The 144,179-nt window shown below is 43.7% G+C and overlaps 1 long non-coding RNA gene across 1 annotated transcript; it reads right to left on the bottom strand.

The window, feature by feature from the left end:
• Window positions 1–46,273: 46,273 nt before the first annotated feature.
• On the bottom strand, window positions 46,274–103,964 carry LOC311241498. Its single transcript, XR_014620549.1, has 5 exons — window positions 103,852–103,964; window positions 82,364–82,476; window positions 49,382–49,554; window positions 48,998–49,092; window positions 46,274–48,155 (listed from the first exon to the last, which is right to left on the bottom strand). It is a non-coding gene; the product is annotated as an uncharacterized lncRNA (long non-coding RNA).
• Window positions 103,965–144,179: the final 40,215 nt, after the last annotated feature.

Here is a 144,179-nt window from a genome sequence, read left to right as displayed (position 1 = left end):
GATGAAATGGAGGAGGACGAACCGATAAAATACCTTGAGGAGATGATACCAAAATGGTTTCCGAAACTGCCTCGCCCCGAGATCGAAATAGCGCATAGGATCTTCAGACCCGCTACCCAGTTGAAGGGCGAACGTGCAAACCCTCGCACATTCATATTCTGCTGCCTGAGATTCCAGATGAGACAGCATATATTGAGAGAGGCCAGACTGAAACCTCCGGTGGTGAACGGCCGTATCTTGAGTTTGCCGCTGACTTTAGCGACTACACAGCTAAACGTCGTAGAGCATTCGCTGGCGCCATGGATCTAGCACGAGAGAGGGCGGTGGAGGTGTATCTGCTATTCCCAGCAACGCTGAAGGTGAAGACGGGATGGGGAGAGGTATCGTGCAACCGACTATTCAAGTCACCATCCGAGGCGGAGGACTTCATTCGAAAAAGCAACACAGTCACTCCGACTGAGAAGAACAGACCGGCCACGGTGGAGCATACACCGAGCGACGGGCAATGAGGGGCCGGAGCGGGTACCTGAGGCTGGCTTCACGCGTGGCCTGCTAACATTCTGGCTATCCAAGCTAGCGGCCCTGTAGGAGTGGAGCTGGTTCCACACGTGGGCGGCTAGCATACAAGCTAACCAAGCTAACGACTCCACTGCACGTGAGCTATTAGCACACCGGCTAGCTATCCAGGCCAGCACTATGGTAAACACGTTCGACCGTGGCTTTCTCAATCCTCAGGACGGTAATACTTGACTTCTCTATACGGTACTGTCTCAATCACGAACATGATTACTGGCTATTTGAATGTAATTCAGATGCCCTGTACTCTTATCAGTTTTTTCTTTATTCTTTATCTCTTGCCTTTTTTATCATCTAACACTCGAACTATCCATTGAACGGCGCGAGGTTTGTTACGTATGTTTATTGTCTTTATTCGGCTCTAACCGAGCGAGATGAAGATCACAATTTTCACTCAAACAGACTGAATGTGCTTCCCCTTTGCAACGAACTGTATGTGGGTGGCAGGTCGAGGCTATCCTACCGCTGCGGACAATGTTGTGCATTTAACTCTCTTTCTTATCACAGCAGAACACAAGACCATCATCACCGACGCTGCACTACCTCAACGTTGGCAGCACGGTAATGATCTGGGTTTTGTTTCCACAGTGGTATTATTTCAACATGTGTTAAGAGTACCTCACTTTAATCAAGTTCAGTTCGGACTAACTATGTTTCATGTGCCTTTATCGTATGCATAATGTTCTATGCACTGAGCTCTATATAGATATAGATTGATACTCTCTGTTGAGAGATCCCCTATTCCTAATTCGTTACAATATACAATTCTGGTTAGAATGGTAAAGTTACGTAATGTGGTTCTGGTTGCTGTGACCCGGTCTACAGTGCCAAGTGATGTTTGATCGACATCGGACAAGATATTTGAGGGGGGGTGGGGGGAGGGGAGGGGGGACACAGGGAATTTTTGTTTTTTTATTTCTTTTGGCTCGTTCTGCTCTCGCCCAATAGGACCTTAGCGTGGGGATGTGTATATGTTGTGGTGCTCTGCTTTGGGGGAATCACGTTCAGTCATACTGCAACCTGGTTGGACTATGGCTAATTTAAACATCTTGATCTGGAATTCAGGGGGGCTTAATATTCAACATAAACGCACAAGTTTACTAACTTGGTTGAAAAGACAGGAGGTTGATGTGGCTTTGCTGGAGTGAAACGCATCTTTTGAAGGCTGACAGTGCTAAACTTGCAAACAAATTGTATCATAATATAAGCTCCTCCTCTTTTAGCACTAAATCCCGGGGAGTAGCCATAGTGGCTAAGCGGAAGTTGAATATTAAACTATTAGACGTGTGGTCTGATGCGGAAGGACGAATCACTATAGCGAAGATGGAATACACTAACAGGAAAATTGCTCTTATAGATGCATATGCCCCTAATGTGTATGACGTGCAATTTTATACTGCACTCACTACGGAGATGCTGAAACTACCTGAGTACTCATTCATAGTGGGTGCTGATTTCAATGCCATGTGGGATCCATTGATTGATAAATCCGGAGATGCTGTAACCCACGATCAAAAGCAAGCTGCCGCGGCCCTACGTGGCTGGTCTAAAGACACAGGGGTTATTGATATGTGGCGGTTACTAAACCCAACCTCGCGAGACTACTCTTTTTTCTCCACGAGACATAAAACTTTCTCCAGAATTGATTATGTTTTCTCCTCCCCTAGGCTATTCGATATAGCTTTGATGTTGACTTGAAGCCCATTGCACTGTCAGACCACAAATACATCCTCCTTAAGGGTTCACTCAGCAAAATGACGTCTCGCGCCCCTAGATGGCGATTTAACTCAACGCTGCTGAAGAACGAGGAATTTAACTTACAATTTAAGGAGAAGCTCATTGAATTCTTGCAGTTTAATGCTGGATCGGTACAGGACCCCAGAACTTTGTGGAATGCGGTTAAGGGGTTTATTAGGAGTAATACCACTCTATTCGCCTCCAATCTCCGCAAGGGACGTCTCTCCAAGTTAGTAGAATTGGAAGAGCTGCATAAAACAATGATGTCTTCTATGCAGCAAAGATACTCTAGCCGACTGGAACTCCAAATTAAAATGGTGAAAAAGGAGATTAACTCCATTTTAAGACACCAATCTGAATTTCAAATGCACAGAACAAGACAACACTACTACTTTCATGGCTCTAGACCATAGATGTCAAACTCATGGCCCGCGGGCCAAATGTGGCCCGCCACGTCATTTGATGTGGCCCCCAAGAGCTCTGGTAAAAAATTAAATATATATATATATTTTTTACATTAATCTTGGGTTAAAAAATAGCGGCGTTAAAATAATTGTGGGTTAATGCGTTAATAAAGCTTTAACTTTGACAGCCTTAGTTATTACACATTCTTACACATACATGTATGTTGAACATCTGAGGTATTGATGAAGTAACAAAGGAACAAAGCCAAAAGCACTTACTCCTCAGACATTCTTTGACAATTTTACAGCCCAAAATACAAAAAAGATCCAGGCGGAATAGGTAACAAAGGGTTGAAGAAATATTGTCTGAACTGTCGGATGCAAACTGGCTGTGTGACATAACCGAGCATCTCGCTCAATTGAATAAGAAGCTGTAGGGACGCAAACAAGTCCCACCCAAAACTTGACCAATATAGTTGTGAACTGAGACAACCCTTATTTTGTTATTTTTGAGTACAGTTACAGTTGTGTGTTCATGCAGACACATAATAGCAATTTCATTACGAATTGAAAATGGGGGACCCTGATGTAAACAAGTCGAAAGTCTTTCTCTGGTCTGCATCCCCTTAACAATTGTGTGTATTGAGCTGTACTGTACTGTACCCATTCTGCAATCTGTTAATTAAAGTTAATTAGTTGGATGTATGGCCTCTGCAAGGTTGTGTGCAGCCATTTGTTTTTGTAACATCTACTACATCTGTCCGACGTGTTCTTTGCAGCTCACAGTTGTTAGTTCTGCCCCTCTTGACTGTGACAAAAAGGTTTTGAACAAACTTAATGTCATAGCTTGTATTTGATGATATTCTTCTTTGTTATTTACTTGAATGGTTTGATCATTGGAGTAATATGGGGTTCTGATCAACTAAAATTATTTGTTAAAATAACATAAGCTAACATATATTTTTACATCTATGCATATGCAATATGTATAACTTGAATAAGTAATAAATACAGAAACAACATGTTTAACAATATGTAAATGAGTAGCTACATTTATTTTACATTAACATTTATACAGTCTTTGGCCCTTTGAGGGCAACCATAATGCTGATGTGGCCCTCTGTGAAAATGAGTTTGACACCCCTGCTCTAGACCCAGTCACCTACTGGCTATGAAGATACGGGCCAGCGATCAATTTGCAGATATCCCTGCCATTAAGAACCAACAGGGCGAGATAACCACCAACCCCAACAAAATCAACGATACATTTCGCTCGTTTTATTCCAACCTGTACGAGTCGGAAGTGGTCTTTGATCACGCCAAGCTGGAGGACTATCTTAGTCAAATTAACCTACCACAAATCTCAGAGGAGGACGCTAAACGGTTAGCTGAACCTATCACACTAGATGAGCTCAGGGAAGCAATTGCTGATATGCAGCGGGGCAAGGCTCCTGGTTGGGACGGCATTCCACCGGAACTCTATACTGCGTTCTGGGATATACTTGGTCCCTTATTACTTTCAATGATTTCACACTCAGTCAAGGAGGGCAATTTTTCCAGGGATGTCAATATGGCACTTATATCTGTTCTACTCAAGAAAGATAAGGACCCCACCGAATGTGGCAGCTATAGACCCTTAAGTCTCCTCGGAGCCGATCTCAAGCTATATGCTAAGGTGCTAGCCATCCGACTTCAAAAGCATATGACATTTCTGGTTAACCCCGATCAGACCGGCTTTATAAGAGGCCGACTGGTCACGGATAATATCAGAAGGTTACTACACGTGATTGATGCCAGTAAGGATGTTGCAGCCCCTACGGCTGTCATGTCCTTAGACACGATGAAGGCCTTTGACAGATTGGAGTGGTCGTATTTATGGGCAGTACTAGGAAGGATGGGATTGGGCGAGGGTTTCATTCACATGATCAAAGTCCTCTACACAGATCCCTCTGCCATGATCTTGACAGGGAAGCTTTGCTCACAACTATTCACTGTTTTGCGCTCTTCTAGACAGGGTTGTCCTCTTAGCCCAGGACTCTTTGCTCTTTCACTCGAACCTCTGGCTCAGTACATAAGACAATCCCGGGTTATATCCCCTGTATCAATTAAGGGCACACATCACCATATCAGCGTATTCGCGGATGATGTACTCCTATTTATGCAGAACCCAGCCGTCTCTCTGCCCCATCTTCTCCAAGTAATAGATGACTTTGGCAGTCTATCTGGATTTAAGATCAACTGGCCAAAATCAGCTTTCCTTCCACTCAACGAGACTGCGAAGGCAACCATCCTTCCAGCAAACATACTCATGGTAGAGCACTTTAAATGCCTTGGGGTTGAAATATTCCCAACTATTAACCAGACAGTAAAGTATAACTACTCCAGCTTGAGTGACAGGATTACGAAGGATTTTGACAGGTGGTCCAAATGAAAGAACTCACTACAGGCCCGAGCCTCAATAATTAAGATGAATGTTTTACCAAGAATACATTTTATCAGCTCCATGCTACCGTTGTCTCCCCCTGTTGGTTACTGGAAAAAACTGCACTCTGCTGCATATAAATTCGTCTGGAATAACAAACGCCCATGCTTAAAGAGATCCACTGCACAGAGGAGTAAACTAGACGGGGGTTTAGCATTTCCTGACTTCAAGTATTATTTTCAAGCTTACTCTCTGAGACCTCTTATCACTTGGTTTGACGCTCAAGCGGCTGTGTCCTGGCGTCCATTGGAGGAGGAGATGGTGTCCCCACATAGACTTCAAGATGTCATGTATACCAACATTTCAATTAAGCAATGCAAATTACGATTTGGCCCTCTGATCACACATGAACAGGCTGTCATCCCCACCTGCCTGAAGAAGTCCACTATCATCCCTGTACCTAAAAAATCCAAGCCTGCTTGCCTCAACGACTACCGCCCTGTAGCTCTCACCTCCATAGCCATGAAGTGCTTTGAGAAGCTAGTAAAGGGCTACATCTGCTCCTCCCTCCCCATCAACCTGGACCCCCTGCAATTTGCATACCGCCCCAACAGGTCCACGGAGGACGCCATAGCCCATGTGCTGCACACAGCAGCATCACACCTGGACAAGAGGAAGGGGAACTATGTGAGACTACAGCTCGGCATTCAATACCATAGTCCCCTCCAAACTCATAGCCAAGCTCAGGGACCTGGGCTTGAACTATGACCTCTGCCAGTGGGTCTTGGACTTCCTGACGGGCAGACCCCAGGTGGTGAGAGCAGGCAACTGCACCTCCTCATCCATCACCCTCAACATAGGGGCCCCCCAAGGCTGTGTTCTGAGTCCCCTCCTCTACTCCCTGTACACACACGACTGTGTGGCTCAGCGGAGTAACAACACAATCATCAAATTTGCTGACGACACAGTAGTGGTGGGCCTGATCTCTGCAAACGACGAGAGGGCCTACCTGGAAGAGGTCAAGGTCCTGGCGGGATGGTGCCAGGAAAACAGCCTCTCGCTGAACGTCAGCAAAACAAAGGAGATGATTGTGGACTTTAGGAGGTCGGGGGTCAAGGACTACAGCCCCCTCAGCATCGACGGGGCACCGGTTGAGAGACTGAACAGTTTTAAGTACCTCGGAGTCCACATATCCGAGGACTTGACATGGACCACACACATTGACAGTGTTGTGAAGAAGGCACGACAACGCCTCTACTTCCTCAGGCGCCTAAGGAAGTTCCAAGTCAGTCAGAAGATCCTTAAGAACTTCTACTCATGTACAATAGAGAGTATCCTGACTGGCAACATCACCTCCTGGTTTGGGAATAGCATTGCACAAGACCGAAGCAGACTACAAAGAGTGACACGTTCAGCCGAACGCACAATTGGAGGGGGGCTTCCCACCCTCCAGAACATTTACAACAAGCGGTACAGGGGTAAGGCTAAGAGAATCATCAAGGACTCCAGCCACCCGAACAACTGCCTCTTTGAACTGCTGCAGTCAGGCAAGCGATACCGGAGTCTCAAGGCGAGCACAAAAAGACTCAGAAGAAGCTTCTATCCCCAGGCCATCAGGCTGCTCAACGAACAATAAACACTATGCAACAACCATCAAATGCACACAGCACACACATCCACACGCACACACTCACTTTAAACAAACAACACACTGCAGCACCCACTCTCCACACTTTAGATCACCTAAACACACTTTATATTTATTGGTAAAGGATTTGCACTACAACTCGTACACCTTACTGTAAATTGTACCTAAATTGTACCTCATCCCATTTCTGCTTTGCACTATATAGTATTGTATATTAGTACATTGCATAGTATATTGTATGGTAACTCAGTTACTTCTATTCTGCATCGAACATTGTACATATGTCTATACTGAACACTGTGACCTCTATTTTTACTTCTATTTTACATGCTATACTATTTTATTTCATACTTATCTTGTCTAGCACAGTCTCTGGAGCGTAACAGTAAGAAGCATTTTGTATAAAAGTATTCTGTACTTCTGTATGACAACTATTAAAGAAACTTGAAACTTGAACTTGATTTGGCGTGACACCCAGAAAGCACACACTAACCGCCATAAATGGCACACGCATTCCCCACTATTCAATAACAATTTGCTCCTTATTGGACAACAACCCATTAGATATCCTAGATGGGAAGGGAAAGAACGAGCGAATATTCATGTATGTTGGTGGTATTGGTGTTTTTTGTATTTTTGTTTTATTTATTATTTTTCATTCAATGCTGATCCTATGTATATTTTCGGACCCCCTTCTGATCTGGGTTTGGTGATCGTGGGCTCTGGTTGGGGGGGGGGGGGGGGGGCGCGGTTTGGGGTCTCTGCGGGTCGAGGCACTAAAGAGGCGTGGTGCTTTGGCTCGCGGGGGGGCCGGGCTGTGGGTCCTCCGGGATTGTGGCTCGCGGTTGCCGGGCCTGGAGGTGGAGGGGGCTCGGTAAGCACTTTTTATAGTATATATTTTATTTTATTTTATTATCCTTTTACTTTGTGAAAACTTTATTGTCTAATCATTGTTGTGTTAGTTTATGTTCTTGGATGTCTTTTATGTATTATTGTTATTATTGTGTTGTGAGTTGTGTTGTTTCATGTTTGAAAATTGAAAATAAAAAAGATTTGGTCAAAAAAAAAACAATGTTATCTTTCAAAAGAGACCAGGCTTATGCATGTGCTATAAGCATAAAGTATAAAGATAAGCTTTGCAAAAGAAGTATGCAGTCCTCAAGTTCAAGTAAAAAAAATTGCCACTTTTCTGGGCGCATGTTATGTGGTTAAATTTGGGATATTGCAACCACTGCAGAAAAATGTGAGTACACAAGTTCACGTTCAACTCAAGTTCAGACCTATATGCTACTCTAGTTCATTAGCACTAAAAGTGATTTTCCTTTTTTGCATTAGTAACTTCAGAATGTTATCTTTCAAAAGAGACCAGGCTTATGCATCTGCTATAAGCATAATGTATAAGCTTTGCAAAAAAAGTATGCAGTCCTCAAGTTCAAGTATAAAAAAAATTGCCGCTTTTCTGGGTGCATGTTTCCAAGCATATGTTAAAACAATAAAGGCATCTTTGAGTAAACTTTGAGTAGAGATTCAAGATTCAAGAGGTTTATTCATCACATACAGTACAGTACACAAGACATAGTGAAATGAAGGTGGCCATGCCCGCTTCGATTGTGCAAAGTATCATTAAGTATCTCGAGGCTGGGGCCAGCATGTCCTCTTTTTTGGAAATCAAAATATGGTCACCCTAGATTATCAAAGACTGCTTCAGAATATTGCAGTGTTGGAAACGGAAATATTCAGATTAAAAGTGAATGTGGAAATCAATCAACAATATGGGGCGAACGACACTACTATACAACATACTCAAAGCTCCACCTGGGCTCCAAAGAAACACGAGAGCTGTGTACTGGATGCGTCTATGCCAAATACAACGCAGTTCGGTTTCCGGGTTCCTCTGATTGGCCACTAAGCCCACGTGACCGCGCGCTAGCACGCCCCCCTTATCGCCCACTGCCGCGCTGTGAAGCGGAAGAGCCAGTGGGGCGACGCGAGACGTTTGTCTTGTTTACATCATGTTAATGTCATGTATGTTGTGTATGTCATAAATGTCGATATGAATTGAAAATGGGGGACCCTGATGTAAACAAGACAAACGTCTTTCTCTAGTCTGCATCCCCTTAACAATTGTGTGTATTGCGCCGTACTGTATTGTACCCATTCTGCAATCTGTTAAATAAAGTTTTCATTCATTCATTCATTCATTTCTCCCCCACTACTCCTCCAACGGGTGTTTGTGCGACCATGTCGACCTGAACAATGGGGGATTAATAAGAATGAGCCACCTCGGAGAGAAGACGGCTGCTGCTGCTGGAGCTGGACCGAGTCAGCGCCGAAACCACCGCCTCGCGTCGCCCCGCTGGCTCTTCCGGGAGCCGGGGAGAAACCACCGCCTCGCGTCACCCCACTGGCTCTTCCGCTTCACAGCGTGGCAGTGGGCGATAAGGGCGGCGTGCTAGCGTGCGGTCACGTGGGCTTAGTGGCCAATCAGAGGAACCCGGAAACCGAACTGCGTTGTATTTGGCATAGATGCGTACTGGATAAGCCACCTGCCTGGAACCTTCTTGGTGCAAAGCCAAAGGAGATGAAAGAAAGAACAACAGGCAGAACTCTGAGCCCTGTCATTACCAATATGACTGGCTGGCCTGCACTACCACTCCGACGCCAGGGTGCGATCCACGGGGGAGCTGGGGCAGCCATGGCTCCCTTAGATCAGCTCCCCTGAAAACATGATTTGTGAATCTTTGGGGGGTCTCTAAATTACTGAAAATAAATGCTACTTTTGCCATGCATTTCTCATTTTTCTGTAATTTTCTGTATCATCATCGTGTATAATAATAAACGTATGCTATTTTGGATGTATGATTAATGATTTGCGCACTAATTCACACACGTAATCACTAATATGGCAACATGCATGCTATTCTTGCAATTACCATTCGGAGCGCGGCGGCGCTGCAGCCTGCACGCACGGCACAAATCAAAGCCGTTGTCGGTTACACCTGCTGCTGGTGCTGCTCCGGTGGCGGGGACTATTATATCTCTGACAACAACGCCCGGTGGAGTTAGTAAGTCAGGAGTCTGAGAGATAATCACGAGATACTGTAGACAGTGTTGGATGATGATCTATCATCTATCTAACTAAATGGATACTTTTTTTTATCATGGAATGTGCTGTGGAAGCCCAGACCGTCCAAACATCAACAAGTGAGTTGTCTGTTCTGTAGTTACTGAAACTGATTGAATATATGACAGGATTCAAGAGGTTTATTTGTCACATACATACATACACAAGGCCTACCTACTACAGGCTACAGTAACGTCTGCGATCACAGTATCCGACTGTCCGACTCCGCCCTGCGAGAAAATATTAAGGTTCCTTGGCTCACCCAAAGACCATGCTATGGTTCGCACACTGTCCGACGCAGCACTTCTTCCACCCCCCTTCAACAGTGGACAACTGCCAAAGGGGAAAATGCAGACAAATCCCCCCAAATACCGTGTGTGCAGCTGGCTAACAGATACACCCCACTGCTAGACGACAGAGACAGTGTCTCACCGAGCTGGTTAACAGTGCAGCTTCTAGAAGACCGCAGAAGTCTCTCCAACAACTTACCCAGAATGGTAAGAACCATCTCAGAAAGGCAGATGACTGTGCCTGAATTGCCTGAGTTTCTGATTGTGGGTGATGCAGCTGTAAATGATGTAAAATGCACAGGAAAGAGGAAAGCAAAAGTACTATGTTTTCCCAAAGACACAGTCTCTAATATGAATGACAGAATTTTGGATCTTGTCGCTGCACACCCAACAGTGAAAACCCTGATCTTGCACATCGGTACATGTGACACAGAAGATAAAAAGTCAGAAATCCTAAAACAGCATTTCACTGCTTTATTTAGCACCCTGAACATTGAGGTGTGCATCAGTGGTCCAATGCCACCTATGAGAGGTGGAGATGAGCGTTTCAGCAGACTTTCTGCACTGAGCAAATGGCTTTCAACCACATGTATCAATGAATCTATGGATTTTATTGACAATTAAAAAAAAAATCTGGGATCGCAGAGACCTTTTTGCAGATGGAATCCACCTGAACAAGCAAGGTGCAAAACTGTTCTACTCCAATGTGTTCTACACGCTTGGCGTGCCTCCGCACAAGGTCGGAGCACAAGGTCGGAACACAAGTTTCCCAAACAATAGACAAACAACTCCTATCTGCCGAGATCGCACCCGCCCCCCCCTCCGAGGCTGGTGGAGAGGATATCAAAACTACCCAACTCTCAGCTGGCAGCACTGATAGCGAGGCAGATGGAGATGGAATCAGAACAACTGAAGAACACAACAATCTCCGGGAGGAGATTGCGACAGAGAGGTCCATCAATGACAATGGGGAGGACAGTGAAGATGAAGCCACATCATTCTCTCCATCCTTCTCCCCATCCCCAATACGTCTCCTCGAATTCACTAACGACATGAATGACTTGATAAGCGCTGGAATTAAACTCACCCCCCTTATCATACGCAAGGCCCCGCAGCCACCAACTCTGCCCCACCCATCTCTCCTCCACAGCACCGTCGAAATCACACTCTGGTGGCCTCCCAGCTGACAAGCCCAGCTCCAAATGGTTTAGAAAATACATTTGATTACTGACATCAACAGGGTCCAATGTGCCTATAGCCTAGTGACAATGCCCCCAAAATGTTGAGATACCCCTACCGGAGGTAGAACAAAACACAACAATGTTTTTCCTCATCTCTAAGGTCTCCCATATATGAAATGGATTCTTGTATAAAAATATTTTACTGCAAAACTTGTTAAATCGATAGATATTGTTATACATCCCCAAAGGAAAAAATAACCAAAATATAGCCTGGCCGTATGGGAGTTGAGACATAAACTCATGTAGATTAATAATACAAGCTCCAAGAGCTCTTGTCGATCTATCCAGAATAGATTATGTTTTTGCATCCCCGAGACTATTTGATAACTATGAAGTGGAAATGATACCCAATGCACTATCAGATCACTGTTATTTACTCCTAAAAGGAACATTTGGTATACTATCTTCCCGAGCCCCAAGATGGCGATTTAACTCGATGCTGCTTAATAACAAGGAATTCATTACACAACTCAAAGAAGCTCTTACAGTATTCCTACGGGAGAATGCAAACTCGGTGCAGGACCCCAGAATAATATGGATGTCGGTAAAGGGAACGATCAAGGATTTCACTGATAGCTTTTCCTCCAAGATGCGCCAGAATCTATGCACAAAACTGGCTGAACTGGAAACGCTTCACTCAACGTTATTTAATTCTTTACAATACAACAACTCAACTCGACTAGAAAATCAAGTTAATGTACTAAAAAAAGAGATCAATGCCATATACAGACAACAATCGGAAATACAAATACGTAGCACAAGACAACAGCAGTACTCCCAAGGTTCTAAACCTAGTCACCTATTAGCCATGCGATTAAGAATTAATGCAAAATTTGCAGATATAACTACCATTAGATCACAACAAGTACTTGTTACAGACCCTGAAAAAATAAACGTGACATTCAAAGAATTCTACTCCAACTTATATAAATCAGAAACGACCTTCGATCAAAACAAAATGGACACATATCTTAATCAAATTATTCTCCCTAAACTTTCAGAAGATGACGCTAAACAGTTAGAAACACCGATCACACTAGAGGAACTCAAGAAGGCCATATCCGAAATGCAAAGTGGTAAGGCTCCTGGAAGAGACGGTATCCCACCAGAAATGTACCTCTCTTGTTGGGACATAATTGGACCCTTATTACTAAATATGATCTTATACTCAGTCAAGGAGGGGAACTTCCATAAGAACGACAATATTGCACTCATAACAGTCCTTCTCAAAAAAGACAAAGACCCCACCGATTGCGGTAGTTACAGACCCTTAAGCCTCCTCGGAACCGATATCAAACTGTACTCTAAGGTATTAGCCATCAGATTACAAAAGCATATGACGTCTTTAGTTCATCCGGACCAAACTGGCTTCATAAGAGGCTGCCTGATCATCACTGATAACATAAGACGATTACTGCACGTACTAGATGCCGACAAGGACGACACCATACCTAAGGCGATGCTGTCCCTGGATGCAATGAAAGCTTTTGACAGGCTGGAATGGTCATATCTATGGGCAGTATTAGAGAAGATGGGGTTAGGTAAAGGTTTCATTGATATGATTAAAGTAGTATACAAAGACCCATCGGCCATGATTACAACAGGTATAATCACCTCCGGAATCTTTCCGGTATCACGCTCAGCTAGACAGGGTTGCCCTCTTAGTCCCGGACTATTCGATCCATCATTAGAGCCTTTAGCACAATATATAAGACAATCCCAATCCATAGAACCAATCGTAATCAAGGGCACACAACATAAAATTAGTTTATATGCGGACGACATAATACTGTTCATGCAAAACCCCAACACCACACTGCCTCATCTGCTCAAGTTAAGTTAAAATCCAAAACAAATCAACCTTGATAGGTGGGCAAAACTTAAAAACTCATTACAGGCACGGATATCAATAGTTAAGATGGACGTACTACCTAGAATCAACTTCTTCAGCTCAATGCTACCGTTACCCCCTCCAGAGGGTTACTGGAAAAAATTACACTCCTCCACATACAAATTTATTTGGAATAACAAACCACCACATATAAAAAAAGATCCACCGCACAGAGAAATAAAGCAGACGGTGGCATGGCATTTCCAGATTTGTTCCACTATTTTAAGGCGTACACTTTAAGACCATTGACAACATGGTTTGATCCCCAAGCATTAGTATCCTGGAGAAAATTAGAAGAAAACATAGTAGCCCCACATAGACTGAAGGACATAGCATACACTAAACTATCAATTAAGCATTGCGAACGGAAATTTGGCCCCATAATTACTCATGCGATCCGGATATGGCGTGAAACACAAAAGAAATATCCTAACCCACATAAATGGCACAATCATACTCCCTTATTCAATAACAATGCACTCTTGATTGGAAAACGACCTAAAGGATTCCCTATATGGGAAAAGCAAGGCATACACTCATTAGGGGATGTTTTTAACAAACAGGGTTTTTGTAGTTATGAAGAAATACGCAAAAAAAATTATCTCATCAAGTCCACACATCTTTTTTTACATACAGTTATTGTTATGTTTGAAGACTCAAGGTGTTCCATTAAAGAAACCAATTGAACACCATAGATACCACAAATTCTTCTATGAAAGAGAGACATCGAGAGGTTTTGTTTCAGATTTTTACCATCAATTACTAACGTCCTCGTATGAAACCCTCCACCTAGACTCCGTCTGGAGGAGGGATATACCAGACCTGGAAAGTGATTTTGATTGGCAAGAAGCCTGGGCAAATGTTCGACTCACATCAAGGAACCCGGACCATCAACAAATCAATCTTAACTATATTCACAGGACATACTTGACTCCTATAAGACTGAAAAAAATGGGTCTTATACAAGACTCCAAATGCTCCTTATGTACAAATGGGGACGAGGGGACATTTATGCACATGTACTGGGACTGCCCACCAGTTAAGATATTCTGGAAAGAGGTGACCCAGCAATTATCAAATCTCTTAACTTGGAATATACCTGTACACCCCTCTGTATTACTGCTGAATGATGTTTTTGAGTGTGCAGTACATCCACAGCTAAAGAGATTGGTTTTATCGGGTATCACAGTGGCTAAAAAGCTGATAGCATCACGATGGTTCCAACCCGAAAAAATTTGCCGAAAGGTCTGGATTATTACATATCTCGATGTGATCTATCAAGAAATATCTACAGCAAGAATTTTGGGTCTCAATGAATCCAAAATGACATTGTGGTTAGAAGTGGTGGAGAAAATAAAAGCTAGCATATAATGGTAATGTCTGGTTAGAAGCGAGGGAAAATGGATGGATGGGGGGTACGAGCTAGAGCATATGTGTGTAGGTTTTTAGATAACAGGTATTAAGGGTATATCCTATATAAGAAAATTAACTAAAATGTGATTTCATTGGATGTGCACTGTCAAATAATGCTTGTATATCTTATCGTGTGTTGTCATGTTTGTTTATGTGTTTGTTTAAAAAATAATAAAAAAATAAAATACAAAAAAAAGATGTTGATGTCACAGCGCGCTGCTATAACAGCATGCGCTATAGCAAGAGATGCAAGAGATGATATAGAAAGACGTGATAGAACACATGATATAGAAAGACGTGCTAGAAGTGCTAGAACAAGACGTGCTAGAACAAGACGTGCTATAACAAGCCGCGCTATAGCAAGCCGCGCTATCAGAAGCCAGTTGGGAATGTTGCACACACACGAAAATCCCCGTCTCCGGGTTCAGCAATATCGGACCTACGTGGAGCGCCGGTTCTGGATGAGGCCGGGGAGAACGGGACTATGGTGGACGAATTTAGTCGACGGAATTAAGCTTCCTGAGGAGTGGCGTGAGAACTTTAGAATGTCGAGATTGTCCTTGATCGACCTCAGCGAGAGACTCTGTCCGCATTTGGAAGGAATCACAACCGCGATGCGGGCTCCCGTGGATGTGCTCACAAAGGTAGCTTGCACATTGTATTACCTGAGCGACGGTGGCAGACAAAGAAAAGTCGCAAATGCATTTGGAATATCTCGACCATCTGTTTCCATCATAGTCCGACAAGTCTGTGAGGCCATCACCACCTACCTGGGCCCAGAATACATCAGAATGCCGAGAACCGAGGCTGAGGTGAAGCAGCATGTCACCAGGTTCTATGAAGCACACAGAATGCCTCAATGTCTAGGTGCGATCGACTGCACACACACATAGAAATCAAAAGACCCCGAGGTCGTTCCACAGACTACGTCAACAGAAAGGGGAGACACTCGTTCAATGTACAAGCGCTATGTGACTCAAACTACTGTTTTATGGATGTTGTTGTCATGTGGCCTGGTAGTGTACACGACGCTCGCATCTTTGCGAACTCGCCATTGTGCACTGCCCTAACCGATGGGACAATCCCCCCCTGCCCTAAAGAGCTGGTGCCGGGAGAAGATCCTGTTTCTATCTTTATTCTGGGCGATCCGGCATATCCGCTGATGCCATATCTGATGAAGGAATACCCTGGTGCTGGCAATACCGAACAGGAACAGTATTACGGGCTACAGCTTTGCAAGGCGCGCATGGTGATCGAGTGTGCATTCGGACGTCTGAAGGCGCGCTTTGCGATGCTCCGGAGAGCTATGGACATAAACACAGAGGACCTCCCTACTGTGATCTACGCTTGCTTTGTGCTGCACAATTACTGCAAAGTGCACAAAGAAGATGTAAGCGACCCGTCTGTCCATGCTGCTCGCAATTACGAGAGGGAGTTCCAGCCACCACCAAGCAGAGCTACTAATGCAAGAACGGACAACAATGAGACGGAGGGAAAGCGTGTGAGGCGTGTGTTGACCTCTTTTTTTGATAGTGGGTAGTATTCATACTTGCTAGTAATGTGGACATTGTGTTTTGTGTAGTCATCAAGGTTGAGTCCACTCCACAGATGTCTGTTGAAGTTTGAGGTCTTCTCTTCAATAGTTTGTTTACATATGGAACATCTAGCAGTGTTCTTGCTGGAATATGATGTAGGTAGAACAATCACTATGTGCTCAGAACAATAAACAATTTTTTTTTTACCAAGTACCCAACCTCTACTGTCTTTATATATGAATCTATAAATGAATCTATTATAAATGCTTATGTCATAATGAATACGTACATGCAGTAAGCTGTACTTATTGTGTGGGAGAAAGGTGTGTGGCAGAATAAAATGCATTATGGAATATGATATGACTATAATGAATAAGTACATGTGAGGTAGCTGGTCCGTTGCTGGACATCTTGCCCAAATGGCTTGGCAGCGCTCATAATGCAGATGGACGACACGCCCATGGCCACTTCGATGCCCATCGTCACAGGCCTTCCTGTACTTGTGCCGAATGCCCTTTACCTTGGTGGCCACTTTATCTGTGAACACAAATCACCAGAAAAAAAAGTTTACATACATGGTTATGTGAGGAACCAATAAACAGCTATTTTGTATCATAAGCAGTACAGTATACTTTATTGTTGTACCCATTCTGCAATCATAATAACATTCGATCAACCAATCAAACAGCACAGAGAGCAAATCCCGAACTTGAACTTGAACCCCCCCTCCCCCCAGCACAGACAAAGGGTTGCTAACATTAGTTCGAGGTAATAATATTCATATTATGAGCTGATCACAGAAGATGCCAACGATTTACCCACATAATCCAGCTAACGCTAGCTCTACAACATACCTTTTGTGATATCTTGAGGGGTGTGTGGAAACTGTTTCCCACTCGCTGTAGCCTCTTCTGCAGACGGGATCAAATCGCAAAACCTTTGCACAGATCTGCATACTTTGAAGTCACGGACTCCCAGTCGACAAATGGCTGGTTTTATACTCCAGCGTCACTTCAAGCAGCAGTATGACCTCGTCGTCGGTCCAAGTAAACGGGTTCGAAACTTTCGGTGCCATAGCAGCTGTGTTGTTGTTGTGTTGCTGTGAATGCGTGAGGCGGGAATGCGCTCTCTCAACATATGTGCAGGTAAACTACTAACCTCCCGCGCATGCTCAGAGCCGAATTCGACACGCGATCCGTTGCGGTCTGACCACGCCTCGTTCTGACAAAAACAAAGTACTCGGGTTGCAAACGAAAGTGTGACCTACCTCTCGTTGCGTTGCGGCGAAACTCATCAGAAAATGAAACGAAAACAAAACTAAGGTGTAACCGCAGCCTAAGTCTGTAGATCCCTTAAACTGCTAATCTTCTAGCCACCATGGGGTGTTTTAACACCTAAAGGGGGCCGAATTCACACACCCCACACACACACAGACCCTCACTGACACATATTTTCAACACAACTCTAAACTATCACTTATAACTATTTATACTCATATCTTTAACTGTAATAATTAATGTGAACAATAATACAAAACACTGTAATGCAACCTTTTTTTAAAGAATCTATTTGAAATAAAACGTTTCACCGAAATCTAATTACTATGACACCTCACACCCACCCTTGTGAGGCAGCCATCTAGCAGAACTTAGGCGTCGGTTACACCTTCACCGTACACCGTATCATTTTCGTATCGTCGTCATATGCGTTTCGCCGCGACGTCGTGCGCCTCGAGTCACACTTTCGTTTTTTTTCCGTTTTTGTCACCCGAGCACACTGATGTAGTACACTGCCAAAGCAGTAGGTGGCAAACATGAAGGCAATTTCAACCAATCAGAACTTGAATGTGCCTGCAAAGCAAATGTCAACAAGGCGGCCACCATCTTTTGCCTAGTTACCCAATGCAGCAATTCTTTTTCAGCAAAGCCTAATAAAAGTGCAATAAACAAAACGGATACATTCACTGTGTGTTCTGCCTGTCATTTGTTGATGAAACAAAACTAACATCAACACAAGTGACCACCAAGAGCGGATAGTTTAGTCTAAAAAAAGATCGGTAGCATTGTTAGCTGCATGCTAACGTCAATGGAGTATGCCATTATAACAATATAGCATTGTGGCTAGAAGCTAACGTTAGCTCACGCTACTTAGCCAGCACCAAACTGATGATATCGCGAGCTATCAGTAGTTAGATAACATTAGAGACAACGCTGTGTGTATTAAACAAAGGTGAATAGATGACTGGGCCATTTTGTTTAATGCTTGTTAAGTTGAAAGAGGAGCTCTGAGCTAACAGGGTCTGAATCCTGATAGCTCACGTTAGCCAGCTGCTCATGCAATCGGTAATGCTAGCAGAATGAATGGATGTAAACTTTATTTAACATATTGCATATGGGTACAATACAATACGGCTCAATACAAACAATTGTTAAGGGAATGCAGACTGTTGTAGCTTGGACTGGGGTCCTTATAACAATAACTTGACAACACATGGTAGCTGAAGCTATTTGGGACACGGAGCTATATCCCAAACACACACACACACTGTTGTCACCGGAAGGGCACGCAGATGGTATCTACTGCGCATGGGCGTTTTCGCAACAACGGCTCCGTGCAGACTACACGCTGTTGTCGGCGCGTTTTTTAGCGTATCTCCAAAACGCAAACACAATTTTGCGTTTCAGCCGTATCCACAAAAAAACGCCAAAAAACGCATTTCTGTGTAATAGGGACATGAAACGTATTCAAAAACGTATAAAAAAACGCCAGGAATACACTAGTCTAACCATGGCCTTAGCCTCCATACATTTGACTTAAACACTAGCCCTGTCCCCCGTTGGCATTACACCATGCTGAAACAGTTTCGACTTCAGTTTGACAGCCCAGCAGTTGTAAACACATAGATCTCTATGGAGGTATGCACCCCAGGTTTCAGCTTACATTGTATTTTTCTTTAAAAAAAAAAAAGCAATCCTCCACACACACCTTAGGGGTCATGAATCCTTACTCTTTCTACCCCAGAAAAGGGGGAGTTAGACATGGTCGTAAATCTACTGGCATTGACAGAAGCTGCATCCCTGAATAAAAGAGGAAGTCTGACAAAAGTCATAAATACATGGCCCCGTTTGACAGAATTTTTAGACTTAGTGATTTGCCGATCTCTTTAGTTTCTCCCGCCTTCTAAACTCGTAAATCAATACTCACCAGGGGGTCTGACAGAAGTTTCAGGCTGCCTGATTCGATGAGCTACGTCATTTCCCCCACCTCCTTCTGTGACAGCGAAGGGGGGTGTCACTTTCAGAATTTCAGAAACAGTCTACTGAGAAACAGCAAGGGGTCCCAGTTTGACAGAGAAGCTGCAGTTTGACAGAGAGGGAGACAGAAACAGAGGGGGAGATGCAGGCCACATGGGCATTTTCTGCTTAAACAAACTCATCCATGCAGGCCACATGGGCATTTTGGGGTACATTCAAACTCGTTCATGGAAGAAACCACTTATAGACACATTGTATTTTCTGAACACAAGTGACATTCTCCAAGAATCAAACACACACACAGACACACACACATACACACATTGTATTTTTCTTAATTCCCCTACACACATTGCAATTTTCTTAAATCACACACACACACACACACACACACACACACACACACACACACACACAAATTTATTCTGAAACTTTATTCTGAAACTTTTATTTACAATCTTACAAAAAAATATATATATATTTAGAAAAAATTCTGAAAACCCCTCCCCTTCCTAAACCGGATGTCCCTCCCCTCCGAAACCGGAAGTCCTGCCTCCTTGAACCTCTCGACCAATCAGAAAAGGGGGCGTGGCTTATGACCATTGTTATGTACAAAGGTCTAAGGACCACACAGAATAATAACTGGAGCCGGCTGCACATGAGCAAAAACAGCCTCTCTCAGTAAATGCTTTCAAAACAGTCCCGGGCAGGTAGGTAATAACGTACACAAGGTGCTTTTCCAAAATAGTAAATTATATTTATTATGCAGGGTAGGGATTGAAACCTCCACTGATATTTGAACAAAGGGAAAAAACAACCCACAAACAATTAACCAACAGGGAGAAGGGTAAGGGGAGAACAAACAAGGTAATAATAATACAAGTAAACTAAATAAGCGCCCACAGGCACTAACCAACCAGCCAGAGGTTGGTACTGGGAAAACCCCCAGCAAAAGGTATCAAAGGTACAAGTCCACACTCAGTGGAACTAGGCCTAAAGCCAACAAGAGAATACTCAATAGTAAAGAAGTGGCGCAGAGGCCAACAATATCTACATATATACTTAAAGGTACAAGCTCACCTGGATAAACAAAGAAACACCACTCTAACCATGCAGCTCACAGTGTAGGATGAATCCAAAGTGGCCAACAATATATATATCCCACACAACAGTGGAAAACAATGGCAACCTCACTCCACTCTGGTCACTGGCAATTGACAGAATGAGGCGCCCCGATGTGTGTGTGCTGTCAGGTATTTGTCCACCCGCCCCTCTTGAGGTGATTGCCATCAGCTGTCACTCATTAGGCAATCAGCACTCTTCAGTGTAGGGACGGGCGGCACCTGGCAGGAAGAGAAGAAGAGACAGCATTAGCCATCATGCACAGACACACACACATCACATACAAAACATAACACATTAAATATACTAACCTGATGTTCAGATGGTGTCATAAATACAGTAATAATGGTAATGACCAACCCACGTACCCATGTACGTCACAACCATAAATCGTCTCGGCCGGGCGTGGCTACAATCAATCAAAATAAAAGGGGCGTGTTTTGCATAATGAGACAGAAGTAGGATCCCTATTCTCTCTCTACCGGGTTAGAGCTAGGAGAGATTTTGGTACAGCAAGAGGGGAGGCATTGCCGATTTAAACATGTTTCTCATTTATTTGGTTAAAAAAAAAGTTTACAGCGGTTTGCCTTAAATAATGTTTGGCACTCGGGCGGCTACGTGGCGTAGTGGGCAAGGCGCTCGCCACGAATGCGGAGACGCTGGGCTCGCCTGTTCGAGCCCAGCGCTCCACATTGCTTTCAGTTTAGCTGGTCGTTCATACTAATACACATTGGCCGTATTAGGGGGTGGGAAACTGATGGGTGGGGATCGGGCGTTGTGGACAGCGACTCCTACAGGTCGGTTGGTGCGCCTGCGCAGTAGAATCAGGAAGTGTCGGGGGCAGCATGAGCCTCCCACGCGTTACTCCTCGCCACTGAGAGATCGAGCTGCGCAGGTGAAAAGATGCGACTGCTGTTACCTCAAGTACCGGAGGGGACTTGTGCTATGTATGACTTAGTCCACATTGCAGCCGGCTTGTGGGAGGCAAGAAACAGCGTTCGTGACAGGGGAGGGTTGAATTGGATGATACGAAATTGGGATGGGAGAAAATATAGAAAATGGGAGAAAAAGTGGATAAAAAAAAAATAATGTTTGGCACTCAAAGATCGAACTGACTGAAAAATATAGGTAAGTATAAGTATTAACAAAAATAATTAAACCTTTCCATTTCTGTGGCCACATTATAGACAAAGGCCATCAACATAAAGTATGTATATGCTCAACCAGCACTAGACTTTCTTATCAAAAAGGAAAAGTCACAGAAAATATGATTAGGGTTTTAAATAAGGACGTTTATGGGGTTTCTTGTATAAACACATTGGTTGCCGTTCATGTAGATTTACGTTTCTGTGGCCCAGGGGTTGAGTGCCGGAAACGTAGATCTACGTTTTTGTCTCGGTTTTTCTTTTATTGGCTATTGCCATTCATAATCCATCGAGGCACCTTGTGCATGCTGTACTGAATGGGTCTGAGATCGCAGACGGTCAATACCGCCGCCTAACACCTTGCGGCCGGTATTGCACTCCATTTGAAACTATGTAGTTTGTTTTCTCGGCCGAGCTGCGGCGTGGGGGCGGGGTCTGAACACTCCGGCAAGACAAGCGGTCACCACGGTTGCCTCGACGAGTTCATCCGCCCGCCCGTCCATGTGCAATGCTGGATAAGGTGGGACAGACTACCGCAACCAGTATTTAGAATGGTAATCAGATAATTGGATTATTCTTTTTGCAGTACATCAGATACAAGGTAAGGACTATATATTACCAATCTTGCGTTGATCCGATATTCTTTTGCCCGCGATCGAAGCATGTCTGTGTGTTATATGTGTGTGCTGTGTCCTGTTAGTCACATCACGGAGGTGCGCCCCGCTCCAACCCCCCTTTCATGCGTGCATGATGAAAGATAATACCGATAATCTAGCGTTGATTTCAGATTGATTGTTGATCCAAGCGAGGAATGGCAACGTGTTTATTGAATTACACAAAAACGCTGTTTTCGTGTCTTTTTCTGGGATTACTCAGAATCACTGAAACTATACTCATATTCACCACGGTATAAAACGGAAATGTATAGATGAAAAAAGTATCTGTTTTTTGCACATTGACCGGAAGAAACCCACTGACAATCGACGACGTTATTAGATCCATAGCTAAAATATAGGTTTAGCTCTATAAACAAGGTGAGCGCTTACATGGGGTTAATGGGCGGCAAGGCCTATGCACTTCCCGGAAGGGGCGTGGCACCCAATGTGTTAACTCATCCAGCGCCAGGGGTCGCTGTCTACCTTCTGGATAGAATGCCAGGGCTTTAATCAATGGGGAGACTGCAAAATTTGCGAGTGCTTAAAATATATCTTATATTATAGCTATGGGTCTAATAACACTGTCGATTGTCAGTGAGTTGCTTCTGGTCAACATGCAAAAAACAGATTGTTTTTTCATCGGTACATTTCCGTTTTATACCGTTTTGAATGAGTATAGTTTGTGATTCTTAGTAATCCCAGGAAAAGACTCGATAATAGCGTTTTAGTGGAATGCACTAAATTCTGTACTTCTGTATGACAACTAATAAAGAAACTTGAACTATACCCCCCTTCCCCACTCTGGTGTCGTGGAGTCACTTCGCTGTGAGCGTTTCCACGGTTAGCTTGCGGTTAACGTTAGCCTAGCTCGAGGCTAACGTTATAACCGAACAATACACACATGCCCCGAACCGTGGAGGTCGTACAGAACGGTGTACGGTTCGAATGCGTACCGTTCCACCCCTACTAACTGTACAATAGCACAAAAGTCAAATAAAAACCAACTCCTGGCTACCTACACTAACGATAGGTTATGTATATAACCTAGTTATATGAGTACTGGCTAAGCGTCCCGCTCTTATGCCATATCGAGATATACCTCCTGTACTCCATGAACGAAAACAAAACACCCATACACTTGACCAGGCCCCGCCCCAGTGGCTTACTATAAGACGCCGGGCGTGGTCACCACTCACCCTTCCTCGGGAAGAGTTTTCCATCAGAAACCCCCCCCCAAGGGACCTCAGGGCCCGCTAAGAGTGGGACGCTTAGCCAGTACTCATATATCGTTATATACTCGTACTGGCATTGCGTCCCGCTCTTATGCCATATCGAGATATGGGGTAGAGCGGACGCGAGGCCCGACAAATGTACCCCCTGAGGACCCGTAAGCCCACATCAGGGGGGAGGGGAGTCCCGTCACCCCTCCTTCCTAGTGAAGAGGGGGGGGCAGTCAACTCCACCCAAGTGCGAAAAGAGGGAACTAGAACCTCCAAACGCACAGCACAGGCGGGACCACGTGTGACACAACACCTTGCGGTCCACACCCACACATCCCTGCTAACCCACCGAAAGGCGGGAAGCAGGGGAGGTTCCAGACCTCAGAACCGCCTGGGAGACAGAATCCCCAGTCATGTCCATGAGGTAAAACCTTACGAAGGGACCCGGGGAGGACCATGAGGCCGCAGCACAGATGTCCTCCACCGAGGCCCCTCCTAACAGGGTGGCAGGGGCCGCCACCCCACGAGTGAAGTGCGCCCTGAAACCCCCAGGGGGGGCCAGCCCAGCCAACGTGTAGCAAAGGGCAATGCCCTCGCACAACCAATGGGACAGGCGCTGTTTCGACAGTGTCCTACCAGTGCGAGAGCCACCGTAACAGACAAAAGCTGATCGGTAGCCCTGAGGTCCTGAGTCCGGCTGAGGTAAAACCCCAAAGCCTGGACCGGACATGACAGGTGAAGGCTCGCCTCTAACTCACTAGCGTGAGGAGGCGGATGAAACGCCTGAACCACAATATCCCTGGAGCGAAAAGAGGGACCTCAGGGCCCGCTAAGAGTGGGACGCTTAGCCAGTACTCATATATCGTTATATACTCGTACTGACATTGCGTCCCGCTCTTATGCCATATCGAGATATGGGGTAGAGCGGACGCGAGGCCCGACAAATGTACCCCCTGAGGACCCGTAAGCCCACATCAGGGGGGAGGGGAGTCCCGTCACCCCTCCTTCCTAGTGAAGAGGGGGGGGCAGTCAACTCCACCCAAGTGCGAAAAGAGGGAACTAGAACCTCCAAACGCACAGCATAGGCGGGACCACGTGTGACACAACACCTTGCGGTCCACACCCACACATCCCTGCTAACCCACTGAAAGGCGGGAAGCAGGGGAGGTTCCAGACCTCAGAACCGCCTGGGAGACAGAATCCCCAGTCATGTCCATGAGGTAAAACCTTACGAAGGGACCCGGGGAGGACCATGAGGCCGCAGCACAGATGTCCTCCACCGAGGCCCCTCCTAACAGGGTGGCAGGGGCCGCCACCCCACGAGTGGAGTGCGCCCTGACACCCCCAGGGGGGGCCAGCCCAGCCAACGTGTAGCAAAGGGCAATGCCCTCGCACAACCAATGGGACAGGCGCTGTTTCGACAGTGTCCTACCAGTGCGAGAGCCACCGTAACAGACAAAAGCTGATCGGTAGCCCTGATGTCCTGAGTCCGGCTGAGGTAAAACCCCAAAGCCTGGACCGGACATGACAGGTGAAGGCTCGCCTCTAACTCACTAGCGTGAGGAGGCGGATGAAACGCCTGAACCACAATATCCCTGGAGCGAAAAGAGCTCCGGATATTTTCTGGCACGAAGACTGGATTAGGCCGCAGAGTGGCACCGCTATCGACACGAATAGACAGGCACTCAGGCCGCACCGAGAGAGCTCACCCACGCGCTTAGCGGAGGTGATGGCCAGCAGGAACGCAGTCTCGAACGACAGCTGTTTCAAAGGCGCTTGCTCAAGAGGCTCAAACGGGGCCTCGGACAACTGACCGAGGAACAATTGAAGATCCCAACTCGGAGACAGAGAACGTTTCACCGGCTTAAGGCGCAGAGCGCCAAGCAGGAAACGCTTCACAAGAGGGTGGCTGAACAACGTACGCCCTCAAACCCCTCATGACAAGAGGATATAGCCGCAGTATATACCCTCACCGTCGAAGCCGACAGTCTATCAAGGATACACTGAAGGAAGGTAAGGACAGCGTCCAGGGGGCAGGACACCGGGTCCCGGCCCCCCACCTTACACCACTCTTGGAAAAATACGCCACCTACCCGCGTAAACCGCGATAGTGGAGGGAGCATGCGCGTTCCGGATGGTATCAACCACAGAAGGATCCATCCTCTCCAGACTCAGCCTCTCACCAGCCAAACCATCAGCGGCTGGCCCAGCACAGGGAACTGGCACAGAGACCCATGCGCTTGAGAGAGGGCCCGCGATGACCAAGGAACAGGCCACAACGGGGCTACCGAGAGCTGGAACAGGACCGGGAACCACACAGCTGCGCCCCGGTCCGGCGCAATCAGGATCAAGGTCCTGCGCTCCTCAGCGTACCAGCCCCAACAACTGACCTAACAGATGTATGGGGGGAAAGAATCCCAGGCGGCCACGGCATCGGTCCCAGACCTGCCCGCCTATGTCTGGACGTAATTCCCACTCGTCAGGGTGAGGACCGCGCCGCAACATCACACCTGTACCCACATTCACCCTGCCGGGGATGTGGAGAGCCCTCAGGTTGCGCAGATCGAGAACGCCCATAGCCAGCCGCCCGGTGCAGACGGGGGGAGCGTACTCATCCCTGTCTGTCGACATACGACGCTGACGTCGTATTGTCCGTCCTGATCAAAACACAGTTTGAGGACCAGAAGGACCGCCTTCAATACCAACACATTGAACGTAGCGCAGACCGGGCAGCATGGCTTGCCAGCTGCCCCCTACTGCGTTGGCCCGACGCGTCTCCAGCGAGGGAGGCGTCGGTGAAAACGTGACGTGTGACAGCCTACTGCCCATGGGGACCCCCCTGGTGAGGACCCCAGGCCCTCCCCAGGGGGCGAGGTCCCCCAGTACTGACACGGGAACCTTAGCCGCTTCCACTTGCCTCTCACCGGGTCTATTTCCATACTGGAAAAAACCCACCTCCGTAACCTCCTCCCGGGGTGAAGAGGAGGCCAAGAGGGACCACGGAATGAGCAGATGCCATCATACCGAGCAGGCGGATCACGGACAGCGCCGTAACCGTCCTAGGATGGAACCTCCCGAGCGTGTCGATAACACGCTCTGAGAGGGATGCCCATAGCACTCCACCCGTTGACTGGGAAGAGGAATACTCTACTTCCAGTCTACAGCAAACCCCAGGCTGGTAGGAATTCCACCACCTGCCTGGTCTGAAACCCGACGATCCACCTTGACCGCCAAGGACCAGAACGTCGTCAGGGCAGAATACACTTTGTAACCCCTGACGACGCAGAGGCCCCAGTGCGGCCTCCACGCACTTGGTGAAGATGCGGGGAGCCAGAGAAAAACCGAACGGCAGCCTCTGGTACTCCTACGCTAAACCCTCCAAAGGAAGCGTAGGTAAGCCCTAGGATGGAAGATCGGGGATGCGAATACGCATCCTACAGGTCTATGGAGGAGAACCAGGCCCCCACCTGACAGTGTTCAACAGGTAGGAGACGATCCAAAAAATGCTGAACCTTCCCATGGGACAGGTCCAGCATGGGTCTGACACCCCCCCCCTCCCGAGTTCTCGGGCACCAGAGAATACCGGGAGGAAAATGCCACGACGATGGCTTGCTTCGTCCACAGAGATTGGATCTCGTTGACCAGAGCGGTCACTGCTGGTGACCCGGACAATAGGTCTGTACCAAACCTGAAAACGGGTGGGGTTGTGTAAATACAAGTCCCCGCCTCAGCGTTCTCTCCATCCACTTCGACATATGGCAGTGCTGAAGCCATATGTGATGATACTCCCAGAGCGCACCCGCCGCCATACGGCCAACTGTAGATAGGCGGCCCGGTCCCTCCCGCTGTGCGTAGCCAACTCTGAACCCGCCAACCGTGCGGGCAGGGCATTCCGTGGAATTGGGACAACGGTCCCTGATACAACCCACGAGGCAATCGCACCCAAGGGGGGACCCCAACAGAAAGGGCCGGTTTGATATGGGGAAGCTGACATCTTACCAGGTGACAAAAGCTCCCCCACTGAACACCCCTCCAGAACATGCTGAGGAGTTGTTCTGCAGCTAGACATGCAAGGTGTGAGGCCCCCATGGGTTCCTACACACCGTAGCCCTGCAGTGATATTACTACCACCCAAATCACGCGCGCCTGCGAGACCACTGCCAATCTTTCAGGAGTGGGAGGCACCAATGTGATACCCGGCCTGGCGAAGGCGAGGGCGGGGAAGCCCGCACTGTGTGCCTCAAAAAAAGGTCTCGAGCCCCCCTGCTGACAACACTCGTAGTTGACAGACGTAACACCAGGCTCAACCAAACACAACTTATGGTGTGGGAGCCGCTTGACAGCACAACATTCTCACGGACAGACCCAGGCTCAGCCATCAACTGGGTGTCAGCCCCTGTCCCTATGAGAAGCGAAACGTGGGGCCGCATGCGATCCCTCGGCCGCCAAGGCTGTCGGCCTCGTGGACTGTTGACTCACCGCCCAGGGTACCTCTGGCGGGGGAAAACATGGCCGCCTGTCGAGGGCCTCGCCCTAGTCGCTGACGAGGCCGTGCTCTCACCTCTGGCTGCGCGGCGTGAGGCGGTGTGGGGCCTAGGACAAATACCGCCCGCGCTCCAGCGGAAGACCAAAGATCCTTTTTTGGCATCCAAATTTGGCATAAACTTCCATTTTTACGCTGATGACACCCAATTATATATACCTATTAAGCCAAATGATTCCTCCCAACTACAAAACCTTGAGGCCTGCTTGCTTGCCGTCAAAAAATGGATGTCGCAAAACTTTCTACTCCTTAATGCAGATAAAACTGAGATGTTAATTGTTGGCCCCCCAAACCACAGAGGCCTGTTTCAGGACATCTCCCTCAACTTTGATACCTGTCATGTATCCCAGAGCTCCACCATAAAAAACCTCAGTCATTTTTGATTCCTCCCTCTCATTTAATGCACATATAAAAGATGTCACCAATTGCATTCTTCCATCTTCGTAATATCGCAAAAATCCGCCCCATTTGAACTCTGGCTGATGCTGAAACCCTGATTCATGCTTTTGTCTCATCACATCTGGACTACTGTAATGCACTTTTTTCAGGCCTACCTAATTCAAGCATCAAAAATCTTCAACTCGTGCAAAATGCGGCTGCACGGATACTAACTAGAACTAGAACATTTGATCACATCACACCAGTTTTGTCCGCCCTACCCTGGCTTCCTATCCAAGCCCGATCTGACTTTAAAGTGCTACTCCTCACCTAAATTTTTTTAAATGGGCTTGCACCGCTCTATCTATCCGATCTCATCTCCCGATACTCGCCCGCTCGTGCTCTGCGCTCACAAAATGCGGGGCTTCTATCGATCCCTAGGGTTAAAAAGAAATCCGCCGGCCACAGAGCCTTTGTCTACCGTGCTCCCTATCTGTGGAACAAATTACCTGCCGTCATCAGGGGCGCCTGCTCTGTCGAAGCTTTTAAATCCCTGCTTAAGACTCATCTTTTCTCTCTCTCCTTCAACCTACCCTGATCTCACCTGGTCGGGGACTGACCTTTAGATTAATCTGTCTAGTTTAGTTAGGGTACAGGGTACTACATGGTACTACAGGGTACTACATGGTACTACATGGCACTACAGGGTACTACATGGTACTACATGGTACTACAGGGTACTACATGGTACTACATGGCACTACAGGGTACTACATGGTACTACAGGGCACTACATGTCACTACAGGGTACTACAGGGTACTACATGGTACTACATGGCACTACAGGGTACTACATGGCACTACAGTGTACTACATGGTACTACATGGCACTACAGGGTACTACATGGCACTACAGGGTACTACATGGTACTACATGGCACTACAGGGTACTACATGTCTGCTCTTTTGCAGCACCACAAACATGGGAACTCTCTAACTCCTCCCCCCCCCCTCCCTCCCCCTTCTCCCCCCCTCATCTCTCTGAGTGCCCGTCTCCTAGCGCTGACTAAGGTGATGGATGCCTCGGGGTCTTGGCCAAGATTGCAGTGACTGCTCTACATGCACCACCGAGGCCTTGGATCAGTTATCTACCGTCGTCTGTCCGTGGTCCTGTCAACTGATTAACAGTATTAACAGACTGTTAACAGATTAACAGTCAACGCGGTTTCATTGCTGGGTTAAGTACTTCTATTCTATTCACATAATATGCTTACTTCATATATCTACTCCATTCACATAATATATGCTTACCACTTGTATCTATTGCTATGTCCGCCTACTACTACAATCACATGAGCTGTCTAACGCCTGTCCCGTCTCCCTGTCCCCCTGTGAGTTGCCATCCTGGAGTGCTGACCGGAGTGTCGGACGTCCCGTGATGAAGGCCGGGAGGTTGCGACCCCCTCTGCGTGCCCCCCTGTCTCCGGAGGTCTCGTAGTGGTGACCGGAGTGCCGGACGTCCCGCGATGATGTCGGGGAGTTTGCGACCCTCTCTGCGCCGCCCCCTATCCCCCTGTCTCCGGCTGTCCCTGAGCAATGACCGGAGTGTTGAATGTCCCGTGATTAAGACGGGGAGGACGCGACCCTCTCTGCGCCGCTCCTGTGCCTCAAATAGATTCGCTATCAGCTCTATCTTCAATCTTTCAAAATGTTCAGTTGCTATCGCTATCAGCTCTATCTTTAATCTTTCAAAATGTTCAGTTGCTATTGCATGCACTCATCTGTGTTTCACTACACACTTGAGTGCATGCTTACCAACTGTCCGTCTGCAACACTACTATCACCGACATCTAAGAAGGGAGATCCCCCCTTGAATGGCCCTTCTAAGGTTTCTCTCCTCCACACTGCCTGTGGAGCATTTTTACCTATTGTTAGGTTTTAGTGAGTTTGGGAGTGCTTGCATTCTTTCATTTATTTGCATTTATTTTAAATCTGTTGGACCTTATGGTGTCCTTGTTCTGTTCTTGACTTAGTTATGTTTTCTTCTTGACTTGTTTAAAGAAGACCTGTACGGCCCATGGGGACATTAACGTGTGTTGTTGGGCCTTATAAATACATTTTATTTGATTTGATCCTCTGCGGAGAGGGGAGCCCTGAGGAGGGAAACAATTCTTTTTAACTTCTCACCCCCTCAAAGGGAGACTAATCCAACCAAGATGTCTGTAAACAAGCGTTGACAGCATCCTAGCCCTCCCTGCGGTTATAGCTTGCGGCTAGGTCAAAGCTAATAATGTCAAAAACCCCCGATGTTTCGACGTCGGCTGGCCCTCATGGCCCCGCCACCAGACACCATTTTTTACAGAAAAAACAGCAATTCGAACAAAGTCACTAATCGCTGCTAATTCTATACCGTGGCGGTATACATTAACAGCCCACCACCCACCCGCCGGGCCGACTCACCTCATGGTGTCGGCCGGGCGGGGCACTGTTTCAACATGCCAGAGGCAAAGGACTGATGCCACCTGCTTCATAAACACGGAGCACCAGTGGTGGTTGCAACCAGCAACCTCCACTGTGGTGTGCACCCATGAAGGGATTAATGAATAAATGAACTAAAAACACCACCAATACACTGTAGAATGGGCTAGCCCATACACACAACGTTAAGGGGATGTGGAGAGAAACCAGTCCTGCATACCATTCATAATATTCACAAAAAAGCACACCAGCCCTAGACCTCAGCCCATTCACCCATGAAAAAGGTAAACAAAAGCCCCCGGAATACTCCCAACAGTAGACACCGATTGACCGTCAGCATGAATGGTTAAGAGGAGGGAAGACTTTTCGAAAGACATCCCTCAGCGGGGAATCGAAAACAGAAACAGTACCCAGCATATAGCATAGCGTTAGCCGCACGCTCCAGGATAGCCTGGAAAACGTCCAACTCAGAGGGACGTTTACCCAGACATTCTGCCCCTTGCGCCGATACACAACTCGGTTGTCTAACAGAACAACAAGCAGCATTACTAACACCAGCGTTAATGCCTAGCGGCGCAGATCCTACCTGAGTGTGAGTTAGCTCGATAGCTACACATCACACGTCGTCCCTCTGTCTGCTGTCAACAAGACGAGGAAACCCCAGTACAGACCCGAAGCGGAGATGCATCGAAATGCATCCAGCTGCAGGACCGCAGAACCCATACGAGCGCCGTTGGAACATGCTGAGAAGATTCCAGGGGCTGGCAAATCTCCGGCATTGTTCAAATTCTCTCTGCAGATCATAAACGCTAGTTACACAGGGTGCAAAGCATCCGCCATGATGGAAAACGAAAAAGAGGAGGGTGAGAGGTGACCACGCCCGGTGTCTTATAGTAAGCCACTGGGGCGGGGCCTGGTCAAGTGTATGGGTGTTTTGTTTTCGTTCATGGAGTACAGTAGGTACAGGAGATGAGGTATATCTCGATATGGCATAAGAGCGGGACGCGATGCCAGTACGAGTATATAACTACCCAAACATGCCCAAAACATACAAAGGTTGGCATCACTCCTCCTGACCTATCCTAACCTCCTGACCTGACCACAATATACTACTACGTGTATCACAAAATGTATTGGGCCCCTTACCTGCTCCAATTCCCAACACACACAATTACATAGTTGGCCGAGTTACACAAACACATCAGACCAACAGCAAACGAGAGACAAAATGGGGAGAAACAGGAAGTGCCACATGGCTTTAAACAAGAGGGCTTCTGATTGGCCAACTGGTGGATTGAGAGAGAAAAAAGGACAAACAAAATACAACAGCTGGACCGTAACAACCCCACACACAAAAATAAACCCATCTCCTTTTTTCTTTTGTTTTTACTTACTCAAATCAAATGTATTTGTATAGCCCGAAATCACAACGAATTGTCCCCATGGGCTTTAAAGATCAAGAAGAAACATCACAATAGATCCAGAAGAAAAACCACCATAGCAAAAACCTAAAAAAAAACTAGCAATAGGGGGGAAAAAAACACCACAGGCGCTGTGGTGGAGAGAAACCTCAGATGAGCAATTCAAAGGGGATCCCCCATCAGGATGTCAGTGATATTATAGTATTGCTATGAATGATAGATGGATGGAGAATAGAACAAGCAAATAATTGGTATGTATATGTAATAAAACTCATACATAATTGGTAGCAATAGTGTATGGCGACTGTCTAAAGATTTACGTAGTCACAGAGACTAAATCGGGGAAATAATTATACCTGCCAGACGCGCTGCTTGTCATGAACTCACTGCTCCAGGATACTGTGTTTGGTTATTTTATTGAAGTTAAAAACAGTTCGTATAGTAGCTAGCATCATAATAAAGTGAATCACGGCTTGATTTATCATTGTGTAGCGTGCGGTCAGCAAAATATGACTTCCCCGTTCACCGCCTCACCATTTCCATACCTGAAACCCGCCTGTGAACAGCTGACTTTTACTACCACTACTACACCACGTGACCCCTTTGTGAATGGCGTAACCATAACAACCCATGTTGTCTATACCTGTCTCCAACAAATAGTATCTAAAGTACATAAGAAAATGTTCAAATTAAATAGAGCCAAGAACAAAAAAGCATAAGCTGTTGGAGCCATATTGCTTATTATGTAGAATGTTTTCTTTTTGACAATCATGTGTTTTATATTTGGAATTAAACTTACTCTATATTGTCTATATATTTATCATGAAGCAGAAATCATTTAATTTGGTCATTTGGAATGATTGCGCCCTCTATGTTGGTTTGGTATGGTAATGGTAGGCCTAATGGTTCGCTGATTGATAATCATTATCAGGTGTTGAAGTGGGTGTCTAACGGGAACAAGGATGGTTTTTGATTTGGAAAAGACGGGGTGATCCCGTCACACACAGCACACACACTTAATACTCACAGTTTGTTTTATAGATTTGTTCATTCGTTTTTCATTTGGAATTGTGAATCCTAAATGCTTGGAATTCGATGGGATCACAATAAACATTTGATTTTTATCTACGACTCAACTGGATTGTTTGCTGCAAAGTGTGTCTGAAAAGGATTACCCCGTTCTGATGCCGGTTCATGACGTTTGGGAGATCAAATGCCGGTACAGCGGTACACACAAGTGCTGGTATGAAAAATAAGATGAAGGCTCAAAGTCAAGGCTCAGAGCTCAAAGTCACACTCCCCAGGGGGCAGGAGAACCACTCGGATCCAGTTGAAGTAGAGCGAGCAGGTTAGACGCCAGTCAACTGAGGACGACGTAGAGCAGATCCATCGCGCCTGTGGTGCTCAGATCCAGTTTGAGGTAGAACAGCCGCTGCAGTCGATGTTGTTGGCCACATCAGAAACTAACTATTTGTATCCTACTACATACTACACATATTTAAACAAGGTTTCTGAAACACAAGTTAGTGGTGGTGACTAGTGGTCTCCACTCCCAGAGCAAACAATATTGATAGTTGACTTTTTGTGAACTGCAATACATTTGATTGCTAAAGAATGAAAATGTTCTGCCAAAGTGCTGTATCATTTAAAATCAAGACGTTTCTTCCATTCAATCACATAATACAATATTTTCTATGGCAGTTGTGTCCTGCGTGTCTTTCCATCCAAGTGGAACTACAAGATTAGTACCTATATATTCAAGGATTGCTCAATGACGAGAATAAAATGAATAGAAATGTATATTTATTGTTTAATGTCTATTCACTATAAACAGAACATGAAAAATACATTGTAACAATATAATAGATTTACTGTAAAGATTAAAAGAGATATATCTTGAATGCATAAACATGTTACTTCAGAGTTACTTTTGAGAGGATTATGTGCTCGAATATATTCCACTCAGCACTATTAATCTGTATCATTGTAAATACATCACATATAAACATAACACTGCCTTCGTGGCACAATCTTGATGTAACTAGGAGTTTATGTTCATGCATGGATTACTAGATTTCAACCACAATCTTGTTATCTTGGGCATTTCCTAGTTATTAACTCATTGACCGCCACGCCTATATGACCAAATTAGGCCTAGCACGCCACCGCTTTAATCAATGGGAGGATGGGGAAATTTGCGAGTGCTTAAAATATATCTTAAATTGTGGCTATGGGTCTAATACCCCCGTCGATTATCAGTGAGTTGCTTGCAGTCAACATGTATGAAACGGATTGTTTTTTCATCTGTACATTTCAGTTTTATACCGTTTTGAATACGAGTATAGTTTGAGATTTCTAGTAATTCCAGAGAAATACGCGATAATAGCCCTTTAGTGGAATACACAAAACACATTGTCATTTTTCGGCTGATTTATGAATCGTTTTCAAATAAACGCTAGATTATCGATAGTATATGTGTCCTTATGCACGTTACAAAAGCGGGCTGAAAAATCGCTTATCCGTGCCTTGCTCAGCAAGTTGCTAAAGAAGAAGGGAACTGGCCTGTACGTTTTCGAGACCGAAAGAAAACATCGAATCAGTAAGTACATACAGTACGTCGTAATTAGTTAATTAGCAGTAGGACCTTGTTCATTTATCCATTTGTGTATTACGGTACTCTTCCGTGTGTGTGCGCCAAGACAGTCTAACGTTAGTGCAAGCACTGTGTGTGTGTGTGCGCGTGTTTGTTAGACGGACTGAGAGCAAGCTAGCTTAGCTAACGTTCTTAGCTCTGTGCTTCCTTGTATATATGTAGACCTACTTGTGTGTATTGCGAATTAATGATTATGTTCCTTGTGTGTATTTGGGGGGAGGGGGGGATTTTAGCTGTTTATTGCGCCAAGAAAATCTAACGTTACTAACGTCGTTAGTGCAAGCACTGTGTGTGTGCGTGTGTGTGTTAGACGGACTGAGAGCACTCTAATATCTTTGTGCATGCTCCCACGCGCACGCCCGTATTCCGATCCGTACAATAATAATCACAGAGGTATATATTGTCATTTGAAACAAGTTACCAATGCATTGTCCTGTGGGATTATGCCCCCCTGCTGCAAAATTAATTAGTATCCCCCTCAATCTCTATCTCTCTCTGCCAGTCACAGACTGTGTGGATGACTGTCACTCAAAGTGCTTATGGGCGGAGCCAGGCCAAAGTGAGAAAAATTTGGCTTTTGAGTTCTTGATTAGAAATATAAAACAATGCATTTTTTTTAATAAAACCTTACAGATGTATTCAATAGACTCACAGGAATTGTGTAAAGTTGCCCAAATAGTGCTAGGAATAGCAATGCATGTCCCCTTTAATAGAGGCCTTGCACTGAATGCTTGTGTAGTTCTTTGTCTTCCAACATGGCTGCCTGTAACATAGCGGCCATTGTTTTGAACATGGCAATGGAAGGGACAAAGGTTGCTATGTGTAACACAATGGTTGCTATGTGTAGATATTTGGGAAATATATCAAAAGGAAAGCCAGTGGAACAGTAATATGCTTTTCCAATGTTTAACCAACTCTACCCCTGTACAGTAATTAGGCATTTTCTTATTCCACGTATCAACGTTGGTTGCTCAACAAAAAATAAAGGGCACATCAAAGGCTCTCTTTCTCTCTCTCCGATTGCTTAAAGCAATCAATAACGCACAACACCAACACTTCACAAACACTGGTCTAATAATATACAAGGGTGCAGGCTAAGACAAAATACAGTATGCAATGTAAACACTGAAGCCCCTTTCACACATGCACTGGATGTAAAATCTTGTTTTTTGCAATTTTCATTCTGTATTTCATTTCTTCCTCTCCGTTTCTCTCCCAATCACTCACACACATATGCGCACACACACAGCAAATTGGGGGGGGGGGGGATCAACAGCATGCTTGTCCCCCCAAAACACACATAAGCCCCATTACACTATCTATCTATCGTTCAATATGAGAAAAATAAATTCATCTGTACATTCCTGTTTTATACCGTGGTGAATATGACTATAGTTTTAGAATAATCCTGTCTAATCCCAGAAAACTACGCTATGCAGCAATACGTGCAATTCACTAAAAACGTTGTAATTTCTCACCTGTACACGCTATTTTGAAATCACATCTATATTATCGGTATTATGTTTCATCATTATGCTTTGATCGTCACCAACGGAATACGTTACACAGTACATTACACACGTGGCTCCGATCACAATGAAGGAATTATTGGATCAACGCAAGATTGATACCATATAGCCCTTACCTCGACTAGGATGTACCCCAAAAAGAATATTCCAATTATCTGATCGTCGTTCCAAGTAATGATGTTGATCGTGTTGCCATCATAATCCACCAAAGAACATGAATCGGGAGTGTTTGATTCATATCAATCCATGCGTTATAACCGCTCGACATGCCCGACAAGGAAAAGTCCACCCGGACCTATATAATCGACGCACACCCAAATACACAGTTTCAAAGGATGTGCAATACCGGCCGCAACCTACCAGGCGGCGGTATTGGACTTTTGTGATCTCAGAACCATTTCCAATGATAACACCAGGCTCCCTGGATGGATAATGGAAATATCGAATAAAAGAAATAACGACCAAAACCCGACTATACTCGGGTCTGGCGCTGAACGTTCGGTGAGTTAACCGGACTATCATCGGGTCTTGCGCTGTTAACACTTTGAGTGCCAGCCACGATATATCTCGTTAGTTCATGCCATGCGTTGAGTGCCAGGAACGAGAAATCTCATTATTTAATTGTTATTTTTTTTATTATCGATTTCCATTCATTTTTCATCAATCTAGTCTCACGTTACCACTGGGACTCTGTCTGAGTTTGAACAGGGAAAATACTGCCGCCTATCATCTGCCGGATGGTAATGCACCCTTTGGATTGGATTGAATGAAAACGCATGGGGAAAAGAAAGTCCGGAATCCACATTTTACTTGTCAGGCATGTAATCCGAGCAGATTGCAGTCTTCGCCGACCCTCAGAACAGCGTGGAAGCGGTGTTTCCAGTACCCAGCGTTGAATCAATAAACGCGATCGATATTTGGAATGGCGATCATCTCCTTTTGGAGAACATCTGATCTGAGGTAAGGAATCTATTTTTACCAGTCTTGGGATAATCAGAGCTCTTTTCACCTATATCTCAGCATGTCCCATATGTGTGTGTGTGGCTGTGAGTGTGCTGATCAGGAAATAAGATAATCGATTTTTCAGCCCGCTTCTCTAGCGTGCATAAGTACACATACTATCGATAATCTAGCGTTTATTTGAAAACGATTCATAAATAGGCAAAAAAATGACAACGTGTTTTGTGTATTCCAGTAAAGGGCGATTCCTGCAGAATCTTTATTTTTTCTGGAAGTTTAAAAAAACGAGGGTTTTTCAAAATGGTATAAAACGGAAATGTAACGATTAAAAAACAATCCGTTTTGACAATGTTGACTGCAAACAAGTCATTGCTAAGCAACGGGCGTATTAGACACATAGGCATAATTTATGATATAGTTTATGCGTTCGCAAATGTGCTCGCCCTCCCATTGACTACAGCGATGGCACTCAAGCGCCATTTCTGGCGCCCCCTGCTCCTGCTGGCACTCAAAGTGTTAAGCCCAGAGCCCTATTTTCAGAAAATCCGCCTAAAATACATACCCAAGTAAATGGAAGATTGCTCCACTTCTATAAGGACCATTTGCATGTTCTTGGTATCTAGGGACATCTATGGACCTCAGTGAATGTATTCCCAGTAGGGGTGTAACGGTACGCGGATACGTACTGTACCGCCTCAATGTGGTCCTCCGGTACAGTACGCGCTGTGCACCAAGCGATTGCAACGGTATGGAACCTTTTTTTGCTGAACTTAAATCCCCCCGGGCCTAATATAACATGCACAACTAACCGGATGTTGTTTGTTCATTCCACGCAGCGCGCAGCTACACTGAACGAGAGCTGTAATTCAGCATAGCATATTAGCCCGTATGGCGAGTGCAATACTAACTGACAAGCCAGAGCCATGTCATTGTTCAACTTTATTGCAAACTTTATCACGCATTTGAAACGGCATCACCCGAATGTGAATATCACTGGTACATGGAAGAAACAGATGCTAGTGCAAACCCAGCTCCCCGTTGCATTCAAGAAGCATCTCGCTATTAATTCAGACCGGGCCAACGCAATAACAAACGCCATATGTGTTTTTATAGCAGCAGATCTGCGACCATACTCCGTTGTCGAGAACACTGGGTTTAAGCACATGTTAAAAGTAATATAGCCCCGCTACCTAGCACTATGAATTGAAAATGGGGGACCCTGATGTAAACAAGACAAACGTCTTTCTCTGGTCTGCATCTCCTTAACAATTGTGTGTATTGAGCCGTACTGTATTGGACCCATTCTGCAATCTGTTAATAAAGTTTTCATTCATTCATTCCCTCGTCCGTATTTCAGCCAGCAAGTCATACCACCAGCTCTATAAACTAGCCCCTTTCATGACTGTGATGCAAGCCCTGCCCCTGTATTCAAGCATCACAGTCATGAAAGGGGTTATGTATAAACAAGCACACACTACAGTTGTCCACGACTTATCCTCCAAGGCATCTGCTATATAATAATCTTCAGATTTACTTAAAGGGGACATGTACTGCTATTCCTAGCACTATTTGGGCAACTTTACACAATTCCTGTTAGTCTATTGAAGACATCTGTAAGGTTTTTTTCAAAAAAATGCAGTTTTATATTTCTAATCAAGTACTCAAAACCATCATTTTCCAGCTTCAAGATTGCAGGCTGTTATGGCCTGGCTCCGCCCATAAGCACTTTGAGTGACAGTCAGTCCACACAGTCTGCGACTGGTAGACAGAGAGAGCTGCTTGTGGGGGGGGGGGGGGCTCCCTTCCTCCCCTCTCCCGTGTGGCGCGGCAGGTCCCCCCCCGTGCTCCCTCCCTCTGTCTCCCTCTCTCTCTCTCTCCAGAGTATGCAGAGGTGTCGAGTTTCACTGCCTCGCTGTCGCAGTCTAGGTAGATTGTGGGCGGGCATTAGCTACAACCACAGAGCCAATCACATCACTGTCTTCTACCCAGAGCCTGAATGACGTGACTCAGGCCTTCAAATCAGGATGGACTAATTTACTGGAGCAGGAAATTATCTGAGCTGAATCAGAGCAATCCGCCAATATGGTATTTAGACACAAAGACATTGATACTAACTCCTATTACTATAATACAATGCTAGAGACTGAAAAATGACATTTATAGTACATGTCCCCTTTAAGTGTTATTAGTAGGTTACAGCAGTAAGCATTAGTTTGCTCAGTCAATTATGGCCAATTCGTTTTATATTGTTTAATAGTTAAATAAATAGATAAATGAAAAGCTCTTTTTTTTGTATCCCCCCCCACTGTACCGAAAAAATACCGAACCGTGACTTCAAAACCGAGGTACATACCGAACCGTGGATTTTGTGTACCGTTACACCCCTAATTCCCAGTGTCAGAAATATTGTGTCTATTACTAGGCTTGCTTAAATTGTGATGAAAAAGGAGAATATGTATTATGAAAAATCCTGTGTACAAAATAAATCTAAGGAAATGAATAAAGGGAAGATGATTAACTCATTCAGGGCCAACAGCGCCCTCTGCTGATGACCCTTCGGTGCCAATGCTTTATCCAATGGAGGCATGGACTTATTTGCGAGTGCTTAAAACATATATAGCAATAGATCTAAATAACAGTGATCGTCAATGAGTTGCTTCCAGTCAACATGCACGAAAAAAAATGTCATACTACATTTCCATTTTATACCGTGATGAATATCAATATATTTCTAGGGCGTTCTGTCTCGTCTCAATAAACTCCAGCAAATAGAGCTTAACCTCTTCCACCCGTGGTGAAAATCCGCCTAAAATATATACCTAGGTAAATGGAATATTGCTCCACTTCTTCTGTTTTTAACACTGTAAAGTAATTTTTTGTTTTTGTTTTACACTAATGTAATTTTAGCTATCTTAATTGTTACAGTAGTTCCATTATGCATTGTGTGTACTGACTTTTAATCATTTTGTTTTTGCAATAGTGATTGTTTTTGTATGTTTTTTTGTGTGTGGACCCCAGGAAGACTAGCTGGTTGCTATCGCACCAGCTAATGGGGATCCCTAATAAAATACTGCCACTGATCTCGTTCAGTACCTTCTTGAGATCATGTGTACAAAAAATTGAAGGAAATTAATAAAGGGAAGATGATTAAACAGAAGGTTCTGTAGATACAGTACTGAATTCTCCCATCCGGACCAATGCAATTTGAAATATTATTATAGAATAGGAGGCTTATAAATGACCTTATTATAGCCAATTCACACATTTATATATATATACATATATTATCTTTCAAATGCCCGAGTTCAATTTGGATTTAGTATCACCAGGCGTGCATGAGAACAGATAATAAAATTGACTGTAATGTACAGTAGCTTTTTTATTTTTATCAGGGTGGCACCATTTTAAAACTATTTTCAAATCTAATTGTTGCTGAATGCTATTAACAATAGGGAGAAGAAACTAACTGCGTTTTCAAATTTGTCAAAAACTTTACCTTTTGTGGCTTATTATCCCGAATAATAACAGTTGATATAATTCATACAGAACTCTGAACCTTGAACCCCTATAGAATTTTCCAGGAAGTGTAGTTCTGAAAAATTCCAACGCTGATCGACAGCTAGTGATGTCTATTACAAAATGGCTGCAAAAAGACTACAATTGTTGTCCAAATCGAAAAGTTAAATCCATCTAATGACACTTAACCTATTGCTAAACTAATGTATTGATGATAATATACATTCTAGATGCTGTTGTGACATGTTAGTGATGTTAATACTTGAATACGTTTGAAATTAAAATCGCCACTTTTATACAACAGTCAAAAAAATATTGGTTTATGACCAGATGTCATTTCGGGGTGATAGGAACATCTGATAACCCCAAGATTCGTAACATAAAGGCCTTACCTCACATCTGATGTCATCCAAAAAGATGAATCCAATTCCTGATCGCCATTCCAAATATTGATCGTGTTTATTGATCCAACGTTATATATCCAAAACACATAATCCACACTGCTCTGAGTGTCCTCAGTCCATCTGTTATAACGATAATGCATGCCCGAGAAGTAAAACCTGGACCGGACTTATTGTTTTGATGCGCAGTCCCAGCCAATCCAATGATGTGCAATACCATCCGGGAGACGATAGGCGGCGGTATTTGCCCTTTGCAAGCTCAGACCGATTCCCAATGATAACGTCAGGCTGGATGGATGAAAAATGAATGGATATCACTAATAAAAGAAATATGGATTAAAACGGAGATTTCTCGGGTTTGGCGCCCAGAGCATGGCGAGTTAACCCGGACTATCTCGGGTTTGGCCTCCAGTGAGTTAAACAGAAGGTTTTGTAGATACATTACTGAATTCTGCCATCCGAACCCATGCATTTTGAAATATTATTATAGAATATGGAATATGAGGCCTATAAATTACCTTATTATAGCGATGTTGCTCGGGCCAAATCTACTCGTTCCAATGGCAGAGTTCAATTTGGATTTTGTATCACCAGGCGTGCATGAAGAACCAAGAATGAAATCTACATCTACTGTATTTACTGTTTTTGACAGCTCCGCCATTTTGAAACCAAATTCAACATGGATAGTTGCTAATGTTCACAGAAGGGAGACAAACTGCTCCAAACTATTCCAATAACTTTCAGTTTTGTGGTATATAATCCAGAGAAATAAAAAAGAATACTGGTACCGGACAGCACGGGTAGAAGAGGTTAAGGCTTCTCTCCTGTATGAATACGCTGGTGTTTCTTTAAGTGTCCAGAGGTACTGAACCTCTTGTCACACAGGTCACAGTGGTAGGGCTTCTCTCCTGTATGACTGCGCTGGTGTACCTTTAAGTGTCCAGAGGTAATGAAGCTCTTCTCACACTGGTCACAGTGGTAAGGCTTCTCACCAGTATGAATGCGCTGGTGTAACTTTAATTTTCCAGACTCACTGAAGCTCTTCTCACACTGGTCACAGTGGTAGGGCTTCTCGCCTGTATGAATGCGCTGGTGTGTCTTTAAGTTTCCAGTGTTACTGAAGCTCTTCTCACACTGGTCACAGTGGTACGGCTTCTCTCCTGTATGACTGCGCTGGTGTATCTTTAAGCTTCCAGGGTCACTGAAGCTCTTCTCACATTGGTCACAGTGGTAAGGCTTTGCTCCTGTATGAATGCGCTGGTGTAACTTTAACTTTCCAGACTGCCTGAAGCTCTTCTCACACTGGTCACAGTGGTAAGGCTTCTTACCAGTATGAATGTGCTGGTGTGTCTTTAAGTCTCCGGACTGACTGAAGCTCTTCTCACACTGGTCACAGTGGTAAGGCTTCTCACCAGTATGAATGCGCTGGTGTTTCTTTAAGACTCCAGACTGACTGAAGCTCTTCTCACACTGGTCACACTGGTAAGGTTTCTCTCCTGTATGAATGCGCTGGTGTCTCTTCAAGTGTCCAGAGGTACTGAAGCTGTTCTCACACTGGTCACAGTGGTAGGGCTTATCTCCTGTATGAATGCGCTGGTGTCTCTTTAAGTGTCCAGAGGTACTGAAGCTCTTCTCACACTGGTCACAGTGGTAGGGCTTCTCTCCTGTATGAATGCGCTGGTGTTTCTTTAAGTGTCCAGAGGTACTGAAGCTGTTCTCACACTGGTCACAGTGGTAGGGCTTCTCTCCTGTATGACTGCGCTGGTGTACCTTTAATTGTTCAAATTGACTGAAGCTCTTCTCACACTGGTTACAGTGGTAGGGCTTATCTCCTGTATGAATGCGCTGGTGTATCTTTAATTTTCCAGACTGCCTGAAGCTCTTCTCACACTGGTCACAATGGTAAGGCTTCTCACCAGTATGAATGTGCTGGTGTGTCTTTAATTCTCCAGACTGCCTGAAGCTCTTCTCACATTGGTCACAGTGATAAGGCTTCTCTCCTGTATGACTGCGCTGGTGTCCCTTTAAGAGTCCAGAGGTACTGAAGCCCTTTTCACATTGGTCACAGTGGTAAGGCTTCTCTCCTGTATGAATGCGCTGGTGTATCTTTAATTCTCCAGCGGTAGTGAAGCGTGTTCCACACTGGTCACAGTAGTAGGGCTTCTCTCCAGTATGAATGCGCTGGTGGTGTATCTTTAATTGTCCAGAGTGACTGAAGCTCTTCTCACACTGGTCACAGTGGTAGGGCCTATCTCCTGTATGAATGCGCTGGTGTCTCTTTAAGTGTTCAATTCGACTGAAGCTCTTCTCACACTGGTCACAGTGGTAGGGCTTCTCTCCTGTATGAATGCGCTGGTGTATCGTTAATTTTCCAGACTCACTGAAGCTCTTCTCACACTGGTCACAGTGGTAAGGCTTCTCTCCTGTATGAATGCGCTGGTGTGACTTTAATTGTCCAGACCGACTGAAGCTCTTCTCACACTGGTCACAGTAGTAAGGCTTATCTCCTGTATGACTGCGCTGGTGTATTATAAAAGTGGCCTTTTTGATGAAGCGCTTTCCACACTGGTCACAGCAGTGAGGCCTTGACTCATTCATATCTCTGCTTGTTGTTGAGGAGCAATGCAGCAATTGTACCTGGAGAAGAGAGAAGTACACCAATGAAGAGTTCAGAATGTGTGTGTTTTGCATTCGTTCAGTTTGTATTTCTAAGTTCTCAAAATGTATTATGCTCCAAATGTAGTTGTTGATGTGATTTTAAAGTGAATCTGCTCTAAGGGCGGTACAGACCACTAGTACAGCTAATTCAGTCTGAAATGAATTAATCCATCCAAACTCAAAAACGTTGGTGATCGGGCCTTCTCTCGCACTGCACCCCGACTCTGGAACTCGCTCCCTCAGCCCATCAGAGACTGCCCTACACTCTCCACCTTCAAATCCCGCCTCAAAACCCACCTGTTCTCCCTATATGGTCCATTTGCATGTACAGTACTGAATTCTGCCATCCGGACACATGCAATTTGAAATATGATTATAGAATATCAGGCATAAAATGGTTATGCTGTGGTGGACACTAGATGGAGGTGTCTCACTTCAGAATGGACACTGATTGGCTGTACCTTGGTTCTGTTGGATTTGTTTGGAAGTAAAGTTCAGAGACTCGATACTCCGTCTGCTCGTCTCATTGATTCACTTCCACAATGCAATTAAAATGAGATTAATTAGATTAATTAATTACAAATCCTGTAATTAATTAGATTAATTATTTTAATCACCTGACAGCACTAGTTCCTATACCTACTGTCAGCGACTTCGGGTCATTGAGAAGCGCTATATAAATAAAATTAAGTTCAAGTTCAAGTTCTTTAATAGTTGTCATACAGAAGTACAGAATACTTTCATACAAAATGCTTCTTACTGTTAATTATTATTATGTATTGTTTAGCCAAAGAGTAGCGTATTGATCATCCATTTGTAATGAAAGACCTTTTTCTGTTGATTGTCATATCCGTCTGTCATAGTACTTACCTCTGTTCAGATCTATTATAAATATATTACAAACAAATGATCAATAGGCTACTCTTGGGCTAAACAATACATCCGTATTGTCAATACACCTTTCCGCGCTGATGGCAAGTCCCGCCCCCCCCCCGTGTTACTGTTGCTACGGTCTCCCACGCTCTCCCAAATGTTCTCACACGCACACTGAAACAACCACATGTCAATTGAACAACATGGATTCTCTCTTAAGGATTCCTGAAACTATTGCTATCAGTTATTTGCCCAATGCCGCTACTCTATCGAAGAGAGTTCTCCAGAAAGGCCTGAATAATTTTACTCAAGGATATATACATGACATTAGGATTTCGGATGGAGAAGATGACAACGTCAAAGTTGATGCCAAGTGTTGGCGATCCATGCGGAAAACACAAACACCTCACAAACTCCACATTGTAATTAGTCAGGATACAATTGTGGAGTCCTACTGCACATGTAAAGCAGGGTGAGTATGTTAGTGGTCCCTTATTATAAAATTGTTAAGAGTGATCGTTTAAAATGAAGATTTAAGCCTAGTATCTGCTAACTGCTAGCTACAATGGGCTAATCATCTAACGTTATGCTAATCACACAAATGTCGCGGTATTTGTAGGTGACAAATAAACCTTTGAATTTGAACTACTGTAATTAGCTAGCTTACCTTTTAGTGTTGGCGCAGCTGTACATTGATGTGTGGAGTAGCTATCAACCATTTGATTGTTGCATGTCTATTTTCAGGATAAATGGACACTGTTCCCATATTGTCGGCATTGTCAAGTCTCTTCAAGGATTCAAATGACACAACTTTACCCACATACCAGAACAAAGTTGCACAAGCATACCACAGCAATGGCATGTCCCCATAGGTGATAAAATACAGCCAGTACCTATAAACCATGTCGTGGTTGCAAAACCCTCTGAGAAGAGAAAGAGACGGCCAGTGGTGTGCCATGTTGACACTTCTTACAGGTAAAGTGGTAGTAATACATCCAACAGATATAATAAAGTGAACAAAGTCAATGAGTTACAATATCAAAAATAAATGTTATTGGTAATACACTCTTTATAAGTTGATGTACAAATAAAATTAGCTCATGAGACATCAATGTCAATGAAGAGAACACAATCTTAGAAGAATTCAGGATTCAGAAAATAGCATAGCACTGAAACTGCCCTCATCAAAATAATCAGTGACCTCAGACTAAACTGATGAGAATAAGGTCTCCATCCTTATAGTGGTATTCATAAAAAAAAGAATTGGAACGAAATATTACAAATTAAGTTTTTTATGACCTTGAACGTGATGCAATCTTTTCATGCACTGATGTGCCAACTCTGTCAGTTACCTAATAAGGCAGAAGGGTTAAAACATACATCAGAGGGAGGAAATTATATGTTAAACTAGGAGGCCACATGTCTGAGATATACGACAACAACTATGGAGTTGCACAAGGGAGTTGCTTAGGTCCTTTACATGTTACCGCTGGGTGATATCATCAGAGGACATAATGTAGGTTTTCTATCTATAATTCTAATTATCGGCCCCAAAACAAAAAAATAAACGTTAATAAAGAACCTGGGAGGACTAACCCCTTGGATAAAATCTGAGGTCACAAGTCTCTGGGTTATCATAGATTCAGAACTGAACTTCAATTTTCATATTAACAAAGTGATCAAAACATCGTTCTTCCATCTCAGAAATATAGCAAAATTACGACCAAGTTATTATTAATATATGCAATACATTTAATACAATATTTTAAATATTTACAGACTTCCAGCTGTAACAGAGGAAGATATTGCCCATCTACAACGGATGACTGGAACACCTTTGGCAACTATCCTGTCTACCAGTGTGCCAAAGATCACAACCCCTTTTGAAGAAGTCCAGATTGGTTCTGTACTTTCTTATCAGGTAATGCAGGTCTACAATTTCATTTATCAGTTACAAACACATCCTGTTGTAGGGTCATAAAACAACAAACTGACCATATCTGGTTTATCGTTTTGAAAAGAGTTGTTGGTATGCGATCTGAAAGGATTTAACTTTACATTTGGTCTTAACTTTACATATAAGACGCTCAATATGAAGCCTGTGATGAGCAATTTTGTTAGTCAACGCCACATTTGACTGAGACATCTGAGAATGACCAGCAGCAAAAGGAGGGATATTCAGATGTAATCCAAGCTCTTTCAACTCGTTGTGTATTGTAAAACCCTTGTCAGCCATAACAGCATCACCATCCTTGATGTAACCATGAACTTTCAGTGTTTTAAGTCAATCATAAAAACCACTGCTTTCAGTAATAGCCTTATCGGATACAGCACAGCACCTGTAAATAACTCGGACACAAAAATGACAGACCCACTTGGATCACATCCAATCAATGCTTTGAGGGTTGTGCTTGACTTATAGTCACTATAAAGCTGACTTTGTAAAGCCAGTGCAGATGGCACCTGGGTCTTAAATTCAGTACCATCAATAATGACTAAAGTAGAAGGAAATTATTTTCTAAAGTTTTCAGGAATGTTTTCAATAATAATGTCTCTGTCATATAATAATAATGTCATATGACGCCATATGCTAATTTGTCCAAATTTTAAATACATAATTTCTATGCATGTATTAAAAACAAGTCCTGCAGACTGCATGGATACTCCAAATCTCTGAGACAAATCTTGAAGTCCAAAGTTGTGTCTTAACCTACACAGTGTCAAAATTAGGCCATTTTGTTTTCCTAGTGACTTCATGTCTTTACGGCCCTTTGCATAAGGTGCATCACAGCCAGCAGGCACAAGAAAATCTAACAATAACATGAATCTAACATATGTGATCCCAGTGTAGTACTTTAAAAGCCCTTTGATCTTTGTTTCTTTTTGGACAACACTTTCCCAGTACAGAATGTATTTTTCTGAGCATCCTGTTCGAGAGACTGTATTATCTGTTCCTTTTCAATAAGCTGCCCTCTCAACCAGGTTATCGTCCTCTCCTTCTTCTCCAGCTCTGACTTCAATCTTGCACCTTCCACAGCAGTGCCCAATACTTCTAAAGGGCAAACCCCTGGAAACAAAAATGTTAAAATTATTGTTAGGGAGTTTCCACATATACATGACATCACAATAATAACATTTTGCTTTTATTCTACAGACAAGAAATCTCAAGAAGAAAACAGACCGATTGTATCTGTGCACCAGCCATCTCCAGTGAAGCTTCCAGCGATCTACAAAGATCTGAATACTGCAGACACAAACCTGGTAGCACTGGAAGAACGCACTCGGGCCCAGGCTGTCAAATGACTGGTTTGAAGAGCGAAGGTCATGACTGACTGCTTCAAACTTTGCGAAAGCGGTAAACAGAAAATCTGCCCCAACAACAACATTTCTGGAGAGTGTTTTCCGGTTAACATCCATTTGTGCCCCGGCTTTGGAGTATGGGAAAAGGAATGAGGCAAAGGCGAATGCCAAATATCTGGAGGTTTATCCCGCCAGACATTTTCACGAGTGTGGTGTTGTTGTCAATTCAGAGTTTGATTTTTTAGGAGCCACACCTGACGGGAAGTTGTGTGACAATGGCGAGAGTGGGATAGTCGAAGTGAAATGTCCTTATAAGGCAAGAAACTGTTTGATATTGGAGGCTTGCGACAAATTCCCAGATTTCTGTTTACACGAAGATGAGGGGGGCAGTATTTCATTGAAGAAGACGCACGACTATTATGTGCAAATACAAGGACAACTTATGGTGACAGGCTGCCAATTCTGTGAATTCATAGTTTTTACGGAGAAAGATATCTTTGTGGAAAGAATATTCCCAGACATACAATTTATGGAAAGATTACTGCACAGACTTGCTGCATTTTTTAAAGATCATGCTTCTCAGTTCCTAAAAGAAAGGTAGACCCTTACATTCTCCTTCAGTCTGAGTAGCTGTGCACGTCTGTGTAGCTGTAGAACTGAGCTCTGATTGGTGGTTGATGACATCCAGAGAGGGATTGATGTTCCTGTGAAGTATCAGCACTTTAATTAATAAATACATGTTGTTCATTAATCATAACATTTGGTCTCAGTATTATTTATGTATTGTTGTTTGATTGTAACAAGAACTTGCAGTATCTTTGGTTCACAAATTAATACTAGATATGAGCATTTATAACAAATGATTAAATGACATCTGATTCACACATGCAAATGGTGTTTTTAGTTAGTGATTCACATCTTCACTAACACATCACAATATTCAGACAATACCGCCTATAAGGACTTTGACAATACCCAGTCTTCAGGACTTACAAGTTAGTATTTTCCTGCAGTAGTTCTTTTTTAGATGGGGGAGTAGCAAGGTGGTTGTCAGGATCAAGCAGGTGTCTTTTCCTTGGCAATGGACGCACCGACTTACATGTGGTCCCATCAGCTTTTATAGGGTCTGGATATTGCACAGTAGCTCCATCCCCGCCAACAAAATGCTATAAGGTGAGATAGGCATGACAGCGAAGAGAAAGTGGATCACAGATATTGTAAGGCATTCAGGTTACTCATGCTAGCTGATTGAAAACTGTATTAACAGATTGCAGAATGGGTAAAATACAGTACAGCTCAATACACACAATAGTTAAGGGGATGCAGACCAGAGAAAGACTTTCGTCTTGTTTACATCAGGGTCCCCCATTTTCAATTCATAATGACATTTATGAGTTATGACATACACAACAGATATATAGCATGACATTTATGACATACAGATACAGTACTGTTACATTTGTGACATACAAGATATGCAAATATACAGTACTGTTAAAAAGATATCCTAACAAAAAATATATACATACGAGGGGGAGGAAACTGTACATTAGGAGGGGGGGTTTGGACATTTACACTAACATTTAGCTAACGTTAGCTCGGTTGTTAGAATCAACTGGACAACTTCCAATTCATAATTTCCAAGGGTGTTGACTAAGTAGCTGTAGCTATAAGTAGTTTTTAGCGATGTCCGATATTATCGGCCGACCGATATTATCGGCCGATATCGGCAGTAAAATGTGATATCGGAAAATATCGGTATCGGTTTAAAAACAAAAAAAAACAATAACAATATTTGTTATATATATATCCAGTGAAATTATTAGTTACCTGAAATTATTCATTCTTTTGGACGGGGAAACCCTGCATATATGGGTATCGGTTGATATCGGTTGATATCGGTATCGGAAATTAAGAGTTGGACAATATCGGAATATCGGTAAAAAAGCCAATATCGAGCATCCCTAGTAGTTTTCCTTCAGCTCATGAACTGATCGGAATGTTTTAGGAGACTCTTTTTGGCGACGTTAAACCATGCGTTAGCGTTAGCTAGCTTAGCATTAGCAACCTTGATTGAGGTCTGGAGAGGAGACATGATTAGCTGGCTACCTAACGATCGGCTAGCCATCTATCTATCTATCTATCTATCTATCTATCTATCTATCTATATACAGTATATATAAGATAACAAGTGATGACTTCTGTTTAACTCAAATGTTGAAGCATATATTACTGAAGCATATTTTTCGGGCTTACCGTCGAGCATACAGCCTTGTTCTTGTTGATCTTGTCCACATTCAGCTGTGTATGGGGCCGTCCACAAGCCTTAATCCACTTTAAAAAAAAATCCAACTGTGTTTTAGGCTTCGGAAAATTTAGAAAACGCGCTCCCTTTAGTCTTTCTGGATATCTCTGGTCATTATTGCACGTTCCCCAAGCACATCTAAGAACCATTTTCTCAACAATGCAGGACTGGCTGTCTGTGAGACCTAATGGCGTCTCTATTTCAAGGGGCGCGGCCTTAACACTTTCAGTGCCAGCAGGGGGCGCACGATTTAGTGCTTGAATGCCCACCATCCACTTCAATGTTAGCGTTAATAACGCCTAATCTATGTGTCTTATCTTATCAATGACTAGTTTTCCAGTCAACATTGTCGAAGTGGATTGTTTTTTTATCGGTTCATTTTCATTTTATAGCATTTTGAAAAGCCCTCGTTTTCAAGAAAAATAAAAAGATTACATGATAAACGCATTGTACTGGAATATTCTAGAATACACAAAAACGCTGTAATTTTTCGGCCTATTTATGAATCGTTTTCAAATAAACGCTAGATTATCGATAGTATGTGTACGTATGCACGCTATATAGGCGATCTGAAAAATCGATTCTCTGATTTCCTCAAAGCCATCGCCCACACACACACACATAGGGCGAACGCTGAGAGCTCAGCGAATACAACTCTGATTATCCCAAGACTTGTAAAATAGATTCCTTACCTCAGATCAGATGTTCTCCAAAAAGATCATTACAATTCCTGATCGCCATTCCAAAAATCGATCGCTTTTATTGATCCAACGCTACATACTGTAAACACATATTCCACGCTGTTCTGATGGTCCACAATGAATCCAATCGGCTCGGGTTACATGCCTGAGAAGTAAAATGTGGATTCCGGATTTTTCTTTTCTCATCCATTTTCATTGAGTCCATTCCAAAAGGGTGAATTACCATCTGGGAGACGATAGGGGGCGGTTTTTTCACATCTGAGCTCCTGATGGGGCTGGTTTACCAACGGGAGACTCCGTTGATGAAATATGAATTCAGATCGCTAATAAAAAAATAACACGCCAATTGTCGTGGTGGGCATTCAGGCGTCGGGCTGATAACACTTGTTATGTAGTTTTGGGCATTCAAAGTGTTAAGAAATCGGGCAATCTTATTGGTTATTATTCTCTGCGTGATTGACAGCGCGGAAAGGTCTATTGTCATTCACTGTCAATATTTCTCGTACTATCCCTTTACTCCATTCACAAGAAACCAGCTTGCTTACGGTTAAAGGAAACCTAAGCCATGGGGACTTTTGGATTAAACCAAGTTGTATGCAGTGATGAACGGTCTTTCCCAGCAGAACACAAGTTACTTAACGTCACACAGGTCGCGCTATGAATGCTTAGCTTGCTCTCCTACAGTGGGGCAGAGTGAGTCTCTCTCTCTCTCTCTCTCCTACAGTGAGAGAGGAGCCGAGTGACTCTCTCTCCTACAGTGAGGGAGGGGCAGAGTGACTCTCTCTCTCTCTCTCTCCTACAGTGAGGGAGGGGCAGAGTGACTCTCTCTATCCTACAGTGAGGGAGGGGCTGAGTTCAGTCAGAAAAGAATTTGTTTTAATGAAAGTCTTGACCGCTCAAATATCGTGAAGTCTCCTATGTATAGGAGAGAGGGCGTATTTCTCTTTAACCCTCTGAGGTCTAAGGTAACTAGCTCCACCTCCTCAGAATGTTCCTTTTTTTGTTACATAATATAAAACTACAGGTTCTTACCTTCAAAATAAGCCATCAATTGTCAAATTTAAGCCGATAGTTTTCAATCAATGTCCTATCAAACATTCTGGTAAAATCCTAACTACATTCCAGCACAGGAGTTGGAAAGGATCCAAGTTCATTCAGCTATCTGATGAAAAAACTACACTCGCAGAATTCAATGTGGCACTGTTCGCCCACACACAACCGTGCATGTGGCTTTTGTAGTTAAGTGGGCACTTGTGACAGTTTTTTTTGGTTAAATACCAGCTTTTTCTCTGTTGGAATCATTCTGATGACAACAGCAGAGAGGGTAGGATCTTTTAACTGAATAATACTGTGTACATCATTTTGAAGTGTGTGACTAAATTGTGTTGTGGAAATAGTTTGTAATTAGTTTCACCCAGCTGACAGAAACTGGAGGTGTGGCCTTTTGCTGCAGGTGTCACTCATCAGTAATTAGTGATGGTGATTTAAGGACTTGCTGGCTTAGCGTCAGCGAAGCGTCGAGAAACGAAGAGGGACAAAGAGGAGTTTTCCTGGAGTTTTACGCCGAGGGATCCACCGATCCACCCAGTGCTAAGCACACCATAATCCTATATTTCCCTCCCACTCTGCTATTTCCCTACTATCTCGCTTCCTCCCTACAACCTTCTCCCTGCCACTATTGACACCACAATGTGCCTCGTACCTATATCCACAATCTGCTCCTCCAGAACTGACTCTACCCATCCACGCCAGTTTGCTAGCAACCCGGCAAATCTCTCCTACCCTCCTACAGCCACTAATACACCTGTCACAGTACGGGGAGTAGAGCTGCCGCGATTACCGCATTACCGCGGTATCGCTGTTACATCACGGCCACCGCAGAGTAGGCTGAATACCGCGTCACCGCTGTTTTTTATAATAATAATAATAAATTACCCTCCTCTCGTCGGGCTTGCGGCTCTGCAGATATACCCTACTACTCTATCGAGGTTCCAAGCGACCCTATTGGGTACCAGAAAAGTCACGTGAAACATTGCAGACCACTGATTGGTCAGAAGAGAGACGCGTCACACATTTTTTACGTCCTGAATGTCAGCTCATCACAACACGGCTAATAACGTTAGCTTTAACTCTCCGCCGGAGTGGACTACCATCGCTCTTCAGGAGTACTAAACGAGACATAATGATTTTACTGTCTGCAACGAATGTTATAATAAAAGCCCTTCGTTCTATACACTTGTCTGATTGAAAACTTTATTAACAGACCGCAGAATGGGACAACTCAGCACGCTCTGAGCAAAGAAAGGAACTGAGATATGAATAGAGTATTGCTTGCCTTGTTATGGTCCGGTAAATACGCTGATGTTATTGAACGTATAACTATATAATGTTAATGCCACAAAACAAATGCCTTTATTATAAAGTAGTAACTTTATAGTAATAATAATAAGAAAGGGTCGGGGGGGTTAGGGGTAACCACCCCTGCCCGCGACACCGAGTGAACGGCGCACGACCATAGGGGAAACTTCGAATCCGTGTTTCACTTTCAATAACTAATGCGTGCTTGCCGAATCCCAAACAATATTCATGCTGCAAAGTCATCCTCTAAAGATAGACATTTAGACTAGAGGCAGGCTATATGCTATAAAGAGTAGACTACTACTAAAAAAAAAAAAATGCATTCAAACTTTTTTTTTTTAATTTTTTTGTGTGCGTGCGGTAATAACCGCACGGTAGGAAATATTTTGCAAATGTGTGCGGTAAGGAAAACATCAATACGGGGAGGCTTATGGAATTGTCAATCAGCAGTCAAGAAAGCTGTCTTCATTACTGCCTACGCCCATAGTCTAAATCTGCAGCTCTTGGCTCTAACTGAGACCTGGATAACTCCCAATAACTCATCAACACCTGCAGCATTATCTACAAACTATAACTTCACTCACACACCTCGACCCTCCAGACGGGGTGGAGGCACTGGCCTCATGACATCTCCTTCATGGGCTACAAACCTAACACAACTCCTCCCTCGAATATCATGCAATATCTGTCTCTAATCCTTTCAATCTCACCATTGTTACACTCTATCGCCCTCCAGGTCCCCTCGATCACTTCACAGATGAGCTGGACATGCTTCTAAGCTCCTTACCGGAAGATGGTACCCCGCTCCTTCTATTGGGCGACTTCAACCTGCCTGACTCATCTCAGTCGGTCCCAGTGGTCTCCCTCCTACAACAATTTGACCTGACTCCCACTGCCATGCCTCCCACCCACAAAGCAGGCAACTCCTTGGATCTCATATTTTCCCGTAACTCCAGCATCATTAACACCACGGTAACTCCCCTACATGTATCTGACCATTCCTTCATATCCTTCTCACTAACTCTCATGCTTAACCGAAAGGTCTTCACCCCAACTCAAACCGTCTCACTCAGACGTAACCTGGCCTCCCTATCCCCCTCCACCCTCTCCTCTGACATAATATCCGCTCTACCTTTGAGTGACACCTTCTCTGCTCTCCCCACAGAGATGGCAACCTCCACCCTCCTCTCAGCCCTTGCAACCTCCTTTGACAAGCTCTGTCCCCTCGTTGAGAAACCTGCCCGCTGTTCCCCACCCAGTCCATGGCTGACGGATGCAGTGAGAGAACAAAGACAGGTCCTGAGAGCGGCTGAGAGGAAGTATAGAAAGTCACGCCTCACTGCTGACATCGACACATATCACAACCTCTTGTTAACATTCTCCAAAACCATTACTAATGCCAAAGCTTCTTTGTTTCACCATAGGATCGAGGCCTCTGCCAAGAATCTTCGCAAACTGCATGCTACCATGTCCTCCCTCCTCACTCCCCCCCCCCCCACCCCCTCCTCCCTCATCTTTTTCTGCCGAAGACTGCGATCTTCTTTGAGGAAAAAGTGGAGAACATCCGCAGCTCCTTCTCCCAACCCCCACCCATTCCAAACGCTGAATCGAGAACCTCATCCTTCACTCTGTCATCTTTCTCTCCCATTACAGAAGCCGAGACCCTGACACTGGTAACGTCGAACCGTCCGACTACATGCCAGCTGGACCAGCTACCCTCCCCACTCCTCCAGACCATAGCACCGGACATCCTCCCATTCCTAACTGCAACCATCAACTCCTCACTCAACTCTGGGGTGGTCCCCACCTCCCTAAAACAAGCCAGAGTCACGCCCCTCATAAAAAAACCAACCCTGAACCCCACCGTCATAGCCAACTATCGTCCTGTCTCTCTTCTCTCCTTTCTTTCTAAAACACTTGAACGTGCTGTATCCAACCAACTTACTGCTTATCTCTTACAGAATGACCTCCTAGACCCCAATCAGTCTGGCTTCCGGACTGGCCACTCCACAGAAACGGCCCTCATTGCGGTCACAGAGGCACTTCACTTAGCGAAAGCGAAAGGCCTCTCCTCTGTCCTGATTCTCCTAGATCTATCTGCAGCCTTCGACACAGTCAACCATCAGATCCTCCTCGCGGCCCTCGCAGGAATGGGAGTGGCTGGATCTGCGCTGACATGGCTGACATCATACCTCAACGACCGCTCCTACCAAGTGTCATGGAGAGGGACTCTGTCGGCAACCCGCCCCCTCCGGACGGGTGTCCCCCAGGGCTCGGTCCTAGGACCCCTTCTCTTCTCCCTCTACACTAAATCACTGGGTAACATTATCACGTCTCATGGCTTCTCATATCATTGTTATGCCGATGATACTCAACTCTTCCTCTCCTTCCCTCCCTCAGATATCCACGTCTCTGAGCGGATCTCGGCCTGTCTGTCCGACATCTCCGCCTGGATGACGACCAACCACCTCAAACTGAACCTAAGCAAAACAGAATTGCTCCACCTGCCGGCCAAATCCTCCCCCCTGACCGACCTCTCCATCACAGTCGAGAATGCAGCTGTGACCGCGTCCCCGACCGCCAAGAACCTTGGTGTTGTCCTCGACGACCAGTTGAACTTCTCTGCTCACATCGCAGCGACAACCAGAACCTGCAGATTCCTCCTGAGCAACGTCAGAAGGATACGCCCCTTCCTGACAAAAGAAGCCACCCAACTCCTCGTCCAATCAACAGTCATCTCCCGCCTCGACTACTGCAACGCACTGCTAGCTGGCCTCCCGGCCACTGCCACCAAGCCTCTTCAACTCATTCAAAACGCAGCGGCCCGCCTGATCTCAAACCTACCGAAGTCGGCCCATGTCACCCCACTTCTTAGGGACCTGCACTGGCTCCCCATTGTTGCACGTATCCGCTTCAAGGCCCTCGACCTAGCATACCGTGCGGCAAAGGGAACCGCTCCCGCCTACCTCCGGTCAATGGTCTCTAACTACACACCCTCAAGACCCCTACGCTCTGCATCTTCTGGCCGCTTCAGACCTACTCCTATCCAAGCTCCCGGAGGGTCATCAAAGAGAAGCCGCCTATTCTCAGTCCTTGCCCCACAATGGTGGAATGAACTACCCATCCCAGTTAGGACAGCCGAATCCCGTCCAATCTTTCGCCGTCGACTAAAGACTCACTTCTTCAACCATTATCTGAAATGATTAAAAAAAAAAAAAAAAAAAATCTAACCCTGACTAACCTTACACTGCACTTGTCCTAATAAACTAACCTACACTGTAACACACAACACTTGATGAACATTGTTACTCAGCTGATAGAGTTGTACCCTTCTTGCTGTCTTGTCATACAGAACTTGTAAGTCGCTTTGGATAAAAGCGTCAGCTAAATGACTAAATGTAATGTAAATGAAACCGGGGGTTTGCTACACTGCAACCGCGGTCTTTGAAAACCGGAGTCCAGGGTGAAGTTTTGCGCACATCCCGGTTAGCAACCGAGGTTATTCCCATGTTTACGGCAGACTGTCGCAAACAATAGCAAGTTAGCAACCGAACGCGGGGTAGAGAGATTACAGCAGAGCCAGCTACACCAGTGTTTACAGCAGAGCTGTCCCAAGTAGCGTTATATGAAAATGATTGTAACAAACTTTTGTTCGAAACGTATCGTCTGTGTTGAAGAGTGTTGTGATCGACTGATGTCTGTTGTCGCATTCCTGACCTGAAGCTCAGAGTAAATGTAGCTGCGGCTAAACTAAACTCATGTGTTGTCAAGTTATTGTTATAAGGAACCCAGTCCAGACTGCATCCCCTTAACAATTGTTTGTATTGAGCCGTATTGTATTGTACCCATTCTGCAATGTGTTAAATAACGTTTGCATCCATTCATTCTACTAGCGTTAACATTACCACATTATTACGTTAGCATGTAAGCTAACAAAATCACAGATGCTAGCCTCGGCTAGCCTCGATGCTAGCCTCGATGCTAACTATACATAGAGAATGCCATTCACATTAGCATGTAGCTAACAACACCGGAGATCTTTTTGTGAGACTAAACTATCCGCTCTTGGTGGTAAATTGTGTTTATGTTGGTTTTGTTTCATCAACAAATGAGAGGCAGAACACACAGCGAATGTATCCGTTTGTTTATTGCACTTTCTTTGCTGAAAAATAAATGCTACGTTGGCTAAATGGCTAACACGAGGTATTTAAAGATGGTGACTTTGTTGTTTTTAAGCAGGAAGTGTAGTGAGCGTTCAACCTTTTCTGATTGGTTGAAATGGCCTTCATGTCTGAACAACATCGCCACCTACTGCTTTGGCATTGTACTACATGCATATGACTTCACTCTGTGCAGGGTTTAAACCAGTCGTGTGGATTTTTTTTTTTTTTAATCATTAAAAAAAAAACGCTGTCATTAATACCTGTGATCGTGTGGACAGGGCCTAATTCACACCTGGAACACCTAGAACAAAGGCCCAGTTTCTAGTCTGTCGTTCCTTTGTCATTCCAATGACTGGGCCCAGCAGGAGGCCTAGCACAAAAGTGCTGCTTTGCACTTTAGTTGCAATTTGCAACACACTTGCTCCTTTATGCAACACACTTGGTCCTGCATACTACACCCTATTTCATACATAAGACACTTCGTTCAAAAATGAAATCTCAGGGTGCCATTTGGAAAACACATGTATCCCAAAATACAGCTACAAAAAGGCCTCAATTTAGCCATTTCAAGAACTTCAGGGAGAGTGAGAGGCAGAGGTAGAGGAGGAAGAGGACAAGGTCAAGGTCGAGGAGACCATGCACGGACCACTATTTCTGATGATATAAGAGCAACTTTGGTGGACCATGTCATCAATCATGGCCTGACTATGAGGGAAGCTGGGCAGAGTCCACCCTAATCTAAGCTGCTTCACAGTGGCATCCATAATAAGAACATTCCAACTGGAAAACAGGTGTCTTCACCTCTCTACTTTCTACTCTACTCAGATGGTATTTACAGTACTGTACCATATCACATTACCATGTACTGTATTGCAGGGTGCTAATGCTCCTTTTGCAGCATACCATGATTACTTATATTGAGATGTTTCAGTACAGTGGATAGTACAGTATATACAGTAATGTACAGTATATATAGTACTGTAAGAAAAAGAAGCAAACCAATAACAATTTGTGGTTGTATTTATCTAGAATGACTAGAAGACCTTCTGGGGTGGACTGGACACCAAGCCTGTTCACACAACAGCAGGAACTTGCCGTCGTGGACCTAGTGAGAGCAGACAATGCAATCTGTCTCCACCAGCTACGGCAACAAATACTTGCAGATAAGCAAGTCTTCAACAACATCAACCATGTCAGGAATCACCACCATCAGACGCATCTTGATAAAGCACAACATCACCATGAAGCAACTCTACAGGGTCCAATTTGAGAGGAACAGTGTCAGGGTCAAAGGACTTCCACGTGAATATGTACGATTAAGTGTTACAGTCCTTTACATTTACAATACAGTATTGGTGAAATCCAGTAACAGCTGAATATGCACTATTGTATCAGTACCACATGGATCGATTCAGAGAGCTACACAGGTACCTGTGTGATGGGGTGGGGGTTCTGTATGTGTAGCACTGTAGTAGTCATTGTTTTGAGTACTGTAATGCCATCCACAATATGTATTTTTTGTTACAGAGAATCATGGCCATGGATGGAGCTGCAAAGCCGCATGAATTTATTTTCATTGATGAGGCTGGATTCAACCTAAGCAAAACAAGACTAATTCAAATCCAACCCTAACTAACCTTACTGTCATGCACTTGTCCTAATATACTAACCTACACTGTAGCACTCAACACTTTGATGAACATTGTTACTCAGCTGATAGAGTTGTGCCCTTCCTGATGACTTGTCGTACAGAACTTGTAAGTCGCTTTGGATAAAAGCGTCAGCTAAATGACTAAATGTAAATGTAAATGTAAGACCACGGGGTCGTAATATAATTGGCCAAAGGGCAATTGTGCACGTCCCGGGGCAGCACGGGGGAAATATCACATTGTGTGCCGCCATAAGCCTTCGAGGGCTTCTGCATCATCATGCAAAACTAGGTCCATACAATACCCAACATATGCACAATTGCCATGATTTTCTGTGTTTACAGTATAGTGTATTTTACTGCAATGTACGATATTGAGTAGGCCTATTTGGTTGTTGTGAAAACGTGCCTAATAAAAACAGTGAAAATCAAAGACTGCAGTGTTTTATATCTCCTGAAGCCTGGATCAGTTCCCAGAGAGAGAGAGAGAGCGAGAGCGAGAGAGAGAGAGAGAGAGAGAGAGAGAGAGAGAGAGAGAGAGAGAGAGAGAGAGAGAGAGAGAGAGAGAGAGAGAGAGAGAGAGAGAGAGAGAGAGAGAATTTACTCATTTTCATGAGGCCTACATCAGTAAAGACATTATTGACTGATTCAACTAGGACCTTTCTAGTGAATGCATGAAACCAGGCATCCCTGTTTATTAACATGAACAGGGTCATACATTCACTGTCAACTAGCTAGCTACCACCGTAATTATGCATGGTCCTAGCAGGTATGGTATGGCCATTTAAACGTTTGATGAGAGGGCCTTTGCCATGCTGGCTGTGATGGTTTGTTGTAGCCTTTAGCCAGTTACAGCCAGGCCTGAAAATGTGACATGAAACAACCTGCACTTTAGCTTCAAATATGATTGAATGTAGAATTATACTGTATATGACCCTTCCACCTAAATAGAAAACACATTTCTTAGAGCGCTCATCGTTAAAATCACAGGGAAAGATAAACTCAGTTGGGGAACACATGAGTATGAATTTTGCCACATAAGCACACAACTTCAATAACCTTAAGGGGGTGGGCGTTTTCTACAGCCCCCAAATGTGCAGGGTACTAATATAGCCTTATCACTCAGTCTAGGAGACCAGAGATTGGAGGATCATCATGCTCGCCTGATGGGAGGGCTGGCAGGATCAACGACTGTACAGGTGTACACATGACCCTTAAAGTCATATCAGCTGGTCTGAAGATGAACCCTGATCACAAGTCCAATGGGCCACAGGGCCCGAGGGATCTGAGGGTCCACCATTAGGACCACAGCTTTCTCCAAGGGGTCAGTGGGTGAAACCCGCCATTTCTGTCTGGTCTGCAGAACATTTCGTTATTCCCTGATAAAACCTCAGAGTTTAAGTTGACCTATGATTAAATTACGGGTCAGGTTTACCCGCAGAGGTGCTAAATTGTACACAACCTTTTTTTAATAATAGATTGAAGTCCACCAGTCTTTGACTTTACCAACACTGGTGTTGTGGTCCACTGCATAGTGTTAAATACAATAAATATAAGTCGAGATTACTTATATGGCTTAGAAATGGGGCAGGTTACCGGGAATACAAGCGTTACCCAGACAGACAGACAGACAGACAGACAGACAGACAGACAGACAGACAGACAGAGAGGCGACGTCATCTTTCCTTCACAAAGCGCATCGATGTGTAAGCTGTCAACTTAAGCAGTCCGTGTTTAGACAGCGCGGGTGACCAAAACACCAAACTCGTCACACAGCAGCCAGTGGCTGATACTGTAGTTCACGTAGCCCGCGAGATGAGTCGTTACAGAGCATTATTCTGCTTAGCTTAGTTGGAATACTCAGTTAAGAGATAACATTGCAGTAGTTAATGTTTTAGCGCGACGTGGGTATATACACTGGTGAGGTTTGCAAAGCATGTTAGACTACTTTTAATTCATAACGTTCCGTCGGGTCCGCGAGGAGCTGGAAACACGGCCACATCAAATATTCAACAAAAAAAGGGTTTCAAGTATTCCAAAAAAAAGTACAACTTATCCAATCTTTAGCAATAACATTTCAGAATGGGAGCTCGTAAAGTGCGTAAAATATAGGCTAAGCGGTGCGTAAAATTGGCTATAGCCATTCTACAACAATTTAATAGGCAGACTCGTTTTTTTCAAGCTGTTATTCGTTTTAATAAGGGATATGTACATGTACATTTACATTTAGTCATTTAGCTGACGCTTTTATCCAAAGCGACTTACAAGTTCAGAAAGTTAAACTTTTTATTCTTAACGTTCGGGTCCCTGAGGAGCTGGAAACACGGCGTGTATTCTCGAGAATAATAATGCAGGTTATATTATCCTGACTAAACTTGGAATACCAGAAAATAGATCTTATAGACGGTATAATGGAGAAATATGCAGCCCCATGGCGAGATATCCTCGCAAGTTCAGCTGAGAGCAGTGAGTTCAACGACAGACAGTGACAATGTGAGAAACACAATCCCTCCCCCCTCTCGCTCTGAAGAATGATATGCATATTAGATCACTCAGTGATTTAATACCTATCAGCGCACACGCCGCTGTTTGTGTGCATGCGTGCATGTACGTGACGCGTTGTAGTTCCATGAATACGGGGATAATTTAGAACTATACAATTTAGCAAGAATTAAACATATTTACAAGTCGTATTACGTTTAGCAAGTAAGGAGACATATAGATTACATCTCAAAGCACTCGAAATTGGCATTTTTCTATTTTTACCGATTTCTGAAAGCATTTGGAAGACATTCTAAATTATTTTGTTCTCCGCCGACGGGTTCAAAAAGCCCCTTGGGCTCTAGAGGGTTAATCCCCATCATTGTTGTGTTTAATGTAGGGATGCCCCGATCACGTTTTTTTAAACTGATACCGAGAGACTGTTTACATTTCGTGTAAACAGTGAGCTAACGTGAGCTAACGTTAGCTACCTAGCTAACGGAGGTATCATGCACTTGACTATTGCTGGAGCATTTGTTGATATCAGGAGCTATCAGTAGCTACTGCTAGCCAGCTAGATAACGTTAGACAATGCCTCATGTATTAAACTAAAAGTGAATAGTTGACTGGGTCATTTTGTTTAAACAGTAACGTTAGCTAGGTAGCTAACGTTAGCTCACAGAGGTCGCATGCACTAGAGCAGTGGTTCCCAAATTCGGGGTCGCGACCCAAAGGTGGGCCGCGAGAAGCCACAGGAGGGCCGCGAGATGATTTCCGAAAAAATAAAAAAATAATCAATTTTTTTTTTTTTGTCAGGCCACTGAACTTAGAAGCAGGCCAGGACAGTGTTTCTAGTTGTATTCTAAAATTCTATTCTATTGTATTCTAAAATGTGACTATATGGTTTTATATTAACTTAATAAATAAACAAAAACGAAAAATCTACTTATTTCAACGAACATTTCAAACTAAATAACAGATTATGCACATAAAAGGCTGAAAACAACCGAAGCAACAATAGTATTTTAATGAGGCTATTATTATTATCATTATTATTTTGCAACAAGTTAGCCCTCTCATAAATAGCACATATAAATGAATAACTAACTTGAACTAACTTAATAGGATTGAAGTGATATTTGGCTTAAAAAATCGGTCACCTGGCAAAAAAAAAAAAAAAAAAAAAAGCCTGACAATGTGCATTGGGCCGCGGCTCTCTGACGCCTTATTTTCTGGGTCCCGGCCTGAAAAGTTTGGGAACCCCTGCACTAGAGCAGACATAATTTTTTTTTTATGTATTGGTTTAAAATACAGAGACAGTGCATATTACCACTGACAACCTGGTTCGACTCCCAAGCATCTGTATCCTGGAGAAACTTAGAAGAAAATATAGTAGCACCACATAGACTGCAGGACATAGTATACACCATATTATCAATTAAGCAATGCGAATTGAAATTTGGCCCCCTTATTACACATGTGATCCAGATATGGCGTGAAACACAAAAAAAATATTCTAACCAACATAAATGGCATAGCCATACTCCCCTATTCAATAACAATGCGCTCCTTATTGGAAAACAACCTATAAGATACCCCAAATGGGAAAGGCAGGGCATACACACATTGGGAGATGTTTTCAACAAACAGGGTTTTTGTAGCTATCAAGATATACATAAAAAATGTATCCTCACCAGTTCCACATATTATTTTTACGCACAGTTATTGGATTGTTTGAAGGCTCATGGAGTCCCATTAAGGATACCAATTGAGCACCACAGATATCACAAATTCTTCTATGAAAGAGAGACATCGAGAGGCTTCGTATCTGATTTTTATCATCACTTACTAACGTCTTCGTATGGAATCCTCCCCCTAGACTCAGTCTGGAGGAGGGATATACCAGACTTGGAAATAGATTTTGATTGGCAAGAAATCTGGGCAAACGTTCGAATTGCGTCACGTAACCCGGACCATCAACAAATTAATCTTAATTATATTTGTAGCAGCCTGAAAATATTGTATATTATTCAGAACTGCTGACTGGTGTTTTATATTCCCTTTGTACACAAGGACATCATTGATATTCCCACGAGCAATGATATGAGTTTCTCTTCCTTCTATCGACTGAAGTATGGACTATACAGAGTATCGCTGGACCATAATCAACATCCTTCCCTGTGTGACTAGTAGGCGGGACCAGCAGGGGGCGGTGTCTGACAGAGAGTGTTGGAGAGAGATGGAACGTGATATATGGGAGCGGAAGACGGAAAGAGAACCTCTTCGGCAGTGAACTTGAACACGAACAGTCGCAACGGACGGGGGCTCTGGGGAGCCCTGTTGCAGAAGTTATGCCAGAGGGCCCTGTGAGATAGCAACGGGTGATAGGAAGTACTTGCTAGTGGACACGATATCCTAGCAGTACCAGCGATAGTGTGAACAATTAGTGCAGAGCCAGGCACTAACAATCGGGTTATAATAGTTACTGTGTGCGGTATAAGTAACGTGCGGCTAACCAAGTATCAAAGTCCTTAACAATCGAGTTATAGTAGCCACTGTGTGCGGTATAGAGTGCAAGCCCCGAGACGAGCGTGGGCCAACAACCGGGCTGCCCCGGCTGACTTCAACCAGATCTGCACCCGGCTGCCTGCAATCAGTCTGCTCCGGCTGCCTTCAATCAGACCTGCACCCGGCTGCCTGCAGCCTACGGGAGTTCGTCCCGTCCAGCAGGGGTCGTCATCGCTCAGCACACGCTCTCAGCCGGCGCTGCCTCTCTGCCCAGCTCCGCCTGCTAACATCCTCACCGAGAGCGTTCGACGCCATCTTGCTTTCCGGACAACAGTGGCGTGGCGAGGCGGCGATTGTGGATGAGTACAAATGGGCATTGATGCTCCCGAGTTATTATACAGTATACAGTGTGGTGCAGCCTGCAGGCGAAAGTAACGTTGCTACTACCATTCCATAGGGGTACCCCAAACAATACATGCCGGCATTAAGATAGGACTTTACTGGTATTTTGTGGGCCCACTCTTTTGTTTTCTGATTATTTCTTTTGAGTGTGATACCGTGTTGGTGTAATAATATTTTCCCATTCAGTGAACCCTGTTATTCCTCCCCTATGTCCTCCCTTCTTTCCCCATATTACGGAGTAGAGCAGTATATGTAAACCCTTAGGGAAGGTATTGATATTGTGTCTAGCCCAGACGTGGGCCGCACTTAGTCTGGGTACAACGAGAGCACTTGGTGCCTAGAGCGTAATCACCTAATGATCAGACTGTAATTATTGTGTAACAATAACCATGGTGCAATAATCACCAGACGTAGCTATGGTGTAACTAGGCCAATGATATAATAATACTCAGACTGAATGGGAGCACGGTGTGTGTGTCTTTTATTGAGCCTAATCCTAACCCTTTGATGCGGGTAATATATCTATTATTAACCCCTTCCTATTCAACCTTCCCTTTTCCACTGTAAGGTTTCTGGTGTTAATGAGGGAGGGTACTGCTTGCGGGGGGAACCAAGTTATTTATTTACCATTCGGTCATTAGGTGTGGGGGGGTGCTAAGGGGACAATTGGGGAGAGTGAGGGCGTGTTGGGAAGTACTGCTGACTGCCCAAGAGAGAGGGAGGAAGACCAGAGTACCGGACTAGGTTTGTAAATCCTGGGCCTCATACACCCCCACTGCCAGCCTCCAGTTGACGCTCCTGACCCCAAAGACGGAGGTGCAGCTAGCCAGAGTTCTACTGTGTCTCGCTACCTAGTGACCGTGCACCACAGTTCCCACGAAGCAGGGATAATCCACCCTGCTACATATTCATAGGACATACCTGACTCCTATAAGATTGAACAGAATGGGACTTAAACAAGACTCCCTATGTTCCTTATGTACAAATGGGGATGAGGGTACATTTATGCACATGTATTGGGATTGCCCACCGGTTAAGATATTCTGGAAAGAAGTGTCCCAGCAATTATCAGTATTCTTATTTCTGAACATACCTGTACATCCCTCTGTATTGCTGTTGAATGATGTATTTCAGTTTGCAGCCCCTATACAGCTAAAGAGACTAGTTTTATCCGGTCTCACAGCTGCTAAAAAGCTGATAGCATCACGATGGATTCAACGGAAAAAATTTGCCGGAAGGTATGGGTTCTTACCTATCTCGATGTGATCTATCAAGAATTATACAACGGCATGCAAATTTCTCGATTCTGATTGGCTGAAACAGTCATTTTACACGTCTTTATTGGCAACTATTCCACGCTGCTGGCCCAGGACCCGCCCACAACCGAACCACATCACTCCGCCGGATCACAAGAAGGTGGACAATAATCTTTACAAATGGATATGTTGATAGCGACTAAACGACTAAATATCAAGCGAGTCTGTCACAGCGAATGTCTTAGTCGTTTAAACAATGTTGGATGATGTAATTGATGGGTCTTGAATCATTCTGTAACAAAAGAAAAATCGCGGTTTGATTGATTAATTTTCAAAAAAATTTTCAATTTTTTTTCCTTTCGACTGTCAGCGCTCGCTCTAGTCTCCACCCACCGCCACACCCCCCCCCCCACACACACACACACACACGCACACACGCACACACACACACTCTGCCTGCAACGCGGGGGATAGTCAGAGAGCTGGGTGCTGCGCTGTTCTAAATGAGCATGGCCTATTGAGTTGATTGATTGATTGATTGCTAATTTTATTACTGTAGGCTTGGTTTCCAACTGGTTAAGTTTAGGCCCTCTACAGTAGGTTTAAAAAAATAAATAAAAGAATAGGGCGAAGAAAACGTTTTTTTCCTATAGGGCAAAGAAAACTTTTTAATTTGTTTTACCTACTTTATATAGAAGCATCTAAGAATGAAGTTCTATGGAAAGTAGGTCTGCATTCCCTTAACAATTGTGTGTATTGAGCCGTACTGTATTGTACCCATTCTGCATCTGGTAATAACATTTTCAATCAATCATTCCAATAATACACAGTTGGATGTGTTAGTTGGTTGGATGCACTTCAAGCTGCTTCCACATGAGGCAACTTCTCTCAATCATTCCAATAATACACAGTTGGATGTGTTAGTTTGGTTGGATGCACTTCAAGCTGCTTCCACATGGAGGCAACTTGTCTTTTTTGTAGTTGTGGGAACTACTTTTTCTGGCGGATGGTTTTTTTCAATAAATCTTCGATTAATGTGTGTTTATTGTATAGAAATAAGGTTGGATGAATCTGGCAGTTGTATAAAAGCTTTACACCACTTGCAGTCGTGATTTGTGAACAATAAACCATGCCTAGGGGGGTCTAACGACCCTCGGCTGCGCCTCAAGCCTAACGACCACCCCTAGGCATGGTTTATTGTTCACAAACCACTCCTGCGCGTGATGTAATGCTTAAATATCTACAGCAAGAATTTTAGGTGTCAGTGAAACCAACATTGCAATCTGGTTAGAAGTGGTGGAGAGAATAAAAGCTAGCATATGAAGTGTAGTGCCTGGTTAGAAACGAATGAAAATGGATGGATTATCCAAGTGGGGGTCCGGGGGGGGTGAGCGAGCAGGAGCATATGTATGTATGGTATTACATAGCAAGTATTAGGTATATATCTCGTAAACTACATTTATAATGATTCAAATGTTGATTTCATCGGATGTTTACTGTTAATGCTTGTGTGTCTAATTTGTTGTTATGTTTAAAAATTAATCAAAAAAATTAAATATAAAAAAAAGAGACAGTGCATATTAAGGAACATTTGACTGTAAATATGCCAGTTTAGCCAAGTTGGCTAATTTTCAACTGTAGTCTCTGGGGCCGGTGACATGAGCACTACAATAATTAAAACATAGTACAATAATTAAAACACAGTAGGAATCAGTATAGGTTACAATACACTAAAATACATACAAATAAATACATTAAAATACATTACAATACATCACAACCCCTCAGTTAAAATGGTCGCACACATGACCATCTCTCAACCATGATTTTAAGTTAGTTTTAAATGAAATGTAACTTTGATACTCCCTGAGCTGTGTTGGCAGACTGTTCCAGGTGTGGGCTGCTCTTACGGAAAAGGCTGCCTGACTAAAAGCAGACCTCCTGTTTGGGACTACACAGTCCCCTCTGACTACAGACCTGGTATATCTGTCAGCAGATGCTTTCTGTTTTATGAAAGTACAGAGGGGGGGGGGGGGGGGGGGGGGGAGCCAAGCCATGTAGGATTTTATAGGTAAGGCAGGCATCTTTGAATTTGACGAGATTGTCCCAGCTCAGTAGGTTCTGGTTTGCTATGCTATAACAATGGTGGTGGCTGTTTGTTTTCCTGTCCAGAACTTTCACAGCCTGATGGAAAACGACCTGTACAGATCGTAGTGTTGTACAGGAGGCTTGTGTCCAGCTAGTCAGACAGTATGTTAAGTGTGACATAATAATGGCATTAAGATACAGTGCTGCTGCTTTTGTTGACAGAGTTTCTGATGTGACGGAAGTTTGATAAGTGAAACTTTGCGTTGTTTACTACCGATTTGATTTGTTTTTTAAATGTAAGATTGGAGTCCATTTTTATCCCAAGGTATCTATATTCGGATACAACTGTCAACCTTTCTCCTCTGACATAGACATCAGGTGAGACAGTATTCATCAGCCTCTTTGTAAAAAAACATGCAAACAGTTTTTTTGGTGTTTAAATGCAGACATGAGTTAGTCAACCATTCAGTGACCGATGTCATTACCGCTGTTAACTTGTTTGCAGCTTGCTGCTTGGTTTCTGCATGGACATAAATTACCGTATCATCTGCATACATCTGGATGTCAAGACTTATTGCATACAGCTGGAAGATAATTAGTTAATGTATAAACTAAACAACAGCGGTCGCAATATAGATCCTTGGGGGACACCAAAACCACAGCTAAGGGCAGAGGATAGCTCACCATTTGCCCTTACTCTCCGAGTTCTACCTTCAAGATAAGACTTCATGTATGTGATGGTATTAGGGGAGAAGTTGTACCGAGAAAGCTTGTTTCCACAGTGTCGAAGGCTTTCTTTAGATCTAAAAATGCGGCTGCAACAACTCCCCCCTTATCAAGCTTAGATTTAATATTCTCCAGGAGGAAGCAGATTGCAGTCTCTGTTGAGTGTTTTGCCCTAAAACCAAACTGCATGGGGTGCAGTCCAACGGAGCTGGTGCTAAGGTAACTTGTTAGTTGTTCTGCTATGTGTTTCTCTGCTATTTTGGAAATAACAGGTAAAATGCTAATTGGCCTATAGTTAGCTACCTCAAAGGATTTACCTGCTTTGTAGATGGGGGTTATTATAGCTTCCTTCCATGCTCATGGAAAAACGCCTTCACTATAGGATCTATTTATGATAGTTGATATTGGTCCAGATAAGCATTCATTAAATGTTTTTAGTAGCATAGTGTTTAGACCATACACATCCTTGGCTTTGGAGTTCTTCAAGGAATTTATAATTGTTGTCACTTTTGTTACAGTGATTTCACACAGCTCAAAGAGAGGCTGATTTTGATCCACTGGAGACATACTCAGATTAGTAGGGGAGCTCTGTTGCAGAGTCTGCACCGACTCTACAAAATAGGAATTAAAACTTGTTGCAATTTGAGGTCCATCCTGTGTAATATTGCCATTCACACAGATTTCTAGGCACTCCCCCCCCCCCCCCCCCCCCCAGTGTGTTTGTTTCCCTGTCAGCTTATTCAAGTTCTCCCAGATCAATTTGGAGTTTCCCTTTGCTTGGTCAATGATATTAATAAAGAAATTTGCCTTTGCTTTCCTTATTTCTCTTGCCACCTTATTTCGCAGTCCTATAATTTTTAATTTATTAGTGGTTAGTTTTGATTTTATGGCTACTTTCAGTGTCGCATCACGCTCTCTCATCATTTTAAGTAAATCACCTCCTATCCATGGAAGTGTTTTTCTGTCCACATCTAGGTTTTGTTTTCCTCATAAAAGTATTCATTACATGTTGGATGGTAGACAAAAGGGCATGACAGTCAGAGTCAGCATCTGAGTAGGACAGTACCTCATTCCATTTGATCCCTTTAATTGCATTTTCAAAATTAGTTTGTTCCCCTTTAGGTATTCTAAGTTGGCTAGGCTTTCTTTTCCCAGGGCTAAAATGCTTTTTGGACAGTTTCCTAACAATAAGGGTTAAATTATGGTCAGATAACCCTGTGATCATATTGAGAGTCTTAACAATTCTCTCTGGCTTATTTGTGAATATTAGGTCGATCAGTGTGCTGGAGGACTGGGTTATTCTTGTCGGTCCCTTAACTAACTGTGTCATGTCAAAGGTCTTTGTGATTAGTTTAAGAGCACTTCTGCTGTTTTTGTTTCTGCTAATGGTTTATGTCACCCATTAGTAATACCTCTTTACCAAAATCACATTATTTTAGAAGTTTGTTTAATTGGTCAAAAATGTTTACTTTGGACGAGGGTGGTCTGTACAAACCAACAAGAGTGAAGGACATTTGAGGAGATAGTGTGATATTCAGTCCAATGCACTCAAGTTCATTATCACATCGCCACTCAATTTGCAGCTGATGGTGTCTCGGACATAACACATTATGCCTCCCCCTCTTCCTTTAGGTCTATCCCTCATGTAAATATTGTAGCCGGGGATGCTTAATGCTGCACTTGGAGAATTTGTATGTAGCCAGGTCTCTGACAGACACAAATAGTCCAAATTCGAGTCTTTAATGAGATGTTGGATTTGTTCACATTTCCCAGTGATACTGCAAATGTTTATGTGGCCTCCAAGTAGCCCCTTCGGTTTTGCACTTGGATCCCATAGTATTTTTGCTTGATTGACAGTTTGAAAGAAGTCTCGCTCTCTGCGTTTGATGATTGCAGGATTTATGGTTCTATTCTTCATTTTGATTCGCTGTTGACTTATCGCGCTATTTTGTTTGATTGGCACACCTGGTGCTTGCCTACTAGGACTACATGCGGTGTTTACGAAGTCACTCTTGGTGTTCGGAGCTTTCTCCAGGACGCTGTCACCCCGCTGCTCCGAGGAATCAGCGGGTGGGCCTCCACCGACGCTCACGGCCGCCGAAGTCCTCGTTCGGGTAGCTTCAGCCGCCAGCTCCTCCCTGTACGCCGAGGCTCGTTGCAGGTGCGCAGCCCAGACACAGCACGCCCTTGCTCGGGCTCTCCGCCCAGGCCCAGGAGGCGCGCCGCCCGGCCGACTCCATCGCCAGGTCCGCCGCTCCAGCCCAGACACTCCGCAAGGATAGCGCATCCCCCGCTTCGCCCGAGAGGTAGATGTTAGATTGTTGTTCATAATCAAATGGTAGATTGTCCAGACATAGATCACGTACCTGAATGACAGCTGTACTCCGTGTTGCCTCCGGTGTTGATTCGCAGGTTCCATTCCCCCTCTCCGTGTGGAGAGGGCCGGGGCATGGGTGAATATCACCGGACAGCAGCAAACAAATCGCGATTATAAGTGCAGTCCCTTGTTGGCATCTAGGTGGTTGTTTAGTTGTCCTTCTCTTAGCCCAATCGTAGAGGGAAGGGAAAATAAACGCTGTAGCCAGGGCATGTTTGCCAAAGTCGAAGTTTCCAAAATGTTTGGTTGTTTGGTCCAGCTGTTCAGCGTATTTTGTAAACAAACTAATTTGCCCCAAAAAACTTGGGAACGGATTTATGTGAACTAATTTCAGTGTGGCATTGCTTACATTTTCATCAACGTTTGCCGGTCGTATAAAACTTAAAAACAAACAGTAAAAAAGGGTATGGATTCTTACCTATCTTGATGTGATTTACCTAGAGATATCTACCGCACGAATTCTAGGTGTTAATGAAGCCAGCATAGCAATCTGGTTAGAAGTGGTGGAAAGGATAAAGCATTATATGAACTTTTAATCCTTGGTATCAAGCGGAATAATGGATGTATTCAAGGGGGGTCCGGTGGGGGGGGGGGGAAGAACGAGCAAGAGCATTTATGTGTTGTATTGTATTGTAATTAATCTGTGTATATCTTTAATCTACATCTATTTTAATTTTAAAAACCGGGCTGTCATTATTGTTAGTATTATGTCGGTAATAGCCCTGTGATTTATAGTGGATTTCTACTGTAAATGTTTGTATGTCATTAGTAGAGCTGACGCTGCTCCAGCTCTACCTGACGAGGCTCTCGCCATTGCAACCAATTGCCGGAGCCTCTGTTGACACGGGTCTGGGAGGGGGAGGAAAGAGAGAAGTCAGCGAGTGAGAACTCCGCTAAGAATTGGATCATGTTTTTCGATCGGTTTTCACGATCGGCAAAAATAAAGCATTATCGGAATTCACCAATCTCATATTTATACTGAATATCGGCCGATACCGATCGCTGGCCGATCGATCGGGGCATCCCTAGTTTAATGCTAAAGTCTGTGTCTTTGTCACGTTGAGTTTATACCCTGAATAGTGTCCATATTCTTCCAGTAGATCCATTAGTAACGGGAAGCTCGTGTCTGGTTGTCTCATATATACTATCATGACATCTGCGAATAGACCCAATTTGTGTTCTGATCCCCTGATCTCCACCCCCTTGATTCCCTTGTTCTGCCTAATTAGTTGGGCCAATGGTTCGATGAAGACGGCGAAGAGTGTCGGTGAAAGACAACAGCCCTGTCTGGTAGCCCTCTCTAACCTAATCCGGTCCGTCAGGCTACCATTCACCTTGATGAAAAAATTTACAATTCCCGCACTCACTTTTTCTCTGCTTTTATTGTCGTCAACGTTTCGGCTATTCAGCCTTCATCAGGACAGTGGCACCATTCACCTTGACCCTTGCCGTTGGCTCATGATAGTGATTCGATACATTTGACTGAATCCTTATTAAATCCAAATGTTTCTAAAACGTTATATAGTTAGACCCAACTCACACTGTCGAATGCCTTTTCTGCGTCCAGACTAACCAATAATGCACTTTCTCCCCCTCTCTGAATCTCCTCTACTATTTTAATTGTTTTCCTTATATTATCCTGTGCCTGTCTTCCTTTAATAAAGCCAGTCTGGTCCTCATCTATAATATCGTCATAAATGTCTCAAATCTTTTTGAAATGATTGAAGTATACATCTTATAATCTACGTTAACTCATTGGATGCCACGGACTTGGAGCATCTTTGTTCCTACTGCGCCAACGCTCTAAGAGATAGGAATAAGTGGCAGTGTTTGCAATCTATATTATAGCTATGGATACAATACTATGGCCCATTTGACATCAACTATCTATAGTTGTATATGTGAAAAATAATTAATTTCTTCATGCATATGTTTGCGTGTTATACCGTGGTGAATAAGTATCGTTTCAGAGTGATCCTGGTTAATCCCAGAAAACGGCGTTATGGAGCAATACGTGAATTTCACTAACAGCGTTGGTGTTAGGGGTGGGACGATACATCGATCCCGATCAATATATCGATCTATTATCAAATAGGATCGATGCAACGTAAAAAGATCGATTCATATTGCGATACTCTTATTTTGAAAATCCCCTGGTGAGCATATCCGCTCGGCCCCAACAACAACAGTAGCTCCGCGTGTGTAGACGTTACAGTATAGCTCCAGAGTCTGCCTATTTTGCGACCCGAAATAAGTGCCTGTTTTTTCCCCCCCACAACGGGTCAAATGCATCTAACATGCTTTGCATCCTCGCCATTCCTTTATGCCCACGTCGCGTTAAAGACCGAAATTAACGTTACATTAGCTTAAGCTAACTAAGCTAAGCTGATCAGAGCCATAGAGAGAACAGCAGAGGTCCATTAACGTTGGTTGGGTCCACCTCCACGTTATCATTCTCCTCCCTATACCTAATTATGTCCCTCTTTATTTCTTCTACTAATCCCTTGTTATTCAATAGGCCTACGTCCAGTCTCCAGACCGTATTCCGCCTTCTACCGGTTAGATTTACTGTCAAATATATTGTACTATGGTCCGACAAGTCTGTGACCCCTATCCTACAGTCCTCAACCCTGTGTCTGTCTCCTGTTGTCATAAAAAAGTTGTCTATCCTAGAATAGGTTGAGTGTGGATGTGAGTAGTTTGTGTAGTCTATCTAGTGTGTGCATATCCATCCATATATCCGTAATTCCTAATTATGTCAGTTGTATATTCATGTGCCTACTAATATGTGTCCTACATTTTCTTGTACTTGTTGTATCCAAGTCATAGTTTAAAGTCCCCCGCACAAATTAGAATTCCTTCCAATTCCACAGCTATGATATAAAAAATGTAATTCCTCACTGTCCGGTGGTGCATATACATTAACACTTTCAGCACCAGAGGGCGCTGTGTACTGTGTGGTTGAAAGGCCAGCGCTCTAAAGTAGTGATGCACGATATATCGGCCGATATGGCAGTGTTTTTACACATCGGTATCGGTGTGTAAATCAAGATAGGGCAGATATGGGCTGATATTAAAAAAAAATTAAATAATTATTTTTATCTTTTTTTACATGTTTGGCCTTAAATTGTTTCAAAATATCAGTCATTTCTGAAAATAAGTTACAAAAGTAAAAAAATTTAAATGTGTTTTGGAAAATAGATCCTTATTTGATTATCATAAAAAAGTGTTTTCTATACAGAGATATCGACATCGGTAAATATCGGTATCGGCCAAAACAGCAATATTAATATCGGTTATCGGTATCGGCCACAATTTTCACATCGGTGCATCACTTTTGCTTTGATCGTCACCAACGGAATACGTTATGGACTAGCGTTACACACATACGCTCGGATCGCAATGAAGGCATGCTTTGATCAACGCAAGATTGATATCATATAGCCCTTACCTTGACTAGGATGTGTCCCAAAAAGAATATTCCAATTATCTGATTGAGAGTCCCAGTATTGGTGTCGATCGTGTCGCCAACATAATCCGCCATACATCATCCATCTGGAGCATTTGACGCTCCTCAAGCCTATCGGGACATTAATTAGTGTGACCATTTGCCCTTCCATCTTCCCCTTGACCACCACATACCTCCCTTCTTTATCACATATTTCTTTGTTCATCTCAAATTTCACAGAATTCCTAATTAATATAGCCACCCCTCTCCTATGATTCTGCTTAAACGAACAAACGTGGTGAAGGGGGGGGGGGTTGAAGGTTAGACAGGTTTAGACAGAACTTGGATATTGGACAATGGGCTGTCTGCCAGGGAGGGGGTAATTACAATTTGGGGTGGCGGGGGAGATAGTTATTCCACAATGCAAAACACTGGGTTATCGAGCCAGTTCTCATTAAATTTGCACTTTCCCATAACGAGTGCAAATGCCTGGGGCAGTTCAACTAATGTAACGTTAGCGTTATCGATTGCTAACGTTAGCAATTTTTTTTACCTAGCTAGCTGATATCGTAACTAGCTAACTTGGCCTATTGAACTTGAATATTGTGCTCTCGAGAGTCGACTCCGTTGCTGAAATAGTTTGCTGCAAACATAAGGACTTTGTTGGTTCCGCTCATTCCGGTCTGCGTGATCCTAGTATGCTACAAAACGGTAAATAAAAAGTCTTGACTTTATCTCCCATTACCCGTTTTTCCCCAGATTTCATAATGAAACATAAGATGACATCCACATTTTTATCTTTCCTGTCTATGGCATTTTTTAAGACCTCTGAAAGATGGATTTAACCTTGTGACAGACTACATCAAGTTGTGAGGATAGCATTGTGCCTACCAAAAGGGTACGATGCTATCCTAACAATAAACCATGGTTTAACGGAGACATCAAAACTCTCCTCAGTGTTTCCCTTATATGCATTCAGCTACGCCACTGCTGAATTAGGACCACCGCTGCTATGAACTAAACCAGGGGTGCCCAACCTTTTTTGAACCAAGATCTACCTTTAATTTGACCTACTCTCGGCTAGTATTAGTAGTAATAGTAGATTAATAATACCCATTCAATATGCACATGACAGAAAATATTATATGGCAAATAATATTTTCCGTCATGTGCATATTGAATGGGTATATAATATAATATGATATTTTATATATCATTGTAACGGTGTAGTGTAGGAATTACAAGAATGACAAGAATGAATATTATCAAACGGAATTGTTTCTGTATACACATTTATAAAACGATCAAAGCATATTTAGCAATTTTTTATGCGTTCACATGCGCTTTAAGAATAAACAAAAACAAGACTTAATGGGAAGGGTGTGCTTGTACATTTGAACAGTTCCATGATACTTGGCTGAATTGTGCTGAGATAGAGGCACAAATCCGCTTCTACTCTGAGGCGAGATCTGTATTTATTTTGTATTAACACTTTGAGTGCCAGCCACGAGAAATCTCGTTAGTTCATGCCATACGTTGAGTGCCTATGACAAGAAATCTCGTTATTTAATTGTTATTTTTTTTATTAGCGATTTCCATTCATTTTTCATCAATCTAGCCTCCCGTTACCATTGGGACTGGCTTTGAGCTCGAACAGGGAAAATACCGTCCCCTATCGTCTCCCGGATGGTAATGCACCCTTTGGATTGGACTGAATGAAAATGCATGGGGAAAAGAAAATCCGGAATCCATATTTTACTTGTCAGGCATGTAACCCGAGCCGATTGCAGTCATTGTGGTCCCTCAGAACAGAGTGGAATGTGTTTCGATCACCCAGCGTTGGATCAATAAACGCGATCGATATTTGGAATGGCGATCAGGAATTGGAATAATCTTTTTGGAGAACATCTGATCTGAGGTAAGGAATCTATTTTACCAGTCTTGGGGTAATCAGAGATTTTTTTCACATAATCAACGTGTCCCCTATATGTGTGTGTGTGTGTGTGTGTGCTGATCAGGAAATAGATAATCGATTTAGCCAGCTTCTCTAGCGTGCATAAGTACACATATACTATCGATAATCTAGCGTTTATTTGAAAACTATTCATAAATAGGCCGAAAAATTACAACGTTTCTTGTGTATTCCACTAAAGGGTGATTCCTGCAGAATCAAATTTTTTTCTGGACATTTCCAAAAACGAGTGTTTTTCAAAATGGTATAAAACGGAAATGTACAGATGAAAAAACAATCCGTTTCATACATGTTGACTGCAAGCAAGTCATTGATAAGCGATGGGCATATTAGACACATAGCCATAATTTTATATATAGTTTATGCGTTCGCAAATGTGCTCGCCCTCCCATTGACTACAGCGCTGGCACTCAAAGTGCTAAATCGTTCGCCCCCTGCTGGCACTCAAAGTATTAATGTACTTTGAGAATCCCGCTTCACAGAGGTATGTTGACGCAAACGGGACAAGCTTTTTCAGCGCAGCATTACACAGCACTGGGTAGTCGTTCCGGACTGATATCCAGAACTTTGCGAGGGCCTGTCCAGTGAACTTGACTTTCAGTAGCTTGTCACACGAAAGATCGATCAACGCCTCCTGCTCAGACAGAGGGAGGCCTGTTGCGAGCGTCATGCTCAATGAACGGATCTTGGATCCAGTTAATGGTCTGTGCTCTTTCTTTCAGGGAAATAATTCCAAAATTGATCAATGAGCCCTTCTATGTGGCTACAAATCATTAAATACGGGCTCTGCTTACGTTTTTCCACAATTGACATGCAGTCAATTCTTCTTGAAATAGTGTCAGCTGACAGCGGTATTGTATGGAGCTGCTCTGCAACACTTTGTCCACAAAGGACAGAAACCACATATTTGGTACAGGGCAACCAAAAGCTCTCTGCAAGTGTGTGGGGTTTCCCAGTCTTTGCGATCCTATTGGCAACAATAAACAAAGCATGTAGTCCCGACCAGACGGTCGATATACCTGCGCAGGGCTGTCACGCACGCTCGCGCATGCACGTTGCAGCACTTTGCGCTCCTCTGACACAAAAGACCAGACGTGGCCTGCGCTGATGTATGCGATGTGTATTGGAATACTGTGCCTCCGTTGATGCAGGGGCGAGACATGGCAAATACACACAGCGGCCAGGTGGAAAACTCTATCTGAGTTGGGCTTGCGGATTTCCGCTTGATCTTTTTTTTTTAACACGTGCATTATGCAAAGACCAGCCCCGACCTGCTTCTGATTTGCTCTGATCATCACCCTGAAATTCGCATGGGCTGAATGACAAATAAACAAAATAGCCATCGTGAGCATCAACTTTCCGAATTGAAACGATAAATAAGCACAGTGTCTCATACTGGTTTCACAATACAACATTTCCGAATGGACGTTTGGATTAAACAAAGTGTATGCAGTGATGCTTTCCCAGCGGAACACAAGCTGCTTAAGGTTACACAGGTAAGTCATACACGTTAATTAAGCTATGTAACGTTAGCACGCAGCTAACGTTAAGGTAGCAGGAGCCGTCGGCCAACAAAGATGTTTCAACAAATGGATTCACAAAATGGATTATCATTCAAACGTTATTGAAGCGTCCCGTGACCAGTAAGTAGGTAGGACCGCAGCAATGTTCACTGTGAATTGAAAATGGGGGACCCTGATGTAAACAAGACAAACGTCTTTCTCTGGTCTGCATCCCCTTAACAATTGTGTGTATTGAGCCGTACTGTATTGTACTCATTCGGCAATCTGTTAAATAAAGTTTTCATTCATTCATTCGCTATGTGCCTACAGTACTGAACTAGAAAAAACCTGCGAGTAAGTCAAGTACGCTGGAGTGAGGCGCGGACGGAAGTGGCCATAAAATACGCGAGGGAGGTGAATGAATGAATGAATGAAAACTTTATTTAACAGATTGCAGAATGGGTACAATTAGGGCTGCAACTAACGATTATTTTATTATGTCGACTAATCGTTGCAGCCCTAGGTACAATACAGTACGGCTCAATACACACAATTGTTACACATTGATTGCCAGCCATTGTATCCATCAAAGTACCCAGTCTGCCACAGTTGAAAACCTATGGAGATGTTTACCTTCTTTGCAGGGCTATAACCTTTTTAATTGTATTGCTATATTGACATTACTATGGCCCATTCAACATCGATTATCTATCGTTCAGGATGTGGGAACGTTATATTTTTTCATTCATACATTGTTGTGTTACTAGCGTCGAGAATATAAGTATGTTTTTAATCTTTTCTGCTGTAATTCCAAAAACAATAGTTATAGGCCCTGAAGCATAGATTATCGATTGACGTTTCTTTCCCATACACGCTATATTGAAAAATTCAAAATGTATATGATGGGTATACATTATGCTTCATCATGTGTGAAGGAAAGGGGAGGGTCTTTTATAATTCCTTGATCGTCAGTAACAGCTTTATTTACTATGGCTTGATACGTTGATCAGGTGGTTTGCAGTGAAATGAATAAACAATCGGGCTGAAAATAACGTTACTGTCCTCTTACCGTGCGCCGATGAGACTGGATGAGAAAGATCCCAATTATTTGACGCCGATCTCCTACATCCATTTCCGGTTTGTATGGCGCAATAAACGCCGAAATCATATCGATTATTGCGTTATGGCAGCGATCCATATGCACTATAGTGTTTGTCTGGATCCACGTAACAAGATGTGACTGCCGGAGGAATTTCCTCGACGCACCGATCACACCATCCGGTTTTGAGTGTAACTCGCCCGACCATCAACCAGGCGGCGGTATTGAGGCGTTGCAGTCTCATTCAGGGTCCCGGTGAAGCACCGGAGGTTGGCTGGATGAATTATGAATGCCATGGTGAAAAAAATTAAACATTGATCTAAAAAACGCTGTACAGCGCTGTTGGGGTTCGCAGGGATTAAAGCAAAACATTTAAAAATTTTTATAGCATTAGCGTTTTAAGGGAGCCTACTTGTTTCGGTTTCGTATAATCCGATGTAGTTACCCCCCCCCCCCACCCATTTTCAATTCAGTGACATTTATGACATACACAACGGATTGGGCGAGTTACAACCGGAAATGGATCTCTGGTGATCTCCGTGCATCTGGGAAATGTGTCCGGCAGTCACATATTGTTGCGGGACTCTAGATACACATCCGTGTATATGGATCGCTGCAGTAACTCAATAATCGATATGATTTGGGCGTTTATTGCGCCATACAAACCGGAAATGGATCTAGTCGATCAAGGTCAAATAAGTGGGATCTTTTTCCTCCAGTCTCATCGGCGAACGGTAAGAGGACAGTAACGTTACTTTCAGCGTGATTGTTTATTATTATTAATGCAAACCGCTCTGATCAATATATCACCCATACAATATAAAGCATTTACTGACGATCACGGAATTATAAATGACCCCCCCCCCTTTCATCCGTGCATTATGAGTCATAACGTTTAGGATCGTATTCAGTTGGATTTTTTAATATAGCGTGTATCGCGAATAAACTGCAATCGATAATCTATATTATGCCTTTAGGCCTATAACTAGCGTTCTAGGAATTACTGCAGAAAACGATAAAAACATACTTATATTCTAGACGGTATTTTCGTATGAATATATGAATGAAAAAGTATAACGTTCCTACATCCTTAACGATAGCTAATCGATGTTGAATGGGCCATAGTAATGTCAATTTAGCAATACAATTTAAAAAGTTATAGCCCTGCAAAGAAGGTGAACATCTCCATAGGCTTAGACTGGTGGCAGTGATCATACATTGATGGATATAAGCGTGGCAGTTAATGTGTTAATCATAAGTAACTTTGATGCAGTAGCGTGTGTGTGGGGGCAGGTTTGTGCAGGTCGCTTGACTGAAACCTTTTTCAAAGTTTCGAACGTGTGGACCAGATTGACGCGACACAAATTGACGGATATTTATCGGCCACTGCCATCGGCCATTGAGATGGCAGTCAACAAGGCACTTATCGGCCGATACCGATACCCGACCGATATATCGGTGCACCCCTAGTATAGTACCGTAATTCCTCTAATAGTAACCGGGTCTCAAATACAAGCCGGGTCTCTATTAATGGCCGGGTGCGCTCTTGAGCTAGGCAATTATAAGCCGGCCTCCTAATACAAGCCGGGTTACTAATATACTGAGCTAGTTACTTGATTTCACTTTGAAAACGTTGAAATGACCAGTGACCACCTGTAATTGCACTGTTTACTATTTCATACAGTACTTGGTTTCAATAAATGAACCCAGTACATTTTACTGGGTTCAAACCGACACAAAATGTTGATTTATTCATTATGATCCGTTTGAAAATTTGAAATATAGGCCTCCCTCTTATACAGGCCTCCTCCTAATACAAGCCTGGTACCCGCTACAGTTGAAACAAATACAAGCCGGGGTTACTATTAGAGGAATTACGGTATATTGTATTGTAACTCAGTTACTTTTCTACTCTGCATTGTATATATGTATATATTGAACACCTTTGTCTACGTACTTGACTTCTATTTTATACTTACTATACTTTTTATACTCATCTATTTTTATCTAGCACAATCTCTGGAGCAAAACAGAAAGAAGCATTTTATATAAAAGTATTCTGTACTTCTGTATGACAACTAATAAAGAAACTTGAACTTGAACTTATGAGTGTATTTTAATTTGATTGCCCTGTACTGTCAATTTAGTTGTATATGCCTCGCTCATTATACAATGACAATAAAACTGAATTGAATGTGAAATAAGGTGTGAACTAACTAAGTTATTTAGATCTATTATGCTTATGTTGATCTGATAAACATATTACAAAAAAATTATCAATAAGCTACTCTTGGTCTAAACAATACATCCGTATTGTCAATTGTCATTCACTTGTCAAGAAAAATATAACACTATCAAACAGCAGCTTTATTTCACTGATGTTTTACTACGTATGTGTATCTCAGAGGAGCTCTCTATTATTTTTGACCAATTCATAGACCACTGCACTTCCGCGTTACATTGAGCTCATGGGAGAGAGAGCGGGGGGAGAAAATGAATGAATGTGGATGAGAGCCTTGACGTTACGTGGTTGTAGCTACGGCTGTGGGGGTGCTGGAGACATGATCTAACAGACTTTTATACACCTGAGCTATAGTCACTTTTTCAGCACCTACTCCCCATGGGCATTCATTTTCTCCCCCCGCTCTCTCTCCCATGATTTCAGAATACTATAGACAATGAATGTCTTTACAGCTACATAAAGCTATCAGAGGTAGCTTCGGGTATCGGGAGAAATGTAATCTTTCATTGTGAAGAGAATTACGTCGCTGCAGATGCTAGCAGTTAGTTGACCATGGAGATGGTAAAGTACTATAAATGTAAAACATTTGGAATTTTTACAATTAAGGTGGGATTGTACAACTTCAAGGCTCCTTTCAAGCACCGCGGCTGTAAGGAAGGAGCAATAAGAGGAAAGAAAAGTAAACATAATTGTACTTACAGATGTTGTGGTGTCCAGTCTGATGTCTGTTTACACAAGAAGAACGTTTTGATCCAGATATTTTTAGTAGAAAGTCTTGGTCCAGTAGAGTTCTGCCACAGAGAGACTTCACACTGTAAACACACAAAGCGTTTGTTGAATAATCCAGGAATTTATGTGGAGTGTACCGAGGCTTGTGTTGATAACATGTGTGGTGACGTTGAACCTCGTGCGCCGGTCGTACCACGTGACTGATTCAGGACATTTGGCTCACGATTTGAGATAATGGGGCAACGAAACGCAATAGTTACCTATGACCTCACACTGTGTTGACTTAGGCATTTATTGCACGTTTGTTTGCCATCTGTTCCAGCTTCTTTTTTTGTGATGGAACGAGCTAGAAAGAGGATTTGTGCAGATAGGGGAATATAGGTCTTCACTTGACATTACATGTGGTGTGCTGCAAGGGTCAATTTTAGGACCTAAATTGCTTTTACTATACATTAATGATACATGTAATGTTTCTAATATATTCAAATGTTATATTTGCTGATGACACAAATGTCTTCTGTGCAGGGGAGAACCTTCAGACTCTTTTGGAGGTTGTCTCAGCAGAACTGGGCAAGCTGAAGTTGTGGTTTGATGTAAACAAATTATCTCTGAATATAAAAAAGAAAACGAATTCATGGTTTTTGGGAAACGGCACCTACATTCGAATAACGTGGTGGAATAGAAATGTTATAGCGTTAGCTTGGAAAGAGTATACAACACATTCTTAGGAGTCATAATCGACCACAATTTCAGCTGGAAACCCCATGTCAACCATGTCAGGTCCAAGTTAGCAAGGAGTGTTTGAATACTGGGAAAAACGAGGCACATTCTGAACCATAAATCACTACATGTCATACACTGTACTGCACGCTCATTCTGCCATATCTAAATTACTGTGTGGAGGTTTGGGGTAATACCTACAAGAGCACCATAGAGGCAATAATAAGCACCATGCAAAAAAGAGCAATCAGAATTATAAATAATGTAGGATATTATGAACACACACCAATGGACTTTTTTTAATCACAGACATTGAAATTTTGGGATTTAGTGGAATTCAAAACTGCACAAATAGTGTTTAAAGCAAGTCATAATCTACTACCAGGCAACATCCAAAATATTTTCAGAGATAGAGAAGGGGCAGGGAACAAAATTTACTTTTTGACTTACCAAAAATTATAAATAGCTTTTTAGTATATCGCCATGTGTTATTATTACTATATAATACTCTCATATGCATTAATATCATAAACAACATAAGGAATATTAGCATAATTTTGAGTGGACTGAAGGAATGAGTCAGCGTTAATAGTTTTAAATGCAAATAATTTGCAAATAACAGGTGGTGAGAGCAGGCAACTGCACCTCCTCATCCATCACCCTCAACATAGGGGCCCCCCAGGGCTGTGTTCTGAGTCCCCTCCTCTACTCCCTGTACACACATGACTGTGTGGCACAGCGGAACAAGAACACAATCATCAAATTTGCTGACGACACAGTAGTGGTGGGCCTGATCTCTGCAAATGACGAGAGGGCCTACCTGGAAGAGGTCAAGGTCCTGGCGGGATGGTGTCAAGAGAACAGCCTCTCCCTGAACGTAGGGCTGGGCGATATATTGAGTATACTCGATGTATCGCGGCTTGTTCTACATGAGATGTAGTAAATTACTATATCGTGAACATCGAGTATATGGTGTCACGTCGCGGCTGATATGAGACTTGCTTTATTTAGTGCAGAGCGTTCCTCTCATTTCATTATGACCAGCGCGGACCTTAAATTACATGCAATTGTAATTTCATTACACCGACCAGCACGGACCTTCAATGACATGCAATGGGCTAACGTTAGCTGCTAAGTTAAACCATAATAGGCTAAGCTAACTAGCGTTAGCTCTTAGCTGCTAGCTCTTAGCTGCTAGCGTTAGCTCAAAGCGGACTCCATGACACTAGTTCCATTAGTGAGAAAAGGGGGTGGGTTATATTGACGACGCTTGACAACAGAGGTTTAAAGATAACTTCATATTTATTGGTTATTCGTTTCTTGCATCCAGTTTCAATCTCCGTGTGTTCGGGAGCATGTCTATGTTCCCCGGGTCCTATGTTCCCCGGGTTCTATGTTCCCTGCTTTGATTGATTGGACATTTTAGACCACCAGCCCTGATTCCAAACTCTAACCTTAACCAGTTCGAAAGAGGGCCTAAGCTTAACCGTTCGAAACAAGGCGGACATTAATAATTAATAAAATAATAAAAATTAATACAATTTTCAATCTATTAATCAATCAAAGTGGGGAACATAGGAACCCGGGGAACATAGGGATGATCCCGTGTGTTCAACCTCCTGTGTTTACATTAGAGTGTGACATCATCGCCTACGGCAGCTTATACGCTCAAAACGCAATCTCTCTCTCTCATTTAAAGTGGGATAGTTGATGATATAAACATTTCATTTCATTATCTGAAATATTCTAAAATCATTAAGTCTGCTATAAGCCATTATCCCTTTGTAAGGCTTTGTGTGTGATTATTATTTTCTCACAGTAGTATATATATATATATATATATATAAACTAAAAGGAGAATACCTTCAAGGGAAAGAAGGGACCGCACACTCCACAGGACTGGTTTTTGCTTTTTTATTGTTGCACAACGCGTTTCGCTATCGCTTCCTCAGCGATAGCGAAACGCGTTGTGCAACAATAAAAAAGCAAAAACCAGTCCTGTGGAGTGTGCGGTCCCTTCTTTCCCTTGAAGGTATTCTCCTTTTAGTTTATATATCTCTCTTGCGCTGACCTGCACCTCCAGTCGGGGTCCAACCAGATGTGCACGAGTCTTATTTAGTTTAATAGTTTAATATATATATATATATATGTGTGTGTGTTTGGCTAAAGTGGATAGAAAACACAGTACTGTGCAAAAGTCTTAGGCACCCAATAGTTTTTATATACATTTCTTAGATGTAAATAAAAAAATGTATTAGTGTGTCAGTAGACTACTCTTAGTACATTTTAATTTAATTATTTTTTAAAGCATCTTCATGATTTAATAATGGAAACATATTTTGCAGGGACTTATTATAATCATCATATTGGTGTGACTGTATGCATCAAAGGGTTAAATCAAGCATTTTTAAGTGCTTTAGAGGAAATGTCAAAATATCGCGATATCATTTAGAGCCCGTATCGCCCAGCCCTACCTGAACGTCAGAAAAACAAAGGAGATGATTGTGGACTTTAGGAGGTCGGGGGTCAGGGACTACAGCCCCCTCAGCATCGACGGGCCACCGGTTGAGAGACTGAACAGTTTTAAGTACCTCGGAGTCCACATATCCGAGGACTTGACATGGACCACACATTGGCAGTGTTGTGAAGAAGGCACGGCAACGCCTCTACTTCCTCAGGCGCCTAAGGAAGTTCCAAGTCAGTCAGAAGATCCTTAAGAACTTCTACTCATGTACAATAGAGAGCATCCTGACTGGCAATATCACCTCCTGGTTTGGGAATAGCACCGCACAAGACCGTAGCAGACTACAGAGAGTGGCCCGTTCAGCCGGGCGCACAATTGGAGGGGGGCTTCCCACTCTCCAGAACATTTACAACAAGCGGTGCATGGGTAAGGCTAAGAGAATTATCAAAGACTCCAGCCACCCAAACAACTGCCCCTCTTTGAACTGCTGCGGTCAGGCAAGCGATACCGGAGTCTCATGGCAAGCACAGAAAGACTCAGAAGAAGCTTCTATCCCCAGGCCATCAGGTTGCTCAACGAACAATAACACTATGCAACAACCATCAAATGCACTCACAGCACACACATCCATACACTCACTTAGTTTAAACAAACAACTCACTGCAGCACCCACTCTACACACTTTAGAACACCTAAACACACTTTATATTTATTGGCAAAGAATTTGCACTACAACCCATACCTCAGTACACCTTACTGTAAATTGTACCTAAATTGTACCTCATCCCATTTCTGCTTTGCACTATATAGTATATTGTATGGTAACTCAGTTACTTCTACTCTGCATTGAACATTGTACATACTGAACACTTGTGTCTACGTACGTGACTTCTATTTTTTACTTGCTATACTTATTTTATACTTATCTTTTTTGTCTAGCACGGTCTCTGGAGCGTAACAGAAAGAAGCATTTTGTATAAAAGTATTCTGTACTTCTGTATGACAACTAATAAAGAAACTTGAACTTGAATTTATTGAAACATAGAAGTGGGGTTGGGACACACACTGTTTCAACTCACCACCCCTGCATCATATTGTAGTCTAGTCTGTCTTCAAACTTCCACTCTCGAAACTTTTTTATATTTGAATATCAACATTATCTGTCCATCCTCAGTTTACTATGATATACTCCTGTCCTGAGTCCTGACTAGTGACTTCGTCTTTCCAAACGCACGCACACACACAGAGAAAGGTAAAGTCCCCCCCCCCCCCCATTTCCCTTTCCCCAGTCCTAGAGCTGCCGCGATTACCGCGGTATCGCTGTTACATCACGCCCACCGCAGAGTTACGGCTCGGGCACATTGAACGTGCACGAATTTCACGCACGGGATCGCGCGCCTGGCCAGACACACCTCCGACGATATAGCGCGCGGAAGCGCACGGAGGAATGCACATTCAACAGAGCATAGACAACAGACTAGAGTTTATTTCATTGAGTTTATTTCATCGACTTTCGCTTACATAATGCCATTGGGTAAGTAAATATTTACACTGTTACCAACATCTTACCTCTTTTTCCAGGATTATAAAAAAATACATTGTTGTTTACTTCAAACTAATCTCTAAATACAGTGTTGTATTTGTATCACTATGAATTGAAAATGGGGGACCCTGATGTAAACAAGACAAACGTATTTCTCTGGTCTGCATCCCCTTAACAATTGTATGTATTGAGCTGTAGGCCTACTGTATTGTACCCATTCTGCAATCTGTTAAATAAAGTTTTCATGTATCATTATCATCAGTATCATGTTCTGATGAACTAATGTAAAGAAAAGTCAACCAATTTTAAGCATGTTTGTACCCCAGAGCACTGAGGTCATCAGCAGTTGTTAGTATTGAGCTGTACTGTATTGTACCCATTCTGTAATCTGTTAATACAATTGTTCTAATTTCCACATTTTGTTGTTGTTTTTGTTTCTGTGCGAGTTAGACTACCCTAAAAGGAAGACGCTTGCACTTTATATCCTGCTTCAAATGCAACAGAGGAGGAGAAGAATCTGGGTGCATCCCATTAACCAGAGAAGGAGGGAGCAGGGTGCTTATTACCATCTTGTTCGGGAATTGAGGATGGATAGTGAACGCCATCACCAATACTTCCGGATGAGTGCGGAACAGATGGACCACGTCCTGGCTTTTGTCTGTCCTGACCTACAGAGATGCAGCACAACTTGGCGGCCTGCCATCGAACCAAAGCAATGGCTTGCTGTGACCCTCAGGTATATCAATTGTTTGTATTATTTGCACACACCCACAAACAAACAAAGAGACCATATTAAATAAATGTACTTGAAAGTATTTATTAAAAAAAGAATATAAGAAACATAAGAACTGTGCATAAAAAATACGTGCAGACAGTGAAAAACAGTGAAAAATTATTAATATAACGCTGCTGCACAAAAAAATGTTACATTACAACGAACAATAACACTATGTAACAACCATCAAATGCACTCACAGCACACACATCCACACGCACACACTCACTCACTTTAAACATACAACTCACTGCAGCACCCACTTTAAGCACATTAGAACACCTAAACACACTTTATATTTATTGGTAAAGAATTTGCACTACAACCCATACCTCATTACACCTTACTGTAAATTGTACCTCATCCCATTTCGGCTTTGCACTATATAGTATATTGTATAATAGTATATCAGTTACTTCTACTCTGCACTGAACATTGTACATATGTACAGACTGAACACTTGTGTCTACGTACGTGACTTCTATTTTATACTTGCTATACTTATTTTAATTTATACTTATCTCTTTTTGTCTAGCACAGTCTCTGGAGCGTAACAGAAAGAAGCATTTTGTATAAAAGTATTCTGTACTTCAGTATAACAACTAATAAAGAAACTTGAACTTGAAAGATTAACAAAAAAATTGTTACATTACAACTGGAGAAAGGAAGTGGAGGGAGTCAAATCTTCTGTGTCCTCTGAGGAATGTATAGGTGCTGTTGGGAGAGGTGATGTTAGTAGCCGATTGTAGGATGTTTGTCTGGGGTGTTGTTCTTGGTGTGAAGCTGATGGCTGGTAGGAAGGTGTTTGTCCCGGGGGTCATAGACGCCTGACCAATGGAGCATTCAAAGCATCTGCTCTACCACTATTGAACATGGGGGGGGGCAAACGTCTGGTTTTGCTCCCCCACTTTTTGATCATATGAAAAATATGATATATGCACCCCCCCCCCCAATATATAAATCTAACCGTAATTTCAATCAAATTAATAATACGCAATGACACTTAATAGCAAGTTTTTAAGTTTCCAAAGATTGTGTGACCCCCCACATTAATGGTTTGATCCAGTGCCTCCCACGGTCCCTCCCCCAGAGCATAAGCGCATTCGCGTCTCTACATTTCGTAGCTCCATTTCTGCAGACCCCTCTCTGATTGGTTGAGCTCCATTTCTGCAGACCCCTCTCTGATTGGTTGAGCGCGCGCATGCGCATGAGCCGCGACAAGCTCCTCCAGGAATCGAAACTCTGTTAAGCTCCAGAGAGAGAGGCTGAAAACCCACAGTTCTTGCCCGACGGATGGGAACTGAATCCCGGATCCGAGGTTTCTGATGACTACCCCCAAAACATGGAGGTCGCGAACGCAATTTATACGCATGGAAGTATTGATTACGCCATAACGAATCATTAAAAAAATACTATTGACAGGACCTAAATAACTTATGTACATATACCGATATGCCCTACTCTGTTTACTTGTTTTATTGCACAATGTCGTTCTATTGGATTCTATTATGTTATTACTATTGTATTATGCAAGACCACCCGCATTTCATTGTAAACTTGTATGCAAATAAACAACTTGTGACAAATAAAACTCTTGACTTGACCACCAGCCTCTCTCTCTTAAGGCATTAACTGGGTTAATTAATCTAAATGTTATATTGTAACTGTCTAGTTAGGCATTAACTGTGTTAATCTAAATGTTATATTGTAACTGTCTAGTTATTGATTGATTGATTGAATTGATTGAAAACTTTATTAACAGATTGCAGAATGGGTACAGTACAGCTCAATACATACAATTGTTAAGGGGATGCAGACCCCAGAGAAAGACTTTCATCTTGTTTACATCAGGGTCCCCCATTTTCAATTCATCGTAAAATATATGACATACAGATAAGACAGTACAGTTAGGCATTAACTGTGTTAATCTAAATGTTACATTGTAACGGTCTAAAGCAGTGGTTCCCAAAGTCGGGGTCGCGACCCAAAGGTGGGCCGCGAGCAGCCACGGGAGGGCCACGAGATGATATAAAAAAAAAATAAAAAAAAATATTGTCAGGCCACTGAACTGGCCAGGACGGTGTTTCTAGTTGTATTCAAAAATTCTATTCTATTGTATTAAAAAATGTGACTATATGGTTTTATATTAACTTAAAGGGGAACTATTTTACTATTTCTTTCACTATTTGGGCACTTTTACACAATTCCTGTGAGTCTATGGAACACCTCTGTAATATATATATATTTTTTATTCATTGTTTTGTATTTCTAATCAAGTCCTCAAAAACAGCATTTTTCTACCTCAAGATTTCGAGCCGTTTTGAGCCTGGGAGGCAGGTCCAGGTCCAGCCACTGTGTGCAGCTCATCTTGTATCTCAACATTAACATGCAGCAGTGACTATATGACATCACATATAGGCACATTTTCAAACTACTCAGTTCAGTGAGGGTGAATATTGTGAGAGGAGAATTGGAAGAATGCGCCAATATGAGAATTTTGAGACATAGATCATATTAATATAAGTTCACATGGCTAGGAAACAATGCTAAACACTCAAAAAGGCCATTTATAAGATAGTTCCCCTTTAATAAATAAACAAAAACGAAAAATCTACTTATTTCAACGAACATTTCAAACTAAATGACAGATTATGCACATAAAACGCTGAAAACAACCGAAGCAACAATAGTATTTTAATGAGGCTATTATTATTATTATCATTATTATTTTGCAACAAGTTAGCCCTCTCATAAATAGCACATAAATGAATAACTAACTTAATAGGATTGAAGTGATATTTGGCTTAAAAAATCGGTCACATGGCAAAAAAAAAAAAAAGCCTGACGATGTGCATTGGGCCGCGGCTCTCTGACGCCTTATTTTCTGGGTCCCGGCCTGAAAAGTTTGGGAACCCCTGGTCTAAAGCATTAACTGGGTTAATCTAAATGTTACATTGTAACTGTCTAGTTAAGGCATTAACTGAGTTAAGTGGGGAGTGCGTCATGGTACAGTTACAGTAAGTGGGGAGTGTAAACAAGTTGAACGCGTCACGTGAAATAACGTTATGTGAATAAACCTATAACATTACAATGTACAGTACAGCTGGCTGTGTTGTGAATAACGTTATGTGAATAAACCTATAACGTTACAATGTACAGTACAGCTGGCTGTGTTGTGAATAACGTTGTGAATAAACCTATAACGTTACAATGTACAGTTTCTGACAGTTTCTGATAGCTGGCTGTGTTGTGAAATGTGCATAACGTTATGAATAAACCGCGAAGTCACGCGAAATAACGTTATACGCAAATCTGGTAGTACATTTCTTTTGCCTTTTACCATGTGACGAGCTAAACCAATCAGAGAGGGGCTTCGCTCAACCAATCAGAGAGGGGTCTGCAGAAATGGAGTTCAACCAATCAGAGAGGGATCTGCAGAACTGGAGCTACGAAATGTAGAGACGCAGCGCATTCGACGGTACCACAACGTGTTGGAATGGGGGAGGCGGCTGGTGCGAAAACAGCTGTTTGAATGTCCCTCGTCATGAGCGTATTCGGGAGGCGGTTGTTTTGAATGCCTTACCTGGATATTGGATTTAACATTCGCTTTGAGGATTATCCTTCAGCGTTTTACACCAAATGGAGCAAGTCATAACGTAAGTCGAACACTGACTGTATACTAAATGCGCAAACAGATTGAAACTGAATATTTATCGTATTAGTGATGCAAGCCGAGCCGCCGTGCTTAGCGTTACCTAACCATTAGCTAGTGAATCTTTCATGAATGAATGAATGAAAACTTTATTTAACAGATTGCTTAATGGGTCCAATACAGTACGGCTCAATACATACAATTGTTAAGGGGATGCAGACCAGAGAAAGACGTTTGTCTTGTTTACATCAGGGTCCCCGTGTTGATGTGGTCATGATGTTGTTGTTGTTGGCTTGTTGCTGCTGTGAACGGAGGGGCTTCGGGAGGATGGGGAAAGTTATTATTATTATTATTATTATAGTAATTGGCTATCATACTGCAATATAAACTGAGTTTTATAGTGAAAAGAGCAGCTTTATTGGTCAAGATTGAAGGCTCTATATTGCAGGAAATTGCACGTACAGGTGTTCATTAAATGTAAAAAAAAAATTGCCGTGGAAGGGGGTCGTGCCGGACCCCCTCCAAACCACCCCTTGCCAGTCTTGCACATGCAAAAAAGCAAAAAAATATGCCGGGGATTGATGGTGGCGTGAAGCTGATGGCTGGTAGGAAGGTATTTGTCTGGGGGGTTGAAGGTGGCGTGAAGCTGATGGCTGGTAGGAAGGTATTAGTCCGGGGGGTTGATGGTGGCGTGAACTTGATGGGGTAGGAAGGTGTTTGTCGGGGGTGTTGTTCAGGCTGTGAAGCAGACTGCTCTGCCTCCACGTTTGATAAATAGCTTTGTATGTCTACGATTGCACTGTCCTGTTGTGGTCGGTGTAATCTATTCAGAATGGGGACTATGCTCATTGCAAAAAAATACATCTGTTCTTCAGTGGTAGGGACATGTGGTGGAGTTGGAGGTTGTGGTGCAGTGACAAAATCCAACAGCTGCTGGGATGGGTCTCTGGTGAACTGTCTTGTCCTTGTTCGACGTAGTGGCTGCTGGACAGGAGGAGCCGCCGCTTGTCCTGTGGGGGAACATCGAGTATATGTCGTGACCGTGATCGATGTCGCTGTTGTGATTGTCCTGTGGGGGAACCTGACCTGGAGCTGTGGGTGGGTGTGTCAGGCCTTTCCAGCACTGGGTTTCCAGGTCTGGATGACAGTGCGAGCTCTTCCAGGTCTGGACGCGGCAGACTGGTGGTGGAGCTAAACAGATTTAAAAACAATTTATTATTTGGGACCTAAATAACTACAATTTATTAATTTTACACAAGATTTCCTATTTTATAGATAATTACTCTAAATAAGAAATTATTACATCAATGTAGAATATATGCATTTTTGAATAAATATAAACAGAGTAAAATATAATAAATTGTTGCTACTAACCCTCTGGGCTGCACAAAAGGTATTAAGAATGCCATAATCTTGGCATACTTCCACTCTTTCTGGTTAGTGCCGGCCCCAGAGCCGCTTCGTGCTGGCTTCGGCTTTGTTTTGACAAAGGAATCACGAAGATTCTTCCACCTCGTCTTGCAATCATCCGCTGTAACAGAGTAAAAAAGCAATGTTTAATAACCAAATAAAATAAATAACACACTCCTTTGTCATTTGTATTTACACAGGTTCCTGGCAACAGGGGAGACTTTCGCCAGCCTCGCCTTCAGTTACCGCCTGGGAAGGTCGACAACCAGGGACTCCGTGCACATGACGTGCAACGCAATTGCGACGAAGATGATGGCCACACAGTTCCCCAGCCCAACAGAGGAGAGATGGAGAGAGATTGCATCTACATTTTGGGAGAAGTGGAACTTTCCCAACTGTCTCGGGGCACTTGATGGGAAACATGTCACGATCCAGGCACCTGATGGATCGGGGAGTTTGTTCTTCAACTACAAGAAGACATTTTCAATTGTTCTCTTGCCGTTGGTGGATGCCGACTACCGGTTCATCAATGTACAGGTGAGAGACTTCGGCAGGGCAAGCGATGGAGGGGTCTTTGCCAATTCCAATCTTGGGAAAGGGTTGGCAGCCCAAACCATCCATGTGCCTGCTGACACCCCTCTACCTGGATCTGGCATGCAGGATCCAATGCCATTCGCCATGGTTGGGGATGCTGCCTTCCCACTCAAGCCCTACTTGATGCGGCCATATCCAGGACAACACCTCCCAAGACCTAAGCGCATCTTCAACTACCGTCTTTCCAGGGCAAGGATGGTGGTGGAGTGTGCCTTCGGCATCCTGGCATCGAGGTGGAGGGTGTTCCACACCAAAATAAAGATGATGCCAGACAAGGCAGACAAAGTGATCCTGGCAGCGTGCATACTGCACAACTTGCTTCTGTCCCCCACAGAGGACCAAAGGTGGCTTGATGAAGTTGCTGAAAGAGGTGAGCGCCTAGGAGGGCCTAGAAGCATGGGTGGTCACAGGGGTACAGGGGGGTCTTACGAAGTGCGGGAGAAACTAAGCAAGTTTTTCAACTCCCCTGAAGGAAGTGTGTCCTGGCAGGACAACATGATCTAGATTGTTGTGTTCTAAGAAGTTTAATAAATACTTATCCACAAATAATGTTTTATTTATTTATTTTTTCTATGTAGGCTATGTTATGAGCATATTATTACTCATCTATTATGTTAATAACAATAACCATTATACTTATATGGTGGAGTCAGGTAAAGCTGGCCACTATGTCTGTCTGTGTTTTGTTAAAGGGCTTTCTCTGCAGGGCAGTGTACATTTGTGAGAAGATGGTGCTCAGCAGGAGGTCTTTCTCTGCAGACCAATGGAAACTTTGGAGAAGATGGTGGTGTGGGGGCGTCTCTACAATTCGTAGCCGCATTTCTGCAGACCCCTCTCTGATTGGTTAAGCGAAGCCTCTCTCTGATTGGTTGAGCGAAGCCCCTTTTAAGGTACGCGCTTGGTTTGAGCAAAGCCCCTCTCAGGTACGTGTTGTAAGGTTATCGCGGTGCTCGCGCCAAAAAAAGAAAAAAGATGCCGCACATTAATATGGCAGCAAATCTTAAAATACGCGTCAGCAATGATGAACGTTTTCCCTGTACTCCGCCATGTGAATCTAATCTGGATGCATACCCTGAACTTGTGGTAGGCCTAGACATTTTCAATTCATCGTCTTGTTTACATCAGGGTCCCCCATGTTCAATTCATGATAACATATATGACATACAGGTAGACAGATGGACAGTACTGCTACATCTAGACATTTATGACATACCAGATTTTGAACTTGTGGTAGGCCTAGACATTTTCAATTCATCGTCTTGTTTACATCAGGGTCCCCCATGTTCAATTCATGATAACATATATGACATACAGGTAGACAGATGGACAGTACTGCTACATTTAGACATTTATGACATACCAGATTTTGAACTTGTGGTAGGCCTAGACATTTTCAATTCATCGTCTTGTTTACATCAGGGTCCCCCCATGTTCAATTCATGATAACATATGACATACAGATAGACAACTGGGTTAATCTAAATGTTACATTGTACAGTAAGTGGGGAGTGTAAACAAGTTGAACGCTGGCTGTGTTGTGAAATGTGAATAAACCATGAAGTCACGCGAAATAACGTTATACGCGAAGCTATACAAACCAATTACATAATCCTATCCAACATGTGTAAAGGCACACACAACATATTACAGTTAACAGTATATTTTTTTAATGATTCGTTATGGCGTAATCAATACTTCCATGCGTATAAATTGCGTTCGCGACCTCCATGTTTTGGGGCTATTCATCAGAAAACTCGGATCCGGGATTCGGCTCCCATCCGTCGGGCAACAACCGTGGGTTTTCAGCCTCTCTCTCTGGAGTTAACGGAGTTTCGACTCCTGGCTAGAGGAGCTTGTCTCGGCTCATGCGGGGGGCCAATCAGAGAGGGGCTTCGCTCAACCAATCAGAGAGGGGTCTGCAGAAATGGGAGGGGGTCTGCAGAAATGGCCTCAACCAATCAGAGAGGGGTCTGCAGAAATGCGGCTACGAATTGTAGAGACGCGGTGTGGGGGGGGGGGGACACATGTGCTTATTGAGAATGCATGTCATTCTTTGCAAAGTTAGGAGATATAGTGCTATATGGAATCTGTAAAAGAAATAGCATACATTAACAAATAGTTTTAAACTAACAGATAAAGGGTATTGTTTTAAGACAATATTTAAACATAAATATGGCCCATACCTAGAGTTAAACATTAAGTTAAATTGGGCTGGCTGCTGCTACGCCCCCTCACACACACACGAATAATCAAAGTATTGGCTTGTAGGTCTTTTGAGAAGATGGTGGTGTGGGGGGGGCTTTGCTACATGTGCTTATGAGACTGCATGTCATTCTTTGCAAAGTTATGAAATATAGTGCTATATGGAATCTGTATAATATAGCAATAGTAATTCCAATAATAATTACAGAGAGAATGCATTGTACCCATCCTGCAATCTGCTTAATACACTTTTCAAGCAATCTATCAAACACAAAATAAATAGCAAAGATAAACAAATAGTTCTAAAATACTTACGTTTTTGTCGCAAAGCTGTACCAACAGCTTCCCATGCCTTTTCTCTCCGTATATTATCTCTGTAGAACTCATGTTGTGGATTATATATCTCTGGAAAGTTCTCTACCTCAACAATTAACCTAGTGTCGTCCATCGTCGCTGTTGTCTGCATGCTCTTCGATGATATTAATTTGTCACCACTCCTCCTGTATGTATTCTCTGATTGGATAACCAACTCGCGCTCATTTGCATTGGGAGAGGTGTGAATCCCGAGTTGAAGATTTTTTTAAAGTGGAAAGTTCTAGAACAACATCTATGCAGATATTGAGTGTATTTGTCACAACTATTGAACTTTCACGTGTCAGGCCAGGCATGGGGGGACCTATTTGCATTGGGAAAGATACAGACACAGCTGGTTGAACAACATCTATATCTGTGGTAATAATGCAGATATTCAATTGTATTTCTGTGACAATGCGCGTGGCGCACGCCTCCCGCGCCACCTCGAATCCGATTGAAGCGGAAAAGATAGCTTGCCGCCCGGGAGCCGCCCGCGAGGCGCGCTCCCGCTTGCGGCCAGTGTGCACAGTAGCGTCCGTTAACATGGGAGCGGAAGTGAAGCGGCAGCCGCCCGTCCGTGTTCATTCGTGTGCTGTGTGCCTGGGCCGTTAGGCTGAATACCGCATCACAGCTGTTTTTTATAATAATAATAATAAAGTACCCTGTCTCGTTGGGCTTGCGGCTCTGCAGATATACCCTACTCCTCTGTCGAGGTTCCAAGCAACCCAATTGGGTAGAAGTGGTACCAGAAAAGTCACGTTAAACACTGCAGACCACCGATTGGTCAGAAGAGAGACGCGTCACACGTTGGAGCGTCCTGCACAAAAGCAGAAAGTCGCCATCTTTACTGGCTCGCTAAGGATTCATTTCATTCAGGATTTGTTTGCAACAGGACCAAGTGCAATAAACAAAAAAGGATGGATTCACTGTGTATTCTGCCTCATTTATTGATGAAACAAAACCGACATCAACCCAATTTACCACAGAGCGGAGAGTTTAGTGCCACAAAAAGATCGCTGATGTGTTAAGCTTGTTGTTGTTAGCCTAATGCTAACGCTAACGTCAGCAGATAGACACGAGAGGTACCGTTAAACCCGGGTTGCTTGGTAGAATAGACACAATGAGAGGTAACGTTAGCTTTAGCAGAATATACACGAGAGTCTGGTTAATGTTGTTATTGATTGATTGATTGATTGATTGAAACTGTGTTAAACTCTGGCTTGCTGCAAGCCCTCGGACATAGCTATGATCACGGAGCTTTCAGTGTACACAAGCGTCCCCACACGGAGTAGTACCTGCAGTGGAAAAGGAACGAAGTACCAGGTACCTAAAGCGGGTCAAGTCGAGTAGGTACTATGCAGTGGAAAAGCGCCATTAGACTAGAGGCAGGCTATATGCTATAAAGAGTAGACAAATTTTTTTATAAAAAATGCTTTCAAACTTTTTTTTTTCTTTCTTTTTTTTGCCCGGTTATCGCTGCGGTAGGAAATATTGAGCAAATTTGTGCGGTAAGGAAAAAATCAATACCGCGGCAGCTCTACCCAGTCCACACCGTCTCCTGTGCTCTATGGCTCTGCCTCTGATCAGGATTAGCTTGTTAGTTTACGCTAACGTAACGGTCATTTCGGGCGATGTGGGCATAAAGGAATGGCAACGATGCAACGCATGTTAGATGCATTTGACCCTTTGTGAGAAAGAAAAAAAACACCACAGACTTATTTCGGCTCGCAAAATAGGCGCACTGCCAGGGCTGTACGCTAAGCTTTTTCACTAGGGGCACACTTGCCCCTAAATGAGAAATTTAGGGGCAAAGAATATTTTTTAGGGGCACATTTTTAAATAACTATTTTACCATTATAGTAGGGCTGGGCGATATGGCCTCTAAATGATATCGCGATATTTTTTGGCCATATCACGATACACGATATATATCGCAATATTTTGACATTTCCTCTAAAGCACTTAAAAATGCTTGATTTAACCCTTTGATGCATACAGTCACGCCAATATGATGATTATAATAAGTCCCTGCAACATATGTTTGCATTATTAAACCATGAAGATGCTTTAAAAAATAATTTAATTAATGTACTAAGAGTAGTCTACTGACACAAATAAAAAATGTATTTACATCTAAGACCATTTATATAAAAACTTTTGGGTGCCTTTTTTTTGCACAGTACTGTGTTTTCTATCCACTTTAGCCAAACACACACATATATATATATATATATATATATATATATATATATATATACACACACACACTACTGTGAGAAAATAATAATCACACACACAAAGGGATAATGGCTTATAGCAGACTTAATGATTTTAGAATATTTCAGATAATGAAATTAAATGTTTATATCATCAACTATCCAGTTAGTATTTATACTGTCTGTAACCTTTGGCTACTTTAAATAATTGAATGTAGAGAGAGCTGTACTGTATTGTACCCATTCTGCAATCTGTTAATAAAGTTTTCAATCAATCAGAGCGAGAGAGAGAGAGAGAGAGAGGGGGCGAGAACGAATGAGAGAGCCAGCCCCCCCCCCCCCCCCGGGTTTTGTTCTAGTTTTGCGTTTTGATCGTCTAAGCTGCCGTATGTGATGACGTCACACTCGAATGTAAACAGGAAGAGTTTAACAGACGGAGATGGAAAGTGGATGATATACAGTAACAGAAACGAATAACCAATAAATATGAAGTTATGTTTAAACTTCTGTTGTCAAGCGTTGTCAATATAACTCACCCCCTTTCCTCCCGAATGGAACTAGTGTTGTGGAGTCCACTTTGACTGGTGTCCAGGGTTAGCAGCAGCTAACGCTAGTTAGCTTAGCATAATCCTAATAGATACCGTGGATAGCAGCTAACGTTAGCCCATTGCTCGTGTCAATCAAATTGCATGTTATTAAAGGTCCGCGCTGGTCTGTCTAATGCAATTACAACCGCAACATTATGCCCTGGTTGTAGGCTAATGTTTTATCCAATTTGTATGGATTAATTTAGGAGTGAAATGCGAATGAAGGGTTGCAATCACTACTCGCAAGCTTGCCCCCAGATGATATTTTCCACTCGCACCGGCCAGATTAGGGGGCAATTTGCGACGAGATGCTCGCAGTGTACAGCCCAGACTGCTGTGTAGCCCAGCTCGGCTTTAATGCGAGCAGAAGCACGGACTGGGCGGATATGACTCGGGGAGTTGCCACGGGTTTTTTTCAAAATAAGAGTATCATATGAACCGAACGTTGCTAGCTGCCGGAGCCATAGATATGACTGGAGCTGCGCTTGGGGCGGAAATGAGACGCGCACAGGATTTTCAAAATAAGAGTATCGATATGAACTACATGCCAGGTGAATGAATGAATGAATGAAATCTTTATTTAACAGATTGCAGAATGGGTACAATACAGTACGGCTCAATACATACAATTGTTAAGGGGATGCAGACCAGAGAAAGACGTTTGTCTTGTTTACATCAGGGTCCCCCATTTTCAATTCATAGACATTTATGACCTACACAACATACATGACATTTATGGCATAGGGACATACAGGTATTTAGTACTGATACATTTGTGACATAAACGGTATTCAAATATACAGTACTGTTACCCATAGATCCTGACCGAGTATATACATATGATGGGGAGGGGACTGTACATTAGGAGGGGGTGGGTGGGTGGGAGAGAAATATACATACAGTGGGGTGGAGACTGTACATTTGGAGGGGGTGGGTGGGTGGGAGAGAAATATACATATGGCGGGGAGAGAATATATAAATGCGGTGGGGAGGAGACTGTCTATTAGGAGGTGGTGGGGGGTTTGGGCATTTACGGTGGCCAGTTTCGAATTGCAGAAATATACATACGGTGGGGTGGAGACTGTACATTTGGAGGGGGTGGGTGGGTGGGAGAGAAATATACATATGGCGGGGAGAGAATATATACATGCAGTGGGGAGGAGACTGTCTATTAGGAGGTGGTGGGGGGTTTGGGCATTTACGGTGGCCAGTTTTGAATTGCAGCCTCCCGTAGGTGCTCTTTAAGAGTCGTATAGTGTATCTTGTAGACCAGGCCCATTGCAAGTTGCTGTACTCTGTCGTCTACTCTAAGCCATCCTAGGTTGTCAAAGTGGGCAGGGGTGAGGTGGGTTCTGGGGGTAAGGTCAGGTAGTAGTCTGACCAGTTTGTTTTGTGATGTTTGTAATCTTGTTTTTAGCACCTTTGAGGTGCTTTGGTACCATGAGGTGCAAGCATAGTCGTAGTACCCTTGAATGAGTGCTCCTGCCAGAGTCTTCAGGGTATTCTTGTTTACCAGAGAGGAGATCCGGTACAAGAATCTAGTTCGTTGGTTGACTTTTTTTATTACATTGGATGCCATTTTGTCACAGGAAAGATTTGCCTCTAGGATGGAACCCAGGTAGGTAATTTCGTCTTTCCTTGTGACAATATTGTCACCCACTGTAACTGAGAAGCCGTCGGTCTTGCTGAGTTTGTTATTTGAACCGAAGAGAATGGACTCTGTTTTGCCCATGTGTAATGATAGTTTGTTATCAGCGAGCCATATGCAGATTTTGCCTAGTTCCGAGCTGAGGGTTTTTTCAACCTGAAACTTGTTCTTGTCGGGTGGCGGGCAGACCTCTCATTGTTAGTCGCCAAACCGTAAATCTGCCCGCCATTGGCGGTTGGCGGGTACTTATTTTGTTCCCCGAGAAGGGGGATATAACTTCAGAGCAGGCACGTGCACACATAGAGGCCAAGGGGTGCTTGAGCACCTGCCTTTTTGAGCCTCATCAAAAAAGTGCCCTTTTTGAAAAAAAAAAAAAAAGCGTTTTTTTTTTTATCGTTACGCATATAGACTGCCCTTCCAACTGAAAAATGTCAGGATAGAATAAAAATATTAGGTAAAGAGAGAGAGATGCCCCATATTCCATTGCAGTTTGCACAGCCTCCTCAGCGTGCCTCTCCGTGGACCTATATATTTTATGCATAGCGTGGGTGGTGATGATGATGATGATAGAAACCGCTGTGGCGCATACAGTTGAATGCTGGTATTACACTCATTGAGGGACACGAAGAAGTCAAGTCCGATGGGATTTGGGAATCTCAAATACAAATCGGGATTGGAATAAAAAATGCATTTATATTAAACAATACAGAATATACAGCACTTCTTGGAGTCTGTAGGGTAAGCACTTATTCCCTCCCCCCTGAACATTTCTGGAGATGTATGGGCCTTTTAAGTCAGTGATAAAAGTGTCTTTCAAGGATAAGTGAGCTCCTGCACTGATTATTATAGTTCAATATTCAATATTTGATCACCAAAAACCCCCAAAAAGCATAAAAAGGGGGCCCCCCGCCCGAAAAGGGCCCTTAAAAGTCCTGTGCACGTCCCTGCTTCAGAGGGAGATTTAACTTAAAACAGCAGACTGTACACACCACTATGAAGAGCATGTGCATATCTATCTGTGGGGTGAAGTTGTGGTATCGTCTACCAGAGGAGTTAAAAGAAAGAAGAAAATACTGCTAATTTCAAAAGGATGCACAAACAACTTATTCTTGAGAAGTATGCCGTGGATGGTTAACCATGTGTTTCGAAACAAATTGATTAGATCAATTGTTCAAAAAGAAAGTTTGGTCGATAATGAAGATCAGCGATACATTTAAGATGATGCACTGGTTTAGGGCATTTACAAGCTTGTAGCTTCAGCCCTAATCTGATTTGTGTGTTGTTTTTTGCTAAATGGCTTGAAATAAACTTCATTCATTCATGTGATGAAATGATGAAGTGAAATAATGACTGGATGAAATGAGGAAATATATGTTATAAATAAAATAAAATTATATTTTTGATAATAAAAGATTAAAAAAAAAAGGCGAAAAACACCTCCTCCCTGATAAAGGCCCAACAACACCTACTTTCTGAGGAGGCTAAAAAGAGCCAACATGTCACAACACTCACTTAAACAAACAACACACTGCAGCACCCACTCTCCACACTTTAGATCACACAAACACACTTTATATTTATTGATAAAGGATTTGCACTACAACTCGTACACGGTACACCTACTGTAAATTGTACCTAAATTGCACCTCATCCCATTTCTGCCTTGCACTATATAGTATTGTATATTAGTACACTGCATAGTATATTGTATATTATATGGTAACTCAGTTACGTCTATTCTGCATCGAACACTGTACATATGTCTATACTGAACACTGTGACCTCATTTTTTTACTTCTAATTTACATGCTATACTATGTTATTTTATTTCATACTTATCTTGTCTTGCACAGTCTCTGGAGTGTAACAGTAAGAAGCATTGTGTATAAAAGTATTCTGTACTTCTGTATGACAACTATTAAAGAAACTTGACAAAAACACCTCGCCAACTTCCACCGCTGCGCTACAGAAAGCATTTTAACATCCTGCATAACGGCGTGGTATGGCAACTGCACCGCTGCCGACCAGAAGGCCCTGCAGCAGGTAGTTAAGGCTGCAGAGTTCACCATCAGCACCCAATTACCCGTCTATCAAGGACATCTACCTGAAGCGCTGCATGCAGAGAGGGTGCAACATGATCCTGACCCCACCCACCTCTGCAATGGACTGTTTGTTCCCCTATCAAGTGGGAAACGGTACAGGTGTCTCCGGGTTCACAACACGAGATTCAAAAACAGCCTTTTTCCCAGGACTGTAGCCCTGATGAACTCTGCACTCTAACCACTTTACCCATCACATGCACTATTATGCACCGTCAGTTTACCTGACTACCACCATGAATGCTGCACATTACCGTCTACTCTAATGTCTCCTATAGGTTTCCTAGATATTCTTATACATATTTTTATCTAGGTATTTTTAAGTGTCTTATGATGATGATGATTTATGTGTGTATTTTAATTTGATTGCCCTGTACTGTCAATTTTGTTGTATATGCCTCGCTCATTATACAATGACAATAAAACTGAATTGAATGTGAAATAAGGTGTGAACTAACTAAGTTATTTAGATCTATTATGCTTATGTTGATCTGATAAACATATTACAAACAAATTATCAATAAGCTACTCTTGGGCTAAACAATTGTATTGTCAATTGTCAATCACTTGTCAAGAAAAATATAACACTATCAAACAGCAGCTTTATTTCACTGATGTTTTACTACGTATGTGTATCTCAGAAGAGCTCTCCATTATTTTTGACCAATTCATAGACCACTGCACTTCCGCGTTACACTGAGCTCATGTGAGAGAGAGCGGGGGGAGAAAATGAATGAATGTGGATGAGAGCCTTGACGTTACGTGATTGTAGCTACGGCTGTGGAGGTGCTGGAGACATGATCTAATAGACTTTTATACGCCTGAGATATAGTAATTTTTTTCAGCACCTACTCCCCATGGGCGTTCATTTTCTCCCCCCGCTCTATCTCCCATGATTTCAGAATACCGGAAGTGGTGGTCTATGGACAATGAATGTCTTTACAGCTATATAAAGCTATCAGGGGTAGCTTCGGGTATTGGGAGAAATGTAATCTTTCATTGTGAAGAGAATTACGTCGCTGCAGATGCTAGTAGTTAGTTGACCATGGAGATGGTAAAGTACTATAAATGTAAAACATTTGGATTTTATTACAATTAAGGTGGGATTGTACAACTTCAAGGCTCCTTTCAAGCACCGCAGCTGCAAGGAAGGAGCAATAAGAGGAAAGCAAAGTAAACATAATTGTACATTACAGATGTTGTGGTGTCCAGTCTGATGTCTGTTTACACAAGAAGAACGTTTTGATCCAGATGTTTTAGTAGAAAGTCTTGGTCCAGTAGAGTTCTGCCACAGAGAGACTTCACACTGTAAACACAAACACACAAAGCGTTTGTTGAATAATCCGGGAATTTATGTGGAGTGTATCAAGGCTCGTGTTGATGACATATGTGTGGTGACGTTGAACTTCGCTTGCCGGTCGTACCACATGACAGTCGTGACTGATTCAGGACATTTGCCTTGCGATTTGAGATAATGGGGCAACAAAACGCAATAGTCACCTAGCTATGACCTCACACTGCGTCGACTTAGGCATTTATTGCACATTTGTTTGCTATCTGTTCCAGCTTCTTTTTTTTGTGATGGAACGAGCTAGAAAGAGGAGATTTTCCCTGCCTGGGAACATTTTGATCTGATTTCTCATAATAAAGTTATTCACATAGTAATAACTAACTGAGGTGATCTCTCTCCTAAGTATTCACATAGTAATAACTAACTGAGGTGATCTCTCTCCTAAGTATTCACATAGTAATAACTAACTGAGCTGATCTCTCTCCTAGAGCTGCCGCGATAACCGCATTACCGCGGTATCGCTGTTGCATCACGCTCACCGCAGAGTTAGGCTGAATACCGCGTCACCGCTGTTTTTTATCATAATAATAAAGTTGGCTTGCGGCTTGCGGCTCTGCAGATATACCCTACTCGGTTCCAAGCGACCCTATTGGTCCAGCCTGGCTCTGCAGATACCCCCTACTCGACACGTCACACTTTGTAGCCTCTGAACGAAAACAGAACGCCGCCATCTTTACTGCCTCGCTAAGGATGCATTTCATTCAGGATTTGTATGCGACAGAACCAAGTGCAATAAACAAAAAAGAATGGATTCACTGTGTATTCTGCCTTATTTATTGATGAAACAAAACCGACATCAACCCAATTTACCACCGAGCGGAGAGTTTAGTGTCACAACAAGATCGCTGATGTGTTAAGTTTGTTGTTGTTATCCGATATACACGAGAGGTAACGTTAAACCCGGGTTTGCTTGGTAGAATACACAATGAGAGGTAACGTTAGCTTTGGCAGAATAGACGCAACGAGAGTCTGGTTAATGTTGTTATTGATTGATTGATTGAAACTGTGTTAAACTCTGGCTTGCTGCAAGCCCTCGGACATCTATGCCCACGGAGCTTTCAGTGTACACAAGCGAGCGGCGGCGGCCCCGCCTGCATCCCCATTCCCCAAACGGAGTAGTACCTGGCTGCAGTGGAAAAGGAACGAAGTACCAGGTGCCTAAAGCGGGTCGAGTCGAGTAGGTAATATGCAGTGGAAAAGCGCCATTAGACTAGAGGCAGGCTATAAGAGTAGACTACTACTACTAAAAAAAAAAAAAAAATGCATTCAAACTTTTTTTTTTTTTTTGTGCGCACTGTGCGGTAATTACCGCGGCGGTAGGAAATATTTCGCAAATTCGTGCGGTAAGGAAAATATCAATACCGCGGCAGCTCTACTCTCTCCTAAGTATTCACATAGTAATAACTAACTGAGCTGATCTCTCTCCTAAGTCCTAAGTATTCACATAGTAATAACTAACTGAGTTGAGTTGATCTCTCTCCTAAGTATTCACATAGTAATATTAATAAATGTGTCAACACAGCGTATGCCTTGTTCTAATTTCTGTTACTTTAATAAATTCTCTTAACTGGCAACGGCCCGTATACGGGCCCTCTTGAGCACGACTTGCCCACCGGCATGACGAGCCTCTTTGCCGACCTCTAGCGTCTCGGGTGTGCATATTTTTTACTACAATATATAGATCAAATTAAAGCCCTATTTGTTGCCCGTCTATTGCCGTTCCAGGCGACAAAATCCGTTCACCGGTTCTCGAGTTACATGCCGATATGTGAGGCGTGCGCCAAAGTACACTGCAGATTTTTTTTTTTTAGAATACTCCCGAGGCTCTACCTCCGTCAATCATTTGGCGATCTCGAAAAGTATTGGACAGGGTTGTAACCAATGAGTCTGGCTTTCCCACGTGGGCGCAAACGGGAAGAGAAATTTTCGCGGAATGCATTGGAGTCAATGAGGAAATCGTTTTCTGCCACCTTTTTTTCTTATTCATACTATTTGTTGCCTGATCTCGTGCTCAAACAATCTCGTTAATTTGAACCAGACTTCAGTAATCAGGATAATTGTGTGTGCCCGTCCTACTTCAAAAGGGGGAAGCGTCAATCACCGAAACCATGATTTTCTAAACGGGCTGCCTGAATGCCTTCTACAACAGAACTGCATTTCCGCGTCTCTGATTGGCCAGGTCATTTCTGGTCATGTGACATGTACGCCCAATCGTGGGACCACAAGTTTCTACACTGGTTAGGCTTAAGGCGCTCGTTCGAAGTTGGTTAAGGTTAGAGTTTGTCTTAGAGCATGGCGATAGAACGCCTGCCCTGATTCCGACGGTTAAGCTTAGGCACTCTTTCGAAGTTGGTTAAGGTTAGAGTTTGTCTTTGTCTTAGAGCATGGCGATAGAACGCCAGGTAGTTTGCAGGCTGTTAGACCCGGAAATAGGCGCAGAACTTGCTGTCCCACGATTGGCGCACATGTCACATGACCTGGCCAATCAGAGCGCAAAACTCGAATGCGGAAATGCAGTTCCGTCGTCGAAGGCATACACGCAACCGGGCTTGACATTAAGGCTTGTCCTATTGTCCTGGACAAGTAAAAAAAATTGTCGGACAAGCATAATACAATTTAACTTGTCCGACTGGACAAGTAAAAAAAAAATAAAAAATTGTGTGTATTGAGCCATACTGTATTGTACCCATCCTGACATCTGATTAACCCAATACTGGTAAAATAGAGTCCTTACCTCACATCAGATGTTCTGCAAGATTAATCCAATTCCTAATCGCCATTCCAAATATTGATCGCGTTTATTGATCCAACGTTATAGTCCGAAACACATAATCGAAAGCTGCTCCGAGCCTCCCCAGTGAATGTGGTAACAGACACTGCTTGCCAGAGATGGGGAAACCCTGGACCGGAGTTTTTTTCTGATGCACATGGCCACTCAATCCAATCCAATGATGTGCATTACCATCCGGGAGACGATAGGGGGCGGTATTTGCCCTTTTCGAGCTCAGAGCCATTCCCAATGATAACGTCAGGCTGGATGGATGAAAAATGAATGGATATCGCTAATAAAAGAAATAACGATTAAATAACGAGAAACTCGTCATTGGCACTCAACGCATGGCGAGTTATCGAAGTGTTAATAAAATTCTCATTCAATCAATCACCTGATTGGATGAAAATTGTATTAACAGATTGCACAATACAGTATGGCTCAATACACACAATTGTTAAGGGGATGCAGACCAGAGAAATACTTTCGTCTTGTTTACATCAGGGTCCCCCATTTTCAATTCATAATGAATTGTAAGTAAGGGTGCAATTAGCACCGTGCATTTGCAATACATTTTTTGTGGATATAGCCCACTGTGTTTAAGTTATTAAATCATAATAAATAATTGTCCAAATCTCTTGTCGGTTTTATTAATAGGCCTTTATTTTCTCACAAGTACATTTCGGACAAGTAAGTTTAGCTATCTCATTAAAAAAGTTAATGTCAAGCCGATAATGGCAACTAAAGTCAAAAAAAGGTTTTAAACAGTTCAAGAAGGCCTTGGAGGAGAGTTATAGATATCTTCACTGTGTTCACACTCAGTTAATTCCATAAATTCATCAAGCTCGGGAAATATAAATCCGGCCCATTTCTACTCCAGCACTCGAGTTTCCTCGCAAGTGCATGTATTTTTAATATCATTGAACGACAGAATGGTTGTGTTTTCACCTTGTAGTGACAGATTAAACATTAATTTTTGCAAATATGCAAGACAAATATGCTAGCCTTGTTATCCAGTCGGCATCGGAGGTGGGCAGAGCTGGGACGCATTCTTCGTCAGAAACAAGCACGCCTCATCCCGCAGCTCAAACAGGTGTAGAGCGTGCTGTAGCTATGACGTGCATTATGTAGGACAAAGTAAATCCATAGGCTGAATATGATTTATTATCAATATTTTAGGTATATTATTTTACATTTGAAAAGCATTTATTTTACCAGTTCAATGTATTTGAATTGTTTTTAATTATAGGCCTATTTCACACATTATATTAGCCCCTTTCGAGGCTGTGATGCACAGGTCACTGGTCAACACTGCTCAAAACGGCTTCAGCTGCCTGATGCGCATCAGGCTTGATTGATTGAAAAAATGCATAAATAAGGCCGTGTTGACCAGTTTATAAAAAATATTTAAAATGTTTATTAGCAACGCAGAGCTTTCAAACCCTAGCGTTTGTCTGTCCAAAACCCTTGTGCAACTGTGAGTACCTTTTATATGTCTCTGCTATACTTGTACGACGAGCGTTTTGATAGAGAAAAGCTAGACAGAGTTAATTATGGGATTTTTCTATGAAGGTATAAGGGACGGTGTATTCACTCGGTGAATCAGTCCCGAAAGGGTCTAACATTCTATGAAATCAATACATTCTGGAAATCATCTCGCGACCCCTCTAGACAAACGAAGCACAAAAACATTATTCATAATGTTATAATGGAATCTCTGAGGAAGGGAGCTGCCATTATCTCCCGAGGGCCCAGCTAACTTAAGTTAGCCTGCGCTGGAGCAGGTTCAAGTTTATGGATGTGTTGCTATAGCGATTTTGCCAAACTTGCTTCGTGGAACCGAAAACTAAAGCCTGACTTATGTCAAGTTATCCTGAAAATTATCCGGCTAACTCAGTTACCCACGTACGAGGAACGGGGCCCAGGTGTGGATGAGCTAAAAGGCTATTAGGCCTACAGCCTTTCATTACACAGTAAATCATAAAAACGTTTTCAAAAGAAACAGACACAAACATCTCCATACCTGTGTGACACACATCAGATGCACAATCATTAAATTTGGTGTGCAGTTGCTTGGTTTCATCTGATAAACAGAACAGAACTAGCTACTGTAGTCAGCGTGAAACACTTGAGCTGATAGGGCGAGAGAGCTAACAGCTAGTAGCTAGCTAGTAATAGACAATAGCTAGTTCGCCAGGAGCTAGCAAACAGGCGGTCTCGTTAGCATTAGCCTACTTTCTCCGAGACTAAACTAATATTAAAAAGGTGGGTTAGTGATCTTGGATCCGAACAGAATGTACATAGGATGAGTGGAATATATTACGGAACATGTAGCAACAAGTAGATAACGTTTAAACACAAATTACAACTTTTATAAGCGTTTATCCGGCGGAGATTAACCCGACGCAACTCACCTCATATGTAATCGTTCCCAGCTTTATCTCGATTCTCGAGAGATAACCTCATAGGCGTAATCTTTTTTCCGTAGCCGCAGTTTGCGAAGACGCTCTCTGATTGGCTAGCCCGCGTACAGCAAATACTGCATAGATATATATAGAACACTAGATAGCTTACCCGCGCAATGGAGAGCGACGTCGTCGTAGGGCGGCCATCTTGCCCCAGGCAGCTCAGCTATTGATAACATTAATGTCTATGGTGCATGTACTATTTAAATAACCATAGATTGCTCAATTCTTTACCGATTTTCAAACGGGTTGGTTTGCTATAAACATCAAAGATGTAGTACTACCATACTACCAAGTCAACGCTCTTACTCTCCTAATGCCCTTTGAAAAGGACAGTTTTGGTGAGCTTCTGTCTCATGTTGCCACTCTGTAAACTCAGAGTATCTAATTTGGCAATGTGGTGCAGCCGTAACGATAGGTTATGTAGATAACCTAGTTATATTAGTATAGGCTAAGCGTCCCGCTCTGAGCCTTACGAGATACTCATATCTCCTGTGATACCTAATGTATCTCCCACGAACAAAAACACATGCACCCCACCTGTATGGGGCCCCGCCCCTTATGGTGGCCACCGCCCATATAACCATGACCCTGGTCATGAAACACCCTTCCTCGCCAAAACCCGTCCCAGGAAAAGATCCCTCAAGAGGGAACTCAGGGCGCGCAGAGCGGGACGCTTAGCCTATACTAATATAACTAGGTTATCTACATAACCTATCGTTATATATCGTATAGCATCGCGTCCCGCTCTGAGCCTTACGAGATAATGGGGAAGAGCGGGCGCGAGACCCGACAGATGTACCCCCTGAGGACCCGTAAGCCCACATCAAGGGGTGCGGGGAGCCCTGTCACCCCATCCTTCCTAACGAAGGGGGGGCGCAGTCAACTCAAATCAAATCAAATCAAATCAAATCAAATTTATTTATAGGGCCCGACAACACACGTTAATGTCCCCATGGGCCGTACAGGTCTTCTTTAAACAAGTCAAGAAGACAACATAACAATAAGTCAAGAACAGAACAAGAACACCATAGGGTCCAAACATTTTTTAGATGAATGCAAATAAATGAAAGAATGCAAGCACTCCCAGACATACCCCACGCGAAGGTAAGGAAAAACTCACTAAAACCTAACAATAGGGGAAAAAAAGCTCCACAGGCAATGTGGAGGAGAGAAACCTTAGAAGGGCCGTTCAAGGGGGGATCTCCCTTCTTAGATGTCGGTGATAGTAGTGTTGCAGACGGACAGTTGGTAAGCATGCACTCATGTGTGTGGTGAGACACAGATGAGTGCATGCAATAGCAACTGTACATTTTGAAAAATTAAAGATAGAGCTAATAGCGATAGCAACTGAACATTTTGAAAGATTAAAGATAGAGTTGATAGTGGATCTATTTGAGGCACAGGGGCGGCGCAAGAGGGTCACGTCCTCCCCGTCTTAGTCACGGGACATTCAACACTCCGGTCGTTGCTCAGGGACAGCCGGAGACAGGGGGAAGGGGGGTGGCGCAGAGAGGGTCGCGAACTCCCGACATCATCGCGGGACATCCGGCACTCCGGTCACCACTACGAGACCTCCGAAGACAGGGGGGCACGCAGAGGGGGTCGCAATCTCCCGGCCTTCGTCACGGGACGTCCAACACTCCGGTCAACACTCCAGGACAGCAAGTCATAGGAAGACAGGGAGACGGGACAGGCGTTAGACAGCTCATGAGATTGTAGTAGGCGGACATAGCAATAGATACAAGTGGTAGGCATATATGTGAATGGAGTAGATATATGAAGTAAGCGTATTATGTGAATAGAATAGAAGTACTTAACCCAGCAATGAAACCGCGTTTGAAACCCAGCAATGAAACTCCACCTGAATGCGAACAAGAGGGAGCCAGAACCCCTTGAACACACCGTACAGGCGGAACCACGTGTGACTCAACACACTGCGGCCCATACCCATACACTCCTGCTACCCGACCAAAGGACGGGAAGCAGGAAAGGCCACAGACCCCAGAACCGCCTGGGAGACAGAACCCCCGGTCATGTCCATGAGGAAAAACCTTACAAAGGAGCCCGGGGAGGACCATGAAGCTGCAGCACAGATGGCCTCCACCGAGGCCCCACCCAGGAGAGCGGCAGAGGCAGCCACCCCACGAGTGGAGTGAGCCCTGACGCCCCCAGGGGGATCCTGCCCAGCCAGCGTGTAGCAGAGGGTAACACCCTCGCACAACCAATGGGACAGGCGCTGCTCCGACAGTGCCTTACCAGCACGAGCCCCACCGTAACAGACAAAAAGCTGGTCGGTAACCCTGAAATCCTGAGTACGGCTGAGGTAAATCCCCAAGCACGGACTGGACATGACAGGTGAAGGCCCGCATCTAACTCACCAGTGTGAGGAGGAGGACGAAACGCCTGAACCACAATATCCCGGGAGCGGAAGGAACTCCGGATATTCTCAGGCACGAAAGCAGGATTAGGTCGCAGAGTGACACCGCAATCGGTCCGAAAAGACAGGCACTCTGGATGTACCGAGAGAGCACAGAGCTCACCTACGCGTTTAGCGGAAGTGACAGCCAGAAGGAACGCGGTCCTGAAGGACAGCTGTCCCAACGGCGCCCGCTCGAGCGGCTCAAACGGGGCCAAGGACAACCGACCGAGGACCAATTGAAGATCCCAAGTCGGAGCCAAGGAGCGTTGCACCGGCTTAACGCGTCGAGCGCCAAGCAGGAAACGCTTCACAAGAGGGTGGCTGAACAAGACATCCCCTCAAACCCCTCATGATAGGAGGATATAGCTGCTGCATATACCCTCACCGTCGAAGCCGACAGTCTATCAAGGAGAGACTGGAGGTAACTAAGGACAGCAACCAGGGGGCAGGAGACTGAGTCCAGGCCCCCCGCCTTACACCACACTTGGAACATACGTCATCTGCCCGCGTAAGCGCGACAGTGGAGGGAGCATGTGCAGTCCAGATGGTAACACCATCAGGATCAAGAACCTGCGCCCCTCAACGTACCCGTCCCAACAACTGACCTAACAGATGTATGGGGAAGAATCCCTGGCGGCACGGCATCGGTCCCAGACCTGCCTGGCCATGTCCAGACGCAATCCTCACCCGTCAGGATGAGGGCCGCCCCGCGACAGTACACCTGCACCCACATTCTCCCTGCCGGGGATGTGGGGAGCCCTTAGGCCGCGCAGATGGAGGACGCCCATAGCCAGCCACCCGCCGCCTGGTGCAGACAGGGGGAGCGTACTCCTCCCTGTCTGTCGATACACGACACTGACGTCGTATCGTCCGTCCTGATCAACACCATTTGTGGACCAGAAGGACCGCTTTCAACACCAACACATTGAACGTAGCGCAGACCGGGCAGCATGGTTTGCCAGCTGCCCCCTACTGCGTTGGCCCGACGCATCACCAGCGAGGGAGGCGTCAGTGAAAACGCGACGTGAGACAGCGCCGTAACCGTCCTAGGACGGAACCTCCCGAGCGTGTTGACAACACGCTCCGAGATGGATGCCCATAGCCCTCCAACCGTTGACTGGGAAGAGGAATACTCTACATCCAGTGTACAGCAACCCCAGGCTGGTAGAGACCTGCCTGGTACGAGACCTGACGATCCACCTTGACCGCGAAGGACCAGAACGTCATCAGGGCAGAACACTCCGTAACCCCGGATGACGCAGAGGCCCCAGTGCGGCCTCCACGCACTTGGTGAAGATGCGGGGAGCCAGAGAAAACCGAACGGCAGCCTCTGGTACTCATACGCTAACCCTGCAAAGGAAGCGTAGGTAAGCCCTAGGATGGAAGATCGGGGATGCGCATACGCATCCTACAGGTCTATGGAGGAGAACCAGACCCCCACCTGACAGTGTTCAACAGGTAGGAGACGATCCAAAAAATGCTGAACCTTCCCATGGGACAGGTCCAGCCTGGGTCTTACACCCCTCCCTCCCGACTTCTCGGGCAGAGAACACCGGGAGGAGAACGCCACGACGATGGCTTGCTTCGTCCACAGAGATTGGATCTCGTCGACCAGAGCTGTCCCTGCTGGAGACCCCGACAACAGGGTCTGTACCAAACCTGAAAACGGGTGGGGTTGTGTAAACACAAGTCCCCGCCTCACCATTCTCTCCATCTACCTCGACATATGGTACTGCCGTAGTCATATGTGACGACACTCCCAACGCACCCGCCGTCACGTGGCGCAGGTCCGCCCGGAACTGTAGATAGTTGGCCCGGTCCCCCCCGCTGTGCGAAGACAACCCTGGAATCGTGCGAGGAGCGCGTTCCGTGTCGGAACACCTGACCCTGACACCACCCACGAGGCAATCGCACCCAAGGGGGAACCCCGACAGAAAAAGGGCCTGTCTGATACGGGGGGCTTCCGATCAAAAAAGCCCCCCCACTGAACACCCCTCCAGAACATGCTGAAGGAGTCGTTCTGCAGCCGGACATGCAAGGTGTAAGGCCCCCATGGGTTCCTACACACCGTAGCCCTGCAGTGATATCACTACCACCCCAAACCATGTGAGCTGCGACCACTTGCCAATATTCCAGGAGTGGGAGCACCAACATGATACCTGGCCTGGCGAAGGCGAGGCCGGGGAAGCCTGCACTGTGTGCCTCAAAAGGTTTCGAGCCCCCCTGCTGACAACACTTAAGTTGACAGACGTAACACCAGGCTCAACCAACACAGTTCAAGGTGTGGGAGCCGCTTGACAGCACAACATTCTCACGGACAGACCCAGGCTCAGCCATCAACTGGGTGTCAGCCCCTGTCTCCATGAGAAGCGAAGAATGGGGCCGCATACGCTTCAAAGAAGGTTCGCGGCCCGCAGCCAAAGGAGAACGCTCAGAGCCCCGCTTCTGGGGATACCAGAGAGAGGATTGAACGGGGAGCGGGCTGCTCGCGGCAAAATGACGACGGAGTGGTTTACCAACACCGAAATCACCCAAAATGGCCGATCCCTCGGCCGCCAAGACTGTCGGCCTCGCGATACCCTGTCGATTCTCCAACCAGGGCACCACTGGCGGGGGAAACATGGCCGCCTGTCGAGGGCCCCGTCATCGCCGCTGACGAGGCCGTGCTCTCTCTTCTTCTGGCTGCGCGGTGTGAGGCGGTGTAGGGCCTAGGACAATACCGCCCGCGCTCCAGCAGAAGACCAAAATCCCCTGCGGAGAGGGGAACCCTGAGCGGTTATAGCTTGCGGCTGGGTCAAAGCTAATAACGTCAACATCCTCGACGGAGTGGTTTACCAACACCGTGCGCGATGTGTCGACGTCGGCCGGCCCTCAAGGCCCCTCCACCAGACACCATTTCTGTAATAGAAAAAAACACCAATTCGAACACAGTTCTAATCGTTGCCAATTCCATACCGTGGCGGTACAAGCCTTAACAGCCCACCAGCCACTCGCCAGGCCGACCCATGGTGTCGGCCGGGCGGGGCATTGTTTCAATATATCAAAAACAAAGGACTGACGTTAACATGGAGCACCAGTGGTGATTGCAAACAGCACCCTCCACTGTGGTGTGGACCATGAAAAGGTTAAATGAATAAAAGAGCTAAACCACAAAAACTGTAGAATGAGCAAACCCATACACACAAAGTTTAAGGGGAGACGGACCAGACCCGTCTTCATTCAAAATATTCACAACAGAACACCAGCCCTAGTTTAGCCCATTTACCAAAAAAGGTAAACAAAGCCCCCCCCCCGCACTACTCCCCCAGTATACCGATTGACCGTCAGTATGAATGGTTTGAGAGGAGAGAAAGCTGTAGCAAGACAGACCTTCTCATAGCAGAGTGACAAAATGAAACAATAGCCCCCTACACAGGGCCGCCCCAGGAGATGGGGGGCCTCGCGTCTAAAAACGCACAGGGCCTCACATTTCTCCCAAGCGGCCCTGCCCTTATACTACTGCAGCCTAACGCCAGGCAATGTGGAACCCAAGACAACAATTGCCTGTGCACAGACACGCAACATGTTTACCATGTCGGCTGGACCCATAGCCCCACTACCCGACGCCAACCCAGATGGGAACACCGTTCAACAAACCCCGCCGGAACACAAGGTAATACCTGGCTAGAACCTAGCCACGACCTACCCCGTTGTCAACCCATTTACCCGAAAAAGGTAAATAGAACTCAAAACCCCACAACAGCTACCGACTGACCTTCATTGATGAACCGGGCAAGAGGCGGGAGAGTGACAACATCTCACGGCGGAGACATTAAAACAGCATAGCAATTAGCAGTAGTGATAGCATGCGGCAGTAGCGATAGCATGTTAGCATAGCTTTAGATGTTTTAGCAGCACGCCCAAGACAGCTTGGAAACCGTTCCCTGCAGAGAACGTTCACCAAACCATCCTGCCCCTGGCGCCAACACACAACAAGGTTGTGTTAACAACACAAACCAGCATTACTAACACTAATACCCATGCCTGAAGACACAGGGCCTACCTGAGTACAAGCTGGCCCGACAGCCAGCCTTGTACAGCTGAACCTCGATGTGCAGTCATCAAACGAGGAACATCACAGGCCCGTCGTGTCGCCGAAAACATGCGTCGAAGATGCCAGGGGCCAGCAACCTCCGGTAAGCTTCCAACATTATTAATCTTCCTTAATCTTTTCATTCCGCTAGCTCGTATGGTGCACGCATCCAACACGCTGGGACGAAAATAGAGGAAGGGTGTTTCATGACCAGGGTCATGGTTATATGGGCGGTGGCCACCATAAGGGGCGGGGCCCCATACAGGTGGGGTGCATGTGTTTTTGTTCGTGGGAGATACATTAGGTATCACAGGAGATATGAGTATCTCGTAAGGCTCAGAGCGGGACGCGATGCTATACGATATATAACTTGAAAAACAGGGACACAACTAATGCCAACAGCATAGTGGTGACTGTCAATGCCATGCTGTGTTTCACCTATGTGCTCCCGAGCAAAAACACATCCTCTGACCCTATCCTCTTGCGCACAATGTAGAGGTCTTCCAGCGGTTTGATGGGCTGTGATCGTCTGGAATCAGCTGATGACTGGCGAATGACCCACTCTGCTGCCCTGACAATCCTCACCGTGCCTTCAGATAGAATCACTAGGCCTCCATTGTTTCTTAGAGAGAGCAGGTGGTAACTCTTGTCCTGACAAGCAGATGCAGCGTCCGTCACCAGGCTGGCACGGCAGACATCACAGGACAGCTTCTTTAATGTCCGTTGCACAACAAATCCTAAAATTAGAGGTAGACTGATTAACAATATAATAACTTATAATAATAATTAATAAGTATGGGGAAATTAGAATTTCCAACTGTGAACATTTCTTTTTTTGGACTATCATCCAATTAATCAGCAATCATTTTCACCCTAGGTTTTGACTATTGGCACAATCGGCTATAGGTCAATCAGTCAACCTTTACCTGAAATGTACACAAGGGCGTTGTCCACAAGACCATCGAAGCGGGTGGGGAGGTAGCTGTGGTCATGTACAATGGCAGGAATGTCAGCAAACGGGGATGGAAGATCTTCTCCTCCTTCAGCAGAGGACATATCTACAGCTGACAGGTTTGTAGATATGTCGATTTGGTATTGATTGATTGATTGAAAACTTTATTAACAGATTGCAGAATGGGTACAATACAGTACAGCTCAATACACACAATTGTTAAGGGGATGCAGACCAGAGAAAGACTTTCATCTTGTTTACATCAGGGTCCCCCATTTTCAATTCATCAGGACATATATGACATACATGACATACAGATAGTCAGTACTGCTACATCTATACATTTATGACATACCAGATTTGCAAATACAGTACTGTTTGTGATACAGAAGGAGTCAGGAAAAGGGAGTATATACATTTGACATAGAAACTGTACATTGGAGGAGGTTGGGTGGGGGGGGTTGGGTACACTGGGATATTGACAACCATAATGGGTAATCTACATTGGAGGTGGTTGGGGGGGGGGGGGGGCACACTGTATAAACAAGCAAAACTGTACATTGAGGGGGGGGGAGACACTGTACAAACAAACAAAATTGTACATTGGACTATTGACAAAACCATACTAGGTAAATGACTGTACATTGGAGGGGGTTGGGTTAGGATATTTACAGGGGCCAGTGTTGAATTGCAGTCTCCCGTAGGTGTCCCTTGAGAGAGGTTTTGAAAGTGGGTAGTGATCCACATTCCTTTACAGCTTTGGGTAGGGCGTTCCACATTGATGTGGCATAATTGCGAAACGTGTTTAGTCCCTTATTTGAGCCGAATCTGGGTTTAACATGATTTGTGGAGCTCCCTCTGGTGTTGTGATCGTGGTATTCACTGACCTTTGGGAAGTATTTTGACATGTACATGGGTACCTTGGTAGGACTGGGCAGCAGAGGACAATGCAAAAGCTGGCAGGGACTCGGTGTCATCCTGTGCCATCACGTTCCCTTTGGAGCTTGGTTTAACAACCCCACACCGGGCCATTAGCTTTCTAAAAATGAACTTGAATTGGCTGGCATTGGGGTTGTTATTCCAGCCACCTGAAACAAAAAACACAAGATATACGAGTTTATTGCAAAGATATTCAATCTATCTTTATGCAACCAAAAAAAATTTGCCACCCCTGAATGATATTCTTCATACAGTTCAGTCTGTATCACAGTGGTGACAAATTCTGCAAACAGATAGACAAACAAATTTTTCTAAATACTCAAAATGGTCTTCAGAACCGCATTTCTTAAGAAAAAAAAACATATGGACAGACAAACTGAAAAGAATACAAACATATGCTGACACTTCGTGTCACTTGGTATTGTGGCTGGTAAATATGTACCCTACCGGATGCTCTGATGGAGTTAAAGAGAAGTTCCAAGTGGTCCTGGCTGAACCAGTACGTCAGGACATATCGTTGTCCCTCAAGCAGATCAGGAACCATCAACATCAACGTGTCAATGTTGATGATGAAGCCCAGGATAGAGAGGAACCTTCAAACGCAAATATTGTATTACTATCTATGATGATCCTGCCAAAACAGTACACAAGAAATCAGGGATGCAAACACGCTATAGGGTGAAAATAGTGAATGCTCCCAGAGCAACACTCCTCAGGGAGCTACCACGGCAGACACAAATCCACATTTTACACAATTCACTTCATTGCCACATTTTGGGAAAAAAGGGTAACCTAAAGCTGACTAGTTTGCATCCCTTATGAATCATAGCCACGTTAATAATGCTTGTAATAAACCAAACCGTTTGTAAATCCGTCAATATTTCAGCGAGTTATGAGTATTTTTGTCTGTGCAGATCACTCACCCTCCAACAGCTACCATAGAACGTAACAGAAAGGCTGACTGGGGCAAGATGGCGGCGGTTCAGCGACGCTGGTGACTCCGCCTTAAGCTATCTAGTGTTCTATATATCTATGAAATACTGTGCCGGAGGCGTGTAGCTTTATGCCAAGCAAGCAGTGCAAAAATTTACCGTAGTGGCGTGCAGTAATGCGCCTTTCATTTTCCGCCGCCCAGCGCCCAGGTCGCGCGGAAATAGGCTGTCTATTGCCATTCTCTTTGACAAACTCTAACCTTAACCAGCTCCTTAACAACGCCTAAACTTAACCGTTCTAACCTTAACCAACTCCGAAACAATGCCTAACCTTAACCTTAACCTTAACCATGCCTAACCTTAACCATAGAAATTATATTGCCATTCTCTTTGACAAACTCTAACCTTAACCAGCTCCTTAACAGCGCCTAAACTTAACCGTTCTAACCTTAACCAACTCCGAAACAATGCCTAACCTTAACCTTAACCTTAACCATGCCTAACCTTAACCGGCGAAAGAATACACGTTAAAAAAAAATCACGTTAAAAAATATTTTCGATGGGATTCGAACTCGCCAGCAAACGAGCCATAGGATCCACAGCCATGTGGCCTTGCCAATTGAGCTATTTCTAGATACTGAATAAGGGGCGGTGACTTATATATATTGAGCTCCGCTCGTGTCGAACCAAGGCGGGATCTCATGCGCATGCGCGGGCACCTCGCGCGAGCACGCCGGCGCACGCACGCACCTGAGCGAGCACGCCGCCGCCGGTGCACGCACGGTAGCATTTGTCTGAAAAGAAGGGCGCTTTACCTGCACTGCTTGCTTGGCATTAAGGAAAACGCGTGCCGGAGCCGTGCGCAAACGCACGTAATGACGTCACGGTGGTGACGCACAAAACGAGTAGGGTATATCTGCAGAGCCACAGAGCCCAACGTCTGGGCGGGGCTTCGTGGCGTGGACGGGCTTGAGGCGGGGCTTCGTGGCGTGGACAAGTCTTGTGGCGTGGACAAGTCTTGTGGCATGGACAAGTCTTTTGGGGAGAGAGCTGGTGGCGACGGTCCGTGGCGATTTTGAACTAGTTTTGGTGGCGATCGGACATGAAGGGGAGTGAGCGGTGGTGGAAGGCGAACGATGCAGGTTATCGGCTGGGAGAGTGGCGTCCTCGTGATTGGCCCCGGCCAGTGGAAGACTGTCCAGGGTTTTGGGTAAATCGAGATGGGAACGAATGGAATGAGGGCTTGCGTCAGGAGGGACGCGAGTCGCCGGGTGCGAGCCCAGTGTCCCCTCGGGGTGCGACGTGTGGAGAATGGAGAGGGAAGTGAGGTGACGGAGACTTCAGCCAAGGAAAGGGAGACGGATAGTGACAGTATGGAGTGTAGTGAGGGAGAGGAGAGCGGGGGAGAAGGGTGGATGAAGGTGGAGAAGAAGAGTAGGGGAAGTGAGGGGAAGGGGAGTAAGAGGAAGAAAGAGAGGGGAGATAACTTGAGTGGGTCAGAGGATGAGGGTAGAGGGAAGGATTTTGTAGAAGGGTTGAATGTAGTGGTGCGATTTGAGGGAGAAGACAGAGTTAGGGAAATAGAGAGGAGTAACAAACGTAATGGGAAAGTTAAGAGTGTAGAAAGGATGAAGAGAGGGGCAGAGAAGGAGGAGACAGGGACGATAGTCATTCAGTTTGAGGGTGAGGTTAGTCCGAAAGAGGTATTTTTAGGGTATTTGGCATATAGGGTTAGGGAGTTTGTGCCGAAACCGTTGAGGTGTTACAGGTGCCAGGAGTTTGGACATATAGCTAAGTTATGTAGGAAGGGGCAGAGATGTGGTAGATGTAGTGGGGAGCATAAGTATGGGGAGTGTGAACAGGGAGTGGAGCCGAGATGTGGGAAGCATAGTGTAGCGTATTGGGGTTGTGAGGCGATGAAACGAGAGGTAGTGGTCCAGCAGGTGAGAAGGGAAGGTAGGATTTCATATGCAGAGGCAGCTAGGAAGGTAGGACAGGGAAAGAAAGACAAGGGACAGGGGTTTAGAGAAGGGCAGTTGGCAGTAAGGATGGTGCAGGAGGATCAGGGAAAGCAAGATAGGGAACAGGGTTTTAGAAAAGGGCATCTGTCAGTAGAGGAAGTTCAGGAGGAGAAAGAGAGGGTGTGGGGGAAGAAGTTGGATATAGTGGCCTTTGTGGCAGGAGTAGTGAATACAACAGCGATGGTTAGCAGTAGGACAGATAGGACCAAGTTGATAGTTCAAGCAGCAGTGATACACTTGGGTATGAAGGGGTTGACAGTGGAGGAAGTTATAAGGGAGTTAAAGAAGGTGGTTGTGGGTGATCAAGTAGGAGAGTTAGAGAAGGGGGGTGTGAGTGATCGAGTAGTCCAGAGTCAGGCCACAGGAGGCGAAGCATGTCTCGCGGAGGGGGACTCAGTCAGGAGGAAGCAGCGTTAGCTGCACTCCAGGATGGTGAACGCAGAATGGACATTGTGGGAGGTAAAGGGGTCCAGAAGATGGCGGTATTGCAACGTTAAGACCGTGTCAAGCTAGAGGAGGTGGCGGTAATGCACCCAGAAGGATGTGCCAACCGCCAATAAAATTCAAAAGAAGAAGAAGAAGAAGACAAGTCTTTGTTGTAGTGTGCGCATGTGTGTGCGCATGCGTGTGGACTGGAGCACGTGAGAGTATAAAGAGTCAATTTTTTTCCTAACTCTTTCTCACAGTGTGGTGTGCGCGGCAGAAGAACAAGTTCTTTCTCAACCAAAGATGTCTTTCAGTAAAAATGTAAGTACCTATTTCGCTATTTTGGACATTAAGTGCGCACGTTGCTTATCAAGGCCACCACAGACCAGCTGTGCAACCACAGACCAGCTGTGCAATCGAATTTAATTAGCTAACTGGCTAACTGGCTCTCTCTTTCTCTTTCTCTCTCTCTTTCTCTCTCTCTCTCAGCTTCCATGTCCTTCAAATGTATGTAGCGATATAATGCACCACAGACCAGCTGTGCAACCACAGACCAGCTGTGCAATCGAATTTAATTAGCTAACTGGCTAACTGGCTCTCCCTTTCTCTCTCTTTTTCTCTCTCTCTCTCAGCTTCCATGTCCTTCAAATGTATGTAGCGATATAATGTGATGTATACTCCATGTATCGTGGCTTGTTCTCATTCAATGACGAGCAATTGTCATTTCATTAGACACAGACCAGCTGTGACCAACTGTGCAATCGAATTTAATTAGCTAACTGGCTCTCTCTTTCTCGTTCTTTTTCTCTCTCTCTCTCAGCTTCCATGTCCTTCAAATGTATGTAGCGATATAATGCACCACAGACCAGCTGTGCAACCACAGACCAGCTGTACAATCGAATTTAATTAGCTAACTGGCTCTCTCTTTCTCTTTCTTTCTCTCTCTCTCTTTCTCTCTCTCTCTCGGCTTTCATGTCCTTTAAATGTATGTAGCGATGTATACTCCATGTATCGTGGCTTGTTCTCCTTCAATGAGGAGCAATTGTCATTTCATTAGACACAGACCAGCTGTGCAATCGAATTGACATGCAATCGAATTGAATTAGCTAACTGGCTCTCTCTTTCTCTCTCCTTTCTATTTCTCTCTCTCTCTCAGCTTTCTCTTTCTCTCTCTCAGCTTCCATGTCCTTTTGCCAGACAATGGAAAATGTAGCCAAACTAATAGTGGACCCCCCCCCCTCCCCCCCAGAGCCAGAACACTAACTGACCTTGACATTTTGAAAGTAATTATATTCTCTTTTTTCCAGGACCACATAACGATACGAAGAGGTCAGTCACTTCCACCAGTAGTGGAATGCAGATCCTGTTGCAGCAACTATCACTGCCCGTTTTGTGGGCCTTCCCTTTTTAAGCCTACCAGACTCAGCAGAGTGCAGAGCCATTTGGAAATCCATTTTTCAACAGCAGTTATCCATCAAGGTAAAGTTAGACATTTCTCCCAAATACATTCAATATAAATGTGGTTGTTGTGCAAAATGTAACATGTCTATATGAAACATTGCCTATAGCTTGTGTTATGATGTTACAGGAAGGGATGCACAATATACCGCCTAGTTACACATACACAGTCCTCATATCCCTCCTTGTTACACAGTCGTCATATCTCTCCTAGTTACACATCCAATATCGGCCATATTGGTCCAATGAGCATAACTGAGCCGACGCATACGGTGGTCATGTATAATAATAATAACAATAATGGTCACATTATGCTTTTATTACTTTTCATGTTTGTGTTACAGAATACACTATACACAAATGTGGATTGGACTGCAGACAAGGCTATCACTACCACTGCCCCTACTGCCACGCAACAATTCTAAGAAAAAGAAATGCTTCGTACCATATATTATCATGCAAGCCCCTGCCCAGATGTGGATTGGACTGCAGACCAGGCAGCCCAGACTATCATTACCACTGCCTCTACTGCCAGGCAACATTTGTAACAAAAATAAAGGCTTTGGTCCATATATCATCATGTAAGAGCCAGCCCTCCCCTCAACCACCTCTGCCAGCTCCTCAACCACCTCTGCCAGCTCCCCAACAACCTCTGCCAGCTCCTCAACCACCTCTGCCATCTCCTCAACCACCTCTGCCAGCTCCTCAACCACCTCTGCCATCTCCTCAACCACCTCTGCCATCTCCTCAACCATCTCTGCCATCTCCTCAACCGACTCTGCCATCTCCTCAACCACCTCTGCCATCTCCTCAACCACCTCTGCCATCTCCTCAACCGACTCTGCCATCTCCTCAACCACCTCTGCCATCTCCTCAACCGACTCTGCCATCTCCTCAACCACCTCTGCCATCTCCTCAACCACCTCTGCCATCTCCTCAACCGACTCTGCCATCTCCTCAACCACCTCTGCCATCTCCTCAACCGACTCTGCCATCTCCTCAACCACCTCTGCCATCTCCTCAACCACTTCTGCCATCTCCTCAACCACCTCTGCCATCTCCTCAACTGACTCTGCCATCTCCTCAACTGACTCTGCCTCTGGCTGCAGAAACATCCCGAAGTCGGGCCAGAAGGCGGCCAGTCATTCAAAAGAAGTGTCCGATTTGTAAGATTACCATGAACACCAGAAATCTGAAGAAACACATTGAAAGGAAACACACGGGTCAAACGCATGACATAACAGCAAGGCATCACCTTACCAGTGAGTGCATAGATTCAAAGAATAGAATGTTCATAGTATTCAAGTCATTCCAGGGGGTGAGTACTCCACTGCATGTCGTGGAAAGATTTGGGGTGGAAAACATTGATGTTGGTTGTGAGTCACAGGAGTGCCAAAAAAATATGAAGTTGGCATGGCTGAGTGGATTCAACTCCTTCAAGTGTATACATCTGAGGTCACTTGACTACTGCACATCCAACGCTCCCATTGAAGTGCTAGCCGAAGAAACGCTCTCTAGGATGGTGAAAGAAAAATGGTTTGGTGAAGATAAGAAGAAGGACTGCCTTAATCATCAAAGCCTAGCCGTAGCCCAATATGTACCACTTTCTGTTTTTTCTAAAATTGCAATCCCTCCGTCAAAGAAGTACATTTCTGTATATGAGCCCAAAGCTTCATGGTACAGCCGGCTTGGAAGAGTCATGGTTGTGTACGATACCAAGATCAATACGTGGCACTGTCCATGCGCCAAACAAAAAGTCATGTATCCACAAGTACATAGCAAAATGGCACTTGTTTCAAACGGACAGTCAATTGTTCAGGACAGCCAGAAGCACAGAGTTGGATCCAAGCACTGTACCACATGCATCACAGAATGAAGGTGATTGTGACATGTACTATCCAGCGAAAGACAAACTGCAGAGCATGGTTGAGTACATGCAGAAAAAAAAGATGATCCCCGCTGTGCTCCCAGAAAACTTGAGGCTTCCTTCAGTGGAAGCTGTTTATCCACCATGCCTAGTTCCTGAGGAGATGATGTGCCAGCGATGCCCAAACAATGTGCCCCTCTCAGATCCTGTCCTTATTACTACAAAGGCCAAAATCCTGACTAGCACCAAAATTATTCAAGGTATTTTGATTATGATATTGAAATGTACAGTAAGAATATTCATATATTAATTGACTTACTTACAGCGCTTAGTCGACATCTCCTTTTATCAATTTGTTAAGCAACTTCTATTCCTGATGTGACATTATTATTTTCTTTTCATTGCAAAGGTAAAAAAAAAAACCATTTGCAGTTCCCCCCAGCTATCACTTTTGGGCACCATGGATAGGCAAAAATACCCGCCGGTCCAACAAAGTAATCAACACTGAATTTGAGAAAGTACGTCCTCAAAAACAAGCAGAGGGGCAGGAAATCACAGTCTTGGAAGACAGGCTCAGAAACGAGCTCTACAAGCAGACGGTTGATATTATTTTTAAGTGTAAACTATATAGTATTAGCCTAATGAAGATTTATTTCTGTGCATTGATTAACATTTTACAACTTAAAACACTGGCTATTTCTTATAGATTTTTCATGTCTTAGGTTTCTGTGATACAGAAGCTGTGTAAAGAATGCAAATTGGATTCCTCTGGGTCACGCACTGACCTCCTTCTGAGACTATCTACTGAAATGAAGTCGAGGCACACTTATGATAAAATCTTTGAGAAGATTTGGGCTGCCTCGGGTACGATACATTACAGTGCTGCTTTAGTGTTGCCTCTGGTTATTTAAAATGTGTATCCAGAAAAGATATGCGAAGGGCATAATTTAACTTTGTCTAAGACTAACTGATGTGATCATATAAGTGTTTGATTTTCTTTCATTTCAGGCGGATGGGCTGTAGTAATGTGTCCCTGTGGCATTGTCTACACTCTACAGCATCAAATGCAATTTGAGAGCGGAGAGCCCTCGCGACTATGCCGATATCCTGCTATCGTGGAAGCATGTGCCAAATATCAGCATCTACGATTTTGCACGTGGGCTGGCAGTACATTGTAATTTAAGGGACCCAATCAGGATGCTTTTCAGCCCGTTTAAAGGTCGGTTGGCAGACCCCACCCCGGAAAATATCAATTTGGCCAAAGGAGGAAAACTCCATGTGTCCCTGCCATGGCTCGATGAAAGAAAACCGGTCCCAGACACCAATGGCCATCCTATCACGGGCTCTGCAGAACACTATGTTCTGTACGACACATTTCATGAAGATAACACCAAGGATGACCGTGATGCTCTGCGCAAACTCGGTCTAGTCCCTCAAATGGCAGGACATGTAAACAGTCAAGTTGCAGAACAACTGTTTGCACAAATGAGAAAGAATAATTACTTTTTAAGGCAGCAACAACCATCGACCCATCTGTTCCTGATGAGAAACATCATAGAACACTTCAACAACAACAAAAACAAGAAGCGAATGGACAACATCAAAAAATTATTTGGGACAGCGGTGGCAATAAACAGCTACCACCAGGCTGTATTGGGTACATTTTCTACTTGCACTTGCATTAAAGATATTTAATGCATTAATCCTGTTTTTAATTGATCTAGGAAATAATGTATAAATGTCTTCATTCATCAAGTTCACTGTTCCTTACTAAGCTGTGTTTGTCATCTGCTTACAGTGTCACAGGAAGCAGTCCTTGATGTATCGCAGGAAGCAGCTCAAGGTGTGCTCCCTGAAGCGGGTTCAGGTCTGCCCCCAGCAATGACAAGTAAGTAGAATTGCATGCATGGGTCCTTAGAAAGTCTTAAAATGTCTTAAATTCAAGTTTAGCCGCCTATTGACTGAAACCACGCATGATTTGTCCAATAATCTTATTAAACTTTTATAAATATTAGGCTGACATGAAGATGAAACATGCAATAGTCTTTCCAGCCTGGACCGAAAACCACTTTGTGCTATGTGTAAGTGAAATTAGTAATGCGTGTCTTATAAACTTAATCTGTTTATAAGGAATTATAAACTAAAAGGCTTTGATAGCTGTTCTGAAGGTCCAGATTAACACTGAAAGTCTGCGTTTATTATTTTGTATAACTTATATATTGTTTATATATATAAGATATATATCTTCACGTCATCTGTTTTACGTGCCAGTATTTATCATTCGCCTTTTGTATATGTCCCATTCTTAACGTCGTAGGCGCCAGCGCGTGCCCCTCTAGACATGTTCGAGACATGCCCAGGCAAGTCCTGAGAGAGTATACTGTTCTGTGTGGGTGAACAGACTCAGTCCACAGGTAACCAGCTACAGAGTGTGTTGTGGAGAAGACGTTTGGTGCAGTTGCACACAGACCGAAAGCAACGTATCGTTATAGAGAGCCGAACGGCTAATTAGATACAACTATAATATTGTCGAGCCACTATTGGCACAGTATAGTGACTTGTGTGAGCGAAGTAACCTATCGTTATAGTTGAACTCAGCAACGTCCCGGATCTACAAGACCTATTAAAGACTTTCTGCGGGTTAGCCTTAAGTACAAAAGGGGGCTAACTAGCTATCACCATGCCAACGGGCTTTTGGACTAATAGCTATTAATCCTGCCATCGGGCGCTAGGAATACAAGGACCGGTTCCGTACGAGACCCTTTCTTCCCCAGCGACGAACGGATTATCCTAAGTGTGTCTGCAGCCCTCTGGAGTAGGAACTCTAGAGGACCACCGTCTCTATCCACCATCTTGCTTTTCCCTGTTCGACGTGCTTCTTCTCAATCCACTCCACGCTTCAATGGTCGAGTACTAGTAGTTAAAGACTATCGTTACCTCTGACGTTGTTGCCCTGACATTCCATTATTAAAGGAGAGCTGTGTTTATAGAATATGTATGTTGCTATTACTATTAAAATGCTTGTTCAACTTGTATCCCTGTCTCCGCGCCGTTAATAGAGTGTCCGCCATTTTGTGTACCTATACTGTCTGGCTAATTTAATATTCTGCATTAGTGGTTTAATCTAACATATCAATACAGTCCGGGTTGTGTAGCCCCTTAGCTACAATAGCTATTAACTAAACATTCTATCGGAGCAGATTCTGCCGTTTGGGTGAGAGGGGCACATGGCCGCCGTCCTGGGAGAATAGCAGAATCCACGTTGGGTGAGAGGGGCACACGTCCGCCGTCCTGGGAGAATAGCAGAATCCACGTTGGGTGAGAGGGGCACACGTCCACCGTCCTTGGAGAATAGCAGAATCCACGTTGGGTGAGAGGGGCACATGTCCACCGTCCTTGGAGAATAGCAGAATCCACGTTGGGTGAGAGGAGCACATGTCTGCTGTTCTGGGAGAATAGCAGAATCCACATTCCCACAGAAACCTGACTGACATGCTGTGCTTATTTTTATACAACGGCATGCAAATTTCTCGATTCTGATTGGCTGAAACAGTCATTTTACACGTCTTTATTGGCAACAATCCACGCTGCTGGCCCAGGACCCGCCCACAACCGACCCACATCACATCACTCCGCCGGATCACAAGAAGGTGGCCAATAATATTTACAAATGGATATGTTAATGGCGACTAAACGACTAAATATCAAGCGATTCTGTCACAGCGAATGTCTTAGTCGTTTAAACAATGTTGGATGATGTAATTGATGGGTCTTGACTCAATCTAGAACAAAAGAAAAATCGCGGATTGATTGATAGATTAATTGATTGATTTAAATGTCTTCCTTCCTACTTTCTACTGACTGCAGCGTTCTCTCTCACTTGACGCTGGCGTACCCACAAACACACACACACACATACACACACACACACACACACATACACACACGCACACACACACTGTGACACACACACACACACACACACACGCACACACACACACACACACACACCTGTCTGCAACAGCGGGGGAGTCAGACTGAGAGAGAAGCAGCGCTGTTTTAAGTGAGCATGGTCTATTGAATTGATTGATTGGTTGATTGCTAATTTTATTACTGTACCCCTGGTTTCCAACTGGTTAAGTTTAGGCTAAAAGAAATAAATAAAAAAATAGGGCGAAGAAAACGTTTTTTTCCTATAGGGCAAAGAAAACGTTTTAATTTGTTTTACCTACTTTATAATTGTGTGTATTGAGCCGTATTGTATTGTACCCATTCTGCATCTGGTAATAAAATTTTCAATCAATCATTCCAATAATACACAGTTGGATGTGTTAGTTGGTTGGATGCACTTCAAGCTGCTTCCACATGAGGCAACTTCTCTCAATCATTCCAATAATACACAGTTGGATGTGTTAGTTTGGTTGGATGCACTTCAAGCTGCTTCCACATGGAGTTGTGGGAACTACTTTTTCTGGCGGATGGTTTTTTCAATAAATCTTCGATTAATGTGTGTTTATTGTATAGAAATAAGGTTGGATGAATCTGGCAGTTGTATAAAAGCTTTACACCACGTGCAGTCGTGATTTGTGACCAATAAACCATGCCTAGGGGGGTCTAACGACCCTCGGCTGCGCCTCGGGCCTAACAACCACCCCTAGGCATGGTTTATTGGTCACAAACCACTCCTGCGTGTGATGTAATGCTTAATTACATACCCATTCTAGGTCTTGAAGCCACGCATACAGGAGATTCTATTATTGGACTCCAAATACATAGATCATACCTCTGGCTTTGGCGCTGAAGACTACAGAACTGTTTTTAGGTACACAGATGAGAGCTACTGTTTGTTGTGTTCATATGGCATTTAGATGTGATGGTTCACCGATGAGAGATACTGCTCCCGGCTGCCCTTGGGGGGAGGGAGTGCAGAGACTCAAACGCATCAGCGACCCAACTAACTGCGTGTCTGTCTGCATGCCGAATAAAGACTTCTCCAAGTCCAGTTATTATACTGATATCGAATAATTAATTCTGCCCCCTCCCTCCCTCCCTCGCACAGGGCATAGATCCTAGACCCTGGACTGAGACGACGGCCTATGATTTGCAGGTGAAAAGCTAATAGTCATTACTATTATCCCCCATGATTTCTGCCATCATTGTTATGTTGTAAGATAACATATGTATAAAGCCCCCATTTTCTTTTCTTCATGGGCATTAATAACTTATTTCATTTCTAGCACATGTTAATTCCACAACAAACAAATGGAATTGACTGTGGGATTTTTATGCTTATGGTAAGATTGTTTCATATTGGTATACATTGGTTTTACCCTTGAATATATATATATTAAGTCTTCTATTGAAGACGCAGAACATTACATATAACTGCTGCTGGATGCACCACGTTTTAGTGGAGTTAGGAAATTAAAAGCTCTCTTTAGGCCGTGAGCCAGTAGGGTTGGTCGTTACCATCTTGGGGGACTAACTTTCATAGTGATTTTTGGGAAGGTATACACCCCTACTGCTAGAAAATATGTGATAGCAATGCAGCAGTTGCATCCAAATGTATGCTATCACATATTTTATAACACTACCAAGCATATCTTTCAGGCCTCCTGTCCTAAATTACATGCCCCAAATGAATCATGATAGCTCCTGAACCATAAGGCCTATATGCATGTTTCTGGTCTCCTTTGATAGGTAACAAGCTAGGGCATATTAATCCAGTGTAAGTAAACCCACACCTATTACCATTCCAGAGTAAATGGAGATACAATGAAGTAAAACATATTTTTACCCTCGCCTGGTACATAATCTTAATTTAAAAGGCAATATGACCAATATAACCAATATTCCATGGATAACAATGCAACTGAATGTGTTCTCCTACTCCTTGACTACAAATGTAACTGTAAATGTGATGACAATACTTAAGAAATACAACATTTATGATACCGTTTAAAAAGGTATACTCCGGGCGGTTAGGTGGCGTAGCGGAGATTGCGTTTGTCACCAACCCCGGAGCTGTGAGCTGGATTCGCCTGTTCGAGTCCAGCTCACAGCTCCGGGGTTGTCATCAGCTTGGCTGGCCGTTCACACTAATACAATTGGCTGTATTAGAGGGTGGGAGAAGCTGGCGGGGTGGGTCCGGGTCGTAGTAAACAGCGACTCCTACAGTTCGGTCGGGGCGCCTGCTAAGCGCGGATAGGACCTGAGTGGGATAGTGTGATCCTTCCACACGCTACGCCCTCTCAGGGAGGATCCGCGCTGCCAGGTGAAAAGAAGCGGTTGATTGGCTGGACGTGTGTCGGAGGAAGCACGTGATAGCTTCCACTCTCCCAGATGATCTGACTATGGGGGGTAAGTGCGCAGCGACCAGGAAGGGGATTGGGAATTGGCATACGACTAACATTGGGATGGGGAGAAAATCGGAGGAAAATGGAGGGGGAAAAAGATAAAAAAAAAAAAAAAAACTCCGATGATGTAAATGTTTTGGCCATGGTTACCGTTTACATGTCGACTGTTTACGGGTAATTTTACTCCAAAACACTATTTCTTTCTATACAGCCATGTTACAAAAACATAAATCTCCCCAAAACATTGAAATAGTAATACAAAATAATGAATATTGATCAATATGCAGCATATTCAACATTCATATATGGGCCACAGAGCTTCCCCATGTGACCTATCAATGTTTTCAGCTCAGTTAGACCTATACAATGATATATTGCTTATTCGGGGCGACAGTGGCTCAGGAGGTAAAGCAGTCGTCTGGCAATCCGGAGGTTCCCGGTTCGATTCCCGCTCCTCCCGGGCAGCGTGTCGATGTGTCCTTGAGCAAGACACTTAACCCCTAATTGCTCCCGATGAGCAGGATGGCACCTTGCATGGTTTCCTCCGCCGTCGGTGTGTGAATGTGTGAGTGAATGGGTCAAATGTGAGGAACAAATTGTAAAGTGCTTTGGATACAAACGAAACGATATATAAAAAAGCAGCCATTTACCATTTTATTGGTTTTCAGAAAAATATTTGTTTATTTTGGAAAACTCAATACAAAACTATAATAATCACACATATAATCACATCACAGACTTTTTTCAGGAATTCAAATAACTAATTACTTAAGTTCCGTCAATACAGACAGTTCATAATTACTGATGTGCCCTGGGTTTTGTATTGAGTTTTCCAAAATAAACAAATATTTTTCTGAAAAGAATATAGAATAGTATAGGTCTAACTGAGCTGAAAACATTGATAGGTCACATGGCATGAAGCTCTGTGGCCCATATATGAATGTTGAATATGTTGCATATTGATCAATATTCATTGTTTTTTTATTACTATTTCAATGTTTTTGGGATATGTATATTTTTGTAACATGGCTGTATTGAAATAAATCGTGTTTTGGAGTAAAATTACCAGTAAACAGTCAACATGTAAATGGTAACCATGGCCAAAACATTTACATCATCTGAGTATACCTTTTTAAACTGTATCATAAATGTTGTATTTTTTATGTATTGTCATCACATTTACAGTTACATTTGTAGTCAAGGAGTAGGAGAACACATTCAGTTGCATTATTATCCATGGGATATTGGTTATAATGGTCATATTGCCTTTTAAATTAAGATTATGTACCAGGCGAGGGTAAAAATATGAGGTTTTCCTTCATTGTATCTCCATTTACTCTGGAATGGTAATAGGTGTGGTTTTACTTACACTGGATTAATATGCCCTACCTATCAAAGGAGACCAGAAACATGCATATAGGCCTTATGGTTCAGGAGCTATCATGATTCATTTGGGGCATGTAATTTAGGACAGGAGGCCTGAAAGATATGCTTGGTAGTGTTATAAAAGATATGATAGCACACATTTGGAGGCAACTGCTGCATTGCCATCACATATTTTCTAGCAGTAGGGGTGTATACCTTCCCTAAAATCACTATGAAAGTTAGTCCCCCAAGATGGTAGCCGTGGCCCAAATTTGGGCCCCTGGCTCACGGCCTACTTCCCCAACCCCTTTTTTCAGTACACCCTTTGCATTGTCGCCAACACCCGGTTCCAGTTCACAGAGGTCTGTATTTCCAACCAAAGTAAAGGGCCTATGTAACACATGTTGCACAACTTGCAAGCAGAGATACTTGTGATTGCAATTACTTAAAATACCAGTTCATATCATTCTCATGACATCATGCCATTGCCTACCAATATAGCTCAATTGTACAACTCATTGGCCATTAATGATAATCTCATTTTATTGTTTGTCATGTCTGTGATTTTTTGTTGGACATGAACTCAATTCGTGAGTGGTGGTGTACTCTACTAATGGAGCGCTTCCAAACTGAGGGGTACGTTACAGTATCTTGGAGTATAATTAGTCAACATGTGTTGAAGCAATAATAACTTATAATTGTTTTTCATAATTTGAAAGGCACGGCAAGAGGTTTGCCCACAGGACCAGGGAGTCAAGGTGTCTGCTCCAAGGACTGCTACAACCTGTTTACAGGGTGCCTCGGACTTCAAGGATTACTACCAGTATCCCACAACACCTCCAGGTTGCCATGGACCGCAGTGCTGAACAAAAAGAACTGGTGGACTTCATCATCACAGCACATCGGACTAAAGAACACCTAAAGGTACAGTATGTTGGCACCTGTTGCCAAATCTGTGTTTACCAAGCCTATCTGACTGTCTACAATGATTTGATCCTGGACGATTCTCTCACCTTGCTTTTCTGTACTCTCAGGCCGTCATAAGTGGCAGAGAACCGTCAAACTGGTTGCAGAAGTACATCCAGAGGTCACCAAGCAAGAGGCGGTCATGGTCAACGTGTGCCCCAGTCTATTTTCAGGACGACAGGCATCAAAACGCAGTGTTTGACTTCTTGTCAAACATCCTGGCCAGCACAGTCTCATCTGTACCCATCCTGGATAATGTAGCCTATATCCTTGAAGTCTTGCTGCCTGAGGTGAATTTGTATGATATTTTTACTTTTCACTATGTATGTACTATGTATGAAACAAGCCTTTGTTGAGAGATTTCAATTCTAATGTGTGGAGGTGTGCAGTTATTGAAAAATAATGCATGATCCAGGGGCTAATTTACTTGTCTTTGTCTCATGGGGTAAACTGTAATCTTCTCTCTCCATGACAGGCCACTATAAGCGCTATTGCAGCAGTCAATGAGGTCACCAGTAAGAGGGCTGAAGAAATCTTCTGGACCCCAGATGTCGACAAAAGGCATACCAACATTATCCTAATCATCAGATTTGTTTTTATTATCTGAAACATTTTCTCTTTTAAATGTCTTGTTTTGAATTTTCTTTGTCACAGTATGTGTTGTCCTGGTCATATCGCTATTAGACCTAACTATGTATAGTGGTACAGTGTAGAATTACCAGAATATTGCATTGTCAAACTTTTTTACATTTTCTATATATTATGCTTTTTCATATTAGTGAGTGGGAGGCATTCAATGACAAAATCAACCGTGAAAGGAAGAAGCAGCGCTGAACTCGGCTGCAAGGGTCCTCACGCACACCAAACCCTGGCAGCACATCACCCCCACCCTGCAAAAACTCCACTGGCTCCCCATCAACTACCGAATCCCCTACAAGAGCCTCCTCCTCCGCAATCATTAGAGTTTTTTTATTTTATTTTTTATTATCTTTTCCCCCCTCCTTTTTCAGATTTTTTTCCCATCCCACCCTTAGTCGTTATGCCAATTCCCAACCCCCTTCCTGGTTGTTGCGCCCCCCCCCCCCCTACTGTTGGTCCGAGAGGCCGGAGACTGTCACATGCTTTCCTCCGACGTATGTGCAGCCAGCCGGCAGCCAGCCTGGCAGCGCAGATTCTCACCGGGAGAGTGTAACGTGTGGAAGGTCGCACTACCTCTCTCCAGATCCTACCCTCGCTGTGCAGGCGCCCCGACCGAACTGTAGGGGTCGCTGTCCACAACGCCCAGGACCCACCCACGGCTTCCCTCCCCCTAACTCAGCCAAACGAGTTAGTATAGCGATCAGCCCAAGCCAAGGCAATGCTGACTCTCCGGGAGTCAAGACCGCAGCCTCTTGCATTGGTGATGAGCACAATCTCCGCTATGCCACCTGACCGCCCCAATCATTAGTGGTTAACATACCGTTGTATTTGTTCGGTACATTACACACTGAAACGGTTCGGTACGGATATGTGTACCTTTACACCCCTAATGGGAAAGCATTAAACATCATCTGTCTAAACCTCGTAACTCTATTCGCCCTCAAGGGACTAAACACGTTTCGCAATTATGCCACGAAAATGTGGAACGCCCTACCCAAAGCTGTAAAGGAATGTGAATCCCTACCCACATTCAAAACCGCTCTTAAAGAGCACCTACGGGAGGCTGCAATTCAAAACTGGCCACTGTAAATGTCCAAACCCCCCACCCCCTCCTAATAGACAGTCTCCTCCCCACCACATGTATATATTCTCTCCCCACTGTATGTATATTTCTCTCCCACCCACCCCCTCCAAATGTACAGTCTCCTCACCACCGTATGTATATTTCTCTCCCACCCACCCCCTCCTAATGTACAGTCCCCTCCCCATCATATGTGTATATACTCTGTCAGGATCTATGGGTAACAGTACTGTATATTTGAATACCGTATATGTCACATGTATCGGTACTAAATACCTGTATGTCCCTATGTCGATATGAATTGAAAATGGGGGACCCTGATGTAAACAAGACAAACGTCTTTCTCTGGTCTGCATCCCCTTAACAATTGTGTGTATTGAGCCGTACTGTATTGTACCCATTCAGCAATATGTTAAAATAAAGTTTTCATTCACACTCAAATCTGTGTAAATTTTTTATTTTGCATACTAATGTTCTGTGTCTTGAGTCGTACTTGTATTGAAAAACTGATTTTATATGTCTGAGGAGAAGACTGGTACTCATCATCTGCGTCTCCACAAAGTACTGGGGGGGTCTACTGTATGTGAGACATATTTCCTTTAGAGTGAAAGAAAAATGACGTGAACAAGTATGTTGTGTGCCAGGTTAATGTGCACAGTCCCCCCCACCCAACCCCCTCCAATGTACAGTTTTCCCCACCTACCCAACCTCTTCCAATGTACAGTTTATTCCCCCTCAAATGTATATACTCTACTATTTTTGTATCACAAACAGTGCTGTATATTTGATATTTGTAGATCTGGTATGTCATAAATGTCTAGTATATTTGTAGATCTGGTATGTCATAAATGTCTAGATGTAACATTACTGTCTATCTGTATGTCATGTTATGATGAATTGAAAATGGGGGACCCTGATGTAAACAAAATGGGGGACCCTGGTGTAAACAAGACGAAAGTTGTGTATGTCGTAAACGAGAGAGAGAACGAGCGCGAGCGAGAGAGCCCCCCCTCATCCGCATGCGCAGTAGTGCAAAGCCAGGTCCATGCCACAAGACTTGTCCACGCCACGAAGCCCCGCCTCAAGCCCGTCCACGCCACGAAGCCTCGCCCAGACGTTGGTCTCTGTGGCTCTGCAGATATATGCTATTGCACAAAACACAAGAGCACACGAGTAGGGTATATCTGCAGAGCCACAGAGCCCAACGTCTGGGCGGGGCTTCGTGGCTTGGACTAGGTTTGAGGCAGGACTTCGTGGCGTGGACTAGGTTTGACTGTGAGTGGGCGGGGCGTCGTGGCGTGGACCTGGTTTTGCACTACTGCGCATGCGGATGAGGGGGGGGGGGGCTCTCTTGCTCTCTCTCTCTCTTCATAACATCAACATGCAGTGGAAAAAACACAGTTGTATGTTAGCCTTCTTGGATGTTGAATAAACACCTATCATTGTCTTTAAACACCCCGCCTCTCAGACTCCCATTTTCTCCTCTGCTAGCTAGTAGCTACGATAACCTTCCATTGACTGTATCAGCTGGCGGGCTACCATAGTTAAAACGTGCGTTGTGTTGTACAAACTGCTAACGCTATGGCAAGATGTGTGTAGGCCTATTTAATGTTAATGGCTATGTTTTTAAAGTCGTAATGAAGATTGATTTATATTGTGCTTGCCATTTTTACACAAACTGACTAGCACCTCCAGTGCTGCTGCTGTAGCCAGCGCTCACCTCTCCCGGCTCCGTGCCAAATTAAGTTTTTTATTTGCGCATCCCCTGAACCGTACGATACACAGACGCCCCGAACCGTGGGGGTCGTACCGAACGGTACACGGTTCGAATGCGTATCGTTCCACCCCTAGTAACTGAACATATTTGAATTGACTTAACTGAGAACCTTAAGTCGACACAGTGGTGGTGGGGCTGATCTCGGACAACGACGAGAAGGCCTACCGGGTGGAGGTTGAGGTACTGGAACACTGGTGCCAGGACAACAGCCTGCTCCTGAACATTGGCAAAACCAAGGAGCTGATCGTGGATTATAGGAGAGGACAGCAGGAGACACACACACCACTGAGGATTAACGGGGCTACCGTGGACAGGGTGAGCAGCTTTAAGTACCTGGGGGTCCACATCGCAGAGGATCTGACATGGACAACACACATACTCAGTCGTAAAAAAGGCGAAGCAACGCCTCTACCACCTGAGACAGTTAAGGAAGTTCAGAGTATCTGGGAAGATACTCCAGTCCTTCTACTCCGGAGCTGTAGAGAGCATCTTGACTGGAAACATCACTGCCTGGTATGGAAACAGCACGGCACAGGACAAGAAGGCCCTACAGAGAGTGGTGCGCTCAGCCGAGCGTACCACGGGTATTGCACTACCACCCCTGCAGGTTCTATACAACAAGAGGTGCAAATCCAGAGCCTGCAGAATAATGAAAGACCCACACCACCCCAACAACAGCCTGTTCATGCTGCTCAGGTCAGGCAGACGCCTGCGAACACCAGCTGCTAGGACAGAGAGACTTCGGCTCAGCTTCTTCCCCCAGGCCATCAGAGCCCTGAACACTGAACTCTCCACACACAAGCACACATGAGCACACGCACAACACACTCACTGTACATGCTCACACACTAGCAGCCACTTTAACATGAGCAGGCACACACTCATGCTGCACACGCCCACATTTATGGCCACTAAGGAAGGGTCACTTTAAAAATAGTATAGTATAACCGGAGATTGTATAAATGAGCATGTACAGAAAGACACTACCAAAGGACCTAGTATGTCCTCCATGCTCTGTAAATAACTTATGTACATATACCGATATGCCCTAACATGTTACTTGTTTATTGCACAATGGTACTTGTTTATTGCACAATGTTGATTCTATTATATGTTATTTGCACATCGTTGCGGGCAAGACCACCCGCATTTCATTGTATACTTGTATGCCGTGACAAATAAATCTCTTGACTTGACTTGACTTAAGTCACAGTAACTGAACATATTTGAGTTGCCTTAACTGAGAATTGTAAGTCTTAGCCAACTGAAAACATTTGAGTTCATCAACTTAAAAAATTTGAGGCAGTGGATTGCCTAAATTTTTTTAAGTTCTGGTAACTTATTGGGTTTTACAGTGCATCTTACCAAAAGGACTACAGTTGCGAATTAGCTAGTTTTACATTTACAGTAATGTTGATTAATGTGTACTGTCCTTTTTAAATGAACTGAAAGTGAATTAACAGTGTAAACAAAGGTGCAGATGTCGGTCTATATGCATGCATTATATTATACATTACAGTAAATATAGGCAACAAATCATTTTTATCTTAATATATACTATGATTAAGAGTAAAAGTACACAGTATACACAAGGTATCCTAACTGACATAATATACATCATACGTTGTAGTCCGTGGAGGTTTTGGTGGTTAAGAGTCAGGGGAAGGGGTAACTATAAAAGATTATTGTGTTGTAACCTGGGATAAATTAACCAAAGGAAAAATAAACCAATGCCAACAACAAATTAGGTGAAAGAAAGTGATATTGTACAATTTATATTTACAGTGTTTACAATTAACCAAAGACACAGACTAAATACGCAACAATGAAAATGGTGGATTCTGGAGACACACGAGCAAGCTTGAATGATGCCAAAGGAATGAAGGAGTAAAACAAAACAAACTCAGTAGGGAATAATCTTTATCTAACTGTACAATAACACAAAGGTCAAATAAAAACCAACTCCTGGCTACCTACACTAACTACCCAAACATGCTCAAAACATACAAAGGTTGGCATTAGGGCTGGGCGATATGGCCTTTAAATGATATCACAATATTTTTTGGCCATATCACGATACACGATATATATCGCAGTATATTTTGACATTTCCTCTAAAGCACTTAAAAATGCTTGATTTAACCCTTTGATGCATACAGTCACGCCAATATGATGATTATAATAAGTCCCTGCAACATATGTTTGCATTATTAAACCATGAAGATGCTTTAAAAAATAATTAAATGAAAATGTACTAAGAGTAGTCTACTGACACACTAATAAAAAAAATATTTACATCTAAGACAATTTATACAAAAACTCTTGGATGCCTAATAATAATAATAATAATAATAATAATAATAATAATCTTCATTTATATAGCACCTTTCATACACGGAGTGCAACTCAAAGTGCTTAACAGAGACATGTCTTCTTTAAACAAGTTTCAAGTTCAAGTTTCTTTAATAGTTGTCATACAGAAGTACAGAATACTTTTATACAAAATGCTTCTTACTGTTACGCTCCAGAGACTGTGCAAGACAAGATAAGTATGAAATAAAATAACATAGTATAGCATGTAAATTAGAAGTAAAAAAAAATGAGGTCACAGTGTTCAGTATAGACATATGTACAATGTTCGATGCAGAATAGACGTAACTGAGTTACCATATAATATACAATACTGTGCAGTGTACTAATATACAATACTACATAGTGCAAGGCAGAAATGGGATGAGGTGCAATTTAGGTACAATTTACAGTAGGTGTACGAGTTGTAGTGCAAATCCTTTATCAATAAATATAAAGTGTGTTTGTGTGATCTAAAGTGTGGAGAGTGGGTGCTGCAGTGTGTTGTTTGTTTAAGTGAGTGTGTGCGTGTGGGTGTGTGTGCTGTGTGCATTTGATGGTTGTTGCATAGTGTTTATTGTTCGTTTAGCAGCCTGATGGCCTGGGGATAGAAGCTTCTTCTGAGTCTTTCTGTGCTCGCCTTAAGACTCCGGTATCGCTTGCCTGACCGCAGCAGTTCAAAGAGGCAGTTGTTCGGGTGGCTCGAGTCCTTATTCTCTTCTCTTATAATTCTCTTAGCCTTCCCCAAGAAGAAAAAAACACAGTAAGTCAAGAAAAAACAAGAATACCATAAGGTCCATAAACTCAAAATAAATAATAAATGCATGAGCATGATAACATATAATCCCCATATTCCCATTTCCCTCCCTCCCTTTAAAGTACACGACCGGTCTGCCCAAAACGAGCACTTGATCCTTAACTTTCCTATGCAAATTGCCATAGGGTCTAAAACTATCGATTCTACCATTAGTAGAATGTCAACAGTGGCCTGGCCACTCTCCTGTTAAATAAAAAGGAGATAAGATAAAAAATATGCCTCAAATATCAAAGCATATTCACTTAAACTTATACGAACTTGTGTGAGTTAAAACACACTGAAGAATAAAAGAGATGTATTGGACTAAATTAGAGAAACCTCAGAGAGTATAGAACATTTACTTAAATCTTAAAAGAACTTTGCTAAGTTTTAACACCTGGATGAAATTAAATGGAAACGTAGTGGAGCTAATGCAAAATGATAAGAAGGTTTTTAAATACGTATATGCAGTTCATAACCCCGGCCAGGGGTGGGCGATGTTCCGCTGTGAAGACTGATGTTCCTCCGGAAGTGATCTAAGCTGTGTGTATAATCATAATAAAGTTGTTAAGAGCTCCAGAACATTCAGTATGTCACAGAACATTATTAATGTTCCAGCACATTCCAATAAGTCACAGACCGTTGTTAGAATTCCAGTACATTCAATATGTCACAGAACGTTACTAATGTTCCAGCACATTACAATATGTCACAGACCGTTGTCAGAGTTCCAGAACATTCAATATGTCACCGAACGTTATCAATGTTCCAGCACATTCCAGTATGTTACAGACCGCTGTTAGAGTTCCAGAGTATTACAATATGTCAGCAACATTAAATTGTACCCACCCGGGGGAGACATCAGGCCCACACAATGACTTGCATAAAACTCTAGCCGGCCCAGATAGCAAACCATTAAAATAATACGATATCCAGCGTCAAATATTAACCTATTTATAAATCGAGGTTACAAAATTGATTTGAAGCCGTTTGGTGTTAAAGTCATAACGCAGTGATCAGAAAAAAAGGAAAACTATCCTTCACGTTGTGGGTCCTGCATGTAATCCTCTGCTTCTTTAGGCGAGGAAAGATAAACCCTCTGTCCGTCTTTATCGATGATGGAGAGCTTTGCCGGGTACCACAGTGTGGGCTTAAGACCTTTCTCATAAAGTTGAGACATCGCTGGCTTGTACCGGGCTCGTAGGCAATAATCCTCTGCAATAATCCTCGTAGAAATAAACTGGTTTCCCGTTGTATTTCAGAATACCCTTCCTCTTCCGTGCCTCCCGAATAATCCTATCTCTTGTTCCAATTTGACGTAGGCTAGCAATAACCACCCTGGGTTTGTTGGGTTTGTTGTCGTTGTTAAGTCGGGATCCAATTCTATAGCAATGATCCACTTCAGGTGGCGTAGAAAGGATACCGGATCCCAGAATCTCAAATAACACTGCCGCAAACGAGACATTGGGTTGTACACAGCTCACAGACTCATCCAGACCCACTATACGGATATTCAATCTACGGGCCTGGTATTCAAGATCGAATATCTTAGCCATTATCTTCTCGTTGTTTTCCTCCATTTTAACCGTTAGGTTCTCGTTTTTTTCACCCATCTTATCCGTTAGATACTTGTTGTTGTCATTTATAGCTCCGTCGACCACATCGAATCTCTGTGTGTGTTCGACCAAGGTAGCTTCCACTGCAATAGTGCGTTCAATATGTTCACCAGCCTCTACCCTTAGATCTTCAATTTTGGTGTCGAGAGAATCTTTGATAGCGTCAACCTTATCAGATAAGGCCTTTGATGATGTAACTATTAGCTTAGCAAGATATTCTATATCGGCGGTGGTGGAATAGGTCTCTGCTGTTTTTGCCTCAAACTCTTTTGCTCTACATTTACATTTACATTTAGCTGACGCTTTTATCCAAAGCGACTTACAAGTTCTGTACGACAAGACAGCAAGAAGGGTACAACTCTATCAGCTGAGTAACAATGTATCTATCACGCACAATGCTCTATCACGCACGGAGCCCATATCCTCTGTCGGATCATCTGCAGTTGCTCTAGTTCCCCGTTTCTCTTTTCTTGTTGTTGTCATCTTGATTCTTTCAGTCAATATAGTTAGTTGAAGATCTCAGTTGATATATATGTCTTGGTTTAAACGCATTGGTGGTGTAAAAATAGGCTTTTAAAAGCTAAATAAAAATAACAGGAGAGGAGCTGTGTCCAATGCGACTCACTCCATTCTCAAGCTAAACCGGAAGTCCGGCTCTCAACAGCACCTCAATAGTTGGATATGTATCCATTATGAATCGTTACTCCAGACGAATTACACACAGAAATACTGCAACATGTTTAGATTATGGATTGATTTGGAATATTGGGGGTCTAAACATGCAACATAAACGCAAAAGCGTGCTTACTTTGATGAAAAACAAACAGGTTGATGTGGCTCTTTTAAGCGAAACGCACCTTATATTGGCTGACAATGGTAGGCTGGCGGATAAAATATATAAAAACATAAGCTATTCATCTTTTGGAACTAGATCTCGTGGTGTAGCTATAGTTGTGAAACAAGGTTGAATATTAATTTATTGGGCGTATGGTCTGATGCAGAAGGACGAGTAACTATTGCTAAGATAGAATATAGTAACAGGAAAATCGCTTTGGTAGCGGCTTACACCCCTAATATTTACGATGCTAACTTCTACGCTACTCTCACTAGAACAATGTTGGATCTACCTGAGAATTCATTTATAACTGGTGCCGATTTTAATGCCATCTGGGATCCCTTGATTGATAAATCTAATACCACCACTTCCAATGATCAGAAACAGGCCTCTAATGCATTACAGGCTTGGGCCAAGGATACAGGTGTAAATTATCTGTGGCGAATACTCAACCCAACGGCCCGAGAGTAGTCTTTTTTCTCAGCAAGACACAAGTCATTTTCTAGAATAGATTATGTTTTTGCTTCCCCTAGACTATTTGATAGCTTTGACGTGGAATTGGTAACCAATGCACTATCAGATCACAGATATTTACTCCTAAATGGCTCTTTTAGTAGAATGACTTCCCGAGCACCAAGATGGCGTTTTAACCCGACACTGTTGAAAAACACTGAATTCATTTTACAATTCAGCATTAAACTAAATGATTTCCTACTGAGTAATAAGGGTTCGGTACAGGACCCCAGAATGTTATGGAGATCAGTAAAGGGTTTTATTAAGGAAAACACTACTGTCTTTGCCTCCAACCTCCGCAAGGAACGTCAATCCAAATTGGTAGAACTGGAAATGATACACTCATTGTTGTTCTCTTCTTTACAACGCAACTACTCATGTAAATTGGAGTCTCAAATTAAAGTGTTAAAAAAAGAGATTAACTCCATTTTAAGACAACAATCTGAATTTCAAATACGCAGTACAAGACAACATTATTACTTTCATGGCTCTAAACCGAGTCACCTACTAGCTATGAAGATACGATCCAATGCACAATTTGCTGATATACCCGCTATTAAGGGCCAACAGGGACTTGTTACAGACCCCAAGAAAATCAACGAGACGTTTAGTGCGTTTTATTCTAACCTATACAAGTCAGAAGTGATATTCGATCATAATAAACTGGATTCATTTCTTGATCAAATTAACCTACCTAAAATTTCAGAGGAAGACGCTAAACAGTTAGATGCACCTATTACACTAGAGGAACTTAGGGAGGCTATATCAGAATTGCAAAGTGGTAAGGCCCCTGGGTGGGATGGTATCCCACCAGAACTGTACCTCTCATGTTGGGATGTAATCGGACCCCTATTACTTGACATGATTTTATACTCAATCAAAGAGGGGAATTTCTCCAGGGACGTTAATATGGCACTTATAACTGTCCTCCTTAAAAAAGATAAAGACCCCACCGACTGTGGTAGTTACAGACCCTTAAGCCTCCTCGGAACCGATATTAAGCTGTACGCTAAGGTTCTAGCCATCAGACTACAAAAGCATATGACATCTTTAGTTCATCCTGATCAGACAGGCTTTATAAGAGGCCGCCTGATCACGGATAATATTAGACGGTTACTGCATGTGATAGAAGCCAGCAAAGAAGCTGTACCTCCTGTAGCTGTATTATCCTTGGATGCGATGAAGGCCTTTGATAGGTTGGAATGGTCTTATTTATGGGCAGTACTTGGAAGGATGGGGCTAGGAGATGGATATAATATAATATGATCAAAGTACTATACACAGATCCGTCGGGCCATGATTATAACAGGGAAATTCACCTCCCCAAACTTCCCTGTGTCGCGCTCTTCCAGACAGGGTTGTCCTCTTAGTCCCGGACTATGAGCTCTATCTCTAGAACCTCTGGCACAGTATATAAGACAATCACAATCCATAGAGCCGATCTCAATTAAGGGCACACAGCATCATATCAGTTTATATGCGGACGATATAATAATGTTCATGCAAAATCCTACCACCTCACTACCTCATCTTTTCAAGGTGATAGATGATTTT

The sequence above is a fragment of the Notolepis coatsorum genome, assembly GCF_963971535.1.
Source record: "Notolepis coatsorum genome assembly, chromosome: 15".
Classification (NCBI taxonomy): domain Eukaryota; kingdom Metazoa; phylum Chordata; class Actinopteri; order Aulopiformes; family Paralepididae; genus Notolepis; species Notolepis coatsorum.
Note: the sequence above shows the minus strand (reverse complement) of the source record. Positions and strands in the feature narration are given on the sequence as shown.